Genomic DNA, 127538 nt, shown 5'->3' with positions numbered 1-127538 from the left:
TTCTAAAATGAAATGCATACAAACAATGTTTTTTGTATTTTTTCATTGTCACCCAAACAACAAATGTAATCACATACGTCACTTAATGCATCACATGATGACATGAGGTACTCTAGGTCTACTGACATAATGACGTATTGAAATGTTGATATAAACATCATACGAAATGACTACAGTTAACAGTAGTTATACGTCACATAATGCATCACATGATGACATGAGATAGTCTAGGTCTACTGATATTTATGAAGTCGGATGTTCATTGCTACAGTCGTCTGTTGCTCCTGGAACCATTCGATGGTCTTCCAGACAGTGTTTGGTGTACATATGGCCATCTAAGGCCAGCCTCAAACGACCCTTGTTGGTCTGAATGACTTCCATCATGGAATGAAATAGGTATCAATGTTGTACCAGGGTACATATTTATACTCTACAATATGAAGAGGAGTCAGTCCACATAATTAATCTTCTTAATTAATATTCCTGTTAACAAGAGTCAAGATTCTTCTGTGTTTTTACTGGTAACTAGTTCTGGTTGAGATGCAATCCATTAAAATCACACTGTAATCGGTGATCAGTAAAGACACTGAGACACTTACAAGTGATTTTACTACAGATCAAAGGTCATTTCAGATATTTAATCCGTAAGCACATCATGGTTTTTTATGTCGTTTAAAAGATCAAACATAAATTTAAACTTTAATCTGTCGTTATATATGATTTCTTCTTCTTTTAATCGTTGATGTCAATCTTGTGAAATGTATAACTAAATCAGTGGTGGCGTGTGGTTCTGTGCCCAGGTCACAAATCGGTGAAGTTAAGCAACGTCGAGCTCGGAGAGTCGTGGATGCGTGACCGTGTTTGCCAACTTGACTCCTGAGAGTTTCTAGGACTCCAGTCCTGCCCCACAACGAAGCACGCGTGATACACGTGGTCTCTCCTTAGGCAAGTGAGTGTGTTCAGAATTGCCTGACTTATTGGAATAAGTCGTGTGACTACAGCCTTCCAGCGCCTAACAGGCAGCTTGGGTTATCCGGGGTAATAATGTGCTGTGCTATTGATTGTTAGGGCTATGAGCATACCTAGTGTGGAGTTTGGCGCTATATAAATGAACACATTATTATCAGTAGTAAAACGGACTTTTTCACCAAGGATTTTTTTACCAGTACTTTTTTACCCAGAACGTCTGGGTCGAGTGTCATATACATGCACTTGAATGACCCCGCCTCTTCTAATAAAAAAATTACACACACGGCTTTGCTCAAGTGGAATATGCCTAATGAACACGTGGTTCAATTTAACTGTAACTGCATGCGCATCAAAGGGGTTAAGATGATCAATTTCTGTCACTAAAACGGACTTTTTCACCAAGGATTTTTTTACCAGTACTTTTTTTAGCGTGGACTTTCTTTTTTCCTATAATAAATTAACCATAGTGAATTCACATCAAGTGCTGAAAGTGCAAGCAATGTTTATCTACTCAGTTTGAAAGTGGCAATCTAGATATTGGAAACATTTCAACATGCATGCTGATTATGGACGTAAGCATTCATGAGTGTGTCTCCGTTTGAAGCATCGTGTTGTGAACGGTGTATCAGATGAATTTGGCCACATCGGATTATACACTCATGTACATATTAATTTTAAATAATTTCACTAGCAATAATTTTGTATTAATAGTTGCTTTCAGAGTTGCAGTGTATGTGATAGGGTATCCACATTATTATGTGCCCTGACTTAAAAGCGTATTGGATCATTCGATCTCTTGCAGTCTTTTCTTAATTAAATCTCCACTTCTCACTCACATTTTGCTCCAGGAAGACACGGATTGAAAACAAGCAATACTTCTTATACCTCGTGAGTGAGTTCCATCTTATATTAATATTTAACGGGGATGTATACCTTTACGTCCTATATTTTAAATAAACACAGAGTGTCATGTAGAAAGTGTATTGTAGACGTGTACGGAGCGGAGAGCATTGTAGATGTGTACGGAGTGGAGAGTATTGTAGATGTGTACGGAGTGGAGAGTATTGTAGACGTGTACGGAGAGGAGAGTACTGTAGACGTGTACGGAGTGGAGAGTATTGTAGACGTGCACGGAGTGGAGAGTACTGTAGACGTGTACGGAGTGGAGAGTATTGTAGACGTGTACGGAGTGGAGAGTATTGTAGATAGGCACGGAATGGAGAGTATTGTAAAATTTGTCTTCAGCAATCCATGCTTGTATAAGGAGACTAACGGGATCGGGTGGTCAGGGCCGCTGACTTCGTTGACACATATCATCGTATCCCAATTGCGTAGATCGATGCTCATGCTGTTGATCCAGGGTAGGACAAAAACCCACCCGAACAAAAACCCACCCGGACAAAATCCCAACCTGTCAAAATCCCAACCTGTCAAAATCCCACAGGGCAAAATGTCTGAACACTGCGGACAAAATCCCAACTGTGTGAAAAATGACCCACAATTTATTTTAATGCAATTTCCCTTAACATTCAAGATATGAACGTCTGGGTCGAGTGTCATATACATGCACTTGAATGACCCCGCCTCTTCTAATAAAAAAAATTACACACACGGCTTTGCTCAAGTGGAATATGCCTAATGAACACGTGGTTCAATTTAACTGTAACTGCATGCGCATCAAAGGGGTTAAGATGATCAATTTCTGTCACTAATAACTGCCCTGTAACCGGTGTCCAAAATGTTCTGTAAACATGATAACCTCGCAGAGGCACTACTAAGGTTGAAATCGTCGAGGTTCGCCATGCGTTTGGAAAGGGACGTCACTCTAAACAACCAAGAATTAAATCCAAATGTTAGCCCATAGGCTAAATTTCGTGTGGGCCTAAACACGGGGATTCACGGTAGCAAGACATATAAGAATGGGATTTTGTCCTATATTGGTCATTCTGGTGTTAGATTTTGTCCAAAGAAATTTTGTCCTATGGGATTTTGTCCGGTTGGGATTCTGTCCGTCCCCCTGTTGATCACTGGTTTGTCTGGTCCAGACTCGATTATATTTACAGACCGACGCCATATAGCCGGAATATTGCTGAATGCGGCGTTAAACAACCAACCAACCAACCAACCAAGTACATTTACAACGACCAGTCTCCATTATCCCCTGCCCGGAGATCACGTTACGCAGACCTCACGTTGCTGGAGACATCGCCGAAGGGACACAACCCTTCAAGGCGTGCTCACCATATCACAAACAATACCGACAACGTCTCCAGATCCTGTGGTCAGCATATCACAAACAATACCGACAACGTCAAACAAGCACAGTATATTAGTGTTTCCGGCGGACCACGTCAAACAAGCACATTACATTAGTGTTTCCGTCGGACCACGTCAAGCAAGCACAGTACATTAGTGTTTCCGATGGACCACGTCAAACAAGCACAGTATATTAGTGTTTCCGTCGGACCACGTCAAACAAGCACACTACATTAGTGTTTCCGGCGGACCACGTCAAACAAGCACAGTACATGAGTGTTTCTGGCGGACCACGTCAAACAAGCACAGTATATTATGGCTTCACGCGGACCGTGCTGGACTCTGCTGTTGACCCACTCACTGCTTCCAGCCATTTACTGATATATTGAACACCTGTCATCAGACTGCTACATTTTATTTTCAAAATTACAAATACAAATATCGCTACTGAGTTATTATATAACAGTGATTGCACGCTCCCCTGTGTGGGGAGTGCATGACGCTGCTAGCAGGGTGAGCACCTCCAGTATAACACGAATAGTTAGGATGCTGGTGACTGTACATATACAGATGAAACATATACAACGGTACACCAGAATTATCAGGTAAACAACACGGGGACACCACGTCGTTCTACCACCACAAGGACGCTTCATAACCCTGCATTCGAACTGGTTCATCATACCATTTGTTATCAATATTAGTCTAATATCGGTGCGAAACCTGTTTGGGAGTAACTTGTTAGGGGGTAGTTGTCACAAGCAACATCTGTTCGATGAGACATCTCAACAATTACAGGTGCACATATACAATATCTACAAGATTTACAACAGATATACGTGGATCCTGGAGTTATCTGCCCCTGCAGAGTGCGTCAGTTGGGTGAAATAATACATGGCAACAACAAACAACACCGTGAATATGGTACGTTTCTGGGCTACTTCTTGCCCCTTCATCAGGTGAAAGGGCAAGAAGTAGCCCAGAAACGTCGTGTTGTAAATATTAAAGAAGTTGTAAATCCATACCATACGTTGCTGTATTCTAATGTCGCCATAACAGTTGTGGTTTGTGTACATGGAACGAATGCGCAGCGCAAACTGCACCTTCTGAAACTTTAATATACATTTATTTACATTCGAAAATGTCAACTTGCATGAATACATCAATGGGAAAAAAGTGGTTCGCAATATGTACATGGGTTCTGAGGAATCGGTAGCAGGGACATTGCCCATATAAGGCCGTTTTGCTTTTAGACGGTCACTGGCATTTTAAATAGCTAAATGAAAGAATATCGCCGCGACTCACTGCTATAAATAGAAACATGGCCATTGGACGTCTGGAGCCTGGGAGTCTCAATCTGCCGTTGGACGTCGCCTCAATGTTCACCAGAGTACCACCAGTCCTTTATGGAACCGATATTAAGAAATCAATTCTATCCCCCATCGGCCTCAAAGTAGTAGACATCGAATTACCACAGGAGGCGCAGGATAGGTACATCCGGGTATTTCATTTCCGGAATCGAACAGCAACCGCAACGGCAGTACCTGGCTTTAGGAGAGTGTCGGTGCCAACCATTCATAATCATTTACCAACTTCCATGACTTCCAAAATCGCTCGACCTCTACCCCATCAAGCATTTGTGGGATGACCTCGGCCGACGCACATATCGGCTTGTAAGGCTATAAATTGCCATCAAGGTATGTATGAAAGACCGGCGTCCCAGACGTTAGATCAACTGTCGCGGATATTGCCAGAGGAATGGGCCAAAATTCCACAAGGTCAAATTCAAATACTTATTCAGTCGATGCCGAGACGGTGCAGAGCAGTTTTGGGGGCTCATGGTGGCCACAACAGATACTGAAGGCAACTGGGAACAGACGCCTTCACTTAGTGAACTTTTTATAAGTTATGCATGTTTACAGACATTTGATCTTTTATACTGTGACATGTTGCGGCAACTGATCCAGAAATACATGTATGTGTTATCACACAATTCGTGAAAATCCTTTTTTGGGAGAGTATATATCGCAACATCTGATATGAAATATATACATAATAATAAAATAACTATATACCAGCAAATACATAATTTGTAAAACAAAATAAGCATGACAATTTTTTTCAAATCTGATATTGCAAGTAGTACTAAGAAAGGAAGAGTACACAGACATTATACGTAAAGTGAGTACGTATATGAGTCATGTTTGGCGTATCTTTTGTCTCTAAAGCACACAAACAAGGAGGCACTGGGGACTGTCACTTGTGTTCAGGTATGTTGAGAGAACACGATGGCACACTGTAACCTCGATAGCTGATCAGGTTTCGACAAACGTGCACGACCACACAGGGTAAACTGCCATATGTATATTGTCCCCTCTCTACCTGGATCTGGTTACATAGAAAGATGTGTCGTTGAGCTGGTCACATTTACAAGTCTAACTGTTTTGCACGTTACTGGCTGGTGTGGGGGTGGTTACATGTAACTAGTGTCCAGTTGCACGTGACTGGCTAATATCTGGCGGGTTACATGTAACATTCTTATGTGCGGATGGTTACATGTAACTTTCTGATGTGTGGATGGTTACATGTAACTTTCTGATGTGTGGATGGTTACATGTAACTTTCTGATGTGGGGATGGTTACATGTAACTTTCTTATGTGGGGATGGTTACATGTAACTTTCTGATGTGTGGATGGTTACATGTAACTTTCTGATGTGGGATGGTTACATGTAACTTTCTTATGTGGGGATGGTTACATGTAACTTTCTTATGTGGGATGGTTACATGTAACTTTCTTATGTGCGGATGGTTACATGTAACTTTCTTATGTGGGGATGGTTACATGTAACATTCTTATGTGTGGATGGTTACATGTAACATTCTTATGTGGGGATGGTTACATGTAACTTTCTTATGTGCGGATGGTTACATGTAACTTTCTTATGTGGGGATGGTTACATGTAACATTCTTTTGTTGGGATGGTTACATGTAACTTTCTTATGTGCGGATGGTTACATGTAACTTTCTTATGTGGGGATTGTTACATGTAACATTCTTATGTGTGGATGGTTACATGTAACATTCTTATGTGCGGATGGTTACATGTAACTTTCTGATGTGGGGATGGTTACATGTAACTTTCTTATCCGCGGATGGTTACATGTAACTTTCTTATGTGCGGATGGTTACATGTAACTTTCTTATGTGGGGATGGTTACATGTAACATTCTTATGTGTGGATGGTTACATGTAACATTCTTATGTGCGGATGGTTACATGTAACTTTCTTATGTGTGGATGGTTACATGTAACATTCTTATGTGTGGATGGTTACATGTAACAATTCTTATGTGGGATGGTTACATGTAACTTTCTTATGTGGATGGTTACATGTAACTTTCTTATGTGGGGATGGTTACATGTAACTTCTTTATGTGGGATGGTTACATGTAACTTTCTTATGTGCGGATGGTTACATGTAACTTTCTTATGTGGGGATGGTTACATGTAACATTCTTATGTGTGGATGGTTACATGTAACATTCTTATGTGCGGATGGTTACATGTAACTTTCTTATGTGGGGATGGTTACATGTAACTTTCTTTTGTAGATGGGATGGTTACATATGTCTTATGGGATGGTTACATGTAACATTCTTATGTGTGGATGGTTACATGTAACATTCTTATGTGCGGATGGTTACATGTAACTTTCTTATGTGGGGATGGTTACATGTAACATTCTTATGTGTGGATGGTTACATGTAACATTCTTATGTGCGGATGGTTACATGTAACTTTCTTATGTGCGGATGGTTACATGTAACTTTCTTATGTGTGGATGGTTACATGTAACATTCTTTTGTGGGGATGGTTACATGTAACTTTCTTATGTGCGGATGGTTACATGTAACTTTCTTATGTGGGGATGGTTACATGTAACATTCTTATGTGTGGATGGTTACATGTAACTTTCTTATGTGCGGATGGTTACATGTAACTTTCTTATGTGGGATGGTTACATGTAACATTCTTATGTGTGGATGGTTACATGTAACATTCTTATGTGGGGATGGTTACATGTAACTTTCTTATGTGTGGATGGTTACATGTAACTTTCTTATGTGTGGATGGTTACATGTAACATTCTTATGTGTGGATGGTTACATGTAACTTTCTTATGTGCGGATGGTTACATGTAACTTTCTTATGTGGGATGGTTACATGTAACTTTCTTATGTGTGGATGGTTACATGTAACATTCTTATGTGCGGATGGTTACATGTAACTTTCTTATGTGTGGGATGGTTACATGTAACATTCTTATGTGTGGATGGTTACATGTAACATTCTTATGTGTGGATGGTTACATGTAACATTCTTATGTGTGGATGGTTACATGTAACTTTCTTATGTGGGGATGGTTACATGTAACTTTCTTATGTGTGGATGGTTACATGTAACTTTCTTATGTGTGGATGGTTACATGTAACTTTCTTATGTGCGGATGGTTACATGTAACTTTCTTATGTGGGGATGGTTACATGTAACATTCTTATGTGTGGATGGTTACATGTAACATTCTTATGTGTGGATGGTTACATGTAACATTCTTATGTGCGGATGGTTACGTGTAACTTTCAGATGTGGGGATGGTTACATGTAACTTTCTTAGGTGTGGATGGTTACATGTAACTTTCTTATGTGTTGATGGTTACATGTAACATTCTTATGTGTGGATGGTTACATGTAACATTCTTATGTGCGGATGGTTACATGTAACTTTCTTATGTACGGATGGTTACATGTAACTTTCTTATGTGTGGATGGTTACATGTAACTTTCTGATGTGGGGATGGTTACATGTAACTTTCTGATGTGGGGATGGTTATATGTAGCTTTCTTATGTGTGGATGGTTACATGTAACATTCTTATGTGGGGATGGTTACATGTAACTTTCTTATGTGTGAATGGTTACATGTAACTTTCTTATGTGTGGATGGTTTCATGTAACTTTCTTATGTGTGGATGGTTACATGTAAAATTCTTATGTGCGGATGGTTAGATGTAACTTTCTTATGTGCGGATGGTTACATGTAACTTTCTTATGTGTGGATGGTTACGTGTAACATTCTTATGTGTGGATGGTTACATGTAACTTTCTTATGTGTGGATGGTTACATGTAACATTCTTTTGTTGGGATGGGATGTAACTTACATGGTTAACTTTTCTTATGTGTGGATGGTTACATGTAACTTTCTTATGTGTGGATGGTTACATGTAACATTCTTATGTGTGGATGGTTACATGTAACTTTCTTATGTGTGGATGGTTACATGTAACATTCTTATGTGTGGATGGTTACATGTAACTTTCTTATGTGCGGATGGTTACGTGGAGGTGTCTGGGTTGTGGATGGGTTGTAAGTAATCCTCATCGATGATTTCGGCATACACTGTTTCGACATTGTTGGACGCTGGGCCGGTTGTGTCTTCTGTGTCATGAGCAGGATTTGACACACCCATGTAGTCATGTTCATTTGTCTTAGGTTCAAATCCTTCATATGTATTCGTGATGGATCCGAAACTGGCAGGGTGGCTGGTAGGGTTGACCACTGGACCGGGGAAGACGGCTGACGGAAGTGGCTTCATTATTGGCGGCGAAGAAACACGCTTTCGTTTACTAAAACATATAATTCAAAATGAGTAGGAATTGACCAGTTATAAACAACCAGTTACAGGCATACCCACCAGCTGGCTGTCCCAACTATCCCTTGTCCCACCCTTGCGTTTGTATCAAATACCAAATACATCTTGTCCCACCCCTCTGCCTGTTTCACATATCCCTTGTCCCACCCCTCTGTCTGTCTCACATATCCCTTGTCCCACCCCTCTGTCTGTCTCAGATAATCCTTGTCCCATCCATTCCTCGCCCCGTCTGTCTGACATATCCCTTGTCCCACCCCTCTGGCTCACTCACCCATCCCTTGACCTTCCCCTCTGGCTGTCTCATTTACCTAGTGTCCTACCAGCACGGATTCAAATGGTGGTCACAACGACTTCACCGTTTTCTAAGAAATCAGGGGCCCGTTTCACCGAGCGATCGTAGCGCTAAGGTGATCGTAACTCCCATACACTAGCGCTACGATCGCTTTGTGAAACGGGCCCCAGATTATTTAAGAGTTTAGTCAACTCACAGTTTGAGCACCAGCAGGACGATGACAACGACCAGGATAGCGAAGCCGAGGAGGACCCCGCACACAACTCCAGCTATGGCGCCTGAACAACAAGATGAATATACAACATATAACATTGAGTAAGGGTGCTTGAACAACATATAACAGTGTATAAAGGTGCTTGAACAAGATATGGCAGTGTATAAAGGTGCTTGAACAACATATAACAGTGTATAAAGGTGCTTGAACAAGATATGGCAGTGTATAAAGGTGCTTGAACAAGATATGGCAGTGTAACAAGATAAAGGTGGCGCAGTGTATAAAGGTGCTTGAACAAGATATGGCAGTGTATAAAGGTGCCTGAACAAGATGGCTGTGTATGGCAGGTGCTGTATAAAGGTGCCTGAACAAGATATGGCAGTGTATAAAGGTGGCAGTGCTTCAACAAGATATGACAGTGTATAAAGGTGCTTGAAAGGTGCTTGAACAAGATATGGCAGTGTATAAAGGTGCCTGAACAAGATATGGCAGTGTATAAAGGTGCCTGAACAAGATATGGCAGTGTATAAAGGTGCTTCAACAAGATATGACAGTGTATAAAGGTGCTTGAACAAAATATGGCAGTGTATAAAGGTGAATACGCATGATAAAACGTATAACAGTGTATAAAGGTGCTTGAACAAGATATGGAAGTGTATAAAGGTGCTTGAACAACATATAACAGTGTATAAAGGTGCTTGAACCAGATATGGCTGTGTATAAAGGTGCCTGAACAAGATATGGCAGTGTATAAAGGTGCTTGAACAAGATATGGCAGTGTATAAAGGTGCCTGAACAAGATATGGCAGTGTATAAAGGTGCCTGAACAAGATATGGCAGTGTATAAAGGTGCTTCAACAAGATATGACAGTGTATAAAGGTGCTTGAACAAGATATGGCAGTGTATAAAGGTGCCTGAACAAGATATGGCAGTGTATAAAGGTGCCTGAACAAGATATGGCAGTGTATAAAGGTGCTTCAACAAGATATGACAGTGTATAAAGGTGCTTGAACAAAATATGGCAGTGTATAAAGGTGAATACGCATGATAAAACGTATAACAGTGTATAAAGGTGCTTGAACAAGATATGGAAGTGTATAAAGGTGCTTGAACAACATATAACAGTGTATAAAGGTGCTTGAACCAGATATGGCTGTGTATAAAGGTGCCTGAACAAGATATGGCAGTGTATAAAGGTGTCTGCAAACATATAATAGCGTGTTAAGGTGTCTGTACAACATATAACGGTGTGGAAAGGTGTCTGTACAACATATAACTGTGTGTAAAGGTGAATATACAACATATAACAGTGTGTAAAGGTGTCTGTACAACATATAACGGTGTGGAAAGGTGTCTGTACAACATATGACAGTGTATAAAGGTGTCTGCAAACATATAATAGCGTGCTAAGGTGTCTATACAACATATAACTGTGTGTAAAGGTGTCTGTACAACATATAACGGTGTGGAAAGGTGTCTGTACAACATATGACAGTGTATAAAGGTGTCTGCAAACATATAATAGCGTGCTAAGGTGTCTATACAACATATAACTGTGTGTAAAGGTGTCTGTACAACATATAACGGTGTGGAAAGGTGTCTGTACAACATATGACAGTGTATAAAGGTGTCTGCAAACATATAATAGCGTGCTAAGGTGTCTATACAACATATAACTGTGTGTAAAGGTGTCTGTACAACATATAACTGTGTGTAAAGGTGAATATACAACATATAACAGTGTGTAAAGGTGTCTGTACAACATATAACAGTGTGTAAAGGTTTCTGTACAACATATAACTGTGTGTAAAGGTGTCTGTACAACATATAACAGTGTGTAAAGGTGTCTGTACAACATATAACAGTGTGTAAAGGTGTCTGTACAACATATAACAGTGTGTAAAGGTGTCTGTACAACATATAACAGTGTGTAAAGGTGAATATACAACATATAACAGTGTGTACAGGTGTCTGTACAACATATAACTGTGTGTAAGACGTATACAGCTTGTTAGTTAAGGCGTAAATACAGCATGTTCCACTGTAAAGTCCCGAGTATGTACAAGACTGGATGTGAAACTCATAAGTCAATATGTTGCCGTGAAGACTGTTGAATTAGCGGGGTGGTGACTCTAACCAGAGTATGGGTTATCATATGTGGAAGTATTATGTTACCGAGGGATACAGCGGGCTCTCGTTGGCTGCCATCTTCAGATCCTGCACTGGTCACCGTGGTTGTTGCCATCGTCTTTGTCGTTCCGGCAAAAGCAGCTGTAACACATGTATATTGTTCGTTATGTTCAATCACTGCGGGCGTCATCTGTGAATGCTGTAACCTCAACCATATTCTAATAGGATAACTGACAAGTCAATCAGAGGTTTCAAATCCCAGTAACACCCTGAAGTGCAGGGGTTAATGTTACACGACCCATGTATATTCTATCACTCATACTGCCATGACCCAACTAACTACCTCTGAAACAGCTGACTGAGACAACCATAACGGGCATATTGGTGTCAGCTGCAACTGGTGGAAATTATTGGCCTTTCTTGATAAAGGAATGAACTATATTTTGTTAGCATCCTCTGGTGTTTCCCAGCCATGAATCAGATCCCCTTGCCCGACTGTCTGGCCATGAATCAGATCCCCTTGCCCGACTGTCTGGCCATGAATCAGATCCCCTTGCCCGATTGTCTGGACATGAATCAGATCCCCTTGCCCGACTGTCTGGCCATGAATCAGATCCCCTTGCCCGACTGTCTGGCCATGAATCAGATCCCCTTGCCCGACTGTCTGGCCATGAATCAGATCCCCTTGCCCGAGTGTCTGGCTATGAATCAGATCCCCTTGCCCGACTGTCTGGCCATGAATCAGATCCCCTTGCCCGACTGTCTGGCCATGAATCAGATCCCCTTGCCCGACTGTCTGGCCATGAATCAGATCCCCTTGCCCGACTGTCTGGCCATGCTTAGACACATAGCAAGGAGCTATTGAAATAGATCAAAATTTTGATATGAATTCAATATTCCTACTTTCTGTTTCTCTGTAGTACTCGGATCAAACTCATTTCGGCCAGAAATACCGAGAAGCTAGATCAGTGCTGGTATTTGACTGCTATACCTCGAGTGACCAACATTACGACTACAGTCGGTACAGACGCTTCTCAGGCGGTATGATACAAGTGCTGGTATTTGACTACTATACCTCGAGTGACAAACACATTACGACTACAGTCGGTACAGACGTTTCTCAGGCGGTATGATACAAGTGCTGGTATTTGACTACAATACCTCGAGTTATCAACACTTAGCGGGTACAGACGTTTCTCAGGCGGTATGATACAAGTGCTGGTATTTGACAACTATACCTCGAGTGACCAACACATTACGGCTACAGTCGGTAGAGACGTTTCTCAGGCGGTATGATACAAGTGCTGGTATTTGACTACTATACCTCGAGTTATCAACACTTTGCGGGTACAGTCGGTACAGACGTTTCTCAGGTGGTATGATACAAGTGCTGGTATTTGACTACAATACCTCGAGTTATCAACACTTTGCGGGTACAGACGCTTCTCAGGCGGTATGATACAAGTGCTGGTATTTGACTGCTATACCTCGAGTGACCAACACATTACGGCTACAGTCGGTAGAGACGTTTCTCAGGCGGTATGATACAAGTGCTGGTATTTGACTACTATACCTCGAGTGACCAACACATTGCGGCTACAGTCGGTAGAGACATTTATCACGTAATGGAAGGTGTTATCGGTGCAATAAAGCAATCTGATAATCTTGGTATCCAAATCCGATAACTATGCGAATTACGTCAATCCACGAACTACTTTCTCAAAACTCCATACGTTGCATGCGAATCCTAAAACGTTGATGACACTTGATTGATGACGTCGTCGCGAGTTTACACTGCGTGGACGAGTTTGTAAACAAAAATGGCTGCCCCCATTAACAAAATTAGTGATTCTGTAAGAATTGATGACAGAGGTCCTGGAGTCGTTACTACAGTAAATGACTTTGGAAAACATGAAACGGAGCACTTCGTTCAAATTGATGGTACGAATTATGAGGCACGAATGAAAGGCGACCGTCTAAGAAAGGTACCAACCAAGGATTTCGATCTATCGATCACAACAAAGAAGACGATGAATCGATTCCGTCAGGTATCAGAAACTGAACTTGATGAGGTAATTACCCGCATTGAAAATAGAAACACTACCAAGAAAACCCTGCCTGATTTTGTTGTTGTTTTTAGAGAGAAAGATCTTATTTTAGGCATGAGTTATGTTTGCACTGTATTAGCGACTTGTCACAACCATATGCCGCCGTCATGAACGACCTTCACCTTGGTGTACCGCTAAGTATTCTTACGTGAATGCTCGATTCTCTTCATATATAAATTCACGTACGATTTGCTTTTTATAAAAGTAATTTTAAGAATGACATTATATGATAATGACATTATTAACCTCGGTGGGTTTCCGTATCATTAAGATCATATATTAGGAATAAAAAAATATGTATTATTATCGATAAAGACTCGCATAATACAATTTTTATTCCTGTTTTTATTCCTAAGATATGATATTAATGACACGTAAACACACGAGGTTAATATTCTCTATTTATGAGGCTGCATGATACAAGTGCTATCCGCTAGCCCATGGGCAGTACTCACTAGATGGTGCACCAGCTGGTGTTGTTGCTGTTGCCGTTGTTGTCGTTGTAGTCGATGGTGATCTTGTTGACGTGTCTAGACAAACACAGATATACATTTGAAGAAGAGTTCGGTGTTCCTCTTGGTTACAAGGTTACAGGTTAAAATCTGTTTTGCCATAAACTGCGCACCATACTGTTCAGGCGTATTTGTTGGCGTAAACAGCCCACCATACTTGTGGCCTGACAGGTACATCCTGGCCTTTGGCACGTGCAGTCCCTGCACATGTTGTTGAGGTAGGTCACATGACCGCCCTCTATAAACACTGTATGTGCCACATGTATGTTAGATGAATGCTTGTTGTGTGGGAAATGTGGAAGTGTTGTATTTAACAGAGCAGTAAGTTGTTCACTTTGATCATATTGTGATTTGATAGAATAGATTGTATTGAACAATTAAGATTGGGGTACAAAACTGACATGGTCTGTGTGACGGCACACCATGCCGGACAACCTTTACTTATTGAATTTATCCACAGGTTGCTTCCCCAATAAACACGTCAGCCAGTGCTCGGACTTCTGTACTTCCTGTACTACTGCGGGGTAGCCTAGTGGTTAAAGCGTTCGCTCGTCACGCCGAACACCAGGGTTAGATTCCCCACATGGGTACAATGTGTGAAGCCCATTTCTGGTGTTCCCCGCCGTGATATTGCAGGAATATTTTAAAAGCGGCGTAAAACCAAACTCACTGACTCTGGACTGGAAGTGACACACTGATGCTAGGAATTATAACACTGTTAACATACCATTATTGTTCAGTTTATTCTGCATTCATAAGCAGAGTTTACTTTATTGGCTTCTTGTAACTGCCAATACTTCTAGACACGTCTAGCCATTAGTAGACCTTTCTAGCCATTACTAGACATTTCTAGCCATCTTTAGACATTTCTACTTATTACTGGACATTTTTAGCCATTACTAGACATTACTAGCCATTACTAGACATTACTGGACACTTTTAGCCATTACTAGACCTTTCTAGCCATTACTGGACAATTTTAACAATTACTAGACATTTCTAGCCATTACTGGGCATTGTAGCAGTCACTAGACATTTCTAGCCCTTGCCGGACATTCTTAGCAGCTACTAGACATTTCTAGCCATTACTGGACTTTTTTAGCCATTACTAGACATGTCTAGCCATTACTAGGCCTTTCTAGCCATTACTGGACAATTTTAACAATTACTAGACATTTCTAGCCATTACTGGGCATTGTAGCAGTCACTAGACATTTCTAGCCCTTGCCGGACATTCTTAGCAGCTACTAGACATTTCTAGCCATTACTGGACTTTTTTAGCCATTACTAGACATGTCTAGCTGTTACTAGACCTTTCTAGCCATTACTGGACAATTTAACAATTACTAGACATTTCTAGCCATTACTGGGCATTTTTAGCAGTTACTAGACATTTCTAGCAGTTACTAGACATTTTTAGCAGTTACTAGACATTTTTAGCAGTTACTAGACATTTCTAGCCATTACGTCGTCTATACAACACATGATCGAGCAAAGAGAACACTGATGCATTAGTATCGTATTGACTGAAACGGCGAAGGCTGTACCATATACAGTGATGTTCTCAGTTCGGTAATACGCCAGGATCACACATGGACGGTAATACGCCAGGATCATACAGGGACGGTAATACGCCAGGATCATACAGGGACGGTAATACGCCAGGATCATACAGGGACGGTAATACGCCTGGATCATACATGGACGGTAATACGCCAGGATCATACAGGGACGGTAATACGCCAGGATCATACAGGGACGGTAATACGCCAGGATCATACAGGGACGGTAATACGCCAGGATCATACAGGGACGGTAATACGCCAGGATCATACAGGGACGGTAATACGCCAGGATCATACAGGGACGGTAATACGCCAGGATCATACAGGGACGGTAATACGCCAGGATCATACAGGGACGGTAATACGCCAGGATCATACAGGGACGGTAATACGCCAGGATCATACAGGGACGGTAATACGCCAGGATCATACAGGGACGGTAATACGCCAGGATCATACAGGGACGGTAATACGCCAGGATCATACAGGGACGGTAATACGCCAGGATCATCATACAGGGACGGTAATACGCCAGGATCATACAGGGACGGTAATACGCCAGGATCATACAGGGACGGTAATACGCCAGGATCATACATGGACGGTAATACGCCAGGATCATACATGGACGGTAATACGCCAGGATCATACATGGACGGTAATACGCCAGGATCATACAGGGACGGTAATACGCCAGGATCATACAGGGACGGTAATACGCCAGGATCATACAGGGACGGTAATACGCCAGGATCATACAGGGACGGTAATACGCCAGGATCATACATGGACGGTAATACGCCAGGATCATACATGGACGGTAATACGCCAGGATCATACAGGGACGGTAATACGCCAGGATCATACAGGGACGGTAATACGCCAGGATCATACAGGGACGGTAATACGCCAGGATCATACAGGGACGGTAATACGCCAGGATCATACAGGGACGGTAATACGCCAGGATCATACAGGGACGGTAATACGCCAGGATCATACAGGGACGGTAATACGCCAGGATCATACATGGACGGTAATACGCCAGGATCATACAGGACGGTAATACGCCAGACTGCTACATGGACGGTAATACGCCAGGATCATACAGGGACGGTAATACGCCAGGATCATACAGGGACGGTAATACGCCAGGATCATACATGGACGGTAATACGCCAGGATCATACAGGGACGGTAATACGCCAGGATCATACAGGACGGTAATACGCCAGGATCATACAGGGACGGTAATACGCCAGGATCATACAGGACGGTAATACGCCAGGATCATACATGGACGGTAATACGCCAGGATCATACATGGACGGTAATACGCCAGGATCATACATGGACGGTAATACGCCAGGATCATACATGGACGGTAATACGCCAGGATCATACAGGGACGGTAATACGCCAGATCATACAGGTAATACGCCAGGATCATACAGGGACGGTAATACGCCAGGATCATACAGGGACGGTAATACGCCAGGATCATACAGGGACGGTAATACGCCAGGATCATACAGGGACGACGGATAATACGCCAGGATCATACAGGGACGGTAATACGCCAGGATCATACATGGACGGTAATACGCCAGGATCATACAGGGACGGTAATACGCCAGGATCATACAGGGACGGTAATACGCCAGGATCATACATGGACGGTAATACGCCAGGTTCATACAGGGACGGTAATACGCCAAGATCATACAGGGACGGTAATACGCCAGGATCATACATGGACGGTAATACGCCAGGATCATACAGGGACGGTAATACGCCAGGATCATACAGGGACGGTAATACGCCAGGTTCATACATGGACGGTAATACGCCAGGATCATACATGGACGGTAATACGCCAGGATCATACAGGGACGGTAATACGCCAGGATCATACATGGACGGTAATACGCCAGGATCATACATGGACGGTAATACGCCAGGATCATACAGGGACGGTAATACGCAAGGATCATACATGGATGGTCAGAAAAACGGCAACGAATGACTATGAAACTGCAACATTTTTATATCAGCGAACTTTGACCTCTACTGCGCATGCGTAGAAAAGGTATTGAATATGTCGAAGTAATTGCTGTCAAGCATTTCATACGAATGGAACGTAAACCAAACAAGTGTGCAATGCAGGCTCTTCCTTGTTGATCCTGTTTTAGCGATTTAAAGTTGCTGTTTTTACTGTTTCAGTAGCGAGGTATTATGTTGCTATTTCCATGTTTAATGTGGACTTTTCAGCGTTTTCCTGCACAGTGGGAAAGTTTTTTGTGGTAGGCCTGAAATTGTTGCCATTAATAGTTGCGCGTCAAGCTGTTACAGTCATGACATTGTGGTTAGTATCGGCGCAATGCAGACATATCACGTGACATTGTTTCTCAAGACGATGAAGTTATTGATCAAACACGAAACATACATAAATACGAACATGAAAAACATGATACACTGATACCCGTTAAAGCCACAAATGTCTGCCAATCAGATAACAGGAAACATCAACATCATCAACATAGCTCATCCCATCCTTCCATCCTCTCCCTTCCAGTCTTTCTCCTTCCGTCTTTCTCTCTCCCTTCACTCACTCACCCTTCTCTGGCCTGATCATCGACATCAACACTGATAAACACATCAACACTGATAAACACACCAACAAGCACGAACCAACCCTTTCGCGGTATTGTGACTCTTGTATCTGCTTGTGTAGCAGGGCGTGGAGTCATCCCACAGATGACATCCTTACCTTGTCAGTGTAGCAGGGCGTGGAGTCATCCCACATATGACATCCTTACCTTGTCAGTGTAGCAGGGCGTGGAGTCATCCCACAGATGACATCCTTACCTTGTCAGTGTAGCAGGGCGTGGAGTCATCCCACAGATGACATCCTAACCTTGTAAGTGTAGCAAGGCATGGAGTCATCCCACAGATGACATCCTTACCTTGTCAGTGTAGCAGGGCGTGGAGTCATCCCACAGATGACATCCTTACCTTGTCAGTGTAGCAGGGCAGGGCATGGAGTCATCCCACAGATGACATCCTTACCTTGTCAGTGTAGCAGGGCATGGAGTCATCCCACAGATGACATCCTTACCTTGTCAGTGTAGCAGGGCGTGGAGTGAGTCATCCCACAGATGACATCCTTACCTTGTCACAGATGAGTCATCCTGACATCCTCCTTACCTTGTCAGTGTAGCAGGGCATGGAGTCATCCCACAGATGACATCCTTACCTTGTCAGTGTAGTAGGGCGTGGAGTCATCCCACAGATGATGGATCCTGATATCCTTGTCAGTGTAGATGACATCCTTACCTTGTCAGGGCGTGGAGTCATCCCACAGATGACATCCTTACCTTGTCAGTGTAGCAGGGCGTGGAGTCATCCCACAGATGACATCCTTACCTTGTCAGTGTAGCAGGGCGTGGAGTCATCCCACAGATGACATCCTTACCTTGTCAGTGTAGCAGGGCGTGGAGTCATCCCACAGATGACATCCTTACCTTGTCAGTGTAGCAGGGCGTGGAGTCATCCCACAGATGACATCCTTACCTTGTCAGTGTAGCAGGGCGTGGAGTCATCCCACAGATGACATCCTTACCTTGTCAGTGTAGCAGGGCGTGGAGTCATCCCACAGATGACATCCTTACCTTGTCAGTGTAGCAGGGCGTGGAGTCATCCCACAGATGACATCCTTACCTTGTCAGTGTAGCAGGGCGTGGAGTCATCCCACAGATGACATCCTTACCTTGTCAGTGTAGCAGGGCGTGGAGTCATCCCACAGATGACATCCTTACCTTGTCAGTGTAGCAGGGCGTTGAGGCGACATCCTTACCTTGTCAGAGTCATCCCACAGATGACATCCTTACCTTGTCAGTGTAGCAAGGCGTGGAGTCATCCCACAGATGACATCCTTACCTTGTCAGTGTAGCAAGGCGTGGAGTCATCTCACAGATGACATCCTTACCTTGTCAGCTTGCTGACGTGGCAAACCTCTTTGGTCATGTGGACTTCGAATCAGAAGGGCCATGGTTCGAATCCCAGCTGTGACTCGGACATTATATGGCCGTTACACTTGCATGAATAAACCACATGTCTCGTGTATTTCAAACATCTGCGTGTGGGATGTATCGACTTGTCAGCTACATTCCACATCACGACACCGGTCCTTACATGCTCCCCTCTTACTATCCTTGTGAAATATATCCTCCCCTCCTTCCTATTTTTGTGACATATATCCTCCCCTCCTTACTATTCTTGTGACATATATCCTCCCCTCCTTACTATTCTTGTGAAATATATCCTCCCCTCCTTACTATTCTTGTGACATATATCCTCCCCTCCTTACTATTCGAGTGACATATATCCTCCCCTCCTTACTATTCTTGTGACATATATCCTCCCCTCCTTACTATTCTTGTGACATATATCCTCCCCTCCTTCCTATTCTTGTGACAAATATCCTCCCCTCCTTACTATTATTGTGACATGTATCCTCCCCTCCTTCCTATTCTTGTGACATATATAATCCCCTCCTTCCTATTCTTGTGACATATATAATCCCCTCCTTACTATTCTAGTGACATATATCCTCCCCTCCTTACTATTATTGTGACATGTATCCTCCCCTCCTTACTATTCTTGTGACATATATCCTCCCCTCCTTCCTATTCTTGTGACATATATCCTCCCCTCCTTACTATTCTAGTGACATATATCCTCCCCTCCTTACTATTATTGTGACATATCTTCCGAACGATACCTAGGTGTAGGGAAAGTACATACAAGTGATATTCAAGAGGCATTTGGTAATTTTACCCGACGACGGCTTCAACGTGGACGTTGTCGGCCTGGTTCCGCTGATGCATCTACCGCCTGTCTTGTCGCAGACCTCGTTCACGTTGATGCAATTGCAGCGACTGCTGCACTGGTCCCCAAACCAGTGGTCCCCGCACACTGAAAATATGGAAACAATCTACATGTGGTCCCCGCACACTGAACACATAACCAACAATCTACATGTGGTCCCCGCACACTGAAAACATGGAGACAATCTACATGTGGTCCCCGCACACTGAAAACATGGAGACAATCTACATGTGGTCCCCGCACACTGAAAACATGGAAACAATCTACATGTGGTCCCCGCACACTGACAACATTGAACCAACTACATGTGGTCCCCGCACACTGAAAACATGGAAACAATCTACATGTGGTCCCCGCACACTGAACACATAACCAACAATCTACATGTGGTCCCCGCACACTGAAAACATGGAAACAATCTACATGTGGTCCCCGCACACTGAACAACATGGAAACAATCTACATGTGGTCCCCGCACACTGAACACATAACTCAACAATCTACATGCACACTGAAAACATGGAGACAATCTACATGTGGTCCCCGCACACTGACAACATGGAAACAATCTACATGTGGTCCCCGCACACTGACAACATGGAAACAATCTACATGTGGTCCCCGCACACTGAACACATAACCAACAATCTACATGTGGTCCCCGCACACTGAAAACATGGAGACTCTCCACACATTGAAAACATTCAGACTATCTACATGTGGTCCCCACACACTGAACACATAACCAACAATCTACATGTGGTCCCCGCACACTGAAAACATAACCAACAATCTACATGTGGTCCCCGCACATTGAAAACATTCAGACTATCTACATGTGGTCCCCACACACTGAACACATAACCAACAATCTACATGTGGTCCCCGCACACTGAAAACATAACCAACAATCTACATGTGGTCCCCGCACACTGACAACATGGAAACAATCTACATGTGGTCCCCGCACACTGACAACATGGAAACAATCTACATGTGGTCCCCGCACACTGAACACATAACCAACAATCTACATGTGGTCCCCGCACACTGAAAACATGGAGACAATCTACATGTGGTCCCCGCACACTGACAACATGGAAACAATCTACATGTGGTCCCCGCACACTGAAAACATGGAGACAATCTACATGTGGTCCCCGCACACTGAAAACATGGAAACAATCTACATGTGGTCCCCGCACACTGACAACATGGAAACAATCTACATGTGGTCCCCGCACACTGAAAACATAACCAACAATCTACATGTGGTCCCCGCACACTGACAACATGGAAACAATCTACATGTGGTCCCCGCACACTGAACACATAACCAACAATCTACATGTGGTCCCCGCACACTGAAAACATGGAGACTCTCCACACATTGAAAACATTCAGACTATCTACATGTGGTCCCCACACACTGAAAACATTCAGACTATCTACATGTGGTCCCCACACACTGATAACATTCAGACTATCTACATGTGGTCCCCACACACTGATAACATTCAGACTATCTACATGTGGTCCCCACACACTGATAACATTCAGACTATCTACATGTGGTCCCCACACACTGATAACATTCAGACTATCTACATGTGGTCCCCACACACTGATAACATTCAGACTATCTACATGTGGTCCCCACACACTGATAACATTCAGACTATCTACATGTGGTCCCCACACTGATAACATTCAGACTATTTACATGTGGTCCCCACACACTCAAAACATTCAGACTCTCAACATGTGGTCCCCAAACACTGAAAACATGGAGACAATCTACATGTGGTCTCCACACACTTGAAACATGGAGACACCACACACTGATACACACTGAAAACATTCAGTCAATCTACATGTGGTCTCCACTCACTGAAAACATGGAGACTCTCTACACGTGGTCTCCAGACACTGAAAACACTGAAACAATCTACATGTGGTCTCCACACACTGAAAACATGGAAACAATCTACATGTGGTCTCCACACACTGTAAATATTGAGACTATCTACATGTGGTCCCCGCACACTGAAAAGATGGAGACTCTCTACACGTGGTCTCCACACACTGAAAACATGGAGACTCTCTACATGTGGTCCCCACACACTGAAACCTTTGAACCATGTGGGAACTATAGATGTTTATTTAACGTTTAATTATATATATACATTTATAAATCAATTCTAGTTTATCTGTCGCAAAACAGGTACAAAGCAGTTCGTGTTGAAGGTGACTGTAGACAGCAATGTGAACATCACCACACCTGTCAGCCTCAAGTTGTGGTTGTGCAGTGTTACCGGCCCCGTAATGTACCTGGCATAATGCTTGTGACGTCACTGCTGTGTGATAGCCCTGTTCGATGTGTGCAGGAAGTCGCCATTTTCCCATCGGTAATACTTTGTTGTGATGAGGAAATACTTCACCAACTCAGCCTGATAGCTGGGATATGTCTGATAGCTGCCATGTGTGGTGTAGCTGGACCCTGGAGGCAGCATCGTAAGGACTTAATGCACGTAGCGTCCAGAACAGCGCCACTTGCAAACATCATGAGGAGGATATGGTATTAAAAGCCTATGTAGGTCAGGTGGTTGTTGCAGGACAGTTTCCTCTGACGTTGTGTACAGTTCAGATATGAGTGACTTGTGTAAAGGTGCTGACTCAATATGTTGTGTACAGTTCATGCATGCATTGTTTAATGACTGTGTTAGATGTTACCGGAGTTGAAGTTGACTAAGGCTTAGTCTCTGAATATATCTAATTTTGATAGTAACAAACAAGCCCATTTATATTGATAAGGAGCCCTAGGGAGACCAGAGATTCAGAACCTGAGGAAATCTAGACTTGCTTTATTTAGGGCTTTAGCACTGCAGAGAGAGCTTGGCAGTAGGGAAATTAATGTGGTTCAGGGACTGTGAGACAGACTAGAGTTGAATCTGAAACTGCTGTTGGCGGTTAACCTCGCCAGGTAACAGGTCTATCATGGCGGAGGGTGAAAACAGTAGTTTAGAATCTGACTATGAAACTGATTACGAGAAGATTGGGCAGTCATCAGAAACCTTTGGCAACCGACAAAATCTCAACATTACAAGTAACAAAACATATATTGGAAGATTTTTCAACATTTCCCGTGCCAAATCCGTTACAATCAACCAAAATGTTCACAAGAGTAGTGCGGCAGGCCGTACATTTGACGAGGTGATTCATGGCACGGCAGTGTCACTCAGTAATGGAAACACGCGTGCAGAGCGCACAGGGGATGGCTATCAGCATGGCTTGTGTTTCGTTAGTGAAAACAGTTCGCATGACAAAGCCGTGCATTTTAGAATATTGGAGACATTTGAGGGGAAACACGGAAAATTCAGACTTGGATTCTTGAAAAAGGACCCGAATTTCCTCCACAATACTTCCGTGTTGCAGAAGCCATTGCTCAGTGTTAAATCGTGTGATGATTTCATAATTTGTGAACCTTCGATGGACACGTGCGCATACCCCAATGCTGTGATATATTTCTCCTTCTCAAATGGAAAGATCACATTCTGTTCAAGTAAGGATGATAAACAAGAGTTTCCATATAAGCACAAGCCAGACACAGAGGTCACGCACATGTGGGCTTTCATTGAACTCCTTGGCCAGGTAACATCGGTAGAAGTCGTGAACAACAGATTCCACGATGTACACGGCTGCAACATCACTACAACGGAAACACGGGCCGCTCGTGGATCTACTTCCTCCAGTCTGGGGACCAAGGGAGGGTACGTGTGTTTTACACAGACACCAGTAGCACCTGGAATGGAGGTGGAGTTCAAGCTAACCAGCGTTCAGTTAGCAGCCTCGGGTCACATGCGGGTTGGTCTGTGCACAGATGATCCAGCAATAATTCCTGTAGACACAATACCAGCCAGCGTCACACGAGACGACCGATTCCGAACCATAGATCTGGGAAGTGAAGACGCTACCTGTCAGAACGTTATCAGTCTTGTGCCAGTTGAGCAGAACTTGTGTGTGTACGTGAATAACACCAAGCAAGTGGGCTACATTAACATTGGTGACAAATCTTACTGTCCTGTGCTGGAACTGTTTGGGAACACCAAGTCAGTGGAGGTGCTGGCAAGTGCTCCCTTCAGTGAGCCGCAAGTTGTAAGTTACACAGAAGAAGTGGACACAGTGACCAGTCCAGCGGTGGCCGAGCAGGTGTCGGCCTTGTTGTCAGTGTGGCTACAGAGTCACGTAGTGGTGAACCACATCAAGTCGGTAGCAATGGCTATAGCATGTTTGTTGGACACATACAACCCATGTGCGTGCTGGAACAGGTTGGTTGATGCTACGGCATCTGTGGCTTCCTATGTCGGTCTGGCTGAATATGTGTTTATGGTTGAGGTCGGGAATGCACCCAGCGTTGTAAGAGCCGACGCAGCCAGAGTGATTGACGTAGTTGTTAACTTTGCATCAACAGTTGGTCAAGTCAAGGAAGCAGTTGGAGGACTCACTGGGACGAATGACAAGTTGCAGCTTCTCCGGTGCATCGTGGGAAAACTTCCACGATACGACATCCGGTATCCAAAGACAACAGCGAGTAGCCCTCCCGCACCGTCACCATTCTTGTTGAACCTGTCTTGTTTGCCGACTGATGTCGATGTGTGTGGGAACTGGATGAAGCAGGTGATCGTCAAGGTCCTTCTGGATACAGCTAATAAGATCGAGGCTTCAATGAAACCCATGGAGGGTAACATCAGGAAGCTTTACACTCTCGGGATCTGAAGGTACCCCAGCAGCGGGGGATGACGTTGATGAACGGTTGATGAAGACGCTGTGGATATAACAGTAGACGAGATTTGTGCTGTACAGGAGGCAACACAATGTGTCCTCTGACCTGTCCGATTATGACGAACTGGCGTTGTCATACAAGATCATTTTTATGAACATGAACTCAGTTTGTGTTGAGAATATAATCTGAAAGACACCATTGCGTGATCGTCTGTGAGGTTGTCACTAGCTGTTTTTAATAAAGTTCATAAATAGAAAGCTGTTTGTGTTTGTCCTGCCCGTGAGAGCAAGTGTCTGGAAGGTGTTTGTGTTTGTCCTGCCCGTGAGAGCAAGTGTCTGGAAGGTGTCCCCTTGAGGCCAGTCTAGTGACTGGAAACAGGTCAATGAAGTATTACCAATAATACACCAACAGCAATAAACACATGAACTATAAATAATGCTGACAATAGTCGATAAGATGTACGCCTCACCGTGGTGGGCCTGGACAGGGTGATCCGCTGAACTGAAGGTCCACATACAGCCTCAGGCATATCCCAGCCCATATACAGCCTCAGACATATCCCAGCCCATATGCAGCATCAAACACATCCCAGCCCATATACAGCCTCCGAAACATCCCAGCCCATATACAGCATCAGACATACCCCAGCCCATATACAGCATCAGACATATCCCAGCCCATATACAGCATCAGACACATCCCAGCCCATATACAGCATCAGACACATCCCAGCCCATATACAGCATCAGACACATCCCAGCCCATATACAGCCTCAGACACATCCCAGCCCATATACAGCCTCAGACACATCACAACCCATATACAGCCTCAGACATATCCCAGACCATATACAGCCTCAGACACATCCCAACCCATATACAGCCTCAGACATATCCCAGCCCATATGCAGCATCAGACACATCCCAGCCCATATACAGCCTCCGAAACATCCCGGCTAATATACAGCCTCAGACATACCCCAGCCCATATACAGCCTCAGACACATCCCAGCCCATATACAGCATCAGACACATCCCAGCCCATATACAGCATCAGACACATCCCAGCCCATATACAGCCTCAGACACATCACAGCCCATATACAGAATCAGACACATCCCAGCCCATACACAACATCAGACACATCCCAGCCCATATACAGCATCAGACACATCCCAGCCCATAAACAGCCTCAGAAATATCCCAGCCCATATACAGCCTCAGACAAATCCCAGCCCATATACAGCATCAGACACATCCCAGCCCATATACAGCCTCAGACACATCCCAGCCCATATACAGCCTCAGACATATCCCAGCCCATATACAGCCTCAGACACATCACAGTCCATATGCAGCCTCAGACACATCCCTGCCCATATACTGCCTCAGACACATCCAAGCCCATATACAGCATCAGACACATCCCAGCCCATATACAGCCTCAGACATATCCCAGCCCATATACAGCATCAGACATATCCCAGCCCATATACAGCATCAGACACATCCCAGCCCATATACAGCCTCAGACACATCCCAGCCCATATACAGCCTCAGACACATCACAGCCCATATACAGCCTCAGACATATCCCAGACCATATACAGCCTCAGACACATCACAGCCCATATACAGCCTCAGACATATCCCAGCCCATATGCAGCATCAGACACATCCCAGCCCATATACAGCCTCCAAAACATCCCAGCCCATATACAGCATCAGACATACCCCAGCCCATATACAGCCTCAGACACATCCCAGCCCATATACAGCCTCAGACATATCCCAGCCCATATACAGCATCAGACATATCCCAGCCCATATACAGCATCAGCCACATCCCAGCCCATATACAGCCTCAGACACATCCCAGTCCATATACAGCCTCAGACATATCCCAGCCCATATACAGCCTCAGACACATCACAGTCCATATACAGCCTCAGACACATCCCAGCCCATATACAGCATCAGACACATCCCAGCCCATATACAGCATCAGACACATCCCAGCCCATATACAGCCTCAGACACATCACAGCCCATATACAGAATCAGACACATCCCAGCCCATATACAACATCAGACATATCCCAGCCCATATACAGCCTCAGACACATCCCAGCCCATATACAGCCTCAGACATATCCCAGCCCATATACAGCCTCAGATATATCCCAGCCCATATACAGCATCAGACACATCCCAGCCCATATACAGCCTCAGACACATCCCAGTCCATATACAGCCTCAGACATATCCCAGCCCATATACAGCCTCAGACACATCACAGTCGATATACAGCCTCAGACACATCCCAGCCCATATACTGCCTCAGACATATCCAAGCCCATATACAGCATCAGACACATCCCAGCCCATATACAGCCTCAGACACATCCCAGCCCATATACAGCATCAGACATATCCCAGCCCATATACAGCCTCAGTCATATCCCAGCCTATAAGCAGCATCAGACACATCCGAGCCAATATACAGCCTCAGACACATCCCAGCCAATATACAGCATCAGACATATTCCAAGATATATACAGTCTCAGACATATCCCAGCCAATATACAGCCTCAGACACATCACAGCCCATATACAGCCTCAGACATAACTCAGCACATATACAGCATCAGACACATCACAGCCCATATACAGCCTCAGACATATCCCAGCCCATATGCAGCATCAGACACATCCCAGCCCATATACAGCCTCCGAAACATGCCAGCCCATATACAGCCTCAGACATACCCCAGCCCATATACAGCATCAGACACATCCCAGCCCATATACAGCCTCAGACACATCACAGCCCATATACAGCATCAGACACATCCCAGCCCATATACAACATCAGACATATCCCAGCCCATATACAGCATCAGACACATCCCAGCCCATATACAGCATCAGACATATCCCAGCCCATATACAGCCTCAGACATATCCCAGCCCATATACAGCATCAGACACATCCCAGCCCATATACAGCCTCAGACATATCCCAGCACATATACAGCCTCAGACATATCCCAGCCCATATACAGCCTCAGACACATCCCAGTCCATATACAGCCTCAGACATATCCCAGCCCATATACAGCCTCAGACACATCAAAGTCCATATACAGCCTCAGACACATCCCAGCCCATATACTGCCTCAGACATATCCAAGCCCATATACAGCATCAGACACATCCCAGCCCATATACAGCCTCAGACACATCCCAGCACATATACAGCATCAGACATATCCCAGCCCATATACAGCCTCAGTCATATCCCAGCCTATAAGCAGCATCAGACACATCCGAGCCAATATACAGCCTCAGACACATCCCAACCAATATACAGCATCAGACATATTCCAATATATATACAGTCTCAGAAATATACCAGCCAATATACAGCCTCAGACACATCACAGCCCATATACAGCCTCAGACACAACTCAGCACATATACAGCCTCAGACACATCACAGCCCATATACAGCCGCAGACACATCACAGCCCATATACAGCATCAGACACATCCCAGCCCATATACAGCCTCAGACACATCACAGCCCATATACAGCCTCAGACATATCACAGCCCATATACAGTATCAGACATATCCCAGTCTATATACAGCATCAGACACATCCGAGCCAATATACAGCCTGAGACACATCCCAGCCCATATACAGCATCAGACATATTCCAACATATATACAGTCTCAGACATATCCCAGCCCATATACAGCCTCAGACACATCACAGCCCATATACAGCCTCAGACACATCCCAGCCCATATACAGCCTCAGACACATCACAGCCCATATACAGCATGAGACATATCCCAGCCCATATACAGCACCAGACACTTCCCAGCCCATATACAGCACCAGACATATCGCAGCCCATATACAGCCTCAGAGATATCCCAGCCCATATACAACATCAGACATATCCCAGCCTATATACAACATCAGACATATCCCAGCCCATATACAGCCTCAGACATATCCCAGCACATATACAGCCTCAGACATATCCCAGCCCATATACAGCCTCAGACACATCCCAGTCCATATACAGCCTCAGACATATCCCAGCCCATATACAGCCTCAGACACATCACAGTCAATATACAGCCTCAGACACATCCCAGCCCATATACTGCCTCAGACATATCCAAGCCCATATACAGCATCAGACACATCCCAGCCCATATACACCCTCAGACACATCCCAGCACATATACAGCATCAGACATATCCCAGCCCATATACAGCCTCAGTCATATCCCAGCCTATAAGCAGCATCAGACACATCCGAGCCAATATACAGCCTCAGACACATCCCAACCAATATACAGCATCAGACATATTCCAATATATATACAGTCTCAGACATATCCCAGCCAATATACAGCCTCAGACACATCACAGCCCATATACAGCCTCAGACACAACTCAGCACATATACAGCCTCAGACACATCCCAGCCCATATACAGCCGCAGACACATCACAGCCCATATACAGCATCAGACACATCCCAGCCCATATACAGCCTCAGACACATCACAGCCCATATACAGCCTCAGACATATCACAGCCCATATACAGTATCAGACATATCCCAGTCTATATACAGCATCAGACACATCCGAGCCAATATACAGCCTGAGACACATCCCAGCCCATATACAGCATCAGACATATTCCAACATATATACAGTCTCAGACATATCCCAGCCCATATACAGCCTCAGACACATCACAGCCCATATACAGCCTCAGACACATCCCAGCCCATATATAGCCTCAGACACATCACAGCCCATATACAGCATGAGACATATCCCAGCCCATATACAGCACCAGACACATCCCAGCCCATATACAGCACAAGACATATCGCAGCCCATATACAGCCTCAGAGATATCCCAGCCCATATACAACATCAGACATATCCCAGCCTATATACAGCATCAGACATATCCCAGCCCATATACAACATCAGACATATCCCAGCCCATATACAACATCAGACATATCCCAGCACATATACAGCCTCAGACATATCCCAGCCCATATACAACATCAGACACATCCCAGCCCATATACAGCCTCAGACATATCCCAGCCCATATACAGCATCAGATCTATAACAGCCCATATACAGCATCAGCCACATCACAGCCCATATACATCATCAGACACATCACAGCCCATATACAGCCTCAAACATATCCCAGCCCATATACAGCATCAGACATATCCCAGCCCATATACAGCACCAGACACATCCCAGCCCATATACAGCATCAGACATATCCCAGCCCATATACAGCATCAGACATATCCCAGCCCATATACAACATCAGACATATCCCAGCATATATACAGCATCAGATACATCACAGCCCATATACAGCCTCAGACATATCCCATCCCATATACAGCATCAGACACATCACAGCCCATATACAGCATCAGCCACATCACAGCCCATATACAGCATCAGACACATCACAGCCCATATACAGCCTCAGACATATCCCAGCCCATATACAGCCTCAGACACATCACAGCCCATATACAGCCTCAGACATATCCCAGCCCATAAACAGTATCAGACATATCCCAGCCCATATACAGCACCAGACACATCCCAGTCAATATACAGCATCAGACATATCCCAACCCAAATACAGCATCAGACATATCCCAGCCCATATACAGCACCAGACACATCCCAGCCCATATACAGCATCAGACATTTCCCAGCCCATATACAGCACCAGACATATCCCAGTACATATACAGCATCAGACATATCCCAGCCCATATACAGCACCAGACACATCCCAGCCCATATACAGCATCAGACATATTCCAGCACATATACAGCATCAGACACATCCCAGCCCATATACAGCACCAGACACATTCCAGTCCATATACAGCATCAGACATATCCCAGTTAATATACAGCATCAGACACATTCCAGCCTATATACAGCATCAGACACATCCCAGCCCATATACAGCACCAGACACATTCCAGCCCATATACAGCATCAGACATATCCCAGCTAGTATACAGCATCAGACACATTCCAGCCCATATACAGCACCAGACACATTCCAGCCCATATACAGCATCAGACAGATCCCAGCCAATATACAGCCTCAGACACATCACAGCCCATATACAGCCTCAGACACAACTCAGCACATATACAGCCTCAGACACATCACAGCCCATATACAGCTTCAGACATATCCCAGCCCGTATGCAGCTTCAGACACATCCCAGCCCATATACAGCCTCCGAAACATCCCAGCCCATATACAGCCTCAGACATACCCCAGCCCATATACAGCATCAGACATATCCCAGCCCATATACAGCATCAGACACATCCCAGCCCATATACAGCATCAGACACATCCCAGCCCATATACAGCCTCAGACACATCACAGCCCATATACAGCATCAGACACATCCCAGCCCATATACAACATCAGACATATCCCAGCCCATATACAGCATCAGACACATCCCAGCCCATATACAGCCTCTGACATATCCCAGCCCATATACAGCCTCAGACATATCCCAGCCCATATACAGCATCAGACACATCCCAGCCCATATACAGCCTCAGACATACCCCAGCCCATATACAGCATCAGACACATCCCTGCCCATATACAGCCTCAGACATATCCCAGCCCATATACAGCCTCAGACATATCCCAGCACATATACAGCTTCAGACATATCCCAGCCCATATACAGCCTCAGACACATCCCTGTCCATATACAGCATCAGACATATCCCAGCCCATATACAGCCTCAGACACATCACAGTCCATATACAGCCTCAGACACATCCCAGCCCATATACTGCCTCAGACACATCCAAGCCCATATACAGCATCAGACATATCCCAGCCCATGTACAGCCTCAGTCATATCCCAGCCCATATACAGCATCAGACATATCTCAGCCCATATACAGTATCAGATATATCCCAGGCCATATACAGCCTTAGACATATCTCAGCCCATATACAGCATCAGACACATTCCAGCCCATATACAACCTCCTACATATCTCAGCCCATAAACAGTATCAGACATATCCCAGCCCATATACAGCACCAGACACATCCCAGTCAATATACAGCATCAGACATATCACAACCCAAATACAGCATCAGACATATCCCAGCCCATATCCAGCACCAGACACATCCCAGCCCATATACAGCATCAGACATTTCCCAGCCCATATACAGCACCAGAGATATCCCAGTACATATACAGCATCAGACATATCCCAGCCCATATACAGCACCAGACACATCCCAGCCCATATACAGCATCAGACATATTCCAGCACATATACAGCATCAGACACATCCCAGCCCATATACAGCATCAGACACATTCCAGTCCATATACAGCATCAGACATATCCCAGTTAATATACAGCATGAGACACATTCCAGCCAATATACAGCATCAGACACATCCCAGCCCATATACAGCACCAGACACATTCCAGCCCATATACAGCATCAGACATATCCCAGCTAGTATACAGCATCAGACACATTCCAGCCCATATACAGCACCAGAAACATTCCAGCCCATATACAGCATCAGACATATACCAGCTAATATACAGCATCAGACATATTCCAAGATATATACAGTCTCAGACATATCCAAGCCAATATACAGCATCAGACACATCACAGCCCATATACAGCCTCAGACACATCTCAGCCCATATACAGCCTCAGACACATCCCAGCCCATATACAGCCTCAGACATATCCCAGCCCATATACAGCATCAGACATATCCCAGCCCATATACAGCCTCAGACACATCCCAGCCCATATACAGCCTCAGACATATCCCAGCCCATATACAGCCTCAGACATATCCCAGCCCATATACAGCATCAGACATATCCCAGCCCATATACAGCATCAGACACATCCCAGCCCATATACAGCCTCAGACACATCACAGCCCATATACAGCATCAGACACATCCCAGCCAATATACAGCATCAGACATATCCCAGCCCATATACAGCATCAGACACATCCCAGCCCATATACAGCATCAGACATATCCCAGCCCATATACAGCATCAGACATATCCCAGCCCATATACAGCATCAGACACATCCCAGCCCATATACAGCCGCAGACATATCCCAGCCCATATACAGCATCAGACACATCCCTGCCCATATACAGCCTCAGACATATCCCAGCCCATATACAGCCTCAGACATATCCCAGCACATATACAGCCTCAGACACATCACAGCCCATATACAGCATGAGACATATCCCAGCCCATATACAGCCTCAGACACATCCCAGCCCATATACAGCCTCAGACATATCCCAGCCCATATACAGCCTCAGACACATCCCAGCCCATATACAGCATCAGACACATCCCAGCCCATATACAGCCTCAGACATATCCCAGCCCATATACAGCATCAGACACATCCCAGCCCATATACAGCATCAGACATATCCCAGCCCATATACAGCCTCAGACATATCCCAGCCCATATATACAGCATCAGATATATCACAGCCCATATACAGCATCAGACACATCACAGCCCATATACAGCATCAGACACATCACAGCCCATATACAGCCTCAGACATATCCCAGCCCATATACAGCATCAGACATATCCCAGCCCATATACAGCACCAGACACATCCCAGCCTATATACAGCATCAGATATCCATATCCCATATACAGCATCAGACATATCATCAGACATATCCCAGCCCATATACAACATCAGACATATCCCAGCCCATATACAGCATCAGACATATCCTAGCCCATATACAGCATCAGACACATCCCAGCCCATATACAGCATCAGACATATCCCAGCCCATATACAGCATCAGACATATCCCAGCCCATATACAGCATCAGACATATCACAGCCCATATACAGCATCAGACACATCACAGCCCATATACAGCCTCAGACATATCCCAGCCCATATACAGCCTCAGACACATCACAGCCCATATACAGCATCAGACATATCCCAGCCCATATACAGCATCAGACATATCCCAGCCCATATACAGCATCAGACATATCCCAGCCCATATACAGCCTCAGACACATCCCAGCCCATATACAGCATCAGACATATCCCAGCCCATATACAGCATCAGACATATCCCAGCCCATATACAGCATCAGACATATCCCAGCCCATATACAGCCTCAGACACATCCCAGCCCATATACAGCCTCAGACACATCCCAGCCTATATACAGCATGTTACATATCCCAGCCCATATACAGCATCAGACATATCCCAGCCCATATACAGCATCAGACACATCCCAGCCCATATACAGCATCAGACATATCCCAGCCCATATACAGCATCAGACATATCCCAGCCCATATACAGCATCAGACATATCCCAGCCCATATACAGCATCAGACATATCCCAGCCCATATACAGCATCAGACATATCCCAGCCTATATACAGCCTCAGACATATCCCAGCCCATATACAGCATCAGACATATCCCAGCCCATATACAGCATCAGACATCATCCCAGCCCATATACAGCATCAGACACATCCCAGCCCATATACAGCATCAGACATATCCCAGCCCATATACAGCATCAGACATATCCCAGCCTATATATACAGCATCAGACATATCCCAGCCCATATACAGCATCAGACATATCCCAGCCTATATACAGCATCAGACATATCCCAGCCCATATACAGCATCAGACATATCCCAGCCCATATACAGCATCAGACACATCCCCCAGCCCATATACAGCATCAGACATATCCCAGCCCATATACAGCCTCAGACATATCCCAGCCCATATACAGCCTCAGACATATCCCAGCCCATATACAGCATCAGACATATCCCAGCCCATATACAGCCTCAGACATATCCCAGCCCATATACAGCATCAGACATATCCCAGCCCATATACAGCATCAGACACATCCCAGCCCATATACAGCATCAGACACATCCCAGCCCATATACAGCCTCAGACATATCCCTCCCAGCCTATATACAGCATCAGACATATCCCAGCCCATATACAGCATCAGACATATCCCAGCCCATATACAGCATCAGACATATCCCAGCCCATATACAGACATATCCCAGCCCATATACAGCATCAGACATATCCCAGCCCATATACAGCATCAGACACATCCCAGCCCATATACAGCATCAGACATATCACAGCCCATATACAGCATCAGACATATCCCAGCCCATATACAGCATCAGACATATCCCAGCCCATATACAGCATCAGACACATCCCAGCCCATATACAGCATCAGACATATCCCAGCCCATATACAGCATCAGACATATCCCAGCCCATATACAGCATCAGACATATCCCAGCCCATATACACACATCAGACATATCCTAGCCCATATACAACATCAGACACATCCCAGCCCATATACAGCCTCAGACATATCCCAGCCCATATACAGCATCAGATATATCCCAGCCCATATACAGCATCAGACACATCACAGCCCATATACAGCATCAGACACATCACAGCCCATATACAGCCTCAGACATATCCCAGCCCATATACAGCCTCAGACACATCACAGCCCATATACAGCATCAGACATATCACAGCCCATATACAGTATCAGACATATCCCAGCCCATATACAGCATCAGACACATCCGAGCCTATATACAGCATCAGACACATCCCAGCCCATATACAGCATCAGACATATTCCAACATATACAGCATCAGACATATCCCAGCCCATATACAGCATCAGACACATCCCAGCCCATATACAGCATCAGACACATCCCAGCCCATATACAGCATCAGACATATCCCAGCCCATATACAGCATCAGACATATCCCAGCCCATATACAGCATCAGACATATCGCATAAACAGCCTATATATACAGCATCAGACACATCCCAGCCCATATACAGCATCAGACATATCCCAGCCTATATACAACATCAGACATATCCCAGCCTATATACAAGCATCAGACATATCCCAGCCCATATACAGCATCAGACATATCCTCAGCCCATATACAGCATCAGACATATCCCAGCCCATATACAGCCTCAGACATATCCCAGCCTATATACAGCATCAGACACATCCCAGCCCATATACAGCATCAGACATATCCCAGCCCATATACAGCATCAGACATATCCCAGCCCATATACAGCACCAGACACATCCCAGTCAATATACAGCATCAGACATATCCCAACCCAAATACAGCATCAGACATATCCCAGCCCATATACAGCACCAGACATATCCCAGCCCATATACAGCATCAGACATATCCCAGCCCATATACAGCATCAGACATATCCCAGCCCATATACAGCATCAGACATATCCCAGCCCATATACAGCATCAGACACATCCCAGCCCATATACAGCATCAGACATATCCCAGCCATATACAGCATCAGACATATCCCAGCCCATATACAGCATCAGACATATCCCAGCCCATATACAGCATCAGACATATCCCAGCCTATATACAGCATCAGACATATCCCAGCCCATATACAGCATCAGACACATCCCAGCCCATATACAGCATCAGACATATCCCAGCCCATATACAGCATCAGACATATCCCAGCCCATATATACAGCATCAGACATATCCCAGCCTATATACAGCATCAGACACATCCCAGCCCATATACAGCATCAGACATATCCCAGCCTATATACAGCATCAGACATATCCCAGCCCATATACAGTCTCAGACATATCCCAGCCCATATACAGCCTCAGACACATCACAGCCCATATACAGCATCAGACACATCCCAGCCATATACAGCCTCAGACACATCACAGCCCATATACAGCCTCAGACATATCCCAGCCCATATACAGCATCAGACATATCCCAGCCCATATACAGCATCAGACACATCCCAGCCCATATACAGCCTCAGACATATCCCAGCCCATATACAGAAGTACAGCCTCAGACATATCCCAGCCCATATACAGCATCAGACACATCCCAGCCCATATACAGCATCAGACACATCCCAGCCCATATACAGCCTCAGACACATCCCAGCCCATATACAGCATCAGACATATCCCAGCCCATATACAGCATCAGACATATCCCAGCCCATATACAGCATCAGACACATCCCAGCCCATATACAGCATCAGACATATCCCAGCCCATATACAGCATCAGACATATCCCAGCCCATATACAGCATCAGACACATCCCAGCCCATATACAGCATCAGACATATCCCAGCCCATATACAGCATCAGACATATCCCAGCCCATATACAGCCTCAGACATATCCCAGCCCATATACAGCATCAGACATATCCCAGCCCATATACAGCATCAGACACATCCCAGCCCATATACAGCATCAGACATATCCCAGCCTATATACAGCATCAGACACATCCCAGCCCATATACAGCCTCAGACATATCCCAGCCCATATACAGCCTCAGACATATCCCAGCCCATATACAGCATCAGACACATCCCAGCCCATATACAGCATCAGACATATCCCAGCCCATATACAGCATCAGACACATCCCAGCCCATATACAACATCAGACATATCCCAGCACATATACAGCCTCAGACATATCCCAGCCCATATACAACATCAGACACATCCCAGCCCATATACATCCTCAGACATATCCCAGCCCATATAAAGCATCAGATATATCACAGCCCATATACAGCATCAGCCACATCACAGCCCATATACATCATCAGACACATCACAGCCCATATACAGCATCAGACATATCCCAGCCCATATACAGCATCAGACATATCCCAGCCCATATACAGCACCAGACACATCCCAGCCCATATACAGCATCAGACATATCCCAGCCCATATACAGCATCAGACATATCCCAGCCCATATACAACATCAGACATATCCCAGCATATATACAGCATCAGACATATCCTAGCCCATATACAACATCAGACACATCCCAGCCCATATACAGCCTCAGACATATCCCAGCCCATATACAGCAGCAGATATATCACAGCCCATATACAGCATCAGCCACATCACAGCCCATATACAGCATCAGACACATCACAGCCCATATACAGCCTCAGACATATCCCAGCACATATACAGCCTCAGACACATCACAGCCCATATACAGCCTCAGACATATCACAGCTCATATACAGTATCAGACATATCCCAGCCTATATACAGCATCAGACACATCCGAGCCCATATACAGCCTCAGACACATCCCAGCCCATATACAGCATCAGACATATTCCAACATATATACAGTCTCAGACATATCCCAGCCCATATACAGCCTCAGACACATCACAGACCATATACAGCCTCAGACAGATCCCAGCCCATGTACAGTCTCAGACACATCCCAGCCAATATACAGCATGTTACATATCCCAGCCCATATACAGCACCAGACATATCGCAGCCCATATGCAGCCTCAGAGACATCCCAGCCCATATACAGCATCAGACATATCCCAGCCCATATACAACATCAGACACATCCCAGCCCATATACAACATCAGACATATCCCAGCACATATACAGCATCAGACATATCCCAGCCCATATACAACATCAGACACATCCCAGCCCATATACAGCCTCAGACATATCCCAGCCCATATACAGCATCAGATATATCGCAGCCCATATACAGCATCAGCCACATCCCCGCCCATATACAGCATCAGACACATCACAGCCCATATACAGCCTCAGACATATCCCAGCCCATATACAGCATCAGACACATCACAGCCCATATACAGCATCAGACATATCGCAGCCCATATACAGCCTCAGACACATCACAGCCCATATACAGCATCAGACATATCCCAGCCAATATACAGCATCAGACACATCACAGCCCATATACAGCCTCAGACACATCACAGCCCATATACAGCATCAGACATATCCCAGCACATATACAGCCTGAGACATATCCCAGCCCATATACAGCATCAGACATATCCCAGCACATATACAGCATGAGACATATCCCAGCCCATATACAGCATCAGACATATCCTGGCCCATATACAGCCTCAGACATATACCAGCCCATATACAGCCTCAGACACATCCCAGCCCATATATAGCGTCAGACACTTACCCGCCCATATACAGCCCCAGACATACCCCAGCATATATACAGCATCAGACATATCCCAGCCCATATACAGCCTCAGACACATATCCCAGCACATATACAGCCTGAGACACATCCCAGCCAATATACAGCATCAGACATATCCCAGCACATATACAGCATCAGAAACATATCCCAGCACATATACAGCTTGAGACATATCCCCGCCCATATACAGCCTCTGACACATATCCCAGCCCATATACAGCATCAGACATATCCCAGCCCATATACAGCATCGGACATATCACAGCCCATGTACAGCACCAGACATATCCCAGCCCATATACAGCATCAGACATATCTCAGCCCATATACAGCATCAGACATATCCCAGGCCATATACAGCCTTAGACATATCTCAGCCCATATACAGCATCAGACATATCCCAGGCCATTTACAGCCTCAGACACATCCCAGCCCATATACATCCTCAGACATATCCCAGCCCATATACAGCCTCAGAGATTTCACAGCACATATACAGCATCAGACATATCCCAGCCCATATACAACATCAGTCATATCCCAGCCAATATACAGCCTCAGACACATCACAGCCCATATACAGCCGCAGACACATCACAGCCCATATACAGCCTCAGACACATCCCAGCTAATATACAGCCTCAGACACATCACAGCCCATATACAGCATCAGACATATCCCAGCCCATATACAGTATCAGACATATCCCAGCCTATATACAGCATCAGACACATCCGAGCCCATATACAGCCTGAGACACATCCCAGCCCATATACAGCATCAGACATATTCCAACATATATACAGTCTCAGACATATCCCAGCCCATATACAGCCTCAGACACATCACAGCCCATATACAGCCTCAGACACATCCCAGCCCATATACAGCCTCAGACACATCCCAGCCCATACACATCCCAGCCCATATACAGCTTCAGACATATCCCAGCCCATATACAGCATCAGATATATCACAGCCCATATACAGCATCAGCCACATCACAGCCCATATACATCATCAGACGTATCACAGCCCATATACAGCCTCAGACATATCCCAGCCCATATACAGCATCAGACATATCCCAGCCCATATACAGCACCAGACACATTCCAGCCCATATGCAGCATCAGACATATCCCAGCCCATATACAGCATCAGACATATCCCAGCCCATATACAACATCAGACATATCCCAGCATATATACTGCATCAGACATATCCCAGCCCATATACAACATCAGGCACATCCCAGCCCATATACAGCCTCAGACATATCCCAGCCCATATACAGCATCAGATATATCACAGCCCATATACAGCATCAGCCACATCACAGCCCATATACAGCATCAGACACATCACAGCCCATATACAGCCTCAGACATATCACAGCCCATATACAGCCTCAGACACATCCCAGGCCATATACAGCCTCAGACATATCCCAGCCCATCTACAGTATCAGACATATCCCAGCCTATATACAGCATCAGACACATCCGAGCCCATATACAGCCTCAGACACATCCCAGCCCATATACAGCATCAGACACATCACAGCCCATATACAGCCTCAGACATATCCCAGCCCATATACAGCATCAGATATATCACAGCCCATATACAACATCAGACATATCCTAGCCCATATACAGCATCAGACACATCCCAGCCCATATACAGCATCAGACATATCCCAGCCCATATTCAGCACCAGACACATCACAGCCCATATACAGCATCAGACATATCCCAGCTACTATACAGCATCAGTCATATCCCAGCCCATATACAGCATCAGACACATCACAGCCCATATACAGCACCAGACACATCCCAGGCCATATATAGCACCAGACACATTCTAGCCCATATACAGCATCAGAAATATCCCAGCCTATATACAGCATCAGACATATCCCAGCCCATATACAGCATCAGACATATCACAGCCCATATACAGCATCAGACATATCACAACCCATATACAGCATCAGACACATCCCAGCCCATATACAGCACCAGACATATCTCAGCCAATATACTGCATCAGAGATATCCCAGCCCATATACAGCATCAGACATATCCCAGCCCATATACAGCATCAGACATATCCGAGCCCATATACAGCCTCAGACACATCTAAGCCCATATACAGAATCAGACATATCCCAGTCAATATACAGCATCAGACATATCCTAGCCAATTTACAGCCTCAGACATATCCCAGCCCATATACAGCATCAGACATATCCCAGCCCATATACAGCATCAGACATATCCCAGCCCATATACAGCATTAGATATATCCCAGCCCATATACAGCATCAGACATATCCCAGCCCATATACAGCATCAGACATATCCCAGCCCATATACAGCACCAGACACATCCCAGCCCATATACAGCATCAGACATATTCCAGCCCATATACAGCCTCAGACACATCCCAGCCCATATACAGCATCAGACACATCCCAGCCCATATACAGCCTCAGACACATCCCCGCCCATATACAGCATCAGACATATCCCAACATATATACAGCCTCAGACACATCCCAGGCCATATACAGCATCAGACATATCCCAGCCCATATACAACATCAGACATATTCCAGCCCATATACAGCATCAGACATATCCCAGCATATATACAGCCCCAGACACATCCCAGCCCATATACAGCATCAGACATTTCACAACCCATACACAGCATCAGACATATCCCAGCCCATATACAGCATCAGACACATCCCAGCCCATATACAGCATCAGACATATCCCAGCCCATATACAGCATCAGACACATCCCAGCCCATATACAGCATCAGACATATCCCAGCTAATATACAGCATCAGTCATATCCCAGCCCATATACAGCATCAGACACATCACAGCCCATATACAGCATCAGACACATCCCAGCCCATATACAGCATCAGACATATCCCAGCCCATATACAGCATCAGACACATCCCAGCCCATATACAGCATCAGACACATCCCAGCCCATATACAGCCTCAGACATATCCCAGCCCATATACAGCCTCAGACATATCCCAGCCCACATACAGCACCAGACACATCCCAGGCCATATATAGCACCAGACACATTCCAGCCCATATAAAGCATCAGACATATCCCAGCCCATATACAGCATCAGACATATCCCAGCCCATATACAGCATCAGACATATCACAACCCATATACAGCATCAGACACATCCCAGCCCATATACAGCACCAGACATATCTCAGCCAATATACAGCATCAGACATATCCCAGGCCATATACAGCATCAGTCACATCCCAGCCCATATACAGCACCAGACACATCCCAGCCCATATACAGCATCAGTCACATCCCAGTCCATATACAGCATCAGACACATCCCTGCCCATAAACAGCATCAGTCATATCCCAGCCCGTATACAGCATCAGACATATCCCAGCCCGTATACAGGATCAGCCATATCCCCGCCCATAAACAGCATCAGACATATCCCAGCCCATAAACAGCATCAGACATATCCAAGTCCGTATACAGCATCAGACATATCCCCGCCCATAAACAGCATCAGATATGTCCCAGCCCATATACAGCATCAGACATATCCCAGCCCATATACAGCATCAGACATATCCCAGCCCATATACAGCATCAGACATATCCCAGGCCATATACAGCCTCAAACACATCCCAGCCCATATACAGCATCAGACATATCCCAGTCAATATACAGCATCAGACATATCCCAGCCAATTTACAGCATCAGACATATCCCAGCCAATATACAGCATGAGACATATCCCAGCCCATATACAGCATCAGACATATCCCAGCCCATATACAGAAGTAGATATATCACAGCCGATATACAGCATGAGACATGTCCCAGCCCATATACAGCATCAGACATATCCCAGCCCATATACAGCACCAGACACATCCCAGCCCATTTACAGCATCCGACATATCTCCAGCCCATATACAGCCTCAGACACATCCCAGCCCATATACAGCATCAGACACATCCCCGCCCATATACAGCATCAGACATATCCCAGCATATATACAGCCTCAGACACATCCCAGCCCATATACAGCATCAGACATATCCCAGCCCATATACAACATCAGACATATTCCAGCCCATATACAGCATCAGACATATCCCAGCATATATACAGCCTCAGACACATCCCAGTCCATATACAGCATCAGACATATCACAACCCATACACAGCATCAGACATATCCCAGCCCATATACAGCATCAGACACAGCCCTCCAGTAGCCCATATACAGCAGCAGTCACATCCCAGCCCATATACAGCATCAGACACATCACAGCCCATATATACAGCATCAGACATATCCCAGCCCATATACAGCATCAGTCACATATCCCAGTCCCAGCCCATATACAGCATCAGACATATCCCAGCCCATAAACAGCATCAGACATATCCCAGCCATCATATAGCCCAGCATCAGACATATCCCAGCCCATATACAGCATCAGACATATCCCAGCCCATAAACAGCATCAGACATATCCCAGCCCATATACAGCATCAGACATATCCCCGCCCATAAACAGCATCAGACATATCCCAGCCAATATACAGCATCAGACATATCCCAACCCGTATACAGCATCAGACATATCCCAGCCGATAAACAGCATCAGACATATCCCAGCCCATATACAGCCTCAGACATATCCCAGCCCATATACAGCATCAGACACATCCCCGCCCATACACAGCATCAGACATATCGCATCCCATATACAGCCTCAGACACATCCCAGTCCATGTACAGCATCAGACACATCACAACCCATACACAGCATCAGACATATCCCAGCCCATATACAGCATCAGACACATCCCAGCCCATATACAGCATCAGTCACATCCCAGCCCATATACAGCATCAGTCACATCCCAGCCCATATACAGCACCAGACACATCCCAGCCCATATACAGCATCAGTCACATCCCAGTCCATATACAGCATCAGACACATCCCTGCCCATAAACAGCATCAGTCATATCCCAGCCCGTATACAGCATCAAACATATCCCAGCCCCTATACAGGATCGGCCATATCCCCGCCCATAAACAGCATCAGACATATCCCAGCCCATAAACAGCATCAGACATATCCCAGTCCGTATACAGCATCAGACATATCCCCGCCCATAAACAGCATCAGATATATCCCAGCCCATATACAGCATCAGACATATCCCAGCCCATATACAGCATCAGACATATCCCCGCCCATAAACAGCATCAGACATATCCCAGCCCATATACAGCATCAGACATATCCCAACCCGTATACAGCATCAGACATATCCCAGCCGATAAACAGAATCAGACATATCCCAGCCCATATACAGCCTCAGTCATATCCCAGCCCATAATCAGCATCAGACATATCCCAGCCCATAAACAGCATCAGACATATCCCAGTCCGTATACAGCATCAGACATATCCCCGCCCATAAACAGCATCAGACATATCCCAGCCCATATACAGCATCAGACATATCCCAGCCCATATACAGCATCAGACATATCCCCGCCCATAAACAGCATCAGACATATCCCAGCCCGTATACAGCATCAGACATATCCCAGCCCATATACAGCATCAGACATATCCCAGCCCATATACAGCATCAGACATATCCCAGCCCATATACAGCATGAGACATATCCCAGCCCATAAACAGCATCAGACATATCCCAGCCCATATACAGCATCAGACATCAGACATACATCCCATATCCATATAAACAGCATCAGACATATCCCAGCCCATATACAGCATCAGACATATCCCAGCCCATATACAGCATCAGACATATCCCAGCCCATATACAGCATCAGACATATCCTGGTCAGCCCATATACAGCATCAGACATATCCCAGCCCATATACAGCATCAGACATATCCCAGCCCATATACAGCATCAGACATATCCCAGCCCATATACAGCATCAGACATATCCCAGCCCATATACAGCATCAGACATATCCCAGCCCATATACAGCATCAGACACATCCCAGCCCATATACAGCATCAGACATATCCCAGCCCATATACAGCATCAGACATATCCCAGCCCATATACAGCATCAGACACATCCCAGCCCATATACAGCATCAGACATATCCCAGCACATATACAACATCAGACACATCACAGCCCATATACAGCCTCAGACATATCCCAGCCCATACACAGCATCAGACACATCCCCGTCCATACTCAGCATCAGACATATCGCATCCCATATACAGCCTCAGACACATCCCAGCCCATACACAGCATCAGACATATCGCATCCCATATACAGCCTCAGACATATCTCAGCCAATATACAGCATCAGACATATCGCATCCCATATACAACATCAGACACATCCCAGCTCGTATACAGCATCAGACATATCCCCGCCCATAAACAGCATCAGACATATCCCAGCCCATATACAGCATCAGACATATTCCAACCCGTATACAGCATCAGACATATCCCAGCCCATATACAGCATCAGACATATCCCAGCCCATATACAGCATCAGACATATCCCAGTCCGTATACAGCATCAGACACATCCCAGCCCATATACAGCATCAGACACATCCCAGCCCATATACAGCATCAGACATATCCCAGCCCATATACAGCATCAGACATATCCCAGTCAATATACAGCATCAGACATATCCCAGCCCGTATACAGCATGAGAGATATCCCAGCCCATATACAGCATCAGACATATCCCAGCCCATATACAGCATCAGACATATCCCAGCCCATATACAGCATCAGACATATCCCAGCCCATATACAGCATCAGACATATCCCAGCACATATACAGTATCAGAGACATCCCCGCCCATATACAGCATCAGACATATCCCAGCCCATATACAACATCAGTGATTTCCCAGCCCATATACAGCCTCAGACATATCCCATCCCATACACAGCATCAGACACATCCCCGCCCATACACAGCATCAGACATATCGCATCCCATATACAGCCTCAGACATATCCCAGCCAATATACAGCATCAGACATATCGCATCCCATATACAACATCAGACACATCCCAGCCCATACACAGCATCAGACATATCCCAGCCCATATACAACATCAGACACATCCCAGCCCATATACAGCATCAGACATATCGCATCCCATATACAGCCTCAGACATATCCCAGCCCATATACAGCATCAGACACATCCCAGCCCATATACAGCATCAGACATATCCCAGCCCATATACAGCCTCAGACACATCACCGCCCATATACAGCATCAGACATATCACATCCCATATACAGCCTCAGACATATCCCTGCCAATATACAGCATCAGACACATCCCCGCCCATATACAGCCCCAGACATATCCTAGCATATATACAGCATCAGACACATCCCAGCCCATATACAGCCTCAGACACATATCCCAGCACATATACAGCCTGAGACACATCCCAGCCAATATACAGCATCAGACATATCCCAGCCCATATACAGCATCAGACACATCACAGCCCATATACAGCATCAGACATATCACAGCCCATATACAGCATCAGACATATCCCAGCCCATATACAGCCTCAGACACATCCCAGCCCATATACAGCATCAGACATATCCCAGCCCATATACAGCATCAGACATATCCCAGCCCATATACAGATCAGATCAGACATATCCCAGCCCATATACAGCATCAGACATATCCCAGCCCATATACAGCATCAGACATATCCCAGCCCATATACAGCATCAGACATATCCCAGCCCATATACAGCATCAGACATATCCCAGCCCATATACAGCATCAGACATATCACAGACCATATACAGCATCAGACATATCCCAGCCCATATACAGCATCAGACACATCCCAGCCCATATACAGCATCAGACATATCCCAGCCCATATACAGCATCAGACATATCCCAGCCCATATACAGCATCAGACATATCCCAGCCCATATACAGCATCAGACATATCCCAGCCCATATATACAGCATCAGACATATCCCAGCCCATATACAGCATCAGACATATCCCAGCCCATACAGCATCAGACATATCCTATCCTATATACAGCATCAGACATATCCCAGCCCATATACAGCATCAGACATATCCCATCCCATATACAGCATCAGACATATCCCAGCCCATATACAGCATCAGACATATCCCATCCCATATACAGCATCAGACACATCCCAGCCCATATACAGCATCAGACATATCGCATCCCATATACAGCATCAGACATATCCCAGCCCATATACAGCATCAGACATATCCCAGCCCATATACAGCATCAGACATATCCCAGCCCATATACAGCATCAGACATATCCCAGCCCATATACAGCATCAGACATATCCCAGCCCATATACAGCATCAGACATATCCCAGCCCATATACAGCATCAGACATATCCCAGCCCATATATACAGCATCAGACATATCCCAGCCCATATACAGCATCAGACATATCCCAGCCCATATACAGCATCAGACATATCCCAGCCCATATACAGCCCTCAGACACATCCCAGCCCATATACAGCATCAGACATATCCCAGCCATATATACAGCATCTCAGACATATCCCAGCCCATATACAGCATCAGACATATCCCAGCCCATATACAGCATCAGACATATCCCAGCCCTATATACAGCATCAGACATATCCCAGCCCATATACAGCATCAGACATATCCCAGCCCATATACAGCATCAGACATATCCCAGCCCATATACAGCCTCAGACACATCATACACAGCATCAGACATATCCAGCCCATATACAGCCTCAGACATATCCCAGCCCATATACAGCATCAGACATATCCCAGCCCATATACAGCATCAGACATATCCCAGCCCATATACAGCATCAGACATATCCCAGCCCATATACAGCATCAGACATATCCCAGCCCATATACAGCATCAGACATATCACAGCCCATATACAGCATCAGACATATCACAGCCCATATACAGCATCAGACATATCCCAGCCCATATACAGCATCAGACATATCACAGCCCATATACAGCATCAGACATATCCCAGCCCATATACAGCATCAGACATATCCCAGCCCATATACAGCATCAGACATATCACATCCCATATACAGCCTCAGACACATCAGCCCATATACAGCATCAGACATATCCCAGCCCATATACAGCATCAGACATATCATCCCTCAGACATATCGCAGCCCATACACAGCATCAGACATATCAGCATCCCATATACAGCCTCAGACATATCCCAGCCCATATACAGCATCAGACATATCGCATCCCATATACAGCATCAGACATATCCCAGCCATATACAGCATCAGACATATCATATCCCATACCCATATACACATATCAGATATACAGCATCAGACATATCCCAGCCTATATACAGCATCAGACATATCCCATATCCCATATACAGCATCAGACATATCCCAGCCCATATACAGCATCAGACATATCCCAGCCCATATACAGCATCTCAGACATATACATCCAGACATATCATATACAGCATCAGACATCAGACATATACAGCATCCCATATCCCAGTATACAGCATCAGACATATCCCAGCCCATATACAGCATCAGACATATCCCAGCCCATATACAGCATCAGACATATCCCAGCCCATATACAGCATCAGACATATCCCAGCCCATATACAGCATCAGACATATCCCAGCCCATATACAGCATCAGACATATCCCAGCCCATATACAGCATCAGACATATCCCAGCCCATATACAGCATCAGACATATCCCAGCCCATATACAGCATCAGACATATCCCATACCATATACAGCATCAGACATATCAGCAGCCCATATACAGCATCAGACATATCCCAGCCCATATACAGCCTCAGACATATCCCAGCCCATATACAGCATCAGACATATCCCAGCCCATATACAGCCTCAGACATATCCTAGCCCATATACAGCATCAGATATATCCCAGTGCATAGCCTCAGACATATCCCAGCCCATATACAGCATCAGACATATCACAACCCATATACAGCATCAGACATATCCTAGCCACATATACAGCATCAGACATATCCCATCCCATATACAGCATCAGACATATCCCAGCCCATATACAGCATCAGACATATCCCAGCCCATATACAGCATCAGACATATCCCAGCCCATATACAGCATCAGACATATACATCCCAGCCCATATACAGCATCAGACATATATCAGCCCATATACAGCATCAGACATATCCCAGCCCATATACAGCATCAGACATATCCCAGCCCATATACAGCCTCAGACATATCCCAGCACATATACAGCATCAGACACATCCCAGCCCATATACAGCATCAGACATATCGCATCCCATATACAGCCTCAGACATATCCCAGCCAATATACAGCATCAGACACATCCCAGCCCATATACAGCCTCAGACACATCCCATATACAGCATCAGATATATACAGCATCAGACATATCCCAGCCCATATACAGCATCAGACATATCTCAGCCCATATACAGCCTCAGACATATCCGAGCCCCTATATACAGCCTCAGACAGATCCCAGCCCATATACAGCCTCAGACATATCCCAGCCCATATACAGCCTCAAACATTTCCCAGCACATATACAGCCTCTGACATATCCCAGCCCATATACAGCATCAGACATATCCCAGCCCATATAAAGCACCAGACACATTCCAGCCCATATACAGCCTCAGACATATCCCAGCCAATATACAGCATCAGACATATCCCAGCCCATATACAGCCTCAGACACATCCCAGCCCATATACAGCCTCAGACATATCCCAACATATGTACAGTCTCAGACATATCCCAGCCCATATACAGCCTCAGACACATCCCAGCCCATATACAGCCTCAGACATATCCCAGCCCATATACAGCCTCAGACACATCCCAACCCATATACAGCATCAGACACATCCCAACCCATATACAGCCTCAGACATATCCCAACCATGTACAGCCTCAGACATATCCCAGCCAATATACAGCATCAGACATATCCCTCCCATATACAGCCTCAGACATATCCCAGCCAATATACAACATCAGACATATGGCACATATGCGGACCTCGATTTTGAAATGTCTCTCTTGCATGCAAAGTACACTGTCGTCCGACATAGTCCCGACAAAGCCAGTTGGTTCAGCAGACTTCAAGGTATGCTGAGGAATCACGTGATAGATCAGTGCAATGTCAGCCATGCATTAGGCGTGTATAATTGGCTTTCATGAATGCTCATTGAGGAGTACGGTTACCAGGTTTGATATGTGACACTTCAAACCATGAAGCAAAAAACGCATCCTTGTTTGTAAGTCAGGTGGGGCTGTATAGATAAGTAGACTCTCTGACATGTGTATACATGGTGTGTGTTAACACGTGGTTGGACAGGTGACATGCAGTATGCGTCATGGCTGGCTGGGCAGGTGGTATATCATGCTGCACGGTGCATGGATTTACAAGTATGGCTGTGGGTAAAGCCATTAAAGATATAGACACCAATCTGTCCAAGTTCAATACAACTTGCGAAATAAATCCTTTAGACATGTTAAGAGGTATTTGACCTAAAAACGGAAAATATAGCTCCGTATCTGGGAGCTGCACGGCTGGGAGTTCTCACACCAATTCAATCCATGTATGAAATAGAGATTTGATTTGTCAAGGAGACATTTCTGACAACGAACGCTACCATCCAACTATGCAGCTGTTGGGGAATAATAACTGTTATCTGACGAATATTTAACCTACATAGGTCTTAATACAAACAAGCTGTATGGATGTTGACTTCTTCATTGTGAATAACACGACGTCTGGGAGTGATGCTTGCTCCTTCATCAGATGAATTGTATTACATATTGTGAATAACACGACGTCTGGGAGTGATGCTTGCTCCTTCATCAGTTGAACTGTATTACATATTGTGAATAACACGACGTCTGGGAGTGATACTTGCTCCTTCATCAGTTGAATTGTATTACATATTGTGAATAACACGTCTGGGAGTGATGCTTGCTCCTTCATCAGTTGAATTGTATTACATGAATAACACGACGGAGTGATGCTTGCTCCTTCATCAGTTGAATTGTATTACATATTGTGAATAACACGACGTCTGGGAGTGATGCTTGCTCCTTCATCAGTTGAATTGTATTACATATTGTGAATAACACGACGTCTGGGAGTGATGCTTGCTCCTTCATCAGTTGAATTGTATTACATATTGTGAATAACACGACGTCTGGGAGTGATGCTTGCTCCTTCATCAGTTGAATTGTATTACATATTGTGAATAACACGACGTCTGGGAGTGATGCTTGCTCCTTCATCAGTTGAATTGTATTACATATTGTGAATAACACGACGTCTGGGAGTGATGCTTGCTCCTTCATCAGTTGAATTGTATTACATATTGTGAATAACACGACGTCTGGGAGTGATGCTTGCTCCTTCATCAGTTGAATTGTATTACATATTGTGAATAACACGACGTCTGGGAGTGATGCTTGCTCCTTCATCAGTTGAATTGTATTACATATTGTGAATAACACGACGTCTGGGAGTGATGCTTGCTCCTTCATCAGTTGAATTGTATTACATATTGTGAATAACACGACGTCTGGGAGTGATGCTTGCTCCTTCATCAGTTGAATTGTATTACATATTGTGAATAACACGACGTCTGGGAGTGATGCTTGCTCCTTCATCAGTTGAATTGTATTACATATTGTGAATAACACTGGGACGTCTGTTGAATTGTTTTACATATTGGAATAACACGGCGTGATGCTTGCTCCTTCATCAGTTGAATTGTATTACATATTGTGAATAACACGACGTCTGGGAGTGATGCTTGCTCCTTCATCAGTTGAATTGTATTACATATTGTGAATAACCGTCTGGGAGTGATGCTTCTGTTGGAGTGATGCTTGCTCCTTCATCAGTTGAATTGTATTACATATTGTGAATAACACGACGTCTGGGAGTGATGCTTGCTCCTTCATCAGTTGAATTGTATTACATATTGTGAATAACACGACGTCTGGGAGTGATGCTTGCTCCTTCATCAGTTGAATTGTATTACATATTGTGAATAACACGACGTCTGGGAGTGATGCTTGCTCCTTCATCAGTTGAATTGTATTACATATTGTGAATAACACGACGTCTGGGAGTGATGCTTGCTCCTTCATCAGTTGAATTGTATTACATATTGTGAATAACACGACGTCTGGGAGTGATGCTTGCTCCTTCATCAGTTGAATTGTATTACATATTGTGAATAACACGACGTCTGGGAGTGATGCTTGCTCCTTCATCAGTTGAATTGTATTACATATTGTGAATAACACGACGTCTGGGAGTGATGCTTGCTCCTTCATCAGTTGAATTGTATTACATATTGTGAATAACACGACGTCTGGGAGTGATGCTTGCTCCTTCATCAGTTGAATTGTATTACATATTGTGAATAACACGACGTCTGGGAGTGATGCTTGCTCCTTCATCAGTTGAATTGTATTACATATTGTGAATAACACGACGTGAATAACACCGCGTCTGGGAGTGATGCTTGCTCCTTCATCAGTTGAATTGTATTACATATTGTGAATAACACGACGTCTGGGAGTGATGCTTGCTCCTTCATCAGTTGAATTGTATTACATATTGTGAATAACACGACGTCTGGGAGTGATGCTTGCTCCTTCATCAGTTGAATTGTATTACATATTGTGAATAACACGACGTCTGGGAGTGATGCTTGCTCCTTCATCAGTTGAATTGTATTACATATTGTGAATAACACGACGTCTGGGAGTGATGCTTGCTCCTTCATCAGTTGAATTGTATTACATATTGTGAATAACACGACGTCTGGGAGTGATGCTTGCTCCTTCATCAGTTGAATTGTATTACATATTGTGAATAACACGACGCCTGTCTGGGAGTGATGCTTGCTCCTTCATCAGTTGAATTGTATTACATATTGTGAATAACACGACGTCTGGGAGTGATGCTTGCTCCTTCATCAGTTGAATTGTATTACATATTGTGAATAACACTCGACGTCTGGGAGTGATGCTTGCTCCTTCATCAGTTGAATTGTATTACATATTGTGAATAACACGACGTCTGGGAGTGATGCTTGCTCCTTCATCAGTTGAATTGTATTACATATTGTGAATAACACGACGTCTGGGAGTGATGCTTGCTCCTTCATCAGTTGAATTGTATTACATATTGTGAATAACACGACGTCTGGGAGTGATGCTTGCTCCTTCATCAGTTGAATTGTATTACATATTGTGAATAACCACGGCGTCTGGGAGTGATGCTTGCTCCTTCATCAGTTGAATTGTATTACATATTGTGAATAACACGGCGTCTGGGAGTGATGCTTGCTCCTTCATCAGTTGAATTGTATTACATATTGTGAATAACACGGCGTCTGGGAGTGATGCTTGCTCCTTCATCAGTTGAATTGTATTACATATTGTGAATAACACGACGTCTGGGAGTGATGCTTGCTCCTTCATCAGTTGAATTGTATTACATATTGTGAATAACACGACGTCTGGGAGTGATGCTTGCTCCTTCATCAGTTGAATTGTATTACATATTGTGAATAACACGACGTTTTGGAGTGATGCTTGCTCCTTCATCAGTTGAATTGTATTACATATTGTGAATAACACGACGTCTGGGAGTGATGCTTGCTCCTTCATCAGTTGAATTGTATTACATATTGTGAATAACACGCGGCGTCTGGGAGTGATGCTTGCTCCTTCATCAGTTGAATTGTATTACATATTGTGAATAACACGACGTCTGGGAGTGATGCTTGCTCCTTCATCAGTTGAATTGTATTACATATTGTGAATAACCACGACGTCTGGGAGTGATGCTTGCTCCTTCATCAGTTGAATTGTATTACATATTGTGAATAACACGACGTCTGGGAGTGATGCTTGCTCCTTCATCAGTTGAATTGTATTACATATTGTGAATAACACGACGTCTGGGAGTGATGCTTGCTCCTTCATCAGTTGAATTGTATTACATATTGTGAATAACACACGACGTCTGGGAGTGATGCTTGCTCCTTCATCAGTTGAATTGTATTACATATTGTGAATAACACGGCGTCTGGGAGTGATGCTTGCTCCTTCATCAGTTGAATTGTATTACATATTGTGAATAACACGACGTCTGGGAGTGATGCTTGCTCCTTCATCAGTTGAATTGTATTACATATTGTGAATAACACGACGTCTGGGAGTGATGCTTGCTCCTTCATCAGTTGAATTGTATTACATATTGTGAATAACACGACGTCTGGGAGTGATGCTTGCTCCTTCATCAGTTGAATTGTATTACATATTGTGAATAACCAGTTGAATTGTATTACATATTGTGCGTCTGGGAGTGATGCTTGCTCCTTCATCAGTTGAATTGTATTACATATTGTGAATAACACGACGTCTGGGAGTGATGCTTGCTCCTTCATCAGTTGAATTGTATTACATATTGTGAATAACCACGGCGTCTGGGAGTGATGCTTGCTCCTTCATCAGTTGAATTGTATTACATATTGTGAATAACACGACGTCTGGGAGTGATGCTTGCTCCTTCATCAGTTGAATTGTATTACATATTGTGAATAACACGACGTCTGGGAGTGATGCTTGCTCCTTCATCAGTTGAATTGTATTACATATTGTGAATAACACGACGTCTGGGAGTGATGCTTGCTCCTTCATCAGTTGAATTGTATTACATATTGTGAATAACACGACGTCTGGGAGTGATGCTTGCTCCTTCATCAGTTGAATTGTATTACATATTGTGAATAACACGACGTCTGGGAGTGATGCTTGCTCCTTCATCAGTTGAATTGTATTACATATTGTGAATAACACGACGTCTGGGAGTGATGCTTGCTCCTTCATCAGTTGAATTGTATTACATATTGTGAATAACACGACGTCTGGGAGTGATGCTTGCTCCTTCATCAGTTGAATTGTATTACATATTGTGAATAACACGACGTCTGGGAGTGATGCTTGCTCCTTCATCAGTTGAATTGTATTACATATTGTGAATAACACGACGTCTGGGAGTGATGCTTGCTCCTTCATCAGTTGAATTGTATTACATATTGTGAATAACACGGCGTCTGGGAGTGATGCTTGCTCCTTCATCAGTTGAATTGTATTACATATTGTGAATAACACGACGTCTGGGAGTGATGCTTGCTCCTTCATCAGTTGAATTGTATTACATATTGTGAATAACACGGCGTCTGGGAGTGATGCTTGCTCCTTCATCAGTTGAATTGTATTACATATTGTGAATAACCACGGCGTCTGGGAGATGCTTGCTCCTTCATCAGTTGAATTGTATTACATATTGTGAATAACACGACGTCTGGGAGTGATGCTTGCTCCTTCATCAGTTGAATTGTATTACATATTGTGAATAACACGGCGTCTGGGAGTGATGCTTGCTCCTTCATCAGTTGAATTGTATTACATATTGTGAATAACACGACGTCTGGGAGTGATGCTTGCTCCTTCATCAGTTGAATTGTATTACATATTGTGAATAACACGACGGCGTCTGGGAGTGATGCTTGCTCCTTCATCAGTTGAATTGTATTACATATTGTGAATAACACGACGTCTGGGAGTGATGCTTGCTCCTTCATCAGTTGAATTGTATTACATATTGTGAATAACACGACGTCTGGGAGTGATGCTTGCTCCTTCATCAGTTGAATTGTATTACATATTGTGAATAACACGACGTCTGGGAGTGATGCTTGCTCCTTCATCAGTTGAATTGTATTACATATTGTGAATAACACGACGTCTGGGAGTGATGCTTGCTCCTTCATCAGTTGAATTGTATTACATATTGTGAATAACACGACGTCTGGGAGTGATGCTTGCTCCTTCATCAGTTGAATTGTATTACATATTGTGAATAACACGACGTCTGGGAGTGATGCTTGCTCCTTCATCAGTTGAATTGTATTACATATTGTGAATAACACGACGTCTGGGAGTGATGCTTGCTCCTTCATCAGTTGAATTGTATTACATATTGTGAATAACACGACGTCTGGGAGTGATGCTTGCTCCTTCATCAGTTGAATTGTATTACATATTGTGAATAACACGACGTCTGGGAGTGATGCTTTATCTTCTTCATCAGTTGAATTGTATTACATATTGTGAATAACACGACGTCTGGGAGTGATGCTTGCTCCTTCATCAGTTGAATTGTATTACATATTGTGAATAACACGACGTCTGGGAGTGATGCTTGCTCCTTCATCAGTTGAATTGTATTACATATTGTGAATAACCACGACGTCTGGGAGTGATGCTTGCTCCTTCATCAGTTGAATTGTATTACATATTGTGAATAACACGACGTCTGGGAGTGATGCTTGCTCCTTCATCAGTTGAATTGTATTACATATTGTGAATAACACGACGTCTGGGAGTGATGCTTGCTCCTTCATCAGTTGAATTGTATTACATATTGTGAATAACACGACGTCTGGGAGTGATGCTTGCTCCTTCATCAGTTGAATTGAATTGTATTACATATTGTGAATAACACGACGTCTGGGAGTGATGCTTGCTCCTTCATCAGTTGAATTGTATTACATATTGTGAATAACACGGCGTCTGGGAGTGATGCTTGCTCCTTCATCAGTTGAATTGTATTACATATTGTGAATAACACGACGTCTGGGAGTGATGCTTGCTCCTTCATCAGTTGAATTGTATTACATATTGTGAATAACACGACGTCTGGGAGTGATGCTTGCTCCTTCATCAGTTGAATTGTATTACATATTGTGAATAACACACGGCGTCTGGGAGTGATGCTTGCTCCTTCATCAGTTGAATTGTATTACATATTGTGAATAACACGACGTCTGGGAGTGATGCTTGCTCCTTCATCAGTTGAATTGTATTACATATTGTGAATAACACGACGTCTGGGAGTGATGCTTGCTCCTTCATCAGTTGAATTGTATTACATATTGTGAATAACACGACGTCTGGGAGTGATGCTTGCACGGAAATTGTATTACATATTGTAACACGACGTCTGGGAGTGATGCTTGCTCCTTCATCAGTTGAATTGTATTACATATTGTGAATAACACGACGTCTGGGAGTGATGCTTGCTCCTTCATCAGTTGAATTGTATTACATATTGTGAATAACACGACGTCTGGGAGTGATGCTTGCTCCTTCATCAGTTGAATTGTATTACATATTGTGAATAACACGACGGCGTCTGGGAGTGATGCTTGCTCCTTCATCAGTTGAATTGTATTACATATTGTGAATAACACGACGTCTTGGAGTGATGCTTGCTCCTTCATCAGTTGAATTGTATTACATATTGTGAATAACACGACGTCTGGGAGTGATGCTTGCTCCTTCATCAGTTGAATTGTATTACATATTGTGAATAACACGACGTCTGGGAGTGATGCTTGCTCCTTCATCAGTTGAATTGTATTACATATTGTGAATAACACGGCGTCTGGGGTGATGCTTGCTCCTTCATCAGTTGAATTGTATTACATATTGTGAATAACACGACGTCTGGGAGTGATGCTTGCTCCTTCATCAGTTGAATTGTATTACATATTGTGAATAACACGACGTCTGGGAGTGATGCTTGCTCCTTCATCAGTTGAATTGTATTACATATTGTGAATAACACCTTCATCAGTTTGCACGACGTCTGGGAGTGATGCTTGCTCCTTCATCAGTTGAATTGTATTACATATTGTGAATAACACGACGTCTGGGAGTGATGCTTGCTCCTTCATCAGTTGAATTGTATTACATATTGTGAATAACACGACGTCTGGGAGTGATGCTTGCTCCTTCATCAGTTGAATTGTATTACATATTGTGAATAACACGACGTCTGGGAGTGATGCTTGCTCCTTCATCAGTTGAATTGTATTACATATTGTGAATAACACGACGTCTGGGAGTGATGCTTGCTCCTTCATCAGTTGAATTGTATTACATATTGTGAATAACACGACGTCTGGGAGTGATGCTTGCTCCTTCATCAGTTGAATTGTATTACATATTGTGAATAACACGACGTCTGGGAGTGATGCTTGCTCCTTCATCAGTTGAATTGTATTACATATTGTGAATAACCACGACGTCTGGGAGTGATGCTTGCTCCTTCATCAGTTGAATTGTATTACATATTGTGAATAACACGACGTCTGGGAGTGATGCTTGCTCCTTCATCAGTTGAATTGTATTACATATTGTGAATAACACGACGTCTGGGAGTGATGCTTGCTCCTTCATCAGTTGAATTGTATTACATATTGTGAATAACACGACGTCTGGGAGTGATGCTTGCTCCTTCATCAGTTGAATTGTATTACATATTGTGAATAACACGACGTCTGGGAGTGATGCTTGCTCCTTCATCAGTTGAATTGTATTACATATTGTGAATAACACGACGTCTGGGAGTGATGCTTGCTCCTTCATCAGTTGAATTGTATTACATATTGTGAATAACAACACGACGTCTGGGAGTGATGCTTGCTCCTTCATCAGTTGAATTGTATTACATATTGTGAATAACACGGCGTCTGGGAGTGATGCTTGCTCCTTCATCAGTTGAATTGTATTACATATTGTGAATAACACGACGTCTGGGAGTGATGCTTGCTCCTTCATCAGTTGAATTGTATTACATATTGTGAATAACACGACGTCTGGGAGTGATGCTTGCTCCTTCATCAGTTGAATTGTATTACATATTGTGAATAACACGACGTCTGGGAGTGATGCTTGCTCCTTCATCAGTTGAATTGTATTACATATTGTGAATAACACGACGTCTGGGAGTGATGCTTGCTCCTTCATCAGTTGAATTGTATTACATATTGTGAATAACACGACGTCTGGGAGTGATGCTTGCTCCTTCATCAGTTGAATTGTATTACATATTGTGAATAACACGACGTCTGGGAGTGATGCTTGCTCCTTCATCAGTTGAATTGTATTACATATTGTGAATAACACGACGTCTGGGAGTGATGCTTGCTCCTTCATCAGTTGAATTGTATTACATATTGTGAATAACACGACGTCTGGGAGTGATGCTTGCTCCTTCATCAGTTGAATTGTATTACATATTGTGAATAACACGACGTCTGGGAGTGATGCTTGCTCCTTCATCAGTTGAATTGTATTACATATTGTGAATAACACGACGTCTGGGAGTGATGCTTGCTCCTTCATCAGTTGAATTGTATTACATATTGTGAATAACACGACGTCTGGGAGTGATGCTTGCTCCTTCATCAGTTGAATTGTATTACATATTGTGAATAACACGACGTCTGGGAGTGATGCTTGCTCCTTCATCAGTTGAATTGTATTACATATTGTGAATAACACGACGTCTGGGAGTGATGCTTGCTCCTTCATCAGTTGAATTGTATTACATATTGTGAATAACACGACGTCTGGGAGTGATGCTTGCTCCTTCATCAGTTGAATTGTATTACATATTGTGAATAACACGGCGTCTGGGAGTGATGCTTGCTCCTTCATCAGTTGAATTGTATTACATATTGTGAATAACACGACGTCTGGGAGTGATGCTTGCTCCTTCATCAGTTGAATTGTATTACATATTGTGAATAACACGACGTCTGGGAGTGATGCTTGCTCCTTCATCAGTTGAATTGTATTACATATTGTGAATAACACGACGTCTGGGAGTGATGCTTGCTCCTTCATCAGTTGAATTGTATTACATATTGTGAATAACACGACGTCTGGGAGTGATGCTTGCTCCTTCATCAGTTGAATTGTATTACATATTGTGAATAACACGACGTCTGGGAGTGATGCTTGCTCCTTCATCAGTTGAATTGTATTACATATTGTGAATAACACGACGTCTGGGAGTGATGCTTGCTCCTTCATCAGTTGAATTGTATTACATATTGTGAATAACACGACGTCTGGGAGTGATGCTTGCTCCTTCATCAGTTGAATTGTATTACATATTGTGAATAACACGACGTCTGGGAGTGATGCTTGCTCCTTCATCAGTTGAATTGTATTACATATTGTGAATAACACGACGTCTGGGAGTGATGCTTGCTCCTTCATCAGTTGAATTGTATTACATATTGTGAATAACACGCGTCTGGGAGTGATGCTTGCTCCTTCATCAGTTGAATTGTATTACATATTGTGAATAACCACGGCGTCTGGGAGTGATGCTTGCTCCTTCATCAGTTGAATTGTATTACATATTGTGAATAACACGACGTCTGGGAGTGATGCTTGCTCCTTCATCAGTTGAATTGTATTACATATTGTGAATAACACGACGTCTGGGAGTGATGCTTGCTCCTTCATCAGTTGAATTGTATTACATATTGTGAATAACACGACGTCTGGGAGTGATGCTTGCTCCTTCATCAGTTGAATTGTATTACATATTGTGAATAACACGACGTCTGGGAGTGATGCTTGCTCCTTCATCAGTTGAATTGTATTACATATTGTGAATAACACGACGTCTGGGAGTGATGCTTGCTCCTTCATCAGTTGAATTGTATTACATATTGTGAATAACACGACGTCTGGGAGTGATGCTTGCTCCTTCATCAGTTGAATTGTATTACATATTGTGAATAACACGGCGTCTGGGAGTGATGCTTGCTCCTTCATCAGTTGAATTGTATTACATATTGTGAATAACCGACGGGAGTGATGCTTGGGAGTGCTCCTTCATCAGTTGAATTGTATTACATATTGTGAATAACACCGGCGCGTCTGGGGAGTGATGCTTGCTCCTTCATCAGTTGAATTGTATTACATATTGTGAATAACACGGCGTCTGGGAGTGATGCTTGCTCCTTCATCAGTTGAATTGTATTACATATTGTGAATAACACGACGTCTGGGAGTGATGCTTGCTCCTTCATCAGTTGAATTGTATTACATATTGTGAATAACACGACGTCTGGGAGTGATGCTTGCTCCTTCATCAGTTGAATTGTATTACATATTGTGAATAACCACGACGTCTGGGAGTGATGCTTGCTCCTTCATCAGTTGAATTGTATTACATATTGTGAATAACACGACGTCTGGGAGTGATGCTTGCTCCTTCATCAGTTGAATTGTATTACATATTGTGAATAACACGACGTCTGGGAGTGATGCTTGCTCCTTCATCAGTTGAATTGTATTACATATTGTGAATAACACGACGTCTGGGAGTGATGCTTGCTCCTTCATCAGTTGAATTGTATTACATATTGTGAATAACACGACGTCTGGGAGTGATGCTTGCTCCTTCATCAGTTGAATTGTATTACATATTGTGAATAACACGGCGTCTGGGAGTGATGCTTGCTCCTTCATCAGTTGAATTGTATTACATATTGTGAATAACACGACGTCTGGGAGTGATGCTTGCTCCTTCATCAGTTGAATTGTATTACATATTGTGAATAACACGACGTCTGGGAGTGATGCTTGCTCCTTCATCAGTTGAATTGTATTACATATTGTGAATAACACGACGTCTGGGAGTGATGCTTGCTCCTTCATCAGTTGAATTGTATTACATATTGTGAATAACACGGCGTCTGGGAGTGATGCTTGCTCCTTCATCAGTTGAATTGTATTACATATTGTGAATAACACGACGTCTGGGAGTGATGCTGGTTGAATTGTATTACATATTGTGAATGTCTGGGAGTGATGCTTGCTCCTTCATCAGTTGAATTGTATTACATATTGTGAATAACCACGACGTCTGGGAGTGATGCTTGCTCCTTCATCAGTTGAATTGTATTACATATTGTGAATAACACGACGTCTGGGAGTGATGCTTGCTCCTTCATCAGTTGAATTGTATTACATATTGTGAATAACACGACGTCTGGGAGTGATGCTTGCTCCTTCATCAGTTGAATTGTATTACATATTGTGAATAACACGACGTCTGGGAGTGATGCTTGCTCCTTCATCAGTTGAATTGTATTACATATTGTGAATAACACGACGTCTGGGAGTGATGCTTGCTCCTTCATCAGTTGAATTGTATTACATATTGTGAATAACACGACGTCTGGGAGTGATGCTTGCTCCTTCATCAGTTGAATTGTATTACATATTGTGAATAACACGGCGTCTGGGAGTGATGCTTGCTCCTTCATCAGTTGAATTGTATTACATATTGTGAATAACACGACGTCTGGGAGTGATGCTTGCTCCTTCATCAGTTGAATTGTATTACATATTGTGAATAACACGACGTCTGGGAGTGATGCTTGCTCCTTCATCAGTTGAATTGTATTACATATTGTGAATAACACGACGTCTGGGAGTGATGCTTGCTCCTTCATCAGTTGAATTGTATTACATATTGTGAATAACACGACGTCTGGGAGTGATGCTTGCTCCTTCATCAGTTGAATTGTATTACATATTGTGAATAACACGACGGCGTCTGGGAGTGATGCTTGCTCCTTCATCAGTTGAATTGTATTACATATTGTGAATAACACGACGTCTGGGAGTGATGCTTGCTCCTTCATCAGTTGAATTGTATTACATATTGTGAATAACACGACGTCTCGGAGTGATGCTTGCTCCTTCATCAGTTGAATTGTATTACATATTGTGAATAACACGACGTCTGGGAGTGATGCTTGCTCCTTCATCAGTTGAATTGTATTACATATTGTGAATAACACGACGTCTGGGAGTGATGCTTGCTCCTTCATCAGTTGAATTGTATTACATATTGTGAATAACACGACGTCTGGGAGTGATGCTTGCTCCTTCATCAGTTGAATTGTATACATATTGTGAATAACACAACATATTGTGAATAACACGACGTCTGGGAGTGATGCTTGCTCCTTCATCAGTTGAATTGTATTACATATTGTGAATAACACGACGTCTGGGAGTGATGCTTGCTCCTTCATCAGTTGAATTGTATTACATATTGTGAATAACACGACGTCTGGGAGTGATGCTTGCTCCTTCATCAGTTGAATTGTATTACATATTGTGAATAACACGACGTCTGGGAGTGATGCTTGCTCCTTCATCAGTTGAATTGTATTACATATTGTGAATAACACGACGTCTGGGAGTGATGCTTGCTCCTTCATCAGTTGAATTGTATTACATATTGTGAATAACACGACGTCTGGGAGTGATGCTTGCTCCTTCATCAGTTGAATTGTATTACATATTGTGAATAACACGACGTCTGGGAGTGATGCTTGCTCCTTCATCAGTTGAATTGTATTACATATTGTGAATAACACGACGTCTGGGAGTGATGCTTCCTCCTTCATCAGTTGAATTGTATTACATATTGTGAATAACACGACGTCTGGGAGTGATGCTTGCTCCTTCATCAGTTGAATTGTATTACATATTGTGAATAACACGACGTCTGGGAGTGATGCTTGCTCCTTCATCAGTTGAATTGTATTACATATTGTGAATAACACGACGTCTGGGAGTGATGCTTGCTCCTTCATCAGTTGAATTGTATTACATATTGTGAATAACACGACGTCTGGGAGTGATGCTTGCTCCTTCATCAGTTGAATTGTATTACATATTGTGAATAACACGACGTCTGGGAGTGATGCTTGCTCCTTCATCAGTTGAATTGTATTACATATTGTGAATAACACGACGTCTGGGAGTGATGCTTGCTCCTTCATCAGTTGAATTGTATTACATATTGTGAATAACACGACGTCTGGGAGTGATGCTTGCTCCTTCATCAGTTGAATTGTATTACATATTGTGAATAACACGACGTCTGGGAGTGATGCTTGCTCCTTCATCAGTTGAATTGTATTACATATTGTGAATAACACGACGTCTGGGAGTGATGCTTGCTCCTTCATCAGTTGAATTGTATTACATATTGTGAATAACACGACGTGTGGGAGTGATGCTTGCTCCTTCATCAGTTGAATTGTATTACATATTGTGAATAACACGACGTCTGGGAGTGATGCTTGCTCCTTCATCAGTTGAATTGTATTACATATTGTGAATAACACGACGTCTGGGAGTGATGCTTGCTCCTTCATCAGTTGAATTGTATTACATATTGTGAATAACACGACGTCTGGGAGTGATGCTTGCTCCTTCATCAGTTGAATTGTATTACATATTGTGAATAACACGACGACGTCTGGGAGTGATGCTTGCTCCTTCATCAGTTGAATTGTATTACATATTGTGAATAACACGACGTCTGGGAGTGATGCTTGCTCCTTCATCAGTTGAATTGTATTACATATTGTGAATAACACGACGTCTGGGAGTGATGCTTGCTCCTTCATCAGTTGAATTGTATTACATATTGTGAATAACACGACGTGTCTGGGAGTGATGCTTGCTCCTTCATCAGTTGAATTGTATTACATATTGTGAATAACACGACGTCTGGGAGTGATGCTTGCTCCTTCATCAGTTGAATTGTATTACATATTGTGAATAACACGACGTTTTGGAGTGATGCTTGCTCCTTCATCAGTTGAATTGTATTACATATTGTGAATAACACGACGTCTGGGAGTGATGCTTGCTCCTTCATCAGTTGAATTGTATTACATATTGTGAATAACACGACGTCTGGGAGTGATGCTTGCTCCTTCATCAGTTGAATTGTATTACATATTGTGAATAACACGACGTCTGGGAGTGATGCTTGCTCCTTCATCAGTTGAATTGTATTACATATTGTGAATAACACGACGTCTGGGAGTGATGCTTGCTCCTTCATCAGTTGAATTGTATTACATATTGTGAATAACACGACGTCTGGGAGTGATGCTTGCTCCTTCATCAGTTGAATTGTATTACATATTGTGAATAACACGACGTCTGGGAGTGATGCTTGCTCCTTCATCAGTTGAATTGTATTACATATTGTGAATAACACGACGTCTGGGAGTGATGCTTGCTCCTTCATCAGTTGAATTGTATTACATATTGTGAATAACACGACGTCTGGGAGTGATGCTTGCTCCTTCATCAGTTGAATTGTATTACATATTGTGAATAACACGACGTCTGGGAGTGATGCTTGCTCCTTCATCAGTTGAATTGTATTACATATTGTGAATAACACGACGTCTGGGAGTGATGCTTGCTCCTTCATCAGTTGAATTGTATTACATATTGTGAATAACACGACGTCTGGGAGTGATGCTTGCTCCTTCATCAGTTGAATTGTATTACATATTGTGAATAACACGACGTCTGGGAGTGATGCTTGCTCCTTCATCAGTTGAATTGTATTACATATTGTGAATAACACGACGTCTGGGAGTGATGCTTGCTCCTTCATCAGTTGAATTGTATTACATATTGTGAATAACACGACGTCTGGGAGTGATGCTTGCTCCTTCATCAGTTGAATTGTATTACATATTGTGAATAACACGACGTCTGGGAGTGATGCTTGCTCCTTCATCAGTTGAATTGTATTACATATTGTGAATAACACGACCTGTCGGAGTGATGCTTGCTCCTTCATCAGTTGAATTGTATTACATATTGTGAATAACACGACGTCTGGGAGTGATGCTTGCTCCTTCATCAGTTGAATTGTATTACATATTGTGAATAACACGACGTCTGGGAGTGATGCTTGCTCCTTCATCAGTTGAATTGTATTACATATTGTGAATAACACGACGTCTGGGAGTGATGCTTGCTCCTTCATCAGTTGAATTGTATTACATATTGTGAATAACACGACGTCTGGGAGTGATGCTTGCTCCTTCATCAGTTGAATTGTATTACATATTGTGAATAACACGACGTCTGGGAGTGATGCTTGCTCCTTCATCAGTTGAATTGTATTACATATTGTGAATAACACGACGTCTGGGAGTGATGCTTGCTCCTTCATCAGTTGAATTGTATTACATATTGTGAATAACACGACGTCTGGGAGTGATGCTTGCTCCTTCATCAGTTGAATTGTATTACATATTGTGAATAACACGACGTCTGGGAGTGATGCTTGCTCCTTCATCAGTTGAATTGTATTACATATTGTGAATAACACGACGTCTGGGAGTGATGCTTGCTCCTTCATCAGTTGAATTGTATTACATATTGTGAATAACACGACGTCTGGGAGTGATGCTTGCTCCTTCATCAGTTGAATTGTATTACATATTGTGAATAACACGACGTCTGGGAGTGATGCTTGCTCCTTCATCAGTTGAATTGTATTACATATTGTGAATAACACGACGTCTGGGAGTGATGCTTGCTCCTTCATCAGTTGAATTGTATTACATATTGTGAATAACACGACGTCTGGGAGTGATGCTTGCTCCTTCATCAGTTGAATTGTATTACATATTGTGAATAACACGACGTCTGGGAGTGATGCTTGCTCCTTCATCAGTTGAATTGTATTACATATTGTGAATAACACGACGTCTGGGAGTGATGCTTGCTCCTTCATCAGTTGAATTGTATTACATATTGTGAATAACACGACGTCTGGGAGTGATGCTTGCTCCTTCATCAGTTGAATTGTATTACATATTGTGAATAACACGACGTCTGGGAGTGATGCTTGCTCCTTCATCAGTTGAATTGTATTACATATTGTGAATAACACGACGTCTGGGAGTGATGCTTGCTCCTTCATCAGTTGAATTGTATTACATATTGTGAATAACACGACGTCTGGGAGTGATGCTTGCTCCTTCATCAGTTGAATTGTATTACATATTGTGAATAACACGACGTCTGGGAGTGATGCTTGCTCCTTCATCAGTTGAATTGTATTACATATTGTGAATAACACGACGTCTGGGAGTGATGCTTGCTCCTTCATCAGTTGAATTGTATTACATATTGTGAATAACACGACGTCTGGGAGTGATGCTTGCTCCTTCATCAGTTGAATTGTATTACATATTGTGAATAACACGACGTCTGGGAGTGATGCTTGCTCCTTCATCAGTTGAATTGTATTACATATTGTGAATAACACGACGTCTGGGAGTGATGCTTGCTCCTTCATCAGTTGAATTGTATTACATATTGTGAATAACACGACGTCTGGGAGTGATGCTTGCTCCTTCATCAGTTGAATTGTATTACATATTGTGAATAACACGACGTCTGGGAGTGATGCTTGCTCCTTCATCAGTTGAATTGTATTACATATTGTGAATAACACGACGTCTGGGAGTGATGCTTGCTCCTTCATCAGTTGAATTGTATTACATATTGTGAATAACACGACGTCTGGGAGTGATGCTTGCTCCTTCATCAGTTGAATTGTATTACATATTGTGAATAACACGACGTCTGGGAGTGATGCTTGCTCCTTCATCAGTTGAATTGTATTACATATTGTGAATAACACGACGTCTGGGAGTGATGCTTGCTCCTTCATCAGTTGAATTGTATTACATATTGTGAATAACACGACGTCTGGGAGTGATGCTTGCTCCTTCATCAGTTGAATTGTATTACATATTGTGAATAACACGACGTCTGGGAGTGATGCTTGCTCCTTCATCAGTTGAATTGTATTACATATTGTGAATAACACGACGTCTGGGAGTGATGCTTGCTCCTTCATCAGTTGAATTGTATTACATATTGTGAATAACACGACGTCTGGGAGTGATGCTTGCTCCTTCATCAGTTGAATTGTATTACATATTGTGAATAACACGACGTCTGGGAGTGATGCTTGCTCCTTCATCAGTTGAATTGTATTACATATTGTGAATAACACGACGTCTGGGAGTGATGCTTGCTCCTTCATCAGTTGAATTGTATTACATATTGTGAATAACACGACGTCTGGGAGTGATGCTTGCTCCTTCATCAGTTGAATTGTATTACATATTGTGAATAACACGACGTCTGGGAGTGATGCTTGCTCCTTCATCAGTTGAATTGTATTACATATTGTGAATAACACGACGTCTGGGAGTGATGCTTGCTCCTTCATCAGTTGAATTGTATTACATATTGTGAATAACACGACGTCTGGGAGTGATGCTTGCTCCTTCATCAGTTGAATTGTATTACATATTGTGAATAACACGACGTCTGGGAGTGATGCTTGCTCCTTCATCAGTTGAATTGTATTACATATTGTGAATAACACGACGTCTGGGAGTGATGCTTGCTCCTTCATCAGTTGAATTGTATTACATATTGTGAATAACACGACGTCTGGGAGTGATGCTTGCTCCTTCATCAGTTGAATTGTATTACATATTGTGAATAACACGACGTCTGGGAGTGATGCTTGCTCCTTCATCAGTTGAATTGTATTACATATTGTGAATAACACGACGTCTGGGAGTGATGCTTGCTCCTTCATCAGTTGAATTGTATTACATATTGTGAATAACACGACGTCTGGGAGTGATGCTTGCTCCTTCATCAGTTGAATTGTATTACATATTGTGAATAACACGACGTCTGGGAGTGATGCTTGCTCCTTCATCAGTTGAATTGTATTACATATTGTGAATAACACGACGTCTGGGAGTGATGCTTGCTCCTTCATCAGTTGAATTGTATTACATATTGTGAATAACACGACGTCTGGGAGTGATGCTTGCTCCTTCATCAGTTGAATTGTATTACATATTGTGAATAACACGACGTCTGGGAGTGATGCTTGCTCCTTCATCAGTTGAATTGTATTACATATTGTGAATAACACGACGTCTGGGAGTGATGCTTGCTCCTTCATCAGTTGAATTGTATTACATATTGTGAATAACACGACGTCTGGGAGTGATGCTTGCTCCTTCATCAGTTGAATTGTATTACATATTGTGAATAACACGACGTCTGGGAGTGATGCTTGCTCCTTCATCAGTTGAATTGTATTACATATTGTGAATAACACGACGTCTGGGAGTGATGCTTGCTCCTTCATCAGTTGAATTGTATTACATATTGTGAATAACACGACGTCTGGGAGTGATGCTTGCTCCTTCATCAGTTGAATTGTATTACATATTGTGAATAACACGACGTCTGGGAGTGATGCTTGCTCCTTCATCAGTTGAATTGTATTACATATTGTGAATAACACGACGTCTGGGAGTGATGCTTGCTCCTTCATCAGTTGAATTGTATTACATATTGTGAATAACACACGACGTCTGGGAGTGATGCTTGCTCCTTCATCAGTTGAATTGTATTACATATTGTGAATAACACGACGTCTGGGAGTGATGCTTGCTCCTTCATCAGTTGAATTGTATTACATATTGTGAATAACACGACGTCTGGGAGTGATGCTTGCTCCTTCATCAGTTGAATTGTATTACATATTGTGAATAACACGACGTCTGGGAGTGATGCTTGCTCCTTCATCAGTTGAATTGTATTACATATTGTGAATAACACGACGTCTGGGAGTGATGCTTGCTCCTTCATCAGTTGAATTGTATTACATATTGTGAATAACACGACGTCTCGGAGTGATGCTTGCTCCTTCATCAGTTGAATTGTATTACATATTGTGAATAACACGACGTCTGGGAGTGATGCTTGCTCCTTCATCAGTTGAATTGTATTACATATTGTGAATAACACGACGTCTGGGAGTGATGCTTGCTCCTTCATCAGTTGAATTGTATTACATATTGTGAATAACACGACGTCTGGGAGTGATGCTTGCTCCTTCATCAGTTGAATTGTATTACATATTGTGAATAACACGACCTGTCGGAGTGATGCTTGCTCCTTCATCAGTTGAATTGTATTACATATTGTGAATAACACGACGTCTGGGAGTGATGCTTGCTCCTTCATCAGTTGAATTGTATTACATATTGTGAATAACACAACCTGTCGGACTGATGCTTGCTCCTTCATCAGTTGAATTGTATTACATATTGTGAATAACACGACGTCTGGGAGTGATGCTTGCTCCTTCATCAGTTGAATTGTATTACATATTGTGAATAACACGACGTCTGGGAGTGATGCTTGCTCCTTCATCAGTTGAATTGTATTACATATTGTGAATAACACGACGTCTGGGAGTGATGCTTGCTCCTTCATCAGTTGAATTGTATTACATATTGTGAATAACACGACGTCTGGGAGTGATGCTTGCTCCTTCATCAGTTGAATTGTATTACATATTGTGAATAACACGACGTCTGGGAGTGATGCTTGCTCCTTCATCAGTTGAATTGTATTACATATTGTGAATAACACGACGTCTGGGAGTGATGCTTGCTCCTTCATCAGTTGAATTGTATTACATATTGTGAATAACACGACGTCTGGGAGTGATGCTTGCTCCTTCATCAGTTGAATTGTATTACATATTGTGAATAACACGACGTCTGGGAGTGATGCTTGCTCCTTCATCAGTTGAATTGTATTACATATTGTGAATAACACGACGTCTGGGAGTGATGCTTGCTCCTTCATCAGTTGAATTGTATTACATATTGTGAATAACACGACGTCTGGGAGTGATGCTTGCTCCTTCATCAGTTGAATTGTATTACATATTGTGAATAACACGACGTTTTGGAGTGATGCTTGCTCCTTCATCAGTTGAATTGTATTACATATTGTGAATAACACGACGTCTGGGAGTGATGCTTGCTCCTTCATCAGTTGAATTGTATTACATATTGTGAATAACACGACGTCTGGGAGTGATGCTTGCTCCTTCATCAGTTGAATTGTATTACATATTGTGAATAACACGACGTCTGGGAGTGATGCTTGCTCCTTCATCAGTTGAATTGTATTACATATTGTGAATAACACGACGTCTGGGAGTGATGCTTGCTCCTTCATCAGTTGAATTGTATTACATATTGTGAATAACACGACGTCTGGGAGTGATGCTTGCTCCTTCATCAGTTGAATTGTATTACATATTGTGAATAACACGACGTCTGGGAGTGATGCTTGCTCCTTCATCAGTTGAATTGTATTACATATTGTGAATAACACGACGTCTGGGAGTGATGCTTGCTCCTTCATCAGTTGAATTGTATTACATATTGTGAATAACACGACGTCTGGGAGTGATGCTTGCTCCTTCATCAGTTGAATTGTATTACATATTGTGAATAACACGACGTCTGGGAGTGATGCTTGCTCCTTCATCAGTTGAATTGTATTACATATTGTGAATAACACGACGTCTGGGAGTGATGCTTGCTCCTTCATCAGTTGAATTGTATTACATATTGTGAATAACACGACGTCTGGGAGTGATGCTTGCTCCTTCATCAGTTGAATTGTATTACATATTGTGAATAACACGACGTCTGGGAGTGATGCTTGCTCCTTCATCAGTTGAATTGTATTACATATTGTGAATAACACGACGTCTGGGAGTGATGCTTGCTCCTTCATCAGTTGAATTGTATTACATATTGTGAATAACACGACGTCTGGGAGTGATGCTTGCTCCTTCATCAGTTGAATTGTATTACATATTGTGAATAACACGACGTCTGGGAGTGATGCTTGCTCCTTCATCAGTTTGAATTGTATTACATATTGTGAATAACACGACGTCTGGGAGTGATGCTTGCTCCTTCATCAGTTGAATTGTATTACATATTGTGAATAACACGACGTCTGGGAGTGATGCTTGCTCCTTCATCAGTTGAATTGTATTACATATTGTGAATAACACGACGTCTGGGAGTGATGCTTGCTCCTTCATCAGTTGAATTGTATTACATATTGTGAATAACACGACGTCTGGGAGTGATGCTTGCTCCTTCATCAGTTGAATTGTATTACATATTGTGAATAACACGACGTCTGGGAGTGATGCTTGCTCCTTCATCAGTTGAATTGTATTACATATTGTGAATAACACGACGTCTGGGAGTGATGCTTGCTCCTTCATCAGTTGAATTGTATTACATATTGTGAATAACACGACGTCTGGGAGTGATGCTTGCTCCTTCATCAGTTGAATTGTATTACATATTGTGAATAACACGACGTCTGGGAGTGATGCTTGCTCCTTCATCAGTTGAATTGTATTACATATTGTGAATAACACGACGTCTGGGAGTGATGCTTGCTCCTTCATCAGTTGAATTGTATTACATATTGTGAATAACACGGGAGTGATGCGTCTGGGAGTGATGCTTGCTCCTTCATCAGTTGAATTGTATTACATATTGTGAATAACACGACGTCTGGGAGTGATGCTTGCTCCTTCATCAGTTGAATTGTATTACATATTGTGAATAACACGGCGTCTGGGGAGTGATGCTTGCTCCTTCATCAGTTGAATTGTATTACATATTGTGAATAACACGACGTCTGGGAGTGATGCTTGCTCCTTCATCAGTTGAATTGTATTACATATTGTGAATAACACGACGTCTGGGAGTGATGCTTGCTCCTTCATCAGTTGAATTGTATTACATATTGTGAATAACACGACGTCTGGGAGTGATGCTTGCTCCTTCATCAGTTGAATTGTATTACATATTGTGAATAACACGACGTCTGGGAGTGATGCTTGCTCCTTCATCAGTTGAATTGTATTACATATTGTGAATAACACGACGACGTCTGGGAGTGATGCTTGCTCCTTCATCAGTTGAATTGTATTACATATTGTGAATAACACGACGTCTGGGAGTGATGCTTGCTCCTTCATCAGTTGAATTGTATTACATATTGTGAATAACACGACGTCTGGGAGTGATGCTTGCTCCTTCATCAGTTGAATTGTATTACATATTGTGAATAACACGACGTCTGGGAGTGATGCTTGCTCCTTCATCAGTTGAATTGTATTACATATTGTGAATAACACGACGTCTGGGAGTGATGCTTGCTCCTTCATCAGTTGAATTGTATTACATATTGTGAATAACACGACGTCTGGGAGTGATGCTTGCTCCTTCATCAGTTGAATTGTATTACATATTGTGAATAACACGACGTCTGGGAGTGATGCTTGCTCCTTCATCAGTTGAATTGTATTACATATTGTGAATAACACGACGTCTGGGAGTGATGCTTGCTCCTTCATCAGTTGAATTGTATTACATATTGTGAATAACACGACGTCTGGGAGTGATGCTTTGCTCCTTCATCAGTTGAATTGTATTACATATTGTGAATAACACGACGTCTGGGAGTGATGCTTGCTCCTTCATCAGTTGAATTGTATTACATATTGTGAATAACACGACGTCTGGGAGTGATGCTTGCTCCTTCATCAGTTGAATTGTATTACATATTGTGAATAACACGACGTCTGGGAGTGATGCTTGCTCCTTCATCAGTTGAATTGTATTACATATTGTGAATAACACATCAGACGTCTGGGAGTGATGCTTGCTCCTTCATCAGTTGAATTGTATTACATATTGTGAATAACACGACGTCTGGGAGTGATGCTTGCTCCTTCATCAGTTGAATTGTATTACATATTGTGAATAACACGACGTCTGGGAGTGATGCTTGCTCCTTCATCAGTTGAATTGTATTACATATTGTGAATAACACGGCGTCTGGGAGTGATGCTTGCTCCTTCATCAGTTGAATTGTATTACATATTGTGAATAACACGACGTCTGGGAGTGATGCTTGCTCCTTCATCAGTTGAATTGTATTACATATTGTGAATAACACGACGTCTGGGAGTGATGCTTGCTCCTTCATCAGTTGAATTGTATTACATATTGTGAATAACACGACGCGTCTGGGAGTGATGCTTGCTCCTTCATCAGTTGAATTGTATTACATATTGTGAATAACACGACGTCTGGGAGTGATGCTTGCTCCTTCATCAGTTGAATTGTATTACATATTGTGAATAACACGACGTCTGGGAGTGATGCTTGCTCCTTCATCAGTTGAATTGTATTACATATTGTGAATAACCACGGCGTCTGGGAGTGATGCTTGCTCCTTCATCAGTTGAATTGTATTACATATTGTGAATAACACGACGTCTGGGAGTGATGCTTGCTCCTTCATCAGTTGAATTGTATTACATATTGTGAATAACACGACCTGTCGGACTGATGCTTGCTCCTTCATCAGTTGAATTGTATTACATATTGTGAATAACACGACGTCTGGGAGTGATGCTTGCTCCTTCATCAGTTGAATTGTATTACATATTGTGAATAACACGACCTGTCGGACTGATGCTTGCTCCTTCATCAGTTGAATTGTGTTACATATTGTGAATAACACGACGTCTGGGAGTGATGCTTGCTCCTTCATCAGTTGAATTGTATTACATATTGTGAATAACACGACGTCTCGGAGTGATGCTTGCTCCTTCATCAGTTGAATTGTGTTACATATTGTGAATAACACGACGTCTGGGAGTGATGCTTGCTCCTTCATCAGTTGAATTGTATTACATATTGTGAATAACATGACGTCTGGGAGTGATGCTTCCTCCTTCATCAGTTGAATTGTATTACATATTGTGAATAACACGACGTCTTGCAGTGATGCTTACTCCTTCATCAGTTGAATTGTATTACATATTGTGAATAACACGACGTCTGGGAGTGATGCTTGCTCCTTCATCAGTTGAATTGTATTACATATTGTGAATAACACGACGTCTGGGAGTGATGCTTGCTCCTTCATCAGTTGAATTGTATTACATATTGTGAATAACACGACGTCTGGGAGTGATGCTTGCTCCTTCATCAGTTGAATTGTATTACATATTGTGAATAACATGACGTCTAGGAGTGATGCTTCCTCCTTCATCAGTTGAATTGTGTTATATATTGTGAATAACACGACGTCTGGGAGTGATGCTTGCTCCTTCATCAGTTGAATTGTATTACATATTGTGAATAACATGACGTCTGGGAGTGATGCTTCCTCCTTCATCAGTTGAATTGTATTACATATTGTGAATAACACGACGTCTGGGAGTGATGCTTGCTCCTTCATCAGTTGAATTGTATTACATATTGTGAATAACACGACCTGTCGGACTGATGCTTGCTCCTTCATCAGTTGAATTGTATTACATATTGTGAATAACACGACGTCTGGGAGTGATGCTTGCTCCTTCATCAGTTGAATTGTATTACATATTCATGCATTAGATTTCCTCAACATTGTTTAATATTGTTAAACATGTTTTCTTTGTAGTGTCTCAATGTATGTACATATATCCCCCTGATACTCCCTACCATTCATTATCAAAATTACGCCATTTTCTTCAATGCATTTTTTCCCATTTCATATATATCATCTAAACAAACTAAAAATTTATATTCACACTGTTTCTATTAAATACTGTGAGAGAAAGAACCATTTTGTTAAATGGGAGAACACATTTGGACACACAATTGAAGAACAAGATGAGAAGGTAATCAATTCTGTCTCATGGAGTTGCACGATGGTGAGTGACTAAACTACAGTGATTCCAGTATCAAATCCTGCTGACAAAGTGTCTCCTTCATCAAATAGTTAGCGTAGACGGTGCAGGTGTAGCTATTGCTGTAGCGAGACAGAAGACGGTATGCAACAAGGCGACATCCATCTGGAGAAACAGGGAAACTTGTATATCGCAGAAAATGCCTGGTTACAATATCCAACACAAACATATTATTTTCGGTAATTTATGGAAAACTACTTTAAACCTTATCATTATTTTGTCAGAAGGAATCATCTCAACTTTAGAAATAACCCACCAACAATCCACCAACATTCCACCAACAATCCACCAACATTCTAATTCATACAGAAGTAGCTCACTGAAACTAAACTTCCGTCGTTACTATAATTAGATTTGGTCACAGTGTCATGCTCCATTATTTTTAACATATTGTTATGCAAAGCCGAGAAAATACTTTTGAACAATACACAAACTGTACGAATTACCAGCAGTGAGATGAACGAACCTGCAACAACTCATGGACCCCTAAAGAAGAAAATGTGAAACTGTACATTGTCCACAGTGACATCACTCTCCTCGGTGAGGCTGTGTTGAATGTGAAACTGTACATTGTCCACAGTGACATCACTCTCCCCGGTGAGGCTGTGTTGAATGTGAAACTGTATATTGTCCACAGTGACATCACTCTCCCCGGTGAGGCTGTGTTGAATGTGAAACTGTACATTGTCCACAGTGACATCACTCTCCTCGGTGAGGCTGTGTTGAATGTGAAACTATACATTGTCCACAGTGACATCACTCTCCTCGGCGAGGCTGTGTTGAATGTGAAACTGTATATTGTCCACAATGACATCACTCTCCCCGGTGAGGCTGTGTTGAATGTGAAACTGTATATTGTCCACAATGACATCACTCTCCCCGGTGAGGCTGTGTTGAATGTGAAACTGTACATTGTCCACAGTGACATCACTCTCCTCGGTGAGGCTGTGTTGAATGTGAAACTATACATTGTCCACAGTGACATCACTCTCCCCGGTGAGGCTGTGTTGAATGTGAAACTATACATTGTTCACAGTGACATCACTCTCCACGGTGAGGCTGTGTTGAATGTGAAACTATACATTGGCTACAGTGACATCACTCTCCCCGGTGAGGCTGTGTTGAATATGAAACTGTACATTGTCCACAATGACATCACTCTCCACGGTGAGGCTGTGTTGAATGTGAAACTATACATTGTCCACAGTGACATCACTCTCCACGGTGAGGCTGTGTTGAATATGAAACTGTACATTGTCCACAATGACATCACTCTCCCCGGTGAGGCTGTGTTGAATATGAAACTATACATTGTCACAGTGACATCACTCTCCACGGTGAGGCTGTGTTGAATGTGAAACTATACATTGTCCACAGTGACATCACTCTCCCCGGTGAGGCTGTGTTGAATGTGAAACTGTACATTGTCCACAGTGACATCACTCTCCCCGGTGAGGCTGTGTTGAATGTGAAACTATACATTGTCCACAGTGACATCACTCTCCACGGTGAGGCTGTGTTGAATGTGAAACTGTACATTGTCCACAGTGACATCACTCTCCACGGTGAGGCTGTGTTGAATATGAAACTGTACATTGTCCACACTAACATCACTCTCCCCGGTGAGGCTGAGCTGAAGGGTTGGGGACACAGCATTGGTTTATGTGGATATTGGCACAACATTGGTCTTCATCGTTGAATATTTATGAAAAATGTAATTTTCTGAATAAAATTGATATTTTATACTTATCCTGACTCATGCTCTTTTGCTTGTCTTTTTCTTCTTGTGAACACAGTGGAACACTTGTATCTCCCAATTGAAGCTCTCTTCAATGTAAAATCACTAATTAGTACTCACCAAGAGTTATCTCGATTCCCACTTCTTTGCGGGGGAACGAGGGCGCCACTTCCCACCACATGCCTCACTCTCTCCTTATATAGCGAGCCCAACACTTGAATTTTCAGGGAAATCCAAAGTGTTATGTGGGGAGGATGGGAGGGCTTACCTCATGAGTCAGGGTAAGTATAAAATATCAATTTTATTCAGAAAATTACATATTTTTCCTCATCCTGACTCATGCTCTTTTGCTTGTAGAATCCTACGGATACGGAGGTGGGAATACAGAATACTTTGGATTTAGATAATTAGTGATTTGATAACTGTAATAACTGTAATAACCCCTATGGGAACTTCATAAAGGCACTGAATTGAGTTGTTAGCTAATGATATTATTATGATATAATAAACATAGTACTGAGCTTAAGATTGTGATTGAACTTAAGTTAAAATATATAAAAGCATAAACTTCATGGTGTTATTAGCTATATAGTACTGTTGTGAAATAAGCAGTAAAAATCTCGTAAGATTGACTTATCTTCTCCGAGGGACTGTCAACTGCTGTGCGAGGACCATGAGACCGAAATGGGGAATACCTGAGACGTCCTCGGTGGTGATATCTCTCAGATAGTGATTGGCAAACACCATATCGGATCTCCAGAAGCAGCCCTCCATGATGGTATTCAAAGAGCAGTTGCCATGTAGAGCAAGTGTTGAAGCTAGCGCTCTAATTTCATGTGGATTAGATGCTCTTGGAGGGTCGAGTCCTGCAGCCTTGTAGGCACGTAGTATGACAGTCCTGATCCATATCGAGATAGTTGTACGTGAGACTTCAGTCTGTGTAGCTGTCGATAGAGTGATGAATAATCGTCTGAGTTTATTTTGCCTCGGTTTGGATCGTCGAAGGTACATTTTCAGTGCTCTGACTGGGCATAATGATAGATCCAGTGTATCATGAGGTCCGCGAATTGATGAGAGAGCTGGGACGTGGAATAATCTGTCTGGTTGACCTGGCAACTGGTTCTTGGCGATGAAATCCCAGCGTAGTCCCATATGCACGATGTTATGATTGTCATCAAAGCGTGTTCTCTCGTAATCTAGTGCGTGAATCTCTGACATCCTGGCTGCTGTTGCTAGGGATAACAGGAACAAAGTTTTCTGTGTCAGAAATTCGAATGATGTTGATTCCAGTGGTTCATAAGCCTCACTTGTGAGGTGTTGGAGCACTATATTCAGATCCCATGCTGGAGCGCGAAACCTCTGTTTCTGATCCTCCAATCGGAATGCACGTAGTAAGGCGAGTAACTCTGGGGTCTTCGTCAACTTGACACCCGTTCTCATAGTTATGACGGAGCTTAAAGCTGCAAGATATGTTGATAATGTTGAGCCTTTTAGACGTTTAGTCTGTCGAAGGTAACATAAGTAGTCAGCCACTTGTGGATGTGTAGCATATCTAGCTGTAAATCCTTTCTAAGCAGTATAAATTTCAAAACTGTGCCACTTGTCATCGTACAAGTTGCGAGTGGAGTTACGTAAGGCAAGCGTGACTGCTTTCACTGCTCTGGCTGAATAACCTCTCTTGTTTAGACACGCCTTAATACAGTCCATTCGTGAAGTTGGAATGCTTCTGGCTTTCCGTGCGCTTGTTTGGTGTGAGGATGTATTAGTAGATTCGAGCGCTTTGGAAGTTGTAGTATTGGTTGTCCGATTTCTTGAATAAGAGTTGGAAACCACGTTCTCGCTGGCCAGTAGGGCGCGACCAAAATCATTTGGAGGCTCCAAGTTTGCTTGATTTTCTGTAACACCTGTGGGATTAACGCTGGCGGCGGGAACGGCTACACGTTGAGTCCTTCCCACGATATGCTTAGTGCGTCCGTTGCCCATGCTAGTGGGTCTGGGACTGGTGATACGAATGTTGTCAGCTGATTGTTGAAGCGAGTGGCAAATAGGTCTATTAGTGGAGCTCCTATTTTCTTGATAATTTGCGCGAATATCTCTGTATGGAGCATCCATTCTGTTGGCGATGGTAGGTGTGGCCAAGAGAGAGCGTCTGCTATTACATTCTTTGCTCCTGGAATGTGACATGCTCTGACATGTATGTTGAGATTGTCGATTAGATCGAACAATTGAAAACATAGAGTCAATAGGTTCGGGGACCTGGTTGAGCCTTGTTTGTTAACATAAAACGCCACTGTTGAATTGTCTGTGTGAATCATCAATTTGGCATTCTTTAGTAAGTTGCTCCAATGATGTTTGGCGTTTACTACTGCTTGCATTTCTAGCAAGTTTATGTCAAGTTTGCTCTCTTGTTGGCTCCATAACCCTGATGCCGTCCTGTTGGCGAGGTGTGGTCCCCAACCTTGGAGCGATGCGTCTACATAGAGATGAGTTTTCAATTCCGGCTCTATTAAACAGATTCCATCGCAAACATTCGATCTCTTGGTCCACCATAGTAGGTGAGGTTTGACGTGATTCGGTAGACTGAATGGTTGAGGGTCGTCGAGATGAGCGTTGATGAGGACCTTTAACGGACGTAACTGTAGTCTGCCTCTGACTGTTATGTCTTGAACTGACGTGAGTAGACCCAACAGGCTCTGCCATTGTCGTAGTGGTAGCGGAGAGAGTAAGGCTTGAGGGATTAACTGTTGGATCTTGATCCATCGGTCCTCCGGTACGACGTTACGATTTTGCGCCGTGAGAAATCGAATGCCTAGAAATTGCAGATCTTGCGTAGGTTCTAGGTCCGACTTGAGTAGATTTACTAACCATCCTAGCTGTGTTAGTAGCTTGATGATGAAGTTTAACTGTAGTCTGAGACGCTGTGGATCTGGATCCACTTGTATCCCGTCGTCGAGGTAGAATGCACTGCGTAGTCCTTGACGATGTAGGTAAGAGACGATAGGTTTCGTCACTCTTGTGAATAACCAGGGGGCCGATGAGATTCCGAAAGGTAGTACTTTCCATTGGCAATGCAGCCCGTCTAGTGTAAACCGAAGGTATTTCCTGGAGTCGGGATGTATTGGGATGTGTAGATATGCGTCTTGCAGATCTATGCTGGCCATGTAGTCTCTGGGACGAATTAAGTGCGTAGTTGTGGTAAGTGTATCATGCGCGAAATGCTGGCGGTTTGCGTAGATAGTCTCTGTTGAACGTGCTCATATTGTGGATGAGACGAAACTTTCTTTGGAATTCTTCTTGGGCACTAGGATAACTGGGGAGTAGAAGCCTGTTTCGATGTTTACTTGGTCCAGTACTTCTATGGCCTGCTTGGTTAGGAGCGTTGATACCGCTTCTCTTAACTTTGGTAGTTGTAGAGCCTGGAAGTCGAACCTCGGAGGGATGACTGTCAGCCGAGGTGTGGCCTGTAGTTGTATGCGATATCCGTGCTGTAGGATGTTGGAGACATATGGATCCTCTAGGAATCCCCAGTTTTCCCAGTGCAGTTGAAGGCGTCCACCCACTTGTGATGGTTGTACTGGAACGGCTGGGGGTGGAAGACTCCAGTCGTTCTGAACCTGTCCTTCATCGTTTATAATTGCGGGAGCCTCTGGATGATCTGCCTCTTCCCGATGCTCCTCTGTAATTGCCGTATGGGCGGCGAAAAGACTTTTTCGCTCCTCTTACACTAGCCATCCTCCTGTCCCGAGCTCTTTGTAGACCGGAGAACTTCGATTTGCCTGAGTACCTCTGCGAAGTTTGTCTGATGACGATTGCTAGCGTATCCATAGACTTTATCATGAGTAGCACTCTTGAGTCTTTAGAGACTTCTTTAGAGACTTTGTCTATGTTACCATCGAAGATGGATGGTGGAGGCCACGGGGCTGTGTAGAGTGGTGCGGTGAAGCGATCACCCCAATTACAGGTGGCGAGGAGACCTTGACGACAAGCCATAGTAGTAGCTGCGGAAAGTGCTGTTAAGTGATCCGTAAGGAACTGCTGGTCTTTCTTCTGCATGAGGAGGGCCGAGTAAATCATTCTATCATCCTCAGATGTAGAGTCTCTGAACTTCGTGAGGAGAGTTTCGTTGACTGTTCTTGATCTGTTCAGACCAAAAAACATCCTCCTTGATATGGTTTCCATCTAGGGATATGGGCTAGCTTGCGGTCATCTATTCTGTAAGTCTTGGACTTGGCATCGCTGATCATCTTATAGTTATCATCGATATCTTGTGCCTTGTAAAAGGAGTCCATGTTGTGACATGCAAACTTGTTAGCGTTGAAATGCGGCACATGAGGTGTCTGTTATTTCGTGGCTTTACTAAAGGCTGTATGCAAATTAGCTGGCACCGCTGCTATCGCGTCAATCGGGGGTAAGGTGATTGTGTCAGCATCATCTTCCTTCATAAGATATGTGTGGGCTGAGTTCTCGTTCTTAGACGGGGAGGAAAGCTCCAGACTATTCACCATCCAATATCTTATTTCTGCGTCGGAAAATACGATACCATCTTCATCTTCAGACATCGGGTCACAGATAATGTGTTGATGCTCCTCCGACAGTGACTGAGGTGGAGTCCTTGATGATCTGTACGTGGATCGACAAGGTGATCGATGAGGCGATCGATAAGGAGATCGGCGAGTGGAATGATGTGGTGAACGGACTGACGAGTGGCGTCTATAAGGTGACCTTCGCGGAGACTTCCTTGGCGAACGCTGGTAGCTTCGCGAAGCTCTCGGTGACTCTCTTAATGATCTTCTAGATGAGGATGACTTGGAGCCACTTAACCTTCGTGAAGGTTGAGAGTCTGAGTAGGAATCATGGGATGAGAGGATCTTGCTTCGCGAACGTCCTCTTTCATCAAGGTCGGACGTAGGGGATACAGACATCATCCGTGAAGCCTTCCGTGACTGCTTAGGAGCGGGGTCCTTCGTGTAGGCGGGCTGGGTCGCCCTTTGTGGAGGCTTAGAGACGGGCTTGGTTGCCCTTCGTGGAGGCGCGTTAGCAGGCTGGGTCGCCCAATGCGGAGACGTGCAAACGGGCTGGGTCGCCCTACATGGAGGTATGGGGGTGGGCTGGGTCGCCCGTGGCTCTAAAAGCCTCCGAAGACCGTAGTGATCTTCTATCATTTTCATGATGTGGTTCATCAGGTCGTCTGGGACGGTCTGCGCTGAAGTAGTTGCTGCCTTCTCAACGATGGTAGCGACGGGACCCTCAGGACGATTCTCTGACATCAGTGTAGGTGCCTCAACCTGCGTGTTAATCTGCGCTGATGTTATAGTTGCCGACACTGGCCACTTCTTCCGCCGTACATCTGGAATGATGATCGGATCTTCATCATCAAACAGGCCCAACCCTGCAAAACGGGAACAATCTCGGCTGAGAAAGTACTGCTGGACTTCGATGATTTCCCCTTCGACGTGGATGTAGCCCTGGGGGTGCGGAGTCTGCGTTGTGACGACGTGGTCTTTGGCTGCGACAACCGGATGTCCGGGGATGCAGGTCTCTTCTTGGAGGTAGCGGACTGTGTCCCACGCCTCTCCTCCGAGGGTAACTCTAGCAGAACACCAGACGGGAGGGGTCGTCCGACAACAGTTAACAGGGTAAGGGCTCTGGTGTATTAGCCATGGCTAAAATCCGTTTACGTGACCTATCTGCTGCGCGTCTCAAGACGCAGAATAAATATTTATCAAAGGCAGAATTGGATAAATTAATACAATAATTGCAACGTGAACCAGTAGAACATGGCGTAGTACAACTAGGGCATATTAAATGCGGGTCAGCAGCAGAAAAACGTAATTTACAATTAGTGCAGATTTTCATCAACGCAATCTATCTGAACAAACACGGAGTCCGTGAATAAAACAGTAGAAACACGAATAAATATCAATGCATTATGTTGAAGGATACAAGCTACACCTCTATAGAAGTCTATGAGAGGTAAATAACTAAGAATAAACAAAGGATATAATGTGTAGGGAGACACAGGCGCTCTCACTGCTCACTTGACAAAGAAGGAGAGAGTGAGGCATGTGGCGGGAAGTGGCACCCTCGTTCCCCCGCAAAGGAGTGGGATGGAGATAACTCTTGGTGAGTACTAATTAGTGATTTTACATTGAAGGGAGCTTCAATTGGGAGAAACAAGTGTTCCACTGTGTTCCCAAGAAGAAGAAGACAAGCAAAAGAGCATGAGTCAGGATAAGGAAAAAATTGGGCTTCCCTTCTGGTTTTGACATCTGCACGGATGTCGTCATTGTTGCTGTCAGCAAAACCTTCTAGCTGTTACACATCACCGCGGTAATTGTTAAAGTAAGATGTGTGTGGTACAAACATAACATACTTATAAACCACATATACTTTCAAGAGTCTATACACATGGAAAAATGTATCGCATTAGCCCATATTTCCCAAAGTAGCCGCGAAACTTACTCTCATCTCTAATTAACTTACTATCTTACTATCAGGATTAATTGACATTGAAGGAATAGTTTAATGGGGAATCTGAACGGAAAAAGAACGAAAAACTATTTATAGAAGCAAACATTACACAAACTGACTCATCTTGTAGTGCTATGGTCGTAAGGCGTCAACAATCATTGTCAAGATTTTGTAGATAGAGGTTACTTTCCCCTCCCTCCGTGTAGTCGTTGGCTGAGTGAATGAGTGAGTGAGTGTGTAAGTGTGTGGGTGAGTGAGTTGGTGAGGCTGCCAACAATCAGAATGTCACGGCTTGCCAGTTCAAGAATGATCAGAGTGAGGCACGGCATTTTAACCATTTTGGTGAAACTGACCGGCACGTACCTGGTTTTGACCTACCAAGATCGTGGGTATCAAACCGACGTATCCTGCCCCGCTAATGGGAACATCCCAATGTACTAATGTAGTTTAGAGAGGAAGATGGGTTTACCGTACCGTCAATAACCACTCGACATAAAGCAAGGGTGTTGACTTCTGTCTGTGACAATGGTAGTATGACTGACACTGTCTGCCCCTGGACTGGCTGGTCACAGTGAATGGTGAGAGGCGACTTGGGAGCAGTCACAGATGATACGTTCTTGCACTGACGTCCATTTACAGACACGTCAAAGTTTCGGAGACTCGAGGCATGGTCTGAAATCAAAGATTCGATCCAGGTTTGGTAAATTTTAACATGTTCACCTTTGTCTGTAAATCATCAAATCTAACACTTGAAACAATTAACGGGGGCCTGCCCTAACCAGCCCCTACAAGGACATCATGAAACATGTAACGGGGACCTGTTCTAACCAGCCCCTACAAGGACATCATGGAACATGTAACGGGGACCTGTTCTAACTAGCCCCTACTAGGACATCATGGAACATGTAACGGGGACCTGTTCTAACCAGCGCCTACAAGGACATCATGGAACATGTAACGGGGACCTGTTCTAACCAGCCCCTACAAGGACATCTTGAAACATGTATCGGGGACCTGTTCTAACAAGCCCCTACTAGGACATCATGGAACATGTATCGGGGACCTGTTCTTATCAGCCCCTACTAGGACATCATGCAACACGTAACGGTGACCTGTTCTAACTAGCCCCTACTAGGACGTCATGGAACATGTAACGGTGACCTGTTCTAACTAGCCCCTACAAAGACATCATGGAACATGTAACGGTGACCTGTTTTTATCAGCCCCTACAAGGACATCATGCAACACGTAACGGTGACCTGTTCTAACTAGCCCCTACTAGGACATCATGGAACATGTAACGGGGACCTGTTCTAACAAGCCCCTACTAGGACATCATGGAACATGTAACGGGGACCTGTTCTAACTAGCCCCTACTAGGACATCATTGAACATGTAACGGTGACCTGTTCTAACAAGCCCCTACTAGGACATCATGGAACATGTAACGGTGACCTGTTCTAACTAGCCCCTACAAGGACATCATAGAACATGTAACGGGGACCTGTTCTAACCAGCCCCTACAAGGACATCAGGAAACATGTAACGGGGACCTGTTCTAACTAGCCCCTACTAGGACATCATGGAACATGTAACGGGGACCTGTTCTAACTAGCCCCTACTAGGACATCATGGAAGATGTAACGGGGACCTGTTCTAACAAGCCCCTACTAGGACATCATGGAACATGTATCGGGGACCTGTTCTTATCAGCCCCTACTAGGACATCATACAACACGTAACGGTGACCTGTTCTAACTAGCCCCTACTAGGACATCATGGAACATGTAACGGTGACCTGTTCTAACTAGCCCCTACAAAGACATCATGGAACATGTAACGGTGACCTGTTTTTATCAGCCCCTACAAGGACATCATGCAACACGTAACGGTGACCTGTTCTAACTAGCCCCTACTAGGACATCATGGAACATGTAACGGGGACCTGTTCTAACAAGCCCCTACTAGGACATCATGGAACATGTAACGGTGACCTGTTCTAACAAGCCCCTACTAGGACATCATGCAACACGTAACGGGGATCTTTTCTAACCAGCCTCAATAAGGATATCTTGAAGCATGTTTCAGGGACCTGTTCTAACCAGTCCCTACACGGACAAGAGGTTCTATATACTGCCTCGCTTTGTCTTGTAAATTACTCACTGTTCTATACACTGCCCTGTTAGTAAGGCAGAACTACCTGGGATTGTTCTATACACTGCCCTATTAGTCTGGCCGAACTTTCTTGGATTGTTTCATACACTGCCGGGTTCACCAATGCTCACCTGTGTTGTGGGTAATGGTCAGCTTGCTGATGGTGAAGGTCCTGTTGAGTATCAGTGTCCACACTGCACTTGTTCCAGACGAGTCCGAGATGTCCGTGCACTTGCTGCTGGAGTCACTTCCGGATACCGGAATTCCAGAGTCTGATCCCCTCGGCTGTCTCTGCGTGGACAGCAGCGCTCCTTCAGCAGCATTGACTGAAAATATAGGATGATGAAACCTGTAGAGAGCTGAAACATGTAGAGAACTGAAACATGTAGAGAACTGAAACATGTGTCTTATCTTATGCTGGCCCCTCCCTTTGTGTTCTCTGTCGGTCAGTCTATGAGCTGTTATACATTGATTGCCTTGCTGTATTGTACTGTTATTGTCGGGTGGCCTGGTCGCTGAAACTAGTGATGCATAGTGACTCAAAACATCATCAGTTAACATCGCCACCGCTCCACATCAGCGGAGTTTTCACATGCAACATATGTTATATGGAAGACAGTTTCTCAGTATAGTACAGATGTTAGTACTTTGGGGGTTGGTCTCATTCAGGATTCGAACCCACAGTCAGGTGGCGCAGTGGATTAGATCGTTGACTTTGTGAGTTGCTGATTAGGTACCTCACTCGTATGTAGACGACTGCTAATCACCTGACCTATACGTCAATAGACAGAAGAACGTTTACAGCTATATAGGATTCGTGCTCGATTTCTTAGAGGTCAGTTTCGATTCTTCTGGATCAGGGTTGGTGGAACCTGTCCCATAGTCTGCTCATCATAGACTGGGACACATTGAACCTGTCCCATAGTCTGCTCATCATAGACTGAGACACATTGAACCTGTCCCATAGTCTGCTAATCATAGACTGGGACACATTGAACATATGTAGCAACAGATGCTGACTCCTGCAAGTTTCCAGCCTGTCGATAGCAAGACGTTCAGACGCTCTGGGTACCGCTGCTTGTTCATGCACAAACAATGAAGAAAATCAAGTCAAACCATAAGTGCATTAGACATAGAATCAATGACATTGACAGAATAAAACCGTTCAGCCGACCTTCCTCGAAAGTACCCAGACCAGGAATGACATCATGCAGGATTGCGTGGCCTGCTACACGCTGCACGTGTGTACTAACCGAAGTCTTTGTGTAGAACATGTTAGTCGTCAACACTTATTTTTTGTGATATTTGATCCATTTCTTCTTTGTCTCATCTTCTGGGAGGAGTATATCTCCTGACTATAATGCTGAGTTCGCTGGGGCGATGAGGTAGCCTAGAGGTTAAAGCGTTCGCTCGTCACGCTGAAGGCCCGGGTTCGATTCCCATATGGGGACAATGTGTGAAGCCCATTTCTGCTGTCACCCGCCATGATATTGCTCTAATATTGCTAAAAGCGGCGTAAAACCATACTCACTCACTCACTCACTCATTGAGTTCGCTCGGTGAGTATTACCGCTAGGACTCACTATCGGCAAATGATAGTTGATGTGAACAACAGCCTGTCCTTGTTCACGTTTACCTCAGGTGATTGGTCTTCTGTTTAACAACTGTCTCTGGTGACGTATTTAGTTAGTTCTAGTTTATGTTAATCTCAGGTGACAGGTCTGGTTCTGTTTAACACCTGTCTCTGGTGACGTATAAAGTTAGTTGTAGTTCACGTTTATCTCAGCTGATTGGTCTGGTTCTGTTTAACAACTGTAGTAGTATATACAATTGGGGTTTTGGACCAGTTCCAACAAAAGCCTCTGCAAAGCCTTATTTCACAGATAAGGCTTTAGTCGGACCCTTAGCTCTTGCTACCATTACCCCTACTATAAAAAAGTTTGGGACGATAGCGGGATACGAACGCACCTCCTAGCCGCACCGGGGGCATGGCTGGAGTGTGTTGGTATCCTGGGATTGCACCATCCAATACTGGGCTGCGTCTAACGTGCCGCTATGCCGTGTTGACTGGAGGTAACACTGTGCCGTACGGTACGATCAATAATTCCGCTCTTACAAACCCCCTACCTAGCCCATCCCTCAAGTAGTACAAGTTAGGCTCGTCTGCTTTCATGTCCACTTTATCTATGTTGTAAGTTTTGACTGACCATATAGGATCGGTGGCTCGCTTACGGCTATCACCCTCGTGTTCCCCAGGCTGGTATAGATACCTAACTAGGGCCCTATCTGGTATCTGTTTCTCTTTTCTACGCAATGGAGCAGCCGACTCTGCAACTATTGATTTTAGTTTGATAGCGTCTGCCGGTTTCTTATCAGTGAGCCGGGTGACTTCATGGTTGATTGCCGACACCACCTTGGGTAACCTCACGACCCATTCAGTCGATTGTTTTCCCGGGGTTGCCATCTCCCTAGCATACTGATGTCCGAATAAGCGCTCAGCCAAAGTCCTATTAAATCTCTCAACTATGGCTTGGCTGCGATGGGCTCCGGCCGTGCCACGCCTGACCTTTGTATCATGTTTGGCTAGCAGTTGTGACACGGCGCCCATGAACTCCGGCCCGGGGTCAACTTGCAGCTCTGTTGGCCATGTCAGCGGACTGCGTTTGTATATGCGCTCGAATCCTCTGGCTACCTGGGCAGAATCTTTCGTGGTCAAGGGCTCGGCTTCCTTGTAGCGACTGGCTACGTCCACTACGGTTAAGGCATACTGGTACCTCTTGTCGTGGGGTAGGAACAGTAGGTCTGCCTGGTGAACGCTATTAGGTATGTTAATACCGAACCTCCTTCTAGGCACGTAGCGTGGTGCCGGTAAACAGATCTGCCACAGGGCTTGTTTTTCAAGCCACGCTTTGGCTTCCTCCGGGGGTACTCGCAGCGCCATTTTAGCCAGCTTATCTACAGCGCTAGCTCCTTTCCAGTACCCACGTGGGCTATAGTAAATAGCCTCAAACTTTCTCTGGTTCCGTGACATGTCGCCTACGTACACCTATGTTCTTGGTTCAATTTTCTCATGCACGTACGCGTACGTGTTTATCCCATCAATAGCTATCCAACGTTTAGTGTCCATCGGCGACAGGGACGTCTTGTTTATAGTAAGTCCGTATATCTTATGCCCATCACTTCTAAGTGTGTTCATTTTATGCCTAAAGGTACGGGTCTTGAACAGGGCTTCCTTGAATCTGGCGTGTTTGATGTGTTGTTTAACCACGTACTTCTTAACACCCTTAGCCTTCCGGATCTCACCATTGTCGGCCTTCAGTATGGAATACATCTTAGGCCTCAAACCTATGTACTCGGCTATGGGCGTGCCGGCACACTCGTCCTTCATCTTACCCAGGACCTTTTTATTTACCGTACTGTGTATGGCATGGGCCTTGGGGTAGTCGCTGGTGTCATACAAATCGAGGTGTTTTTTCATGTCCTCGTACACGTCCTCGGTTCGAATCTCCATCAGCAGGGAATCCATGTCAGTGTACAGCACTTCACACCTGTCGTTGTACTGTTTCTTAAGCTCGTAGTAAAAGTCGTACATCAGGTGTTTGGATAAATCGAGGATGCTCATCCCCACGTAAACAGGCCGGTTGAATTTTATGTGGCTTTTCTTCATGTGTAGGGCAACTAGGTCATCGGTGAATATCTTGCTACGGTTGAATGCCGGACTGGCTATCAGTCTCCTGAGCTTGTCTTCCTCATTCGACCGAACCAGCTTCATGGTCACGCGTTTCCTAAGGTTCTCCATAGTCTTACCAAACACCGAGTTGTTCATGAGCTTGTAGAGATTTTTCACAAAGTCACTGGTGGCAAGCTTTCGGAGGTCTGTGTTCATTCTGATGTAAGGCTCCATCCATGGGCTCTGGTTGAACACGAGCACCCTGTGTATTTTGGTCAGCCTCATACCCAACGATATGTACAGCTGTAGGTTGCGATAGTGAACGATGTACTTGGTCTTATTCATTAAGTTAGGCACAAGTTTTTCAACGTCTGCCACCCGCCCACCTAACAAGTTATGTTGGTACTCAGACATCCAGTCTGGGTTAATCCTCATACGTTCGGGGGCTAGGGGGTAGCTGTTGTGTGATGTGTGTAATGCCTTGGGGTATTCCAAGTCAACCTCATGGATATAACCTTTGTTCGAATCTGGTGTGATGCTCATAACATCGAAATCGGACGATACCCATTCGAATCCCCCTGTGGGTAGATACTGGCTCATAGCCCAGCCGTACAGGTTGTTGGCGTCGAGGTAGAGAATGTGATTGGTTGGCTTGCTAGGGTCGTAGCCCTTCACGCATTATTGATTATTTGCTTTTCGCAGTATCGTTTGGTTGCCATGGAGATCCCACCTCGCATGCCTTTCTCAATGAATAGGTGCATGTCATAATCTGTAAGCAATTCCAACTTAACTCCGGTCTTTTTAAGCAAGGCATCCCACGACAGACCTGGGCTGGTGTAATACCATGCGGGGTCGAGTTTATACTGTTTGAAACATGTCCGCCTAAACGTCTCAAACACGTCGGCTAACAACAGTACATCTGTCCTCAAGTACAGGTCGTGATAGTCACCCAGGGTTTTACAACCCAGTTTATCCCATACATTAATAGCGTGCGAGTAATCGTCTTGGGATATTTCCGAGTCTGTCAGATTGCTGTAAAATTCTCTGATGGGGGGTAGTCTGGTCTCGGCGAACTTGGGCCAACTATCCATGTACTCATAGGGGTACACACCCTTCCTCATAAGCAGGGGTCTAGTCTCGGCGTCTGTGTATCGATCGGTAATAGGGAAGGTATCATTGGCCTTGACCAGACTGTCTAGTGAAGACAATAGAAATTGTACTGAATCTATAAACCTAAGACCGTTTAAGCTGAAGGAGATGTATCTCTCCATGTTGTTGGGGATGCACGTTATATTACCATCGATTTTCGCAATGGCCAGCATGATTAAGTGAGAGTCAAACCCTCTCAAGTTGTGAAAGACAACGGGAATGTTTATTGTCTTAGGGTTGATTCTAAGCTTGAGGTTACACGCGCTGTGAGCGGCGCCTCTATACTTACCGGTTACGTGGCAGTGATCTCTCACGGAATCCCCATTCAGTGGTGAGTCACACACGTGGCAGTTAGTGCTACAGGCGTGAGCTAGCCTGTCGGCTTGGGTCATACGCATGGGAGCGACCCTATACAGTGCATTCCTAATAATTTTTTCTTCCTCCTGCAAACACTTAAGAAACCTTTCTTTTCTCTGTGTACCGATTGGTCATACAACAGCCTGCTAAAGTGTTTTATCCAAGCGTAGTGGTACTTGTCACCTCTCTGGATCATGAATATATTGATAACGCGTTTTCCACCCTGTCCCCCCAGTTGGGGTTCCCCCAATGGGCTGACTCTGTGCACTATTGTTGTGTTACCTTCGTGCCCAAAGACATTTATAGCTAGATTATTCTGTTTTTCTATTTTAGTGATCTGGGAAATGGGGGTTGGTTCATCTATACCATCCCAGTTGAGCCCATCGTCTTGGGGATAGCTAGAAAGCCTGTCTGAATGAGTGTCAGCTGGAAACAAGGCTGACCTGATAGCTACCCTCAGGCAATCGTCTCCTCTATTCTTGACATTGACCATGGCATGTTTTTTCCTATAGTAGGGGGGCAAGTCTAGGTATGACCCGCCTCTGAACGGCACGTAGTTAGCTATGTCTAGATAGACATTATCGATTTTATCTACAGTCCACCCAGACCCCAAGTGTGTGTAGCGTTCTAGGTATTCCCGTATCTGCTGAAAACTGGTATCGATTGATGCGTCAATGGTCTCTGTATGCGTGACAACCTCTTGTTTACCTCGGAAGTAAGGCTGAATGTACTCAGTGACCCCATTCCCTGCCTGCTTATCGAGCGACATTTTCACTGTGATTTGAAATTTGATACTTCCTAGACTGTTTAGTTCCTGGTTTATTTTATCAACTATCAGAGGCTTCATATCTATAATATCTATGTTCCTATCAACATGCATGCGCCAGCCTCTTAAATAATTACCTACAGCGCGCTCAGTGCGCACGAACTGTAGGTCAATAGCACTATTCTGCCGTAATAGTTCTACAAGCTGTGGTTTCCTCATACGGGAATATCCCCCTAACCCCAAATCCCGTGCCTGAACTTTCAGTTGTTTTACAGTGGGAGGTTTTGCTACGGGGGCATGTGATAACAATGCGATTAACCCGGTTCTCCCCAGGTTTGAATAACCCGTGAATCCAAGCTGTTTTGCTTGAGCTTTTAATTGTTTTACCGTAGGAGGGGCTTCTAAACCTAGTAATTTCAACAATGCTGGTTTGGGCATTCGAGAATACCCAATTACACCCCTCTGCCTGGCGACCCGCTTAAGTTCACCAACAGTAGTCATAGTTGCGTACACACCTATGAAGATCAATGTCTAATTGGGCCGCCGTAAAGGTAAAAAATCTAGATACACTTTATCGATTATTCCCTCGGCCCACCCGGAACATGCGCAGTATAGTAGGGTGTTTTGAATTACTTGCAACGAGTCGTCAACAAGTATATCTATATCCCCATGCACATCTACTCGCCCCCCATCAAAGTAATTCCAAGTGTGCCCAGCCCATGGCACATCAAACCCTACTTTTACCATGATTGTAAACGAGCACCCCTTATATAGTTCACTAACAATCATGGGTTTGAGGACACTGATATCTATACTTTTCCCAACATCCATCTGCCAGCTTCTCAGGCAACCTTCCCTGGGCTCAATTTCCACAAACATAGCTATACGTAGGTGTGTATAATCTCTAACTGGGCCACTGTCAAAGGGAGGTAACTCCTCCAGCCTTACACTGCTATCTTGAGAAGTCGCCTACGTTCTTTTATGTAGGCCTTTTTATTCTCGTAGATGAGATGATGTCTGACTACGTTCGCCCCGTGAGCTTTACATAAGCAGTAGTGCCCTTTAACCCCTATACCACACACAGAACACGCGTAGTTAGGGCTTCCCATGTGGAACCAACAGTACCCCCTAGTCCTGCATTTCCTACCAAAGGCTTCTTTCTTCCCCATAAGTATGTATTCGCATCGGTATGGAGCAGGTCTCATGTTTAGCATACTTATATGGGTATTTAGTCTAATTGTTTCGCAACCAACGCAGTCGCTGCTATACCCAGCGCTATGAATACCAGTTCACGGTCCATTTGTCCCTTGGATGGTGTGTAGTACTGAGCGAGTGTGGGTTTATTCAGTGGTTCCAACCGTTTACCTGTTAATAAGAAGTATTCTCTCGCTGCGTCGTCGACATCGTGGAATGTCTGAACGGCATGGTTTTCACGCCTGAGTTGTTCGTTAATGTAATCGATCCTCTGGAGACATCTTTTAACGTACTCGGATTGTGCGGCCTGTAATTTCTCAATAGCGAGATTATGCCGCTTTCTTTCTTCCTGTATTTCAGCCGCGTGTGACTCTCGTAGTTTCGAGAAGAGGAAATTACTCCCGGAAAATGCTAGGGCATTTACTAACGCCCCACCGACCATCATGGCAATCGTAGCCATCCTATATTTACTTCATAATATTTTCAGGTAGTATCCCTTGTTTTACTAGGATGTCTTTTGTAGCCATCGCCATACCAAGGTTCATTATAAGCATACCCATATCCTGCAGGTTGAAATCTAGCTTGATAGTTGGTTGTTTAAGCACCATTTTAGTCAACCGAGCGTATTTTACGGCTAGACTGGCGACCACTGTGGCGTGGTATGCGTCGTTGACGAACGTTTTCACCTCAGACATTATGTATATGATATAAAAATATTAAATTATAACATGATATGCGGGTTGACCTCTAATTGTGGGGGCTCCCCGGAATCCCTGTGAGGGGTTCCCTCCCCGGGATCCCTGTGTCGTGTATATAACCACGAGATAACCACGGCAGCAGTTACGCCTACAGCCAACAAGAGTCGGGTCGGGTGAGTCACCCTGATAATTTTATGTTGGTTACACCACCGTTTTTTACCGGCAGCTACTCTCTTAGGATTCTTCTGCCTGGTTACTGTAGGGGTCACCTCGGGAGGGGTCACCTCCAGTTGGGTTCCCCAACTTTGGGGTCTCCCCCAGTTGTGGGATCCCCTCTGAAGGGGTCTGGGGTGGGGTCTCCTGTGCAGCATCCATCTATACTATTATTATTATTTTTCCTCTCAAATTGACAATGCTTTGCCGTAATAATCGCCGCCGTAACCGGGGCTAACAACATACCATATTTGTGGTACAGCTCGCAGCTAATAGAGCTCAAGGCGTGTTCGATAAAAGGGTCTTTCTCAAGGTCTTCCCACAAGTGAAGTCGGCGTTCCTGGGGAATGGGAAGGAATTATGACGCAATACCAGTGTATATCTGGGTCATAACCGATCCTATTGTCCTTGTCATCTCTACTCCGAGCCGGGTCTCGTATCTAGCGTACAGTTTATCGATTTCTTCAGCTGACATTTTGTGAATTTTATCGGGAGTGTAGTCTCCAAAGTAATGTTTGGCTTTGCCGCCAACAGCCAACGCCACCAGTTTCTCTCGCTTATCATCATCCACCTGTGGTGATTGGGGTACCAACAATTGTTCGAGCAGTTCATCACACTCCATCTTATAATGTAACAAGTAAGATTTAGTTTTAACTATATAATATACGATATAGGTGAAACAGAGAGAAATGAAGGTTAAGTTGCACACGACGAACACTTCAAATATCATAGCTATAACTAAACACTAAGCATTTATACTAAGCATTGCTAAGCATTGCTAAGCATTTGCTAAACTTTGCTAAGCATTTACTAAGCATTGCTAAGCATTGCTAAGCTAAAACACCCTATAGGCTACTGGTTGGTCGGTCTTGAGCACGAGCTTAGCGTGTTTAGTTTCAGCGAGCTGTTTCTTCACACGTTCCCTATCATGTTTGCTCATCACATCGTTCTCTCTCAAACACTCCTCAAACGAATCCCTGTCCTTGCAGTGAAATAAGGCCACCCATCGCGTCTGCTCCCTGAGGTCTTTCAACACCGAGTTGAACTTCTGCGTTAGCACCCAGACGCTGTGATTTGCATGCCGGCCAGAGAAGGCCAGGTACGATAGCATGTCTCTCTTTTTTTGTTATCTCACGATTAGCGCTGCAGTCGTCCAGTATGAACAACGTCGACTCCCCTTTAAATTTCATATGGTAAGCTTTCAACCAGTCCTGCAGACGTGGTCCCGGATCGACTCTGTGTACGTCCGGGTCCGTCATCACCCAAGGTCTTTCCGTGTACGTTTTATTCATGCTCAGAGTAGGGCACATGATAACGATGTTATCAAACACATCCCTGTAGTACCCCTCCAACATATCCAACACAAAAACGGTCTTCCCACAGCCAGTCTGCCCGCACACTATGGCGCAGTGTGGGTCGCGTGGTAAATCAGTAGGCAGTTGCCTACTAGATGATGGCTAACCGCCATCAATAGATGGCTTGCACGAATCTCCCATTGTCTATATTAAGTTGCGCGTCCATAATCACGTACAGATATAATTTCAACTTGCCCGCGGGTTGAGCCTTCTTGGTAATCTGGATTGTTATCCCCTCGCTGCCGTTGTCTATACGGCCACCGCTACCGTGCAGTTTATCGTCATCTGTGGATCGCATGTCCAACCATAGGGCGTACTTGGTGGTCAGGTATTCACCGATCTGCACGGAGGATAGGTCCAGGTCTTTGGTTATGTATGGGTGTTGTTTGATGGCCGGTAGCTTTTTTATCTCATCCCATTGTTGGTATGCCCTCATACCATGACTGAACAGCTGGTTGGGCACGCCCTCTATGGTCACTTCCACCTTTTCAATCTCGGGGTTGAAAAACTTCTCGCTGTCCCTCCGGAACGGCTCGTAATCCTCGACTGGGACGACCAGGATACCTTTCATCGATCGCGCCGGCACGTTCAGGTTGATATTCCACACAGTGTCGCTCTTATCTCGCACGACTGATCTATGCCTCAGTATGCGATCGTACAGGATGGCCATCTTCCCAGAGTACTGGCTTCGAACCTGCCTGGCCAGCTCCGGGCTAGTGACCATGTCGAACTCCAGAGAGATGTTGTCTATGGCGTAACTGGCCTCATCACCGTTCGGCGTACGCACTACTTTGCTGTAGTCGTTAAACGTTAGCTCGTATTCAAGCCTATCACCCAGCTCGGCCTGGTAAAACGGCGCGTGTCCCGTGAGCAACTCGAAGTCGAGCGGAATGCAGAACTGGTTCCCGTACGCTTGGGCGATGGCCTTTTCACCGTCCGATAGCTTGTCTAGCTGGTCTTGCGTGAAGCCGTATCCAATGCGCGACCTGGTCGATTTGCTGATACCCTGGTACACGTCATTGCCACGTTCTCCCTCGCTTTTCCAGAGATCCCCGTAGCAGTGAAACACGTCGCTGTCGTCGATGCTCAGCACCTCGTTACCGCTGATCTTGATGGTGGTTTTCTTGATGATGGCTCGACCTACGTTCCGCACTAGCTCACGTTTGTCGTTGGTGGAGGTCAACGTGAGGTTGAACGCCAGTCGAACCGTGCCTGGTACAATGAGGTCATTCTCACCAAGGTTTGGGAATCTAACCAGCAGCGTTTGATTCTGGTCTATCTTGCTGGGACTGGCGCACGGCTCTGGCGCCTAGAGGCTCTCTCGACCTTCTTAAAGGATCTAGTTTTCTACCGTACATTGTTATATAAATGAAATATATAAGTTTTAATACTAAATAATGGCAGAGTACATACCTATGGATGATATGTGGGATGATATAGTGCCCAGGCATTCGAGGATGACACCACATTCACTACTCCCTTAAGTACTGAACTTGTACAGCCTGCTGTCGACGATTATTACAACGCAGTTGAAAATAGAGACAACATCAAACCGTTGGGGAGGGACTATGCCAAGTTTACCGTCGATAAGAAGGGCACGCTGCGATTGAAGGCTCACCCGGGGGTCGATATCATAAAAAAAGACGGGAAGCCGTATGCTTTGTCAACACTCACCAGTCGCCCTGGTGGGGGTCAGCTGATCCGTGATGAACTAGGCTTCATAGATTATGGCGGCGCACGGTCAAAGCTTCCCCCGAAGGTCATCCAAGATCTGCAAGCAGCCAGACCCAAAGGCGATGAAGGTGATATACCCCAACGTGCTAAAGAAACGTCGGACAGTATCGAGAAAATATTGACCACGTACCATGACAAACCCTTGCCGGGTCTCGAATTTCCTCTGAGGGAACTGCGAGGCCTAGACGAAGCCTTGAAACATGTACGCGGAGAACTCGTGAACAACATGGGGAAACTTAATGAAATCGATGAGCACATCGCTCGCGAGAAAATAAAACTCACCGAAGCGGATGGTGATATGAAACGTCGTATCGAGGAGAGAATAAAAAACTTGGAAGACGAGAGACGGACTCGGTTGGAATCCGCTTCCTCTAACCGGGAAGCGCTCCGATCACAGATCAGTAGAGTACGGGAAACCATCGATCGAGTCCTAAATGAGGACACCACGCTAGCTGACAGGATTCGGATCCTGTTCCGAGAGCAAGGCATCACCATCGCCAGCATTCTGACTGCATTGGGCTTCATCATATCAACCCTGGTGGTGTCATTGAGTGGGGGTACCCCCACGCCTGCACCAACACCAACACCCACAGGTGGTGTCAAAGAGGGATAAAAAAACACCTGAAATCCCTAGGGGAAGCCCTGGCTAAACTGGCTGGTAAGGCCGCCGAAGCCCTACCCGGCATCCTGGGTAGCATCGTTTCGTGGCTGCTGAGCGCTCTGGCTAAAACTGCCACGTGGCTTAGTCAAAACCTGTGGGCAGCCATTGTCGCCGTGGCGGGTTTGGTATACGTAGCGGCTAAGGAATTTTTAACTAAATGAGTCCCAAAGCTACCCCACCAACCACCATAGCTGTTTTACGGTCGATATGCTGCTGATTGGACGCTGCAGGCTGGGGCTGTGGGTGTGTTGGTTGCACCCTAGGCTCCAGGGGTGGCGCCACTACACCCGTTTCACAGGTCGTGGGTGGTGGGACGTGGGGGACGTTGACATCGAGGTTGACACCCAACTTTTGGCCCGCCGTGGCTATGACTATTTCGTTGTTGTAGCCCACCACTTTTTTTACTCTCAGTTGCATATCGCTCGGAGCCATGTACAACCCCACGTCGAACACGTAGTCGACTTTCGACCTGGCATATTCCAACACGTCTTGGTAGCGTTTGATGGCACTCGGGAGATCAACTGGAGCATTGATAGCATCCTCAACGTTGACAACGAACTGTTTCTGAGCGTCGTAAGCAGTCCCCTTACCTAGGATATTGGAACGCGTTTGCGTCTGCGCACCTAACAGCGCCCACACGTACGTTCGAATCGAGTCGTTTAACCTGATTACCCCGGCACGAGTGAACCCTTTCGACGTGTCCAGCATGAACTTTTTCCAGTCATCCGCTGCCCCCTGCTCGAACCTCCAGACTCGGTAATCCTTGCTGTCGTCGAATGCCATGTAACGGTCATCCCACTCGTTCGTTGTGAGGTGATGATACGACTTGTAATCCCATTCTTTCAACTTCTCGCTGGCTTCCACGAGGGGTATGTTGTGAACGATGGGGATACCCAACCCGTGGTTCGGTCCCGGCAAACGCCAATCCGTCTTCGTGTTTAGTTCGAATTCGTTGCAAATACGTTCGTAGGCCCGTCTATCGTACTGGTTGTTTACTGCGTTCCACGCCTTTTCCTGTGGGAGCGGGATGCTGATCTCTTTGAGGATACGCCTGACCTGGTAGTACACGTGAAACGTGAACACAGACTGACTCAGCGGTCCACGCCGAGTGTCGGTCAATGTCACACCACACCCCGTTGTAGCGCACCACACGGCGAAGTTAAGTTGATTCTGCCAGAACTGCATCGGTTTGTTGAACCAAGCGTGAACTACCTTAGCGTTAGTCACCGAAAACTTATACTTATCAAACACATCTATGAACTGGGCGTCGAAATACAACCCGGCAGCGACCACGATCTTCATGTGAGGGAAATCTACGTCCAGTTTAGGGTAAAACACTCCAGGGGAGTACATTTTAAAACTATTATATAATGAGTTTATATACTCTAACATGTACGTAACACTTCCAGGAATAACGAGCGGTGAGGCCGTTCAGCTGATGCACGCGATCGATAACACGTCGGGTCAACTCGAAGTCGCACTGTGCGATATCACCTACCTACCGCGATGGACTAACATCAACGCTAGCAACAATAAACTGTTCGTAGGTGGCGCTCGCAACCAGATAACTGACGGCTACTACAGCGTGTGCTCTCTAAGCGATGAGGTCTTCAAACCCCTGGGAGCCGAACTCAAGATGAACAACTCAAACGGCACAGTGGTGTTAATCAACAACGGAAGAAACTCCTTGAGGCTTGGCCGACCATTGGCGAGGACACTCGGTATGCAGCCTGACGAGATAAAACCAACGACTACCACCACAGGCACTAAGTTACCCGGCCTAGTACCGTACCGAGAGCTGTGCATTCATCTCAGCCAGGTTAGCACAACTGACAACATTCAAGGGGGTCACCCTTCCACTATACTGAGAGCCGTACCGGTGAAAACGGAGAAATACAACGACGGTAGAACTGAGTCGTTTTCACCTCGGCAGTATAAGAGGTTAACCCAGGGCAACATCCCTGAGCTGATAATATCGGTGTTAGATATAAATCATAATCTCGTGAATATAGGATACCTCAGCATAACGCTGCACATAAAATGACCAGCGCACAAGGTCCTGGAATGAAGTTGAAAAAATGCATCAATGTGGGGATCTCCGACCTCGGGGACACACGCGGATTCGACGACCCCGGAGTAGATGGTAAATTGTATGCTTTGCAACTGAAAAAACAGCATTTACAAACGCGTTGAAGTCCCCTCCAATGGTGGTACTAGCAACCTAAGTGATATAGTAGATACCTCAAGAGCGGTTGTCAACACTCGGTACACCCTAGTCCGCACCGGTGATGATAAATGGATGATATACCCATCGTTCGGGGGCAAACTGTTCGACTTAACCGATGTTGAGAGCACTACCGTCGCCCGAAATAAGCCATATACACTCGTCTTCACCGATGATGACAAGTGGGTGTTGTTACCCGATAAAGCCGACTGGTTTCTCAATATTAGGCTCGGCTCCCCCTACGTGTTCACGGATAACAAAGACAACCACCTAAACAAAGTCGTGAACAACGGAACCCTGCTCGTGGCTTACGTCCCGACTCAGAGACGTAGCATAGTCATCAGCCCACTCGCCAGTATGGCAGCCCACATGCTATCGAGTAAAGCGGGAATGCAAAACGTGACATTGCAGTTGGTGTCTGAATTTGAAGGCGTGGTCAGGATACTGGAGAGTCTACCGGCGAACTCAACACTGATCATCAAAGTCTACCTAGGGGAACCATCGGGGAATGATGTCGAAATCGTGAAGGGGGTCAAACTGAGGTGGGGGAAACAACAACAGTATCACGTTTGCAACGTTTACGTGCGGGTGGGTGTCGACTCCAAAACCAGTCTGCAGGGTGTCACAGTGATCGTGGAAGACACGATATCACTAACCAAGATCTTCCTACCCGACAACATACACTTCATGGGGGTGAAGTGCACCCCCTGAACTATTATCAGAAAACCAGTTGGAAATTATATCGTAATAGTATTATAGCAATGACCAGTCATCGACCCAACACTACACTTAACGACCTAGGGGACACGGAGGGATTCTATCAGCCTGGTGAGGAAGGCTCATACGTCCTACACTTGATAGACAACGTGTATAGGCGGGCGGCAATGGCTGATCATCTACCCAAAATCACACTCAGGGACCTAGGAGACACGGAGGGATTCGATCAGCCTGGTGAGGAAGGCTCATACGTCCTACGTTTGAAAAACAACGTGTATAGGCGGGTGAAAATAGCTGATTGGCGCCTGCACGACCACTTTTTAGAACCCAAATGGTTGCTCAACATTACCCTCACCTCACCTTATATCTCGTTAGACCAAGATGGGAATATCTCTAAAATTAAGAACAACGGTGTCTTGCCTGGGGATTTCGTTCCGGGGTCTACTATAATATATCCTAGTCTAACACGTGATGAAACGAGCAACATGTTAGAAACAGACTGGGGGGAGTTAAGGTTTCCCAATCCCAAGCACCATCACGATCTTATGATTGCTAGACGAAACTTCACACTCATCATAGAATTCAGTCTCCACAGACGCCGTGTATCCTTTCCTGAAGCTATAAAACTACAATTTTTACCTGGGGTGACAATAACCTGGAATTCCATCTCCGTAAACCCCCGGACCCTTCTTACCCCGTGAACCCTTATGGAGACTTAGATGAGATAGTCCATCACCGTTTCATTATACAAATGGACCCGAAAAAGGATTTTAGAGACACTTTACACTACAAGGGGATTAGGGCGACCTCAGTGTTACCTATTAGCCTCTCACCTATTTCCCTGCACGCAGATCTAAAGCTTATAAGCTTCAAATATATTGGACGGTCATTAACTGAAGCCCAATTAAAAAATATCTAATAAAATATATTATAGGCACACAGAATGGGTCTGTACCCAGTCGTAGAGGAAGTAGCGAAGACGCTGGAAACCGTAGACGGGTTCCGTTTGAGGCAGTTATGTGATGTAAAACGCCAACTAGAACAAGACCGCGACACGCGTAAAGCACTATGTAAGAAGTACCATAGAGCTTTCAATATCGTGGACGGGGCTGATACTGCCCTTATGGCAACCAGCATGGGGCTGGGGGCGGCAGGTGTTGGGTTGTTAGCTACCATCGTGGCCGCACCTATAGTGCTAGGCATTGAAATAACAGCTGGGGTGGCAGGGGTGTTAGGGTTGGCGCTTAAGTTGGCATCATGCAGACTGCATCGTAAGGCATTGAAACACGACGAGATCAGGGTTCTGGCCGAAGCAAAGCTGAACACAGTAAGTGAGCGTATTTCCACTGCACTCACTGACAGTAAGATCTCAGAGGAGGAGTTTAGTTCAATCCTCTCTGAACTCACAAAATATAACAAAATGAAACAAGATATTCGGTCCAAGTCTCGTAAGTCTGCTATCAGTGAGGATGAGAAAAAAAAGTACATAGAACAAGGGGTGAAAAAAGCCAAGCAAGCCTTTATTACAAACACCAAAGAGATCATAGGCGATTCACATTAAACTGTTTCATCGAGGTAAACATGGCATAGTGTCATAGCGGCACGTTAGACGCAGCCCAGTATTGGATGGTGCAATCCCAGGATACCAACACACTCCAGCCATGCCCCCGGTGCGGCTAGGAGGTGCGTTCGTATCCCGCTATCGTCCCAAACATTTTTATAGTAGGGGTAATGGTAGCAAGAGCTAAGGGTCCGACTAAAGCCTTATCTGTGAAATAAGGCTTTGCAGAGGCTTTTGTTGAAACTGGTCCAAAACCCCCATTGTATATACTACTACTGTCTCTGGTGACGTATATAGTTAGTTCTAGTTGATGTTTATCTCAGCTGATTGGTCTTCTTCTTTTTAACAACTGTCTCTGGTGAAGTATATAGTTAGTTCTAGTTGATGTTTATCTCAGCTGATTGGTCTTCTTCTGTTTAACAACTGTCTCTGGTGACGTATACAGTTAGTTCTAGTTGATGTTTATCTGAGCTGATTGGTCTTCTTCTGTTTAACAACTGTCTGTGTTGAAGCATAGTTAGTTCTAGTTCATGTTTATCTCAGCTGAGTTAACAACTGTCTCTGGTGAGTTACAGTTAGTTCTAGTTGATGTTTATCTGAGCTGATTGGTCTTGTTCTGTTTAACAACTGTCTGTGTTGAAGCATACAGTTAGTTCTAGTTCATGTTTATCGCAGCTGATTGGTCTTGTTCTGTTTAACAACTGTCTCTGGTGACGTATAAAGTTAGTTGTAGTTCACGTTTATCTCAGCTGATTGGTCTGGTTCTGTGTAACAACTGTCTCTGGTGAAATGTACAGTTAGTTGTAGTTCACGTTTATCTGAGCTGATTGGTCTTCTTCTGTTTAACAACTGTCTCTGGTGAAGTATACAGTTAGTTCTAGTTCACGTTTATCGCATCTGATTGTTCTTGTTCTGTTTAACAACTGTCTGTGTTGAAGTATACAGTTAGTTATAGTTCACGTTTATCTCAGCTGATTGGTCTGGTTCTGTGTAACAACTGTCTCTGGTGACGTATACAGTTAGTTCTAGTTCATGTTTATCTGAGCTGATTGGTCTGGTTCTGTTTAACAACTGTCTCTGGTGACGTATAAAGAGTTCTAGTTCATATAGTTAGTTGATTGGTCTGTTCACTGTTTATCTCAGCTGAGTTCTGGTTCTGTTTAACAACTGTCTCTGGTGAACAACTGTCTGTGTTGAAGTATACAGTTAGTTCTAGTTCATGTTTATCTGAGCTGATTGGTCTGGTTCTGTTTAACAACTGTCTCTGGTGAACAACTGTCTCTGTTGACGTATAGTTAGTTCTAGTTCATGTTTATCTGAGCTGATTGGTCTTCTTCTGTTTAACAACTGTCTCTGGTGAAGTATACAGTTAGTTCTAGTTCATGTTTATCTCAGCTGATTGGTCTGGTTCTGTGTAACAACTGTCTCTGGTGAAATATACAGTTAGTTCTAGTTCATGTTTATCTCAGCTGATTGGTCTTGTTCTGTTTAACAACTGTCTCTGGTGAAGTATAAAGTTAGTTGTAGTTCACGTTTATCTCAGCTGATTGGTCTGGTTCTGTTTAACAACTGTCTCTGGTGACGTATACAGTTAGTTCTAGTTCATGTTTATCTCAGCTGATTGGTCTGGTTCTGTTTAACAACTGTCTCTGGTGACGTATAAAGTTAGTTCTAGTTCATGTTTATCTGTGCTGATTGTCTCCAGCTGATTGGTCTTCTTCTGTTTAACAACTGTCTCTGGTGAAATATAAAGTTAGTTCTAGTTCATGTTTATCTCAGCTGATTGGTCTTCTTCTGTTTAACAACTGTCTCTGGTGACGTATACAGTTAGTTCTAGTTCATGTTTATCTGAGCTGATTGGTCTTCTTCTGTTTAACAACTGTCTCTGGTGAAGTATACAGTTAGTTGTAGTTCATGTTTATCTCAGCTGATTGGTCTGGTTCTGTTTAACAACTGTCTCTGGTGAAGTATACAGTTAGTTCTAGTTCATGTTTATCTCAGCTGATTGGTCTTGTTCTGTTTAACAACTGTCTCTGGTGACGTATAAAGTTAGTTGTAGTTCATGTTTATCTCAGCTGATTGGTCTGGTTCTGTTTAACAACTGTCTCTGGTGACGTATAAAGTTAGTTGTAGTTCACGTTTATCTCAGCTGATTGGTCTGGTTCTGTGTAACAACTGTCTCTGGTGAAATGTACAGTTAGTTCTAGTTCATGTTTATCTCAGCTGATTGGTCTTCTTCTGTTTAACAACTGTCTCTGGTGACGTATACAGTTAGTTCTAGTTGATGTTTATCTGAGCTGATTGGTCTTCTTCTGTTTAACAACTGTCTGTGTTGAAGTATAAAGTTAGTTCTAGTTGATGTTTATCTGAGCTGATTGGTCTTCTTCTGTTTAACAACTGTCTCTGGTGACGTATAAAGTTAGTTCTAGTTCATGTTTATCTGCAGCTGATTGGTCTGGTTCTGTTTAACAACTGTCTCTGGTGAAAGGTACAGTTAGTTCTAGTTCACGTTTATCTCAGCTGATTGGTCTTCTTCTGTTTAACAACTGTCTCTGTTGACGTATATAGTTAGTTGTAGTTCACGTTTGTCTCAGCTGATTGGTCTTCTTCTGTTTAACAACTGATTGGTCTTCTTCTGTTTAACAACTGTCTCTGGTGAAGTATATAGTTAGTTCTAGTTCATGTTTATCTCAGCTGATTGGTCTTCTTCTTTTTAACAACTGTCTGTGGTGACGTATACAGTTAGTTCTAGTTGATGTTTATCTGAGCTGATTGGTCTTCTTCTGTTTAACAACTGTCTGTGTTGAAGTATAAAGTTAGTTGTAGTTCATATTTATCTCAGCTGATTGGTCTGGTTCTGTTTAACAACTGTCTCTGGTGAAGTATAAAGTTAGTTCTAGTTCATGTTTATCTGAACTCTGATTGGTCTTGTTCTGTTTAACAACTGTCTCTGGTGACGTATAAAGTTAGTTCTAGTTCATGTTTATCTGATTAGTTCTAGTTCGGTTGGTCTTGTTCTGTTTAACAACTGTCTCTGGTGAAGTATAAAGTTAGTTCTAGTTCATGTTATCTGAACTGATTGGTGTGTTTAACAACTGTCTCTGGTGATTGTTAGTCTGTGTAACAACTGTCTCTGGTGAAATGTACAGTTAGTTCTAGTTGATGTTTATCTCAGGTGATTGGTCTTGTTCTGTTTAACAACTGTCTCTGTTGACGTATACAGTTAGTTGTAGTTCACGTTTATCTCAGCTGATTGGTCTTCTTCTGTTTAACAACTGTCTCTGGTGACGTATACAGTTAGTTCTAGTTGATGTTTATCTGAGCTGATTGGTCTTCTTCTGTTTAACAACTGTCTCTGGTGACGTATACAGTTAGTTCTAGTTGATGTTTATCTGAGCTGATTGGTCTTCTTCTGTTTAACAACTGTCTGTGTTGAAGTATAAAGTTAGTTGTAGTTCACGTTATCTCAGGTGATTGGTCTGGTTCTGTGTAACAACTGTCTCTGGTGAAATGTGCAGTTAGTTGTAGTTCACGTTTATCTCAGGTGATTGGTCTTGTTCTGTTTAACAACTGTCTCTGTTGACGTATATAGTTAGTTGTAGTTCACGTTTATCGCAGCTAATTGGTCTGGTTCTGTGTGACAACTGTCTCTGGTGAAATGTACAGTTAGTTGTAGTTCACGTTTATCTGAGCTGATTGGTCTTCTTCTCTTTAACAACTGTCTCTGGTGACGTATACAGTTAGTTGTAGTTGATGTTTATCTGAGCTGATTGGTCTTCTTCTGTTTAACAACTGTCTGTGTTGAAGTATAAAGTTAGTTGTAGTTCACGTTTATCTCAGCTGATTGGTCTGGTTCTGTTTAACAACTGTCTCTGGTGAAGTGTACTATTAGTTCTTGTTCACGTTTACCTCAGCTGATTGGTCTTGTTCTGTTTAACAACTGTCTGTGTTGAAGTATACTATTAGTTCTATTGTCCTGTGTACCCGTGTTGGTCCGTTTCACGCCTGTCTTCCTGGTGCACGATCTCACCCAGCTGGGGGTATATGAAGCTTCTGTACAAGGACGTGGGGCACTTATTACATATACAAAACTATCAATGACAGGTGTATTCAACAGAGTTAGTCATGCGTGAAGATGGCGGTTTTGAATTTCGATAATCACTTTACTTCAGCATTGAGGAGAAATGACTAAACACAAAGTTGAACACGTGACGCCCTAGCATGTTTTGTACACCTAAACATTTGTGACAGTATGCCTTCCCTGTCCAGCCAAGTGGGAAATCACGATCCTATGTATGGAGAGTCATTTTTACAGTACATCAAAATGCATCCATATTAAGCACTAGACCTCAGCAATCTGTGCACAACTTAAGCGATATTAGGGAAGTACTGGAATGCTTTTAATCTTTCAAAGCAAAACAAAATAGTTTCTGAATCCTGAAAACGCTTGTATCACGATACAATAAATAATTGACTACATTAGGCAAATGTTAGTCACTGAAACGAGGAAAAAGATGACGAACACGCAGAAAAAACGACAATCCAAACAATCCAAGTTTTAAAGCACACCGTTTGTTTGGAACAACCCGACAGGGGGGTTCGCCGAGCCGAGAAGAATTAAAGATACAGAAAGTTGACAATACCTGAAATATACATCGGCAACAGGATTTACTCGTCTTAATGCGTGAATATATCAGTCTTGTGGAACCGTTCTTTGTTTATGTAAGTTATTGTTAAATGTAATGAAACATAATTGGGCGAGATATGGTTTAAGCTGTTTGGTAAAGCCCGATACTGCTCTATCTGTAATGCCTTTATGAATATGAAGATTATGTGAAGATATCTTTCTGACATGATTTTGCATAATATGATGGTTATTGTTTTATTGATAAGATTTTATGACATTAGTAAGTTTACTTTGAATATCAAAACTAAGTTTATATGTCTTCATTTATTATTTTACTGATACTTTCAAAGCATTATTTGATAAGCTTAACCATAACACAGAAACAATCAAAGATAACAGTAATTTCTTGATAAATGTGAAAACGGTTTAGCGTATGTTGGTGTCTATAGTGTGCATGCGTAGGTGTGCCTGAAAACTCTGTTTAGGTTAAAATATATATAATGCTTACTTCGACAATTGAGATAATGAGGTTTTATTATGATGGTGTTGATGACGTAGTCAGTGACTGTATACTGCTTGTCAAGGTCAGTAGTAAGCAGGCACATGAAATAAAGACAATGAGACCGCTCTTCGAGCTACGTATTTAGATCTATGCATATAGATTCACACTGATAGAAACACCCTCCACACTGCTGTGTGATACGACGGACGACTTTAGCTTCCAACAGTCGACGTTACTTTATGTTAATAAATATTCCATAAGACTCCTACATAGAAGGTGTTCGACCAAGGTTCGAGCAGTATAAAAGTAAGGCTTTCAAATGTTTCATGGTAGACACGTGGTGGACATTTCGAAATCTGAAAATTATGTTTGATGCAATTCCCTGTTGTGAGTTGCACCAAACGTTCACGTTTTTATGCCTGTCCCATAAACGACTGATGGTACTCTGGTGAACATTGAGGTGATGGCAGATTGATACTCACGAGAGACTACGGCCTCATACAGGCGAAGTCCCTGTCCACCATTCCTCAGAACTGCACATGCATATTGTGACCCACTTCTAATCCATGACATGTTCATGCAAGTTGACACTTTCGTACGCAAACGTATGTCTGACTTTCATGGTATAAGTTATATACCTAGTCTATCCCAGCTTTGTTACTTAGACTAAATTGTATAATTATAGAACTAGTTTTTCCCAGTTCTATCAGTTCTATCAGCTACATTGTATGAAGTATATCAATAGAATATAGTAGTTCTATCCTAACTGTGTCAGTCAGACTACATTGTATGACGTATATAACTAGTATATCCTAACTGTGTCAGTCAGACTACATTGTATAACCTATATAACTAGTATATCCTATCTGTGTCAGTCAGACTACATTGTATAACGTATATAACTAGTATATCCTAACTGTGTCAGTCAGACTACATTGTATAACATACATAACTAGTATATCTTAACTGTGTCAGTCATACTACATTGTACAACGTATATAACTAGTATATCCAAACTGTGTCAGTCAGACTACATTGTATAACCTATATAACTAGTATATCCAAACTGTGTCAGTAAGACTACATTGTATAACGTATATAACTAGTATATCCTAACTGTGTCAGTCAGACTACATTGTATAACTTGTATAACTAGTATATCCTATTTGTGTCAGTCAGACTACATTGTACAACGTATATAACTAGTATATCCAAACTGTGTCAGTCAGACTACATTGTATAACGTATATAACTAGTACATCCTAACTGTTTCAGTCAGGCTACATTGTATAACCTATGTAACTAGTACATCCAATCTGTGTCAGTCAGACTACATTGTATAACCTATATAACTAGTACATGTATATCCAAACTGTGTCAGTAAGACTACATTGGAAAAGTATATGTAACCAGTATATCCTAGCTCTGTCAGCAAGGTTACACTAGTGACATGCACCCTTCCATATAAGTAACACCGGTTTTCTGCACCCTCCCTTGTAAATGACCCAAGTCTTCTGCACCCTCCCATATAAGTGACACTAGTGTTCTGCACCCTCCCATGTAAGTGACACCAGTGTTCTGCACCCTCCCTTATGACAACAGTGTTCTGCACCCTCCCATGTAATCGACACCAGTGTTCTGCACCCTGCCATGTAAGTGACACCAGTGTTCTGCACCCTCCCTTATGACACCAGTGTTCTGCACCCTCCCTTATAACACCAGTGTTCTGCACGATCCCTTATGACACCAGTGTTCTGCACCCTCTCATGTAATCGACACCTGTGTTCTGCACCATCCTTTATGACACCAGTGTTCTGCACCCTCCCTTATGACACCAGTGTTCTGCACCCTCCCTTATGACACCAGTGTTCTGCACGCTCCCTTATGACACCAGTGTTCTTCGCTCTCCCTTGTAGTGACACCTGTCTTCTACACCCTCTCTTATGACACCAGTGTTCTACACCCTCCCTTGTAGTGACACCTGTGTTCTACACCCTCTCTGATGACACCAGTGTTCTTCACCCTCCCTTATGGCACCAGTGTTCTGCACCCTCCCTTGTAGTGACACCTGTCTTCTACACCCTCTCTTATGACACCTGTCTTCTTCACCCTCCCTTGTAGTGACACCTGTGTTCTACACCCTCTCTTATGACACCAGTGTTCTGCACCCTCCCTTGTAGTGACACCTGTGTTCTACACCCTCTCTTATGACACCAGTGTTCTTCACCCTCCCTTATGGCACCAGTGTTCTGCACCCTCCCTTGTAGTGCCACCTGTGTTCTACACCCTCTCTTATGACACCTGTCTTCTTCACCCTCCCTTGTAGTGACACCTGTGTTCTACACCCTCTCTTATGACACCAGTGTTCTGCACCCTCCCTTGTAGTGACACCTGTGTTCTACACCCTCTCTTATGACACCAGTGTTCTTCACCCTCCCTTATGGCACCAGTGTTCTGCACCCTCTCTTATGACACCTGTGTTCTACACCCTCTCTTATGACACCAGTGTTCTTCACTCTCCCTTATGACACCAGTGTTCTGCACCCTAACCTTGTAGTGACACCTGTCTTCTACACCCTCTCTTATGACATCAGTTTTCTGCACCCTCCCTTGTAGTGACACCTGTGTTCTACACCCTCTCTTATGACACCAGTGTTCTTCACCCTCCCTTATGACACCAGTGTTCTGCACCCTCCCTTATGACACAAGTGTTCTGCACCCTCCCTTGTAGTGACACCTGTCTTCTACACCCTCTCTTATGACACCCGTGTTCTGCACCCTCCCTTATGGCACCAGTGTTCTGCACCCTCCCTTGTAGTGACATCTGTCTTCGACACCCTCTCTTATGACACCTGTCTTCTACACCCTCTGTTTTGACACCAGTGTTCTTCACCCTCCCTTATGGCACCAGTGTTCTGCACCCTCCCTTGTAGTGACACCTGTCTTCTACACCCTCTCTTATGACACCAGTGTTCTTCACCCTCCCTTATGGCACCAGTGTTCTGCTCCCTCTCTTATGACACCTGTGTTCTACACCCTCTCTTATGACACCAGTGTTCTTCACCCTCCCTTATGGCACCAGTGTTCTGCACCCTCCCTTGTAGTGACACCTGTGTTCTACACCCTCTCTTATGACACCAGTGTTCTTCACCCTCCCTTATGGCACCAGTGTTCTGCACCCTCCCTTGTAGTGACACCTGTCTTCTACACCCTCACTTATGACACCAGTGTTCTGCACCCTAACCTTGTAGTGACACCAGTGTTTTGCACGATCCCTTATGGCACCAGTGTTCTGCACCCAAACCTCGTAGTGACACCAGTGTTTTGCACGATCCCTTATGACACCCGTGTTCTGCACCCTCCCACGTAAGTGACACCGGTGTTTAGCACCCTCCCTTGTGACACCATTGTTCTGCACCAGCCCATGTAAGTGGCACCAGTGTTCTGCTACGTCCCACCCAAACTGTCAGAACGACTGAAGCACACGCGCCCCATAGTTTAGCACTACGTATACGTGGGAGAGCATACTTACATATCTGGCAGTTGGGTCCCGACCAAAACTCTTGACAGGCAGTGCAAGTTCCATCCGGGTACTTGACACACTCCCCCTGTGATGAGCAGTGGCACTGGTCGGCACCTCAGAATACAAACAGCGAATGACTATCTGTGGGCCTGATTGAGGAGGGAGAGCATTATGAATACCCATTAACACTTCCTAGACTGACATTATATACACACAAAAACTCTCATCTGACATGTGTTACAAGGTATTACGTATCTCATTGTAGTGTGTGTATATCATGTCGACACGACCATTAGTACCTGTTTACAATGAGATACATAGTACCTTGTAATACGACCATTAGTACCTGTCTACAATGAGATACATAGTACCTTGTAACACGACCATCAGTACCCGTCTACAATGAGATACATAGTACCTTGTAACACGACCATCAGTACCTGTGTATAAAGAGATACAGAGTACCTTGTAACACGACCATTAGTACCTGTCTATAAAGAGATACAGAGTACCTTGTAAAACAGCCATTGCCAACAAACTGTCAGGTGTCTGGAAGCACTGCAGTGAGATAAGCAGTTGTATAATTCTGTCCCATGTTTGGTGTAACGTACCACCTCCCAGGGACCCAGGTTATTACAGATGCGCTGTAACCTAGTGGAGGTCGAGGACCTTTAGCGTGAAGCTCTGTAGATATTAACCATATATCTCCGTACACATCCCATCAAATCGCCTATTACAAGAACCGCGTTAACGTTTTGAGTGTTGCTAGGTTTATGATACGGAAGATTGAGTTAGTTCTGTCACTGTCCTTGTGGTGACTTGCTCCTATGTTTCTGTGTTACAGGCAACACCAGAGCTCGAGCGACATCCCCAGTGTACAACATCTGCTACTCACACAATCACAGCATCCTTACCTGCCACAAGCTGTGATGTGAAGACAAGCAGTATCGCCCAGCACCATCTCGTATAAGCGAAGGTATCCATGACTGTCGTGGTCGGAAGTCAGTCACTGTGTGACGCATCCACCGACTGAGTGGGTGTCACGCTCCGCTGATCTCATCGTCCTTCCGTCTTCAACTGGTCATTGTGTTGAGTGAAGCACTGCAGAGAGCTCAGCATGGTTCACTGCGGAAAGGTATGACAATACACAATTACAAACTAACACAGAGAATATACTACATGTCACAATACACAACTACATACTAACACAGAGAATATACGACATGTCACAATACACAACTACATACTAACACAGAGAATATACTACATGTCACAATACACAACTACATACTAACACAGAGAATATGCTACATGTCACAATACACAACTACATACTAACACAGAGAATATGCTACATGTCACAATGCACAACTACATACTAACACAGAGAATATACGACATGTCACAATACACAGCTACATACTAACACAAAGAGAATATGCTACATGTCACAATGCACAACTACATACTAACATAGAGAATATGCTACATGTCACAATGCACAACTACATACTAACACAGAGAATATACTACATGTCACAATACACAACTACATACTAACATAGAGAATATGCTACATGTCACAATGCACAACTACATACTAACATAGAGAATATACTACATGTCACAATACACAACTACATACTAACACAGAGAATATACGACATGTCACAATACACAACTACATACTAACATAGAGAATATGCTACATGTCACAATACACAACTACATACTAACACAGAGAATATACTACAGGTCACAATACACAACTACATACTAACATAGAGAATATACTACATGTCACAATACACAACTACACACTAACACAGAGAATATACTACAGGTCACAATACACAACTACATACTAACACAGAGAATATACTACATGTGACAATACACAACACCATTCTAACACAGAGAATATACTACATGTGACAATACACAACTACATACTAACACAGAGAATATACTACATGTGACAATACACAACACAGAGAATATACTACATGTGACAATACACAACACCAGAATAACACAGAGAATATACTACACAATACACAACTACATACTAACACAGAGAATATACTACATGTCACAATACACAACTACATACTAACACAGAGAATATACTACATGTGACAATACACAACACCATACTAACACAGAGAATATACTACAGGTCACAATACACAACTACATACTAACACAGAGAATATACGACATGTCACAATACACAACTACATACTAACATAGAGAATATGCTACATGTCACAATACACAACTACATACTAACACAGAGACTATACTACAGGTCACAATACACAACTACATACTAACACAGAGAATATACTACATGTGACAATACACAACACCATTCTAACACAGAGAATATACTATATGTGACAATACACAACTACATACTAACACAGAGAATATACGACATGTGACAATACACAACTACATACTAACACAGAGAATATACTACATGTGACAATACACAACTACATACTAACACAGAGAATATATAACATGTGACAATACACAACTACATACTAACACAAAGAATATACTACATGTGACAATACACAACTACACACTAACACAGAGAATATGCTACATGTCACAATACACAACTACATACTAACACAGAGAATATACTACAGGTCACAATACACAACTACATACTAACACAGAGAATATACTACATGTGACAATACACAACTACATACTAACACAGAGAATATACTACATGTCACAATACACAACTACATACTAACACAGAGAATATACTACATGTGACAATACACAACTACACACTAACACAGAGAGAATATACATGTCACAATACACAACTACATACTAACACAGAGAATATACTACAGGTCACAATACACAACTACATACTAACACAGAGAATATACTACATGTGACTATACACAACTACATACTAACACAGAGAATATACTACATGTCACAATACACAACTACATACTAACACAGAGAATATACGACATGTCACAATACACAACTACATACTAACACAGAGAATATACTACATGTCACAATACACAACTACACACTAACACAGAGAATATACTACATGTGACAATACACAACTACACACTAACACAGAGAATATGCTACATGTCACAATACACAACTACATACTAACACAGAGAATATACTACAGGTCACAATATACAGCTACACACGAACACAGAGAATATACTACATGTCATAATACACAACTACATACTAACACAAAGAATATACTACATGTGACAATACACAACTACATACTAACACAGAGAATATACTACATGTGACAATACACAACTACATACTAACACAGAGAATATACTACATGTCACAATACACAACTACATACTAACATAGAGAATATACTACATGTCACAATACACAACTACATACTAACACAGAGAATATACTACATGTCACAATACACAACTACACACTAACACAGAGAATATGCTACATGTCACAATACACAACTACATACTAACACAGAGAATATATGCTACATGTCACAATACACAACTACATACTAACACAGAGAATATATATACTACACAACTGTACACAATACACAACTACATACTAACACAGAGAATATAAGACAGAGAATATACTACATGTGACAACACAACCACACACTAACTACATACTAACACAGAGAATATACTACATGTCACAATACACAATACACAGAGAATATACTACATACTAATACACACAGAGAATATACTACATGTGTCACAATACACAACATACTAACACACAGAGAATATACTACATGTCACAATACACAACTACATACTAACACAGAGAATATACTACATGTGACAATACACAACTACATACTAACACAGAGAATATACTACATGTGACAATACACAACTACATACTAACACAGAGAATATACTACATGTGACAATACACAACTACATACTAACACAGAGAATATGCTACATGTCACAATACACAACTACATACTAACACAGAGAATATACTACATGTCGACACAATACACAACTACATACTAACACAGAGAATATACTACATGTCAATACACTACATGTGACAATACACAACTACACACTAACACAGAGAATATACTACATGTCACAATACACAACTACACACTAACACAGAGAATATACTACATGTGACAATACACAACTACACACTAACACAGAGAATATACTACATGTCACAATACACAACTACACACTAACACAGAAAATATACGACATGTCACAATACACAACTACATACTAACACAGAGAATATACTTCATGTGACAGTACACAACTACATACTAACACAGAGAATATACTACACCTGACAATACACAACTACATACTAACACAAAGAATATACGGCATGTCACAATACACAACTACATACTAACATAGAGAATATACTATTTGTGACAATACACAACACCATACTAACACAGAGAATATACTATATGTGACAATACACAACTACATACTAACAGACAAACCCACAGGAAGTAAACCTGTCATGAAAATGATATCAGATTGTGCGGGGCTTGGCGGGTATATCCTTCAGAGCATATATCTATGCTTCACAGAACATCCACTGTTAGTTCATCTTGCAAAACAAACAAAATCTATCAACTAAACACCGCAATACCTCATCGATCCATTTGGACCATTTGTCGCAATGTCAAGCTATCGAATTGTGGCGTATTGAACAATATTTTTGTTTCACACGAACGGCAACAACGGGACATTTCTTAAAGTCAAAATATGTTGAGTTTTCGCATTGTCTCAATGTCGCCTCATCTGAATTGTGTAAGTAAGTGCGTATCATAGTAAGATAACACAACAGCTTGAAAACTCGACGATGTGTGGATGCATGTGGTAGACATAAACCCACTGGACACTATCCTTCCATTCAAATATATAGTCTTCAGGAGCACCCAACTTCTAAATGCCTCTCAAAGAAGTTATCCGTCGTCTTCATGGAGACGTGGCAATTTCAACCATCAACAGACTCAGCAACCTGGAAAAACAGTATGTAAATTCCTCCAACCACCTCACATTCCTAATGCGATGCAGAGACAACAAACTCATACCCAAAGGACTACAGCTAAGAAGCCCAGTCAAATCGCCAGTAGCTCACAGCATCCTTCATAAAGCTTCCCAACATCTCGTCATAGAAAGGATACGCCACTACCGTAAGACCAGGGCCCTCACGCCATCGCCGAAAAACAAAACTACCTTCAATCAGTTCTCTCACGCTTCACTCAGGAACATGCAGACCACAAGTAACTGCACCCTAGACTCTGCCAGGAAAAATACCCACTTTGCTAAGTTCAACAAATTAAAGATGGATACCCATCAACCCAGAAAACCTACCAGAGAAAACCGTCGTCAACTTAAGCAGCAAGAATCTTAACCAGCAACATATTGCAGTCTAGACAAAGGCCTCAAGTATTCACCCACCAACATCCGGGCCAACAACGATGAGTTCATCACTAATGTTGAGGAGGGCCTGCAGTAACTGGCCCCGGCGGCAACGTTGACTTCCTCCGACGCCAGCATCCTCTCCAAAGACAGATCCCAGAAACCCAACCTCACCCATCAGACAAAATGAATCCCCCCACAGCCTAAAACCTATCACCATAGCCCCAGCAGACAAAGGCAAGGTAACAGTCATCATGGACACAGCCCATTTCAACAGACTGACCGACACTATCCTCCAGGACCAGACGACCTACAAGAGACTAAAGGAGGACCCTACCAACACACTACAAAAAGAACACAAGGCATTACTCAAGAAACCCCTCAACAACAACGAAATCGGCCCCACCCTCCACAAAAAGCTCATCACACCTCATCCAATGCCACCATATGCCCGTGCCACCATATAGAAATTACAAGGACCCTGTGAAAGCCCGTCTGTTAGTCTGTAGCAGGGACACAATCCACTACAATACTGCCCAATATCTATCCCGCCTCCTCTCACCACTCGGAAAAACTGCTAAATCGTTCATCCCAGATTCATCCGCTTTCTGTAAGAAGATCCATGACATTAACCATCCCGAGAAATTAATCAGCTTTGACGTCGTTGACCTGGTTTCTAATGCCCTGTGTGACGAAGCCATTGAAATCCTGAGAATCCACATAGATAAAATCCACCCATCCCTCTGTTGGTCCCGGAAAGTGGACGATACCTTTGTCATCCTTAAGCCTGACAGCGGCCCTAAAGCTCCACTAGACCACATCAACTCCTAAACCCCACGTATCCAGTTCACCATGGAAGAAGAGTCTAAACGTCAATTGCCCTTCCTTGATGAACTGGTTTGTCAAGACACCAACAATAAACTTAGTCCTACAGTATACCGAAACCAACCCACACAGACCAGTACTTTCACTACGCTTCCGATCATCCACCCCAAGTCACGAAAGGAATCATCTTCACCCTAGTACGTCGAGCCCACAATATCAGCTCCACCAAGCAACGCCTTACCGCCGATCTCGAGCACCTAAAACAAGTCTTCACACAGTAGAACAACTACCTGAACGGCTTGTGCAACCAACCATACAGAACTTCAACAATAAAACAGAGAAACCCACCCGTCAACAATCTGCACCCTTTGTCATCAGCCTCCTCTACAACGGAATTGTCAGCCACAAAGTCCAGAGACTCCTTAAACAATCCCAGGCCAATATAGATGTGGTTTTGAAAGAAGCAACACCATCCTCAACACCATCACGGCGACTGGCAAGCCACCAACCAGCCAGAAACAACAACCACCAGCACCGACCAGCCAGAAACAACAACCACCAGCACCGACCAGCCAGAGCAACAGCCACCAACACCGACCAGCCTGAAACAACAACCACCAACACCGACCAGCCAGAAACAACAACCACCAACACCGACCGGCCAGAAACAACAACCACCAACACCGACCAGCCTGAAACAACAACCACCAACACCGACCAGCCTGGAAACAACAACCACCAACACCGACCAGCCAGAAACAACAACCACCAACACCGACCAGCCAGAAACAACAACCACCAACACCGACCAGCCAGAAACAACACCAACACTGACCACCAACACCGACCAGCCAGAAACAACAACCACCAACACCGACCAGCCAGAAACAACAACCACCAACACCGACCAGCCAGAAACAACAACCACCAACACCAACCAGCCAGAAACAACAACCACCAACACCAACCAGCCAGAAACAACAGCCACCAACACCGACCAGCCAGAAACAACAACTGCAACCACCAACACCAACCAGCCAGAAACAACAACCACCAACACCAACCAGCCTGAAACAACAACCACCAACACCAACCAGCCTGAAACAACAACCACCAACACCGACCAGCCTGAAACAACAACCACCAACACCGACCAGCCAGAAACAACAACCACCAACACCGACCAGCCTGAAACAACAACCACCAACACCGACCAGCCAGAAACAACAACCACCAACACCAACCAGCCAGAAACAACAACCACCAACACCAACCAGCCTGAAGCATCAACCACAGGGAACAGTTTACCACGTCTCCTGCCACTGTGGACAGACCTACGTAGGTGAAACATCAAGACCCCTCAAAATCCGAATCATAGACTGACTGACTGAGTTTAGTTTTACGCCGCTTTTAGCAATTTTCCAGCAATATCACGGCGGGGGACACCAGAAATGGGCTTAACACATTGTGCCCATGTGGGGAATCGAACCCGGGCCTTCGGTGTGACGAGCCAACGCTTTAACCACTAGGCTACCCCACCGCCCCCGAATCATAGAACATCAGACCTCAGAATCAAAACTAGACTCAAAATCAGCCCATACAAATCACACCAAAACCACTCCCGACCACAATATCCAGTGGGACAAAACCCAAACCCTAACAACCAACCTGACTATAAACTCAGGAAACTCTAAGACGCCATCTACATCAAAAGACTCCAGCCATCAATCAACCGTGACCAAGGTTACTATATACCTCCTACTATATACTACTTGCTCATTAAAGATCCTCATCATCGATAATCCCCCGTTTATGTACACAACTAATTATCATCCCCATAATCACCTATTTATGTATACCACAGGCTTCACTTCCCATTGTGTACTTTGGAGGCTTCATTTGTTAACGCTTTCATCTAAGTCCTTGTGTTGTTATTGTGTCTGGCTTCCTAATCCCCATTGAACTGTACAAACATCTGCTCTAACATGTATATATACCCCTTCATCCTTATGCTGGGGCGGTGGGGTAGCCTAGTGCTTAAAGCGTTGGCTCGTCACGCCGAAGACCCGGGTTCGATTCCCCACATGGGCACAATGTGTTAAGCCCATTTCTGGTGTCCCCCGCCGTGATATTGCTGGAATATTGCCAAAAGCGGCGTAAAACCAAACTCAGTCAGTCAGTCAGTCATCCTTATGCTGTTCATCACTTGCTTGATAACGGTGTTAGAACCTACACCGAAACGTCGCTCTCACAGCAATAAAGAAGTTGTTCATCCATATATTGCTATCCTTCCATATTTTATGGACGACTCTTTCATTTGCAACACCTGCCACTGCCAGCGTTCATAAAAGCGAAAGAACCCACCAACCAAAAAACCCACGTATATATCTTCGACTGAAAATTATCCATCATAGAAGGAATGGATTTTTTTCCAAAGGAGATCTTAAAAGTGTAGCACAACCTTGAAGATCCGGGTTAGAAATGATATTCAGACACCACAGGGAAATAGACCACAACGCGATCACACACCACACAGGTCGATAGACCATCTCAGGAACACAGAACACCACAGGAACATAGATCACTTCAAGGTCACAGACCACCACAGGAACATAGACAACCACACGATCACACACCACACAGATCTATAGGCCACCACAGGAACATAGACCATCTCAAGGTCAGAGACCACCACAGGAACATAGACCACCACACGATCACAGACTACCACAGGAACATAGACCACCACAGGAACATAGACCACCACAAGATCACAGATCACCACAAGATCACAGACCACCACAGGAACATAGACCACCACGCGATCACAGACCACATAGGGGTATAGACCGCCTCAGGACCACGGACCCCACAGAAACACAGACACGATTTGACCACAGATCAGCACAGAACCATAGACAACCACAGGAACATAGACCACCACAGGAACATAGACAACCACAGGACCATGGACCACCACATGATCACAGACCACGCAGGTCTATAGGCCACCACAGGAACATAGACCACCACACGATCACAGACCACGCAGGTCTATAGGCCACCACAGGAACATAGACCACCACACGATCACAGACCACACAGGTCTATAGGGCCACCACAGGAACCACACATGACCACAGGCCACAACAGGAACACAGACCGCACAGGTCTATAGGCCACCACAGGACCACAGACCACCACAGGGAAAATAGGACCACCTCAAGGTCAGAGACCACCACAGGAACATAGACCACCACACGATCACAGACCACCACAAGATCACAGACCACACAGATCAAGATCACAGACCACCACAAGATCACAGACCACCACAGGAACATAGACCACCACACGATCACAGACCACATAGGGTATAGACCACCTCAGGACCACGGACCCCACAGAAACACAGACACCATATGACCACAGATCAGCACAGAACCATAGACAACAACAGGAACATAGACACCACAGGACCACAGACAACCAGGAACATGGACCACCACATGATCACCACGATCACACACCACACAGGAACATAGACCACCACACGATCACACACACCACGCAGGTCCTATAGGCCACCACAGGAACATAGACCACCACATGGACCACAGGTCCACCACAGGAACATAGACCACTACACGATCACAGACCACACAGGTCTAGAGGCCACCACAGGACCACAGACTACCACAGGAACATCAGACCACCACAGGAACATAGACCACCACAGGATCATAGACCACCACAGAAGTCACAGACCACCACAGGAACATAGACCACCACAAGATCACATAGACCACCACAGAACCACATACAGGATATAGACCACCTCAGGACCACGGACCACCACAGAACCACAGACACCATATGACCACAGATCAGCACAGAACCATAGACAACCACAGGAACATAGACAACCACAGGACCACAGACAACCACAGGACCATGGTCCACCACATGATCACAGACCACGCAGGTCTACAGACCACCACAGGAACATAGACCACCACACGATCACAGACCACGCAGGTCTATAGGCCACCACAGGAACATAGACCACCACACGATCACAGACCACGCAGGTCTATAGGCCACCACAGGAACATAGGTCAGAGACACCACACGATCACAGACCACACAGGTCTATAGGCCACCACAGGACCACAGACCACAGGTCACAACCAGGAACATACAGACCACAAAGGTCTATAGGCCACCACAGGACCACAGACCACCACAGGAACAGGATAGACCACCACAGATCACTGACCACCTCAAGATCACAGACCAGCCAGAAGATCACAGACCACCACAAGATCATAGACCACCACAGGAACATATACCACCACACGATCACAGACCACATAGGTCTATAGACCACCTCAGGACCACGCACCCCACAGATCCAGGAGCACACATATGACCACAGACCGAGTGACCACAGACCACAGACCACCACAGGACCATGGACCACCACAGGCACATGTACCACCACAGGATCACAGACCACGCAGGTCTACAGACCACCACAGGAACATAGACCACCACAGGGACATAGACCAAATACGTCTATAGGCCAACCCACGACCACAGACCACCACAGAACCATGGACCAGCACAGGATCACAGATCACTACAGGACCACAGACACCAAAGAACCATAGACCACTACAGAACGACCACAGGACCACACACTACCAGCGGATCATAGACTACCCCATTTCTGGTGTCTCAAGACATGATATTGCTGGAAAATAACTAAAAGCGGCGTAAAATCCTATTCACTCACTCACCCCAAGGACTACCACAGGATCACAGAACCATAGACCACTACATGACCACCACAGGACCACAGAACCCTGGACCACCACAGGACCACAGACCACTACAGGACCACCACAGGACGTGATGGAGCGTACGTAAAATATACGCCGTGAACCTGTTTCCTCCATGTATTTCTTGTGGTGTTCACTGAGTGAGTTGCAAGTAACAGTGTTGATGGTAGTAACAGTAGCAGTCACGGTGGTGATGGTATTAGTAGTAGTAGTAGTAGTAGTAGTAGTAGTAGTAGCAGTGTTGATGCAGTAGTAACAGTGGCCACGTTGGAGGTGGCCAGTGGTAGTAGTGTTAGTAGTAGTAGTAGTAGTAGTAGTAGTAGTAGCAGTGTTGATAAGTAGTAAAGGAAGTACCAGTCATAGTGGTAATGGTAGTACAAGGAAGTATGCAGTGAAAGTAGCAGTGGTGAAGTAGTGAAGTGGTAATGACAGTCTTACAAATAGTAGCAGTAGTGATAGTCGTGGTGGGTAGTAATAGTAATAGTAGTAGTAGTAGTGAGTAGTGTGAGTAGTAGTAGTAAGTAGTAGTAGTAGTGTGGTAATTAGTAGTAGTAGTAGTAGTAGTAGTAGTAGTAGTAGTAGTGTGTGTGGTAGTAGTAGTAGTAGTAGTAGTAGTGGTAGTAGTGAGTAGTAGTAGTAGTGAAGTAGTGGTAGTAGTAGTAGAGTGTAGTAGTAGTAGTAGTAGTGAGTAGTAGTAGTAGTGGTAGTAGTAGTAGTAGTAGTAGTAGTAGTAGTAGTAGCAGTAGTAGTAGTAGCGCAGCAGTAGTAGCAGTAGCAGTAGTAGTAGTAGTAGTAGTAGTAGTAGCAGTAGTAGTAGTAGTAGTAGTAGTAGTAGTAGTAGTAGTAGTAGTAGTAGTAGTAGTAGTAGTAGTAGCAGTAGTAGTAGTAGTAGTATAGATTGTTTTGATTATTACTTATTATGATTTTTTTTTTTCTGGAGCCAATTTACCACCTAACAATCCTAGCATGGTCGCGTGAAGACTGCGGTAATCTTAGAAAACAAAACAGTTCAAATGGTCTCCTCTTATCCCTGCACGAAGGCAGATAAACATCGGACCAAGTGATTTAAGTGCAAGAGTATCAAAACAAACAGCGCCGGTATTTGTAGAACAACACGACAAGATGAACGCCTAAATGTGACATTTCGCCGCCGTCACTGAAACAATAACTTTCAGCGAACCATGTTTTTGTAGATGACTCCGATTCGCTGGTCGCAAAGTGAAGTGGGAGGTGAAGCGGCTCCTTGCCTTACGCCTAGCTTGGCCGCTCACCACACAAACAAACATGGTTACAAGCACGGATTCCGGACGGGACTTATTGTCTACATAACATGGCCCTTTAAAGTTCAAATTTAACACGAGTTTACAAAACAAACGGAACTAGTTAAATGTTGAAACTGGAGAAAAGTCAAACGTCGGAGTGTGGAACTTTGCGTCATTAACATTGACCTTTGATCCGGATCAAACGTCAGCCGTCACGTGGTTCCCATACCTGGAGCGGCCATGTTGTAACCACATGTGGCAGATATGTATAATGGGAGGCCGCGTGGAGTCCACAAACTTTTGCCCCAGTGAAAAATTCGTAAATTTCATGAATGCTTCCTGAAACTGTTTGGAAAACTAGTTGTTGCCTTTAAACTGGCATAGTGTCATTTCAGGGTAGCCATGCAAAATATTGTTGTGTAATAAAATTCAGATATAAGTTATGTAAGAAATACGCTTTCAAGCTTTTGTTCAATATCGGTACAGTCGACCCGAGTCTGGAGGGTATTGTGCGCCATGTTTATCTAATGCTTGAAATGGAAACATAAAAGGGACAAATCGCAAACATTTTTTTTCCACTTATACTATTCCAACTCAAAAATGAAAAGTCGGTAAGTTTTCAGAACAAGATCACAGGTATCCTATCCATGTATAATAACATAAAATATCTCTTCATTCTTTGTGTATTTAGTTGAAAAAAAATAATGTGAAAAAAATCGAGAACATCGTGGCAGTGTAATGCATGGAAAAGCATTTCATTTCCGTTTGCTATATATTTCAACAGATTACTTTGAACATGTATGCTTTGATTTGACCTTGACCTCACTCCACGACGCCATTACAATGATTCAGGCTGGGTATTGCAGATGACGGTATTAGTCTGTCTCAGTCCCTGAACCGCAATACTTCCCTACTACCTAGCCCTCCCTGTTATACCAGGGATACTCTACAACCTTATATAGTCTCCCTGGATATATTAAAGCTCTAAATGAAGCATCTCACCGGGGCTCATTTTCAATTTAATGGGATTATTTGTTACTATAAAAAATATACATATTCTGCAGGGGGACTAACTGTAACCCGCCTCACAGCGGGGGGACTAACTGTAACCCGTCTCAAAGCAGGGGAACTAACTGTAACCCGCCTCAATGCGGTGAGAAAAACTGGAACCCACCTCATAGAGGTGGGACTAACTGTAACCCACCTCACAGCGGGGGACTAACTGTAACCAGCCTCACAGCGGTGGGACTAACTGTAAACCGCCTGACAGCGCTTGGACTAACTGTAACCCACCTCGCTGATGGGGGACTAACTGTAACCCACCTCACAGCGGGGGAATAACTGTAACCCTACTCACTGCGTGGGAATAACTGTAACCCATCTTACTGCGGGGGACTGATGTAATCCACCTCACTGATGGGGGACTAACTGTAACCCACCTCACTGCTGGGGAATAACTGTAACCCACCCTGCTACGGGGGACTAACTGTAACCCACCTCGCTGATGGGAGACTAACTGTAACCCTACTCACTGCGGGTGACTGATGTAACCCACCTCACTGATGGGGGACTAACTGTAACCCCACCTCACTGCGTGGGACTAACTGTAACCCACCTCACTGCTGGGGAATAACTGTAACCCACCTTGCAGATGCGGGAGACAAACTGTAACCCCACCTAGCTGATGGGGGGGACTAACTGTAACCCACCTCACTGCGGGGAATAACTGTAACCCGCCTCATAGCGGGGGGACTAACTGTAACCCACCTCACTGCGGAGGACTAACAGTAACCCACCTCACTGCGGGGACTAACTGTAACCCACCTCACTGCGGAGGGACTAACAGTAACCCACCTCACTGCGGGGAACCTCAACCCACCTCGCTGATGGGGGGGACTAACTGTAACTCCACCTCACAGCGAGTGCACTAACTGATATCCCACCTCAATGCGGGGACTAATTGTAACCCACCTCACTGCGGGGACTAACTGTAACCCCACCTCACTGCTGGGGACTAACTGTAACCAACCCCGCTGATGGGGGGACTGAACTGTAACCCACCTCACTGCTGGGGACAAACTGTAACCCACCTCACTGCTGGGGAATAACTGTAACCCACCTCACTGAGGGGAATAACTGTAACCCACCTCGCTGATGGGGGACTAACTGTAACCCTACTCACTGCGGGTGACTAACTGTAACCCACCTCACTGATGGGGGACTAACTGTAACCCACCTCACTGCTGGGGGGACTAACTGTAACCAGCCTCACAGCGGTTGGACTAACTGTAACCCACCTCACTGCGGAGGACTAACAGTAACCCACCTCACTGCGGAGGACTAACTGTAACCCACCTCACTGTGGGGGACTAACTGTAACCCACCTCACTGTTGGGGGACTAACTGTAACCCACCTCACTGCTGGGGAATAACTGTAACCCACCTCACTGCTGGGGACTAACTGTAACCCACCTCACTGATGGGGACTAACTGTAACCCACCTCACTGTGGGGACTAACTGTAACCCACCTCACTGCTGGGGAATAACTGTAACCCACCTCACTGCTGGGGACTAACTGTAACCCACCTCACTGCTGATGGGTGACTAACCCACCTCACTAACCCACCTCACTGATGGGGGACTAACTGTAACCCACCTCACTGCGGGGGACTAACTGTAACCCACCTCACTGCTGGGGACTAACTGTAACCCACCTTACTGCGGGGGACTAACTGTAACCCACCTCGCAGATGGGAGACAAACTGTAACCCACCTAGCTGATGGGGGACTAGCTGTAACCCATCTCAATGCGTGGGAATAACTGTAACCTGCCTGATAGCGGTGGGACTAACTGTAACCCACCTCACTGCGGACGACTAACAGTAACCCACCTCACTGCGTGAGACTAACTGTAACCCACCTTGCTGCGAAGGACTAACCGTAACCCACCTCGCTGATGGGAGACTAACTGTAACCCACCTCGCTGATGGGTGACTAACTGTAACCCACCTCAACGCTGGGGACTAACTGTAACCTGCCTCACTGAGGGGGAATAACTTTAACCCTACTCACTGCGTGGGAATAACTGTAACCCATCTCACTGCGGGGGACTGATGTAACCCACGTCACTGATGGGGGACTAACTGTAACCCACCTCGCTGATGGGAGACAAACTGTTACCCACCTAGCTGATGGGGGACTAGCTGTAACCCACCTCAATGCGTGGGAATAACTGTAACCTGCCTGATAGCGGTGGGACTAACTGTAACCCACCTCACTGCGGAGGACTAACAGTAACCCACCT

General features: G+C 44.1%; 3 protein-coding genes across 6 annotated transcripts; 2 read left to right on the top strand and 1 right to left on the bottom strand.

Moving 5' to 3' along the window:
* Positions 1-8538: 8538 nt before the first annotated feature.
* On the bottom strand, positions 8539-112877 carry LOC124267973. Of its 3 annotated transcripts, none has more exons than XM_046702972.1 (9): positions 112761-112877; positions 111856-111960; positions 87027-87221; positions 85216-85413; positions 20600-20737; positions 14139-14213; positions 11621-11716; positions 9424-9508; positions 8539-8912 (listed from the first exon to the last, which is right to left on the bottom strand). In XM_046702972.1, the coding sequence occupies exons 1-9, from the start codon at positions 112828-112830 to the stop codon at positions 8621-8623; spliced, it is 1254 nt and encodes a 417-aa protein (XP_046558928.1). In that variant the 5' UTR covers positions 112831-112877; the 3' UTR covers positions 8539-8620. The 3 variants fall into 3 exon arrangements, with proteins under 3 accessions (XP_046558928.1, XP_046558930.1, XP_046558929.1); XM_046702974.1 differs by having other exon boundaries at positions 9427-9508; XM_046702973.1 differs by having other exon boundaries at positions 8539-8916; positions 9428-9508.
* Positions 22998-25690, top strand: LOC124267972. 2 transcript variants are annotated; one of them, XM_046702971.1, is made up of 2 exons: positions 22998-23395; positions 23603-25690. In XM_046702971.1, the coding sequence occupies exon 2, from the start codon at positions 23648-23650 to the stop codon at positions 25424-25426; it is 1779 nt and encodes a 592-aa protein (XP_046558927.1). In that variant the 5' UTR covers positions 22998-23395; positions 23603-23647; the 3' UTR covers positions 25427-25690. The 2 variants fall into 2 exon arrangements, with proteins under 2 accessions (XP_046558927.1, XP_046558926.1); XM_046702970.1 differs by having other exon boundaries at positions 22998-23398; positions 23606-25690.
* Positions 112878-118154: 5277 nt separating the features above from the next.
* Positions 118155-119067, top strand: LOC124267976 (salivary glue protein Sgs-3-like; the record flags this gene model as incomplete). Its single annotated transcript, XM_046702976.1, has 2 exons — positions 118155-118199; positions 118592-119067. Coding segments are annotated over exons 1-2 (521 nt in total), but the record flags the coding sequence as incomplete, so codon positions are not given.
* Between the last annotated feature and the right edge of the window lie 8471 nt (positions 119068-127538).

The sequence above is a fragment of the Haliotis rubra genome, unplaced genomic scaffold, assembly GCF_003918875.1.
Source record: "Haliotis rubra isolate DU_JTF1 unplaced genomic scaffold, ASM391887v1 Scf1350, whole genome shotgun sequence".
In the NCBI taxonomy this organism is placed as follows: Eukaryota; Metazoa; Mollusca; class Gastropoda; order Lepetellida; family Haliotidae; genus Haliotis; species Haliotis rubra.
Note: the sequence above shows the minus strand (reverse complement) of the source record. Positions and strands in the feature narration are given on the sequence as shown.

Bases quoted from the DNA above. Each gene is read 5' to 3' on its own strand.
- LOC124267973 (XM_046702972.1), bottom strand. From the start codon at position 112,830: ATGGATACCTTCGCTTATACGAGATGGTGCTGGGCGATACTGCTTGTC. The intron at 14,214-20,599 runs GTAAAATTACCA...GTGTTTGTCTAG, and splicing joins CACGTTGAAGCCGTCGTCGG to ACACGTCAACAAGATCACCA. The intron at 9,509-11,620 runs GTAACATAATAC...CTTGTTGTTCAG, and splicing joins AGAGCCCGCTGTATCCCTCG to GCGCCATAGCTGGAGTTGTG.
- LOC124267972 (XM_046702971.1), top strand. From the start codon at position 23,648: ATGGCGGAGGGTGAAAACAGTAGTTTAGAATCTGACTATGAAACTGAT.